The sequence below is a fragment of the Euleptes europaea genome, chromosome 4 (assembly GCF_029931775.1).
Source record: "Euleptes europaea isolate rEulEur1 chromosome 4, rEulEur1.hap1, whole genome shotgun sequence".
NCBI lineage: Eukaryota > Metazoa > Chordata > Lepidosauria > Squamata > Sphaerodactylidae > Euleptes > Euleptes europaea.
In genome coordinates, this window is record NC_079315.1 from 11,132,957 (window position 1) to 11,276,804 (window position 143,848).

At 47.3% G+C, this 143,848-nt stretch overlaps 3 protein-coding genes across 4 annotated transcripts in view; all 3 read right to left on the bottom strand.

Moving 5' to 3' along the window:
- Positions 1-26,742: 26,742 nt before the first annotated feature.
- LOC130476478 (uncharacterized) lies at positions 26,743-79,800 on the bottom strand. The gene is made up of 7 exons (XM_056848422.1): positions 79,791-79,800; positions 40,736-40,927; positions 35,352-35,633; positions 32,172-32,387; positions 28,801-28,925; positions 27,776-27,843; positions 26,743-26,773 (listed from the first exon to the last, which is right to left on the bottom strand). Exons 1-7 carry the CDS (start codon positions 79,798-79,800, stop codon positions 26,743-26,745), a joined length of 924 nt encoding a protein of 307 aa, XP_056704400.1.
- A 9,377-nt stretch (positions 79,801-89,177) lies between these two features.
- Positions 89,178-101,150, bottom strand: LAG3 (lymphocyte activating 3). The gene is made up of 8 exons (XM_056848424.1): positions 101,060-101,150; positions 100,205-100,364; positions 99,103-99,329; positions 97,487-97,744; positions 96,226-96,519; positions 94,974-95,252; positions 91,369-91,487; positions 89,178-89,288 (listed from the first exon to the last, which is right to left on the bottom strand). The coding sequence occupies exons 1-8, from the start codon at positions 101,148-101,150 to the stop codon at positions 89,178-89,180; spliced, it is 1,539 nt and encodes a 512-aa protein (XP_056704402.1).
- Positions 101,151-131,588: 30,438 nt separating this feature from the next.
- The window catches only part of PTMS (parathymosin), a 13,877-nt gene continuing 1,617 nt past the window's right edge, over positions 131,589-143,848 (bottom strand). The window contains exons 2-5 of one of the 2 annotated variants that reach the window (XM_056848874.1): positions 139,656-139,742; positions 135,335-135,419; positions 135,160-135,227; positions 131,589-131,692 (exon numbers count right to left, since the gene is read on the bottom strand). In XM_056848874.1, coding sequence (XP_056704852.1) covers positions 131,642-131,692; positions 135,160-135,227; positions 135,335-135,419; positions 139,656-139,742 — 291 coding nt within the window. In that variant the 3' untranslated portion in view covers positions 131,589-131,641. The remainder of the gene's footprint in view (positions 131,693-135,159; positions 135,228-135,334; positions 135,420-139,655; positions 139,743-143,848) is intronic. The other variant, XM_056848875.1, reaches the window with a different exon arrangement.

Sequence of the window (143,848 nt, forward strand, 5' to 3'; positions counted from 1 at the left end):
CTTGTGGTAGAGAAAATTGGCATATAAAAATGAACTCTTCTGCTACTTCTTCATTTTCATGATGCCCTCTTCCTATTCTAGCAGCTGACAGCAAGGCAATCTCCCCTTGCATCTCCCCCCCCCCAAATGTTATGCTCATCTCTGCCAATGCTCTTATGGCCAGCTCCTCTAGCATCCTATGGCTCTGCCAATTCACTGGCGTCCCAAATGGGAGCCCAGGATGTCACCGGCTAGGCCTTCCTTCTCACCATCCCCAGGCTCCATACGCGAGTCCGGTCCTGAGCTCTCCTGTTGGTCCCGGCCACTGGTTCTTCCGCACACGCGCCGCTCTCGAGGTCCTGAATTTCCCACCAAGCTCTGGCAGGGATTCCCGGCACACACACACAATCGCTGCCCTCCGCAGTCCCGTCTCCCCATATGCCTCTCAGTCGACTCGGTTCTTCCTGACCTACGAGCCGCTTTAAAAAAGGGGGGGGTGTACCCGCGGCCCCGCTGTAAGTCTCAACCTGTACTTTTAGGCCCCTGTACACTCGCTCCAAAGCTAAAGACCACCTGGGAGGCTGGAGACGGGCAGGGAGGGAGATGCTGGTAGGAATGCCACCAAGCCTGACCTTTAAAAAAAAAAAAAAAACAGGAAAGCAGATTGCTTCAGTGCTTTTCTGTTTCCCACCGAGACTGGCAGCAGGCAGCCAGCCAGCCTGTTCCCGGCCCCTCCACCTACCTCCAAACGCACATAAATTCTCCTAATCGCCTCGCCAAAACCTCTTGATCAAAAGCATCAAAGGCCAAAGATAGAGCCACTGCCTCAGATCCGCCGTGCCAGGCAGGGGGGGGGCACTCCGCTAAAGCTGTGCCCCGGCTGGCATCCTGCCCGCTCTCTGTGCAGGTAAAATAGTTTATCGCAGGGCTGCAGGAGGGCACGCATCGCTGCCCGTGGCAAGGTTGATTCCCCCCCCCCTTTTATCCTGCTTGGCTAAAAAAGCTTGTGCGGATTTTTGTTGCATTCATCCTACCACTGCCCGGTGACTGGAAATTGTTGTTGATACCCAACCGGAATAGAATCATAGAGTTGGAAGGGGACCACCAGGGTCATCTAGTCCAACCCCCTGCACAATGCAGGAAATTCAAAAATACCTCCCCCACACATACACCCAGTGACCCCCTACTCCATGCCCAGAAGATGGCCGAGATGCCCTCCCTCTCATGATCTGCCTAAGGTCATAGAATCAGCATTGCTGACAGATGGCCATCTAACCTCTGCTTAAAAACCTCCAGGGAAAGAGAGCTTACCACCTCCGGAGGAAGCCTGTTCCCCTGAGGAACCACTCTAACGGTTAGATGTCTAGATGGAATGCCAGCCGCACGGTTTCAGGATCCTTGCCATCCACAACTACAGAGGGGAGGGGGTCACGGGTCTCCTCCAAATGGCACCCATAGGTCCAGCCGGATCCGACATGGTGCGCCCCGCTCCAATGCCAAACTGGCTAAGGTGCCACTGGGATCGGCTCCCCCAATTCCGCCTTTCTGCAACCCGGGCAGCGGGCCCCGCAGGGCGCCTGCCTCTCCAGAAGCTCTCTGCTGGCGGATCTCCACCCCGCGCTTCCTGTCAAATGCCACCTCCCGCCCACCTCGCCGCCTTTCCAGATGGGAAGTTCTGTCTGAACATGGGGGGAAACAAGTTAACTCAAGCAGCTCGTGACTTGAAGGGGGGGGGGAAGAGAAAAAGAAGAGTTGGTTTTTATATGCCGACTTCCTCTCCCACTTAAGGGAGAATCAAACCTGCTTATGATCGCTTTCCCTTCCCCTCCCCACAACAGACACCCTGGGAGGTAGGTGGGGTGAGAGAGCTCTAAGAGAGCTGCGACTAGCCCAAGGTCACCCAGCTGGCTTCATGTGTCGGAGTGAACATGAACACATGAACACATGAAGCTGCCTTATGCAGACTTGGACCTTTGGTCCACCAAAGTCAGTATTGTCTACTCAGACCGGCTCTCCAGGGTCTCAGGCAGAGGTCTTTCACATCACCTACTTGGCTGGTCTCTTTAACTGGAGATGCCAGGGATTGAACCTGGGACCTTCTGCATGCCAAGCAGATGCTCTAACGCTGAGCCACAGCCCACAGTTTACCAGACTAGCCTCCGCCACTCATGTGGAGCAGTGGGGAACCGAACCAACTCTCCAGATCAGAGCCCACCGCTCCAAACCACCGCTCTCAACCACTACACCATGGTGGGAGTGGGGGGAAAATAAACCTGGGGGAAAAGGACATGCCGACCTGCGCTGGGGGAAAAGGAGGGTGAAGTCAAGGCAGGCTCGGAGCAGATGGGCCTCCTCGCTTCAGCTGCCAAGAGCTGGGGGGGGGAGGGGGCAGGAGCGGGGGGGGGGGAGCCCGGCCTCTCCTCCTGCCCAACCCAGCACCCTTCCAGCCATGGGCAGCGCTCCTGGCCCTCTGGCCTTGAGCCAAGTGGGCTCCAATGGTTAGGGCTGATGGGAGCAGGCCTGGGAAAGGGGGCAACAAGGGATGGAAAGGGGGCAGTGGGCTCAAGTGGTTAGGGCTGATGGGGGCAATGGTCTCCAATGGATAGGGCCAATGGGGGCAGTGGGCTCCAATGGTTAGGGCCGATGGGGGCAATGGACTCCAATGGTTAGGGTCGAGGGGGGCAGCCCTGGGAAAGGGGGCAACGAGGGATGTAAAGGGGGCAGTGGGCTCCAGTGGTTAGGGCTGATGGGGGCAATGGTCTCCAATGGATAGGGCCAATGGGGGCAGTGGGCTCCAATGGTTAGGGCCAATGGGGGCAATGGACTCCAATGGTTAGGGCCGAGGGGGGCAGCCCTGGGAAAGGGGGCAACGAGGGATGGAAAGGGGGGAGTGGGCTCCAGTGGTTAGGGCTGATGGGGGCAATGGTCTCCAATGGATAGGGCCAATGGGGGCAGTGGGCTCCAATGGTTAGGGCCGATGGGGGCAATGGGCTCCAATGGTTAGGGCCGAGGGGGGCAGCCCTGGGAAAGGGGGCAACGAGGGATGGAAAGGGGGGAGTGGGCTCCAGTGGTTAGGGCTGATGGGGGCAATGGTCTCCAATGGTTAGGGCCGAGGGGGGCAGGCCTGGGAAAGGGGGCAACGTGGGATGGAAAGGGGGCAACGTGGGATGGAAAGGGGGCAGTGGGCTCCAATGGTTAGGGCCCATGGGGGCAGGAATCTTCAAAGGTTAGGACCAAGGGGGGCAGGGGTCTCCAAAGGTTAGGGCCCATGGGAGCAGTGCTTCCCAGAGGTTAGGGCCCATGGGGGCAGTGGTCTCCAAAGGTTAGGGTCAAGGGGGGCAGTGGTCTCCAAAGGTTAGGGCCCATGGGAGAAGTGCTTCCCAAAGGTTAGGGCCAAGGGGGGGAGTGGTCTCCAAAGGTTAGGGCCTATGGGGGCAGGCCTGGGAAAGGGGGCAACAAGGGATGGAAAGGGGGCAGTGGGCTGCAATGGTTAGGGCCCATGGGGGCAGTGGTCTCCAAAGGTTAGGGCCGACGGGGGGCAGTGGTCTCCAAAGGTTAGGGCCCATGGGGGCAGGCCTGGGAAAGGGGGCAACGAGGGATGGAAAGGGGGCAGTGGGCTCCAGTGGATGGAATGATGGGGGCAGTGGGCTCCAAAGGTTAGGGCCCATGGGGGCAGGCCTGGGAAAGGGGGCAACGAGGGATGGAAAGGGGGCAGTGGGCTCCAATGGTTAGGGCCCATGGGGGCAGTGGTCTCCAAAGGTTAGGGCCAAGGGGGGAGGGCTGGGGAAGGGGGCCAGGAGGGACGGGCAGGGGGGGGGGGGGCGCTTGCCTGGCTTCTTCTGCTGGAAGGGGCGACTAGGCGCGGGCAGCCCGGGCCGGCCGGACCCTCCGGGGAGGGAGGGGAGCGCGCCCAGGCGGAGGGCCAGGCCGGCCGGGAGGGGCGGGAGGGGCGGGGAGGGGAGCCGGCTTACCTCCTCCGCCGCCGCCGCCGCCGCTGCCATGGCGACCGGAGCATCCTCCGCCGTCTCCCGCGCCCCTGGCCGCCGCCCGCCTGCCAAGCCCGCGCGCGCTGCTGGAGAGGGCTGCTCGTGGCGCGCGCCGCCCGGACCCCCTCCTCCCTCCTCCCTCTCCCTCCTCCTCCTGGCGCCCAGGGAGGGGAGGCGAGAGGGGGCGGCGGGCGGGCTGGCCGGGGCTCGGCGGGGATTGGCGCCTTTCCTCCGGGGAGGGGCAGGAGACGCGCCGTCCATGCGTGGAGGGGGAGGGAGGGGCCGACAGGTGGGGCCGACGGGGGTGCGCGGGGGGCGGTGCGGACGCGAGACTGGGGGGCGATGCAGGCGCGAGCCGGTGCGGCCTGGCTCCGACCCAGCAGGGCTTTTCTGGGGTCCTTGGTATCATTGGGGGCTGTGAAGGAACCCGGGCAGGACGGTGCTGCTGCAGTGGTCTTGTCTGGGGGCTTCCCGGAGGCCCCTGGTTGGCCGCTGTGGGAACAGACGGCTGGGCTTGATGGGCCTCGGTCTGATCCAGCAGGGCTTTTCTTGTGTCCTTGTGATCTGTCTGTCAGTCTGTCTGTCTATCCATCTTTCCATCCATCCATCCATCCATCCATCCATCCATCCATCCATCCATCTATCATCTACCTATACCTATATCTGTCAGTCAGTCTGTCTGTCTGTCTGTCTATCCTATCCATCCATCCATCCATCCATCCATCCATCCATCCATCCATCCATCATCTACCTATACCTGTCTATCTGTCTGTCCCTTCATCCATCCATCCATCCATCCATCCATCCATCCATCTATCATCTACCTATACCTATATCTGTCTGTCTGTCTGTCTGTCTATCCTATCCATCCATCGATCCATCCATCATCTACCTATACCTGTCTATCTGTCTGTCCCTTCGTCCATCCATCGATCCATCCATCATCTACCTATATCTGTCTCTGTCTGTCTGTCTATCCTATCGGTCAGTCATTCCATCCATCCATCCATCCATCCATCCATCCATCCATCCATCATCTGTCTGTCTATTTGTCTGTCTACCTACCTACCTACCTACCTATCTATATCTATACATTTATATTAGGTGCTGTGGGACAATGCTGCTGCAGTCATCCTGCTTGTGGACTTCCTGGAGGTCCCAGGTTGGCCACTGTGTGAACAGACCGCTGGACCTGATGGGCCTTTTGGTCTGATCCAGCAGGGCTTTCCTTATGTTCTTACATTCTTATGTTCTTATTATAATTATATTATATATAATTATATTAGGAGCTGTGGAACACAGGCAGGACAATGCTGCTGCAGTCATCTTGTTTGTGGGCTTCCTGGAGGCACCTGCTTGGCCACAGTGTCAACAGACTGCTGGACTCAATGGGCCTGGGTCTGCTCCAGCGTGGCCTTTCTTATGTTCTTATGTTAAGCTCGCTGGGTGACCTTGGGGCAGTCACCCCCTCCTTAGCCTAACTCCCCTCACAGGAGCAAGATTCGAGTCCAGCAGCCCCAAACCAGATTTCCAGGGTTGTCAGCTTTCGAGTCAAAGCTCCCTTCTTCAGATTCTTCGACAGAGAGCTTTGATTCTTGAAAGCTTATACCCTGGGAATCTTGCCTGTCTTTAAAATGCTACTGGACTTGAATCTTGCTCTTTTACATGGCTACCTACCTGAAATGACCTCACAGGGTTGTAGTGAGTAAAAAATGGAGGAGAAATAATGTTCTCCCCGCTGGGGAGAAAGCCTGGGCATAAATGATGTAAATCTAGTCCAACCCACACACACACACACACACACAGAGTTCCTATATCTTTTTCTCTGCCTAATAGGTAAGAATTCGAGCATTTCCTCTCACATGTAAAAGTAACCCTTGTTTATATCTCCCTGTTTGGTAACTCAGCTGCTAAAGGCCCTGAAATGCCAGTGAACACATGTGGACATTTTATAAAGATCAGCGACATGTTTACATTACAGGTGTGTGTCTGTTTACTACATTTGGTGCTATGTGCAACCATTTCCTCACGGTGTACTCATTCATTTCTTTCGCCCCACCACCCTGTCTAGTCAGGTGGATTTGGGAAGTCTAGAAAAACCTATGAACGGAGATGAGAATGGGGTGAGAGGCCATATCATGGGAAAGGATGTTTCTTTATTTTGCTTAAGCTCTCTGAGGGGAAAATAATGTCCGCCTGCCTCTAGCCAGAATCATGCCTTAGAATCCCATATTTTCATGCCTTCGTCGTAGAAACCTGTGACCCCCAAATGCAAAAGCAGATCCCCCCTTTCTTCTTGTCCCATCTGGTGAATTGTTAATGCTGTTGTCTTGAAGCCAGGACAGGAATCTGGAGACACCTGAGAGGGAAAGAGTGTAGGTCATAGTGTCAGAGTATAGACAGGCAAATAGTTTAGGCTTCTTCCTTTGAATGAAGAGATGCCAACTGGATTGGCATCACGTGGAGGAGTGGGGAATCAAACCCGGTTCTCCAGATTAGAGTCTACCGCTCTTATCCACTACACCATGCTGGAGTCTCTCTCCAGCACTTGGAATGCAATACCCAGCAGAGTTTGGGAAGGTGAACCCCCCCTCTAGTTCTAGAGAGGAAGCAGATCCTCACCTTGGAGCCATATTTGCAGTTTGAACTCAAGAGGCAGAGAGAGGTGTGAGTAAGCTGAAGCACGGGCAGACCTGAGAGACACGATTTCAGGCTGAGCTGTCTACCGAAAAAGAGTCGGTGTGCTTTTCCTAAACTCTGCTTATTTATGGATCGATCGAGCCAACGTTGCAAGACCAGAGTGATTTATTTCTTTTATTGAAATCGTTTTTACTCAACTCCCAAAGCAGCTCCGTAATTCTCCAGCAGGCGACTAAGTGTTGCTGACTCAGGAATCAACTCCTTACCGCTCAGAGGACTGTGTCGAGCAAGCGTCGCTGATTCATGGTTCTCTGGCTCGTGTGCTTTGGACCACTAGTAGGGGTTCAGAAGCATGATACTGTACAACCCCAACAGTGAACATAAGGAAAGCCCTGCTGGATCAGACCAAGGCTCATCAAGTCCAGCAGTCTGTTCACACAGGGGCCAACCAGGTGCCTCCAGAAAGCCCCCAAACAAGACAACTGCAGCAGCGTTGTCCTGCCTGTGTTCCACAACACCTAATATAAATATATATAATATAATTATAATAAGAACATAAGAAAAGCCCTGCTGGATCAGACCAAGGTCCATCAAGTCCAGCAGTCTGTTCACACAGGGGCCAACCAGGTGCCTCCAGAAAGCCCCCAAACAAGACAACTGCAGCAGCGTTGTCCTGCCTGTGTTCCACAACACCTAATATAAATATATATAATATAATTATAATAAGAACATAAGAAAAGCCCTGCTGGATCAGACCAAGGTCCATCAAGTCCAGCAGTCTGATCACACAGGGGCCAACCAGGTGCCTCCAGGAAGCCCACAAGCAAGACAACTGCAGTAGCACCATCCTGCCTGTGTTCCACAGCACCTAATCTAATAGGTATGCTCCTCTGATCCTGGAGAGTAGGTATACATCATGACTAGTAGCCATTTTGACTAGTAGCCATGGATAGCCCTCTCCTCCATGAACATGCTCACTCCCCTCTTCAAGCCGTCCACGTTGGCAGCCATCACCACATCCTGGGGCAGGGAGTTCCTCAATTTAACTATGTGTTGTGTGAAGAAATACTTCCTTTTATCTGTTTTGAAGGTCTCACCCTCCAGCTCCAGCAGATGACCCCGTGTAACAGTATTATGAGAGAGGAAGGAAAGCTGCTCCCTGTCCACTCTCTTCATATCATGCATCATTTTATAGACCTCTATCATGTCTCCTCTTAACTGCCTTCTTTCCAAGCTAAACAGCCCTAAGCGTTTACCCTAAGAACATAAGAAAGGCCCTGCTGGATGAGACCAAGGCCCATCAAGTCCAGCAGTCTGTTCACACAGGGGCCAACCAGGTGCTTCTAGGAAGCCACAAACAAGACGACTGCAGCAGCACCATCCTGCCTGTGTTCCACCTAAGAAGGTCTCCTCATAATGCTACCCAAGTCAACTCCATGGGACTAACTGCCAGGAAAGGGTTCTTAGGATTGCCCTGCAAGAGACCAGGAGGACCAGCCCTGGGTAGCTGCCCCATGCAATCCGAGAAGCGAACTTTAAAGTATTCTTGTGAAGGATGCCTGGGCTCGTATCCCATCTGTACATGTAATAATCTGAGAGTTTGCATCTTCTACAGCATTGCAAGGGACCCTCAGATGCTCATCTTAGAATGTAGACTCCTTCCTTGGCGATTTCCATAATCTTGCAGCCCCCCCACCAAAAAAAACAACCGCTCAGGATGTTTCTGCATTCAAGTTGACAAAAGTAGTCCTTGGTAAGACTGTACTTACCTGTCTTATTGGAAGAAGAAGAAGAAGAAGAAGACAAAGACGACGACAACTTTCTTTACCACTTAAGGAAGAATCAAACCAGCTTACCTTCCCTTCCCCTCACCACAACAGACCCCCTGTGAGGTACGTGGGTCTGAGAGAGCTGTGACTAGCCCAAGGTCACCCAGCTGGCTTCGTGTGGAGGAGTGGGAAACAAATCCAGTTCACCAGTTCAGCCTCTGCCTCTCATGTGGAGGGGTGGGGAATCAAACCCGATTCTCCAGATCAGAGTCCACCGCTCCAAACCACCGCTCTTAACCACTACACCACAGAACTACAGAGTTCTAGCACTATGGACAAATGTGGACCAATAATAGCATGGAGATTCTGGTCGCCATCTTAGCAAGATGCAAAAATATATGAATGAGGGATTCGGGGCATTTTGCATTCTCTGGAAGAAAAGACCTGATTTGGGGCTAGTGGTGAGCAAACCAGAAATATAATGTCAGTACAAGGAAGAGAAAGAAGGCGCCAAATGGACAGAATTCTGCCCCATACAGTGGACCAGGCTTTTAAGAATGCCAGGAAGATATTGCCTTACCCACATGCAGTCCTACCTAAAAGTAGGGCAAAGTCTTGCCAAGCAAAAAAGAAAACTACTCTTTTTCCTCTTTTAAAAAATCAATGCCAAACCCGTTTGACAATTCCTACTACTAATTTACTCTGTACTGTACAGTGGAGGGATGACCTTATTTTCTAATAAATTGAGAGATTCCACACTTTAATACTAACGTTTCTATTTGGATTTTGGACACAGCACATGTATCTGAAGGATGTGTAATGCGATGCTTTCCTACTTGGAAAGGGAGTGGAGCGAAATAAAACAGAAGTCCGCTAGCACCTTAAAGATGAAATCATTTATTTCAACAGGGCCTTTTATAAGTCACCACTAATTTCTTCAGATTATGTGAAGATCCTGCCAAAGGGGAGAGTTTTTTTTTTGGGGGGGGGGAGTTAAAGCAGACAGTGAATTCTGTCATGAACCTTTCAAGTGTAAATCTCTGTGAAGAAAAGAGGTAGAAAGGTCAGGTGTGAATCTAGTCATAAAACCTCAAAGCATGAGCTCTGTGTGGGTCTGAAACAGGATAACAGTTACAAATAACAGATGATGAGAGAGGTCAGCTAAGCAAGGTGAAAAGTATAAGTGAAAATTTACAGATACTGGTATAAGGTTATAGTCTGATAAGACATGTTAAGAACAGTCAGTCAACGTTTCTATAAAGTGGGTTCTGTACAGCCGTTAGCAATTGTAGTGACTAAGGAGACCCAAGTCTCTGTTTAGGCCAGGATGACGTGTAGCGTTCAATTTGAAATTGGCCATCCTTGCTCTGCTGAACTGGGGTATGATAAAGAAAGTTACCATGAAAAAATACCAATATAAGCTCTTCATCTGCAGTTCTGCAAGAAAACACATTGGCTAGGATTCAGGTAGCTGTTTCTACTAAAGCAAGCGGTTTGTGTTACCCTGGTGGGATTTTTAAGTGTTTTTTCTCCTTGACCGCTTTCTGTCACGGCACCAGCTGCCTTTGAAACTCCCCCCACTTTTAAAAGTAATTTATTCAGCAGCAAGGTTAAAAAAAAAAACTTAACAGAGCGAAAGTTATAGTTTTGAGGGGGCTCCTGACAGCAGCCTGTATAGACATTCCCACTAAAGAGAGTGCGGAGTAGGACCCCAGCGACCCCTTACTTTTTTGCCCCTCTTTGCTCCTCCTTGCCAATAAAAAGCTCTTCAAGAAGAAGAAAAATAAGTGCCAGGTGCCCACGTTCTTATCAGTCCCCCCCAATGTCTTTGCTCCCATCGATCACAATATCCATTAGGCTACTGGGATATCTCAGTACTCAGAGGGCAAACCCAGGATGCTGAGAAAACCCAATCTCCACCCACACCCCTGATACTCCTACTACACTTGTTTTGTAACTGCCTCGTGGCGCAGAGTGTTAAGCTGCAGTACTGCAGTCAAAAGCTCTGCTCACGATCTGAGTTCGATCCCGACGGAAGTTGGTTTCAGGTAGCCGGCTCAAGGTTGACTCAGCCTTCCATCCTTCCGAGGTCGGTGAAATGAGTACCCAGCTTGCTGGGGGTAAAGGGGACATGACTGGGGAAGGCGCTGGCAAACCACCCTGTAAACAAAGTCTGCCTTGGAAACGTTGGGATGGGACGTCACCCCATGGGTCAGGAATGACCCGGTGCTTGCACAGGGGACCTTTACCTTTATAATTTCACAGTGACTCCAATAAGCAAAACATCTTCCCCCGACCCTGTTTTGAACCTCCTATCCCACCCCCAAAACCCCTTTTGGATTGCTGTACTAACCATGATGGCTAATCCAGAAGAAGAAGAAGAAGAAGAAGAAGAAGAAGAAGAAGAAGAAGAAGAAGAAGAAGAAGAAGAAGAAGAAGAAGAAGAAGAAGAAGAAGAAAAAGAAGAAGAGGAGGAGGAGGAGGAGGAGGAGGAGGAGGAGGTTTTGCTATGCCGACTTTCTCTACCACTTAAGGGAGAACCAAAAACTGACTTACAGTTGCCTTCCCTTCCCACAACAGACATCCTGTGAGGTAGGTGGGGCTAAGAGAGTTCAGAGAGAACTGTGTGTAGCCCAAGCTAGCCCAGCTGGCTTCATGTGTAGGAGTGGGGGGGGGGGAAATCCAGTTCACCAGATTAGCCCCTGCCGTTCAGGAGAAGGAGTGGGGAATCGAACCCGCTTCTCCAGATCAGAGTCCACCGACCCTTCATCTAAAGCGGGGAACTGCACTTTCTATGGGAAAGCGTCAGGATAAGAAATCTAGACTGGAAAGGAAATGAACTAAACAACGCAATCGACGCGCTACTTGTATTCCACTTTTCACGAGCACCGTCTCAGCCTCGGAGACAAGAGGAGCAAACAGCTCTCAGTGAAAGGCACTTAAAATGCCAGACGAGCAGTATAAATAGGCGTACATATGAGTCATTGAGAGAAATAAGTACAAGAAAAGGAGAGAGAGAGAGACGAATGGATGGGTGTTTGCACAGAGCCATGGCTGACATGGCTGACTATCTCACCGCTGTGAAATGCACAAACTGCAGACTGGCTCCCGGCAACTCTGCAGGTAGTGACTACAGGTGGGTTTGGCAAAGCAACCAGAGAGTTTGCTCTGTCACTGGTCTGAGTGGGATTGTCTAGACCAGGGGTTCTCAACCTTTTTGAGCCTGTGGGAATTCTGAGACAGCGTGGTGGGGGGCAGAGACAGCATGGCCCCCAAGGGAGGAGGAGCCACGGAAACACACAGCGGGTGCCCATCTGCAGGGTACAAGAAAGAAGAAGAAGAGTTGATTTTTATATGCCGAGTTTCTCTACCACTTAAGGAGGAATCAAACCGGCTTACAATCACCTTCCCTCCCCCTCCCCACTACAGACACCCTGTGAGGTAGGTGGGGCGGAGAGAGTTCGGAGAGAACTGTGACTAGCCCAAGGTCACCCAGCTGGCTTCGTGTGTACGAGTGGGGAAACCAACCCGGTTCTCCAGATTAGAGTCCGCCGTTCATGTGAAAGAGTGGGGAATCAAACCCGGCCCTCCAGATTAGAGTCCGCCGTTCATGTGAAAGAGTGGGGAATCAAACCCGGTTCTCGAGATTAGAGTCCGTCGTTCATGTGAAGGAGTGGGGAATCAAACCCGGTTCTCGAGATTAGAGTCCGCCGTTCATGTGAAGGAGTGGGGACTCAAAGCCGGTTCCCCAGATTAGAGTCCGCCGTTCATGTGAAAGAGTGGGGAATCAAACCCGGTTCTCGAGATTAGAGTCCGCCGTTCATGTGAAGGAGTGGGGAATCAAAGCCGGTTCCCCAGATTAGAGTCCGCCGTTCATGTGAAGGAGTGGGGACTCAAACCCGGTTCTCCCCTGTGGAGGAGTGGGGAATCAAGCCCAGTTCTCCAGATTAGAGTCCACCACTCTTAACCACCACTCTTAATCGCTACACCACGCTGGAGTGATTTTCAGAAATGCACTGGGAAATAGGAGAGAGAGAGAAAGAAAGTAAAAATAGTACTGCAGTGGATGCTGCAGCCAAAAAGATGCTATTTCAATCTGCACAGCCCATCAGATATCCAGTGACCAATCAGCTAGGCAGGAGACGTACCTGGCCCCCACTTACTTTTATAAACCACATGGTGCCAGGAAAGCAAGCGCCATGGCACCCAGAGGCTGGGGACCTCTCGTCTGGACACAAAACATCTGAGCCAAGGACACTTAGATCTTCCTCCGCTGTTGCCTGACCCTGGGCAAACCTCTCTCTTTCAGCGTTCGCCCTCTGGGAATCAGGCCCTTCAGTGACTCATCGGGCAGGAGAGTCCCGAAACGGAACAAGAGAAGGCCCGCAAAGTATTTTTCACGGACGTACCAAAAGTGCTACCGAAAAAAAATGCGTAATCATCTCCCTTGAGCTTGAATAGCAAATATGCTTCGCCGGCTGTTTTCTCATGGCAGGCTCTCGTTCGTTGAAAAGAAGGGAAACCCCGATCCTGCATAGTCCACTTCCAAATGCAGATGTTAGGTTTGAACTCTGAACTGCCAGGGAATCGTTCCCCAAATGGAACATGGGGGGTTGCCTTCTCGTTTTTAAGGGCCAGGCTGCACTCATCGGAGATCGGATCGCCTGACATTGTGCCCCAAGATGTGGGGCACAATGCCACCTTGGAAGGCTTTAAGAGGGGAGTGGACATGTTCATGGAGGAGAGGGCTATTCATGGCTACTAGTCAAAATGGAGACTAGTCATGATGCAGACCTATTCTCTCCAGGACCAGAGGAGCATGCCTGTTAAATCAGGTGCTGGGGAACACAGGCAGGATGGTGCTGCTGCAGTCGTCTACCTTGTGGGCTTCCAGGAGGCACCTGGTTGGCCACTGTGTGATCAGACTGCTGGACTCGATGAGCCTCAGTCTGATCCTGCATGGCCTTTCTTATGTTCTTATTATATTATATGTAATTATATGAGGTGCTGTGGGACACATGTAGGATAATGCTGCTGCAGTCGTCTTGCTTGTGGGCTTCCTAGAGGCACCTGGTTGGCCGCTGTGTGAACAGACTGCTGGACTCGATGGGCCTGGGTCTGATCCAGCAGGGCTTTTCTTATGTTCTTATGTTGCTTGTACTTTACATCTGCTGTGTGTGGCTCCAAATTTGACTACAGCAGTTATCGGAGGAGAGGGGAGGCATTAAGCCACGTTCTCGATTTAAATCTCCCTCTTTGTCTGTAAAAAGAAAGAACCAAAGCAGGTAATGAGTGCCATTCTCCATTGAAAAGGAAGACTTATATATAATGGAGGTAGGCATGGTACTCTCAAAGTGCCCACTATTACTGGGATAGCTTCTGGGAGCCAGCGTGGCGTAGTGGTTAAGAGGGGTGGTTTGGAGTGGTGGACTCTCATCTGGAGAACCGGGTTTGATTCCCCACTCCTCCACACAAGTGGGGGAGGCTAATCTGGTGAACTGGTTTTGTTTCCCCACTCCTCCACATGAAGCCAGCTGGATGACCTTGGCTTAGTCACAGCTCTCTCAACCCCACCTACCTCTCAGCGAGTCTGTTGTGGGGAAGGGAAGGGAAGGGAAGGTCATTGTAAACCAGTTGGATTCTTCCTTAAGTGGAGCGGTAGAGAGAGTCGGCATATAAAAAGCAGCTCTTCTTCTTCTTCTTCTTCTTCTTCTTCTTCTTCTTCTTCTTCTTCTTCTTCTTCTTCTTCTTCTTCTTCTTCATATAGCGGTAGTGCACTGTAGGAATGGCTAGGAAAAAAACAGTACTAACCTCAGAACACTTTCCCGGGTGTAAGCCCCGAAGAATAAACTTGCGTAGGATTCTGAGTAGATCTGCTTCGGATTGCACTGTGAACTGTGAATTGGGAAGTCTCCCATTCAGTGAAGCAACATTCAACCCCCACAGCTGCAGAATTGGATGATAATACTGACCTATTTACACGGCTTTTGTAAGGATTGCTGCAATTATGCATATGAAAGATTTTGCCTTCTCCCCCCCGCCGAAAATCTCTATATCAGTGGTTCCCAACCTTTTTTTGACCAGGGACCACTAGGACTTTTTTGTTCGGTGCAGGGACCCCAAGGTTCAAAATAAAAATTCAGAGAATTTGAAAATAAACTTTAATCATAACTGTTAGTTCAACATTAGACTTAGAATAATATTTGAATATGTTTTTTTATAATAGAGAACTTTTAATTGAAAAGATTAATTTATTATGGGTTTATAACTTTGTTTCGTGGACCTTAATTTAGTTCTCGCGGACCCCTGGGGGTCCACGGACCCCCAGTTGGGAACCAGTGCTCTATATAAATGCTTGTGATTTTATGCCAGCATTCTTGTTATGACCTCTTACAAGGAATTGTGGGGATTGTAGTCGGGTGACGTTAGTGAGCAGCCTCCCCTTAGGACACCTCCTCCGCGCACACACAACTACCTGGGGAGACGGACTGATGTCATAAATAAACCATGCTTCTGCCCTCCTACGGAGTGCGACTGAAGTCGTCTTGATTTCTAGAAGTATTTGATCTAACTCCCATTTGTCCAGGCGCCCACGTTCGGATGTCAAGACAAATTGGAGATAGACTGAATACTTCCTTTGAAGGCTTCTGAAGGCTGCAAGTCTTCAGGGGCACGTGCGATGAGAGAAGGGAAGGCGCATCAGGCACTGTTGGGCTTTGACTCAGAACCCTGGGCTATTTTCACATGGAGACGGTTCTATGGAGAAGGCTGGGACAATGTTGAGAGCCAGCGTGGAGTAGTGGTGACGAGCGGTGGTTTGGAGCGGTGGACTCTGATCTGGAGAACCGGGGTTTGATCCCCCACTCCTCCACATGAGCTGGGGCCTCTAACCTGGTGAACCAGGCTTGATCCCCCACTCCTCCACATGAGCAGCAGACTCTAATCTGGAGAGCTGGGCTTGATTCCCCACTCCTCCACATGGGAGAACCGGGTTTGATTCCCCCACTCCGCCGCACGAGCTCTCTCAGCCTCGCCTATACAGGGTGTCTATTGTAGGGAGTGGAAGGGAAGGTGATTGTAAGCTGGTTTGATTCTTCCTTAAGTGGTAGAGAAAGTCAGCATATAAAAACCAACTCCACCACCACCACCACCACCACCACCACCACCACCTCTTCTTCTTCTTCTTCTTCTTCTTCTTCTTCTTCTTCTTCTTCTTCTTCTTCTTCTTCTTCTTCTTCTTCTTCTTCTTCTGTTGGATTTTTATCTGACATAGAATTATTTGTATTTTTGGATGCCCAGATTTCATGCTGATAATCATCTCATTTTAGAGACTGTTGTGTATCAACACCGCCTTATTTAGGCCTTTAAAAAGACACCTCTGACTGTTCCCCTACCTTTAGGATTCAGGGCTTACAGAGTAACCTTCTGGGCCCTTCAAGGATGCTTCTCCTTGGAGTGTTCCCTTCTTGGGCTTCCTGCTCTGTTGGAAGAGGCCCAGACTTGGCAAGGGACAGATGATTCATTCCTTTGCCAGGCAAATCTGACTTTTAAAACTAGCACAGTGAGATAGGACACCTCTGTTTGAGCAAAGCTACGGTGTGTGGAGCGAAAGGGGATTTGCAGTCTAGAGAACCAGCACAGCATAGTGGTTCGAGCGTTGGACTAGGACCCAGGTTCAAATCCACACTCTTCCATCTAGCCCACTGAGTGAGGTTGATCCAATCACTCTCTCTCTCTCTCTCAGCCTGCCCTCCCTTACAGGGTTGTTGAAGGGATAAAATGAGATGGGAGAACCATGAGCTTCCTTGTAGGAAGAGCAGGATATGAATATGTAGAGCCAGTGTGGTGTAGTGGTTAAGAGCGGTGGCTGTTGGTTTTTATATGCCGACTTTCTCTGCCACTTAAGGGAGAATCAAACCGGCTTACAATCACCTTCCCTTCCCCTCCCCACAACAGACACCCTGTGAGGTAGGTGAGGCTGAGAGTGTGTGACTAGCCCAAGGCCACCCAGCTGGCTTCGTGTGGAGGAGTGGGGAAACCAACAGGGTTCACCAGATTAGCGTCTGCCGCTCATGTGGAGGAGTGGGGAATCAAACCCGGTTCTCCAGATCAGAGTCCACAGAGCCAATCCACTGCTCTTAACCACTACACCATGCTGGCACCTGAATGAATGAAGGGCCTCCACGTAGAGGCCCCCCTCCTCAAGATGCTTCACCCTTGCAAAATGGTCTTTCTTGCCCCCTCCCCAAGCCAATTCATCTGAATCCCTACCCCTTTATCTTGCTTTTCCTACACATCCCATTGCACATGTGGGTGAAGTTAAGGACCACAGTTTTTGCTGGCACAAAGCTGGTGTAATAGTAGTAGTAGTAGAAGAAGAGTTGGTTTTTATACGCCGGCTTTTTCTACCACTTAAGGGAGACTCAAACCTGTTTATAATCACCTTCCCTCCTCACAACAGACACCCTGTGAGGTAGGTGGGGCTGAGAGAGCTCTAAGAGAACTGTGACTAGCCCAAGGTCACCCAGCTGGCTTTGTGTGGAGGAGCGGGGAAACAAATCCAGATCACCAAATTAGTCTCTGCCACTCAAGTGGAGGGGTGGGGAATCAAACCCGGTTCTCCAGATCAGAGTCCACCGCTCCAAACCACTGCTCTTAACCACTGCACCAGTACATTAAATGTACACATTTAATCTACACAAGTGCATTAAAGAAAAGAACATCCACAGACATTTCACTGTAGGATAAAGAGGAAAGGAAAGAGGCTGGAGCATCCAGCTTGCTCCTCCCTGAAGATTTGGGGATGTAAGGGGGGGAACCTCACCCATGGTCACTCAGACATTGCTGACTCAGAGGGACCAGGGAGCGCTCTCCCCTTGAGAGGGAGGATGACTCACAGGGGCTGCATGTGGTTGATGGGAGCGGGACATCACAGCCTCGTCTTCAGCAGAAGAAATAAACTTGGGATCCAACATGACCCCCCCGCCCCCAGTTTTTGGTCTAGCCAGCTCCCGAGCCAGTTCTGCACCGTATCGCCTGCCAGTTTCGGGATGGTCTTTTAGAGTCATTTAAGGTTTCCGGTGGAAATGATTCATTCCTTTCTGACCTTCTTTGATCAGTACCGGAAAAAGGGAATACGTGTAAAACATTTTCAAAAAGCCCTGCATTTAAAACCTGCATCTTGGACGTGGCTTGCATTTCTAACGCAGGTTGGAGTTCTCTATGCCAATGATATAGACTTCAGTCTTTCGTAACACAGGGGCTTTGCACAGAAATGCATGTTTGTTGCAAAAAAAAAAAAACACGCTGCACCCCTTGGAGTTGTAGTGTTACCCTAAGTATGCAGTCTCCATGAGTTTGGGGGAATTAGCTGGGGAGACAGAGTAAGAGGGAGTAACTGGGATCAATAATCTATGTATACCAGGATACTCTTGGGCGAAAACTCTCAAATGAACAGGCAGTTCTACAATTAAATGGGTTTTATTAAAGAATAAAAATAGTAAAACAAGAAATATATTTCAACCAATGGACATACCCACGGAAAGCATACAAGAACTAAGAGAAAAGAGGAAGTTGGTTAGGGTTTCAGGGATGGGTGATCTTTACGAGTCTTGAAGGGACGTCCAGGGAAAGCAGCGCTTGAATTGAATAGAATCTAGGAAATTTAAAACAAACCTTTTTTTTTTATAAGAATATATGGAATTGAAGAGGAATCAACAATCATTAATCTTGATATAATACTTTGTATTATCTGTATTATAAAAAAACAATGTTTGAATAGAAGAGTAAGTAATCCATTTGAAAAATAATCTAATGTGGCTAATCCTTGATAGGAAGTATAAGGTAGATAGGAGGTAACAAAATTGTATGGCATTTGACCTCTGTCAGCGTGGTGTAGTGGTTACGAGCGGTGGTTTGGAGCGGTGGACTCTAATCTGGAGAACCCGGTTCGATCCCCCACTCCTCCACATGAGCGGCGGAGGCTAATCCGGTGAACTGGATTTGTTTCCCCACTTCTCCACATGAAGCCAGCAATTGGACTCTACGGTGTTGAAGTCCCTCCCCTCCCCAAACCCCGCCCTCCTCAGGCTCCGTCCCAAAATCCTCCTGCCGGTGGCGAAGAGGGACCTGGCAACCCTACGAGGGGCGGAGATGAAATAAATGTCACTTGGCCGGGCCATGCCTCGCCAGCCCAGATCGAGAACGGGGTGGTGGTGGCTGCCTCAGCTGGCTCGCGGGGAGGATAAAGTGCTCTCAAGGGGCCGGATCCGGCCCTTGGGCCTTATGTTTGACACCCCTGCCTTAAGTTGTTTCAGCCTTCAGGCAGCACCTGCCTGCTCCTCAATCCCTGTCTCTTCCAGAATCCAGCATCCCAAACACTGTGCTTCCTTTTCACACACACAGATCAGTTCCCTTCAGCTAGGCAGGATGGAATGGCCACCTCTTCCAGCCCTTATGGGCGCGCAGACAAAACCATTTCCCGACACTCAAACCCATTAAGGGAGAAACCCATTAAGGAATTCATTAAGAAACATTACCATTCCTGCAGACTTGGCCAACCCGAGAAATCAGCAGTGGCTGAACATGGACTGACCCAAACAGGACACCGGGTCTTATTCCAAGACACTGAAAGGCTGGACAATTCTACCAACGATTTTGTCAGATTGCACAGAGAAGCCATTGAAATTCATAAACATCAGCACAACTTTAACAGAAAAGAAGAGAGTTTAAGAATGAATAAGGCTTGGCTTCCCGTCCTGAAAACCTCCAGACTAACAAAGACTACAGTCCACGATAGCCATGCGGATTAGCATTGGATTCCACATGTTAACAGATCACTTCAGGATACAATGGTTCCACATTAACATACCACACCTTCATTAGCACATTATCTGGATACTTACAGGACAACGATTAGCACATTACCTTTGATACTTTTGCAGGACAACGACTCAGCTCAAACCCAACCCCCTTCTGACTATATATATTACTCTTCCAACACACTTGACACTGAGAGACACTGTCCTTCAGTGTGACTCCTCTGCAGATGCCTGCCACAGCTGCTGGCGAAACGTCAGGAGAGAAAATACCAAGACCACGGTCACACACCCCCGGAGAGCCTACAAGAACCCATTACCATTCCTTGGCCACAGTGGCCAAGCCCTCGCCACCGCCGTTTTCTTTTCTCCCGCACGCAGGGCTGGTAATCGGCTTCGCCCAGTGGCTATTTGTGGGATTATGGAGCAGCAGTGCTGTTTATCCTCAGAGGGCTGGCCCCGAAGGAAGGCGCAGAGCTTTGCTTCCCCAGTCCTTGAGACCTTCCGGATCGCGGCTCTCGTCTCGTGCTCTGTCATCCCCCCCCCAAGCCACCTGACCTTACCGAAAGGGCCACCTCTAAGGCAGTGGGCAGGATCAGGAGGTGAGGGGAAAGTTGGTTAACGGATGGGTAGGGTTGCCAACCTCCTAGCGGCGCCTGGAGATCTCCCACTGCTACAGCTGATCTCCAGATTACAGAGATCGGTTGCCCTGGAGAAAATGGCTGATTTGGAAGGTGGCGCCCATGGCGTTCATACTTCGCTGAAGAAGATGAGTTGGTTTTTATACCCTGCTTTTCTCTACCGTAAGGAGTCTCAAAGCAATTTACAATCTCTTTCCCCTCCCCTCCCCACAACAGGCACCTCGTGAGAGTCCGGAGAGAACTGTGACTAGCCCAAGGTCACCCTCCAGGTACCAGCTGGAGATCTCCTGCTATTGCAACTGATCTCCAGCCGACAGAGATCAGTTCACCTGGAGAAAATGGCCTCTTTGGCAATTGGACTTTATGGCATTGAAGTCCCTGCCCTCCCCAAGGCCCACCCTCCTCACGCTCCGTCCCAAAAACCTCCCACTGGTTGCAAAGAGGGACCTGGCAACCCTAGTCTCCCGGCAGGTCTCATATGGAAAAGTGGGGCATCAAATCCGGTTCTCCAGATCAGAACCCAGCGCTCCAAACCACCGCTCTTAACCGCTACACCACGCTGGCTTCAGGTATCTGAAAAGGGGGAAATATGGAATGACTGGACTTCATTGTTCCTCCCCTGACCCAGTTTATTTCTGAAGATCCAAGCCTTGCTTCCTTCCTTTTGACTCATCACGGCCCTGTGAGGTTTGAGAGTGTTGTTAAGAGACAGAGGACCAAAAAAACCCCAAAACAAACCATGCTCTTGGTGGGAGTTAGGAAGGAGAGAGAAACGGGGGACCAGCCAGAAACGGGGACGGATTGGCAAGGGGACATGTGGAAGGAAAGGGGGGGGGAAATGGACACCTTGTCATTCAAGACGGCAACATCGGGACAGCTTGCCAAGAGCTCCAGATGAATCTCTCCATCCCGGATGAGTGAGCAACACGATGACAGATGAGCTTCTCTGTTGATAAATGCAAATGAAGGCACACGGGGACCGCTAATCCCCCGGCACACACATCTTAGGCTGATGGGTTCTGAATTGGCTGTAACCAATTTAGGAAAGAAATCCCCGGGTCAAGCGAGACAGCTCGCTGGAAATGTCAAGTCAGTGTTCTGCAGCCATGAAGAAAAAAAAGGCACATGCGATGCTAGGAGTTATTAGGAAGGGACCGAATATTTATTTTTTTTCAAAAAAAGCATCCTAATGCCATTATGTAAGGCTGCCGTGCGCTCACATTTAGAATATTGCGCGCTCTCATAGCTGTGGGGTGGTGGTGGGCTATTTTCCTTAAAGATTTGGGGGTTTGTTGTTTAGGGGGAGGGGCCGTGGCTCAGTGGTAGAGCATCTGCTTGGCATGCAGAAGGTCCCAGGTTCAATCCTGGGCATCTTCGGTTAAAGGGACTAGGCAAGTAGATGATGGGAAAGACCTCTGCCTGAGACCCTGGAGAGCCGCTGCCGGTCTGAGTAGACAATACTGACTTTGATGGACCGAGGGTCTGATTCAGTAGAAGGCAGCTTCATGTGTTAGGGGAGGGGCCGTGGCTCAGTGGTAGAGCATCTGCTTGGCATGCAGAAGGTCCCAGGTTCAATCCCGGGCATCTCCGGTTAAAGGGACTAGGCAAGTAGATGATGGGAAAGACCTCTGCCTGAGACCCTGGAGAGCCGCTGCCGGTCTGAGTAGACAATACTGACTTTGATGGACCAAGGGTCTGATTCAGTATAAGGCAGCTTCATGTGTTCAAAGATGATGGGTAAAGAGAGCCAGCGTGGCATAATGGTTAAGAGGGGTGGTTTGGAGCGGTGGAGTCTGATCTGGAGAACCGGGTTCGGTTCCCCACTCCTCCACACGAGCGGCGGAGGCTAATCTGGTGAACTGGGTTTGTTTCCCCACTCCTCCACACGAAGCCAGCTGGGTGACCTTGGGCTAGTCACAGCGCTCTTAGAGCTCTCTGAGCCCTGCCTACCTCACAAGGTGTCTGTTGTGGGGAGGGGAAGGGAAGGCGATTGTAAGCCGGTTTGAGTCTCCCTTAAGTGGGAGAGAAAGTCGGCATATAAAAAACCAACTCTTCTTCTTCTAAAGGGGGACATATCTAAGATTTAAGAAATCACCAGTGATACAGTGGGGAATGGATAGCTGAGTGGGCTGATTCCTTTTGGAAGTATAGCGGCTGTGTGAATGAACTCAGATCCAGAGTGCTGTGGATCTCCTCTCCACACAAAATCACCTTAAGCAACCCACTCAAGCTCAGCCTCAGTCCCCGTCTGCTCTACAGGGATTGTAATACTGGCCCACTTCACAGGGCTGTTGTAGACATTGCAGCAACGATGAATGCACAGCGCTTTGGATGCCGAAAGCTCCGTATGCACTCTAAGTCCTGGACTATTATGGGGTTTATGCACAGGTAACCGCAAAGGACGGGAATCTCTACGATGCTCTTCTACAGCCAATTGGCAGACCGTTGAGCTATGCAGATTACTGTGGCAGCAGCTGCTTGAAAGAGCGTGCAGTCCTGGTGTAAAGATACCTCAAACGCGACAACTTCCATTGCGGGGAAATGCTTTCCAGTGCGATATTCTATGCACGAAGGGCTGAACACTTAAATCAGTATCTTTCACTTTCCGCTTCCAGCTCAATGGACTTACAGCCTTATCAGCATTTGAACATACGGCATGTAGACCACAATTGCATATGGACATATTCTGAGATATTTGGAAAGCTTTTATAGATGCTTATGTGTAGACTTGCCAGTAATATTTTCTATTTTCTTTTCTGTTTGGGGACTGCAATTACAATTTTTTTTTAAACTTTCCATTTCCAGCTCAGTTAAAGTTTTACTTGGCTTTTTATGCAGGGACGTTTCTCCTCGGTCACCCCCACCGACTGCTTCAGGGCTTCATTTTGATTCTGCATGCCTTTTCCACCCGTCAGAGGTCGCCTCGCTCTACCCACACGTTTTGCCCTCATTTTCCAGATTCTGGCTAAAACGGCATCTGGAAAACACGGGCAAATGCATGGGGAGAGCGAGGCGACCTCTGACGGACGGAAAAGGCATGCCTAATCAAAAGGATGCCCCGAAGCAGTCGGCAGGGGTGACCGCGGGGAAACGTCCCTGCATAAAAGGCCATTGTTAGTCTACTAATTCTGTGGTTTGTGAGTTTATACGCCTGATTTTGCATCCAGGCACCCAACATAAACTTAATTTGTTTCCAGATACTTCTTTGCCCTGAAATATTACCAGGCTGGGTGACTGCTTCAATGTCATGATTCTTCATGGGAAAAATGATAAATTTCCCTATATTAACACCCAAAACAAGGCGCTGACTCTTGAGCGAGATATAATCCATTTTATTCTTATTCTAAACATCGATACCAAGAAAAAGACTAATTTGGCTTGAAAGTTTGCAATTTCCGAAAAGCTAGATTCAATACAAAGCTCTGCCCACGTGGACCAGACGAAGCAGGGACTGCAGAGTAGCTGTCGATACATTTGTGTGCTGGTTACAGTGTGCAAAATGCATGCAGAGGAGCAATTAGAACTACAGGGGTACTTTCAGAAGGTGAGCGATGCAAGGACGAGACAAGCATCTTCTAGCACTCCTAGGGCCTACACTGCAGTTCAATGCTGTACCATGCCCTCTTCACCCATCCTGAAGATTCCTCTTTCCCTGAACTTTCAGTTTCCATTTAGTGGGAGGGGATGTGGCCCAGTGGTAGGGCATCTGCTCTGCACGCAGAAAGTCCCAGGTTCACACTCCAGCATCTCCAGCTTAAAATATTAGGTACGAGGTGATGTGAAAGATCTCTGCCAGGGAGTGGGGACCCCAGAAGAAGAAGGAGAAGAGTTGGTTTGTCTACCTCTTAAGGAGAATCAAACTGGCTTATAAGCGCCTTTCCTTCCTCTCCCTGCAACAGACGCCCTGTGAGGGAGGTGGGGCTGAGAGAGTTCAGAGAAGGCTGTGACCGGCCCAAGGTCACCCAGCAGGCTTTATGTGGAGGAGTGGGGACTCGAACCCGGTTCTCTAGATTAGAGTCCACTGCTGCCAGTGAAAGCAGAGCAGATTGACCTTGATAGACCAAGGCCAAACTCAGGCTGGCTTCTTTCGCATCACCTACTGTGTTAAGTGCCCTCAAGTCGCTTCCGACTCATGGCGACCTTATGAATCAATGTTCTCCAAAACATCCTATTGTTAACAGCCTTGCTCAGGTCTTGCAGACTGAGGGCTGTGGCTTCCTTTGTGGAGTCCATCCGTCTCATGTTGGGTCTTCCTCTTTTCCTGCTGCCTTCAACTTTTCCTACCTGTACTGATAATTAAGGACATAAGAACATAAAGCCCTACTGGACCAGACCAAGGTCCATCAAGTCCAGCAGTTTATTCACTGTGTGGCCAACCAGGTGCCTCTAGGAAGCCCACAAACAAGACGACTGCAGCATCATTGTCCTGCCTGTGTTCCACAGTACCTAATAGGCATGCTCCTCTGATACTAGAGAGGGTAAGTATGCATCATGACTAGTATCTATTTTGACAATCTTCCATGAACATGTCCACTCCTTTCTTAAAGCCTTCCAAGTTGGCAGCCATCACCAAATCCTGGGGCAGGGAGTTCCACAGTTCAACTATGCGTTGTGTGAGGAAATTCTTCCTTGTATCTGTTCTGAATCTCTCACCCTCCATCAAGTTGCAACCAACTTACAGTGATCCTTTATGGGCTTTTCAAGGCAAGAGATGTTCAGAGGTGGTTCGCCGCTGCCTCTGCACAGCAACCCTAGATTTCCTTGGAGGTTTCCAGTCCAAGTATTAACCAGGGCTAGCCCTGCTTAGCAGCCGAGCTCTGACAAGCTCAGGCTAGCCTGGGCTGTTCAAGCTGCTTCATCACCTGCTACCTGATCTTTTAAACTGGAGGTGCCGGAAACTGAACCATAGAATCATAGAGTTGGAAGGGACCACCAGGGTCAGCTAGTCCAATCCCCTGCACAATGCAGGAATTTCACAACTACCTCCCCCACACACCCCCAGTGACCCCTACTCCATGCCCAGAAGATGGCCCAGGTGCCCTCCCTCTCATGATCTGCCTAAGGTCATAGAATCAGCATTGCTGACAGATGGCCATCTAGCCTCTTAAAAACCTCCAGGGAAGGAGCGCTCACCACCTCCCGAGGAAGCCTGTTCCACTGAGGAACTGCTGCAACTGTTAGAAGATTCTTCCTAATGTCTAGACGGAAACTCCTTTGATTTAATTTTAACCCATTGGTTCTGGGAACCAAGAAATGCCAAGAAAAAAAAAATCAGACTCCATTTGCTCCGAAATAAGTAAATCTGATCATGCCTTGCTGCATTCTAATTCTCAGGAGCAAACGCGCAGGGAAGGCTGACAAACCCATGGACGCTTGGCATCTATTTTAAAAATGTGCAGAAATGTGAAGTTTTAGTCGATTATATTTAATAAAGGCCTACTTGTGCTCAGGTCTTGGCTGTTTTCCCCCCATCAATTTCCTACCGGCTGCCCTCTTCCCCTCACTCATGCACCATTCTGCCTCATCACCGCCACATTTCTGGCTACGAAACCAGGGTTCTTGCTATGAAAACTATCGAGAAATCTTATAATCCCATCTGACTGGACCCACATCAGGAAAACATGAGCCCAAGGTCATTTTCCAGCTGCTGCTCTTTGCAATTTTTCAAACACACAAGAAGGAAAATATGTCAGAAGCAGCAGTGCCTGGAAGCAACGGATTAATTCGCTGGTGAAAATATGCGAACAGTTTAATTTTTTTAAATTGAGCGTTTATAAGCAAATGCATTCTAAACATCTATGACTGACACGTGAATCGTTCATGATCGCTACTGCTGTCCGTTAGTCAGATAGAGTTGCCAGCTCTGGGTTGGGAAATACCTGGATATTTTGGGGGTGGAGCCTGAGGAGGGCAGGGTTTGGAGAGGGGAGGGAATTCAATGCCATAGACCATTTATGCTTGGTAATTAGCAGCGTGTTCCAGGCTGAATTCCCTGCATAATATTTTGAGATTTTCACGCTGAACCGTCATTCAGGAAGTGACTGCGAAGCGGGCGCATACCTGCTTCGCATTTCTTAAGAGCCCCTTTAACGCAACCTTTTGTGTTTGCTCCGCCCCTGTCTCAAAGCATCCCCTCAAGGAACCATGCAAAATGACAGCCGCATGTTAGCTATGCAAACGGGGGTTGGCTAATGGAAGGAACGAAGAAGCAGGGGGTGGGGTGGAATTTCTCCTTTTTCATCGGGACCGTGAATAGGCATTTTAAAGGGCGCATTTAAAAAAAAAGCTTTGAGCAATCATCAAAATTGACCCTGTATAAATGGCCATAGAGTCCAATTGGCAAAGTGGCCATTTCCTCCAGGTGAACTGATGTCTGTCGGCTGGAGATCAGTTGTAATAGTGGGAGATCTCCTGCCACCACCTGGAGGTTGGCAACCCTATAGCCAGAGCAGGCGTGTGTGTGTGTGTGTGTGTGTGTGTGTGTGTGTGTGTGTGTGTGTGAGGGGGGTAACAGCCCCTGCAGCCATTGGTCAGTTGCTGTGATGTCACAGAGGGATCGGGCAGGCAGCTTGCTATTAAAGGGGAACTGGGATTCTAAAACCTGTGAGCAAGTTTGAGTCAATGAAGCAACGTACCCGTTGCCTGCACACCGTGGGTTTTTGAGCGAGACCTTCGGTGAGGATAAAGTGGAACAGATTGGAAGCCTTTGGGCAAAACTGCCTTCTCACGCATATACTGCTATTATATAATTATTCGAGAGAAGGTTAGATCAGGTGTTTGTATCCACGTTTACATTCAGAGTGTCTCTGTTTTGTCATGCGGCTGCATTGTTCAGATAGGTAAAACGACCAGAGAAGACAGTGAAATGAGCTGACGGGTTAGGAGTCACAAGCAGAGTCGCCGCTGGATCTCAGGTGTGGTAGTAATCGTTGCTCTGCTCCCTGGAAAAGAAAAACAGTGACATGCATTCTCTAAAATCTAGACCAGGGGTGGGGGACCTTTTTTCCGCCAAGGGCCATTTGGATATTTATAACATCATTTGCGGGCCATACAAAATTATCAACTTAAAAATTAGCCGACCCAGCCCCAAGCAGGCAGCTGCCCCAGATGACACCCCCCTGGCGTGGGCAAGCAGGCAGGCATCCAACCAGTGGCACACTCGCCCACCTGGTGGCACAGGATGGTCTGTCCAGCCACATGCCAGAGTTGCTCCTGCTCCGCATGGTCGGGGCCGAATTCTACAGCTGGCTCCTTCTACCTCTGCCTGCAGGGGTGAAATGAGGACACACTGGCTAAGAACTCCCCCCACCCGCCCTCGCATTCTGGCCCTGCCCCCTTTAACCCCTCCATTGTCGCCACTTCCGCCCCCAGCCCTCTGTAGTACAGAGGGAATAAGTTTCTCCACGGCCTGGGTGGGAAAGGGTTAACACAGTTTCTTGGGCGGTCCTACCAGCTCCATAGCTAACGACTCTTCTGCAAGGGGTGGAAAAGGTTCCTTTTCTTTGCAAAACAAACTCACATCTGCCTTGAACAGAGGCTATTCCTGTCCGCGGGAGGGGGAGGATCACCGGTCTTAGATCCTTCTGAGCTAGAGATCTGCCAGGACCCACAAAGGGCCAGACCAAATGATATCACGGGCCTTAAACGGCCCCTGGGCCTGACGTTCCCCACCCCCTGATCTAGACTTATCTTAAAATAAAAAAAAATGTAAATTGTCAGCTGCATGTTTTTTAAGAAAATGATCTGTTTGAAACTGTGCCCCTCAGGCCAGTTCTGCGCCCCTCTGAGGTCTGCGCCCTAGGTGACTGCCTAGTTTGCCTAATGGTAGCACCGGCCCTGCTCACACGTGACTGCGAGTAGGGACAGGGGCCTCCAACCGGGCCCACACCACATATATTTGTCTGCTTTGGTCACAGAGCTATGATGCCTTGGCTCTCGCTTACCTTTGACACTGGCAGGTCCTCTTTGCAAGCAAATGTTGCTTTGCCTGGATCATCCTCTCCACCCGCTGCTGCCGAAAGAAGAAGAAGAAAAAAAACCCCAAGAGTTTTTTCCGCGTTCTCTTACGCACTTTCCAGTCCCCACTAGCTTCTGCATCCGGGTGAGACTCTCTGCCTCCCCTTTTCCAATCATCGACATCTAGGGTTGCCAACCTCCAGGTACTGGCAATAAATACACAATGCATAATATGCCAAGTGAATCTATTAAGCAAGTCTTATAACAACAGCAAGCATTCCAACAGTTGTCATAAGTGGTGCATGACGCAAAGTTTCTTCCAAAACAAGTATAATCTTTACAAAATGCAGTATGTCAATCAAGTACAAAGTTCATAGTTGCCAATATAATGGGTATCCGGTAAATCTTCCCATTTCGCAGCAGCTTCTTCAATAAAGGCAATCCTATGAAAAGTTATTTCATGGAACATATGTTCCACACTTAGTTGTATAACCTCCTGTAGTAAATGGATGGCTTGCTGAGATGACAAGATTTACCGGACACCCATTATATTGGCAACTATGAACTTTGTACCAGATTGACATACTGCATTTTGTAAAGATTATACTTTTTTTGGAAGAAAATTTGCGTCATGTACCACTTATGACAACTGTTGGAATGCTTGTTGTTGTTATAAGACTTGCTTAATAGATTCACTTGGCATATTATGCATCGTGTATTTATTGCCAGTAGTGCTTTTGTGGTTGTTTAACTATACGTTTGGCACTCGATAATTTGTTTGATTGCTTAACCTCCAGGTACTAGCTGGAGATCTCCTGCCATTACAACTGATCTCCAGCCGATAAGAGATCAGTTGCCCTGGAGAAAATGGCCGCTTTGGCCATTGGACTCTATGGCATTGGAGTCCCTCCCCTCCCCTCCCCAAACCCCGCCCTCCCCAGGCTCTGTCCCTAAAACCTCCTGCCGGTGGCTAAGAGGGACCTGGCAACCCTATCAACATCCAAAGGCTCACCTTCTTCCGTTTTATAGCTATGTAGACGAACAAACAGACGCTTAGGAGAATCAGCAGCACGAATGGCACCCCCGCTCCCAAGACCACGTTAGTTGGAGGGAATTGAATCTGTCCCACTGCCGCTTCTGTAGGAAAAAAAGATAGAGTTGAAACAGGGTTGCCAACCTCCAGGCAGAGCCTGGAGATTTCCTGGAATTACTACTGATCTCCAGACTACAGAGTAGGGTGCCAACCTCCGGGCACTAGCTGGAGTTCCCCTGCTATTACAACTGATCTCCAGCCGATACAGGCCAGTTCCCCTGGAGAAAATGGCTGCTTGGGCAATTGGACTCTATGGCATGGAAGTCACTCCCCTCCCCAAAACCCACCCTCCTCAGGATCCGCCCCCAAAAACGTCCCACCAGTGATGAAAAGGGACCTGGCAACCCTACTACAGAGATCAGCTCCCCTGGAGAAAGCGGCAGCTTCAGAGGGCAGACACTATGCCAGGGGTGTCAAACATATGGCCTGCGGGCCACATCCGGCCCCTTGAGAGCTCTTATCCGGTCCGCGAGCAGTCACCTCCCCCTGGTTAGGCATGGCACGGCCCGACCAAGTGACATTTCTGTCATATCCGGCCCTCGTAACAAAGCAGTTTGACACCCCTACTCTATGGTATATCATAGATTCTGGGTGAAGATGGACTGCCTTCTGAAGCCCTGCCCTCTCCAGGCTCCACCCCCAAATCTACAGGAATTTCCCAACATTGAGTTGGCAACCCTAAACAGGGAGGACAAGAAGAGAGACGCACAGTGGTTGTGAAACCCACGTGGGTCTGTCAAAGTGGCTTCTGGCCCATGGAAGCCTCGGCCAGCATATATGTCCTTGCCATTTTTGGCATTGTGAGCTACCTCTTGTCTAGGGTTGCCAGGTCCCTCTTCACAACCGGTGGGAGGGTGTTTTTGGGTGGAGCCTGAGGAGGGTGGGGCTTGGGGAGGGCAGGGACTCTAATGCCATAGAGTCCAATTGCCAAAGCGGCCATTCTCTCCAGGTGAACTGATCTCTATCGGCTGGAGGTCAGTTGTAATAGCAGGAGATCTCCAGCCAGTACCTGGAGGTTCTACTGGAATGCGCACAGAAAGGCAATCCAAACCAATGGTTAACAAATATAAATGAACTTTGTTAACAAGAAGGGTAAGTCTATATACAAGTACTTATTACAAAAATGGTCACAACAACAAGAACACACAAAGTTGTGTATCCAAAATCAATGTGTCCAATGATAATATAATAATAATATAATAATGTCTTCCTTTTTTGTTCACAGGGATCACGGGTAAGTAAGCCCTTAGGTCCGAGAGGAAGAAGACTGCCGTTTCAGTTCTTCATCAGTTCCTCTTTGTGAACCTACTGAATTACCGCACTTTGTATTCCCAGCGATGTATTAAGAGTTTGAAAATGTTATAAAAAACATCGCTTTAAAAGGGTTTTTGGATACCACGTCTTATAAATGATTGGAAAACGTCTTCACAGCTAGAGGGGCCAAACAAAGTGCGAACAGTATTTTTTATAATGTTTTCAAACTCTTTTTTTATTTCTTTTTATACAAGTTTCAAATATATATTTCTTTTTCTACATACATTGTTTGTATAACGTACTTTTCTCATTCCCTTCCATCCCACCCATCCCCCTCCCTAACCCCACTCCTTCTACTTATAATTTTTAGTCTCTTAACCCCAGCCACGGGCACAAAGTCTGAATCTTCCACCGAATGTCTTTTCTTCATTCCATTGATATCCACTCTAAATAGGTCTCCCCTCTACTCATGATTTCCCTGTTCTTATCTTCCCATGAAGTCTTCTGACGCATCATCTCGACGATATCCGACTGTATAAATTCAAACAGATAGCTGTGCCAGATTTCTATAGTCCATTTACTTTTATCCTTCCAACCCAGAGCTATTACTGCTTTGCTTGCTAATAACATAGCCTTGAATGTGGCCTGGTCCCTCTTGTTTACCCCCGAGTTCCCTGTTGTACTCATTAATATTAGCTTAAAATCTACGGTTAGGGATACTTTACATATTCTCCTTATAATTTTTAGTATTTGTGTCCAAAAGTCCCTAACCTCTGGGCATTCCCACCACATGTGGGAGAACCATCCCTTAGATTGTCTACAGTGCCAGCACATGGGGCTTAGTCCTGGAAACATATTCGCTAATTGCGCTGGTGTTTTGTACCATTTTGTGAAAAATGTGTGTTCCAATTCATTAAATTTAATCACTTTAATTCCCTCTAATCCTTTCATAATTTTATCTGCTGTGTTTTCTGATATCTGACCTTCCTTGCTCCAAGTTTTTTGTAAATATGACATTGTCTTATCTTTATTTGATATCATTTTCCTGTAGATTTTTCCTGCCAATCCTTGTTTTGATTTTTGCATTTCTTTATATATTTCTTCCATTGGTACCTCTGACCATATTTCCCCTTTTTCATTAATCATTTTAACCCTTCTGTAAAGGCCTGTTGTTTTTAACCAATGTTGCTTGCCTATCTCTTCTACTATCTCCTGTAGAGGTTTTAGGGTTCCTTCTCTGTACATATCACCCAGTCTATAGTATCCTTTTGACCTTAGGGTTTCCCACCATTTACATTCCCTCATTTCGGTGTGCATAGTCTCTAGAGGTGCCCATCTTGAGGTCCTTCCTAACCATAAAGGTTGCCATTTATTCCATACCTCTAGTGCTGTGCGTCTGGGCCCTATGGTTAATTTTAAATCTTTACTTATGACCTTTGAGAAAATGCCAAATCTTCCTATGTCACTGTTAATCTTATTTTCAAATCTAACCCATTTCTGGTCACTTTCTTCTCCTATCTCTAATAATGACTTTAATTGAAAAGCGGCGTAATAGCTATTCAAATCCGGGACATCCCAACCCAATTCTGATCTAAGGCTGTTTTCAAACTCTTAATACATCGCTGGGAATACAAGTGCAGTAACAGCCTTATAAACGTATCTGGTTTTTTTTTAACTTCCTTTTCTTACTGCATTTTTCTTATGCACTTAATGGACCCTCCCAATGTCATTCTTGTAGCTTGGAGACACGTCTCTCTAGTTACATCATGTTGGTTCCCATTAGGGATACTTACCTTTCTTGTTAACAAAGTTCATTTATATTTGTTAACCATTGGTTTGGATTGCCTTTCTGTACAAGTTTTGGTATTTACACAGAAGTGTCTCTATTTGGATAGTCCCTGGAGGTTGGCAACCCTACTTTTGTCTAAGGCAGTTGTAGGTATTTTAAAGAAAATCAACACAACTGCTGTGGTTTTAGGTGCCTCAAGATGCATGGGTTGCAATGGGCGAACACGGCTACTCCCTTTGGATCATACCCACAGCGTAGCTCATGTTGATCTTCACTTCCCCCGCCACTATGAGGCTGCACGTCCGCAGACCTGCCGTTCGGATCACGAGGCAGTGGGGGACATCTGTGCTTGCGTTCGCAGCATCCCAGCGCAACACAGCCCTCGGCGGGAGAGGAGCGGAGATGATGCAGCAAAGGCTGATCCGGTCGTCTTCAAGGAGCGGTCCTGTGTGGTTGGCAAAGACTGCAGGGAAGACAAGAAAGGGAAATGTGCAGGGAAATCATGGGTTGGGTCCAGCCAGCTTTTTCGCTTCATCTTAGCCAACCCTCCCTCCTTATTAAGAAGAAGTAGAAGAAGAAGAGTTGGTTTTTATATGCCAACTTTCTCTACCACTTAAGGAAGAATCAAACCGGCTTACAATCACCTTCCCATCCCTTCCCCACAACAGACAGGTAAGTGGGGCTGAGAGAGCTGTGACTAGCCCAAGGTCACCCTGCTGGCTTCATGTGTAGGAGTGGGGAAACAGGAGTGCGGGGGGGACACTACACCACAAGGCCCCCCTTTAGGGTTGGCAACCCCACCCAGCATGGAATCCTCTCTTATATACCATCTGTGGCCCCAGTCAGGGTTCGGCCCCGCCTCTTCCTAGAAGTGAAAAAAAGAGGCTGGATACCCACTCTCAGGGGATACCCACTCTCTTTTGCACTCCCTCCTGGGCTTTAAAGGGGGTTGCCAACCTCCTGGTACCAGCTGGAGATCTCCTGCTATTGCAACTGATCTCCAGCCGACAAACGCAAGTTCACCTGGAGAATATGGCCGCTTTGGCAGTTGGACTCTATGGAATTGAAGTCCCTCCCTTCCCCAAACCCCGCCCTCCTCAGGCTCTGCCCCCCAAATCTCCAGGTATTTCCTAACCCGGAGCTGGCAGCCCTAGCAGGTGTCAGGCCCAGCCTCCCTCCTCCGTTTTCTTTCCCTGGCCTTTCCCGGCGGCCGCCCTTCCTTCCTATGGGCTGTCACCAGGCTCTCGAGGTCTCCCACCTCTCTAGAAACAATGGCAGTCACCACTTGGCTGGGGTCTGTCACTGCCTGCCCTGCTGGACCGGCCGCTGCTCCTGGGTCCCCTGCTGCCTCCCTCTCTGGGTAAGGGCCCTCAGGGCTATGAGTTGTTTGCAGCTTGCCTGGCGGTAGGGTTGCCAGGTCCCTCTTCACCACCTGCAGGAGGTTTTGGGGGCAGAGCCTGAGGAGGGTGGGGTTTGGGGAGGGGAGGGACTTCAATGCCATAGAGTCCAACTGCCAAAGCGGCCATATTCTCCAGGTGAACTTGCGTCTGTCAGCTGGAGATCAGTTGCAATAGCAGGAGATCTCCAGCTAATACCTGGAGGTTAAGTAATCAAAGATTAACACCTCTGTACTAGTACCTAAGGTTAGAAAATAAGTACAGAACAAATCACTATAGCCAAATACTGAAAAAGTGTAATAAGCATAAGCAAACATCACATAATATACAGTAACTATCAATCCAAGGTAAGTGTCTACAAGAGAGTAACAATCAATCCAAAGGTGAGTGTCTACAAAAGACACTCCAGTTTGGAAGTCTTCAAAAGAAGAGAAGGTAAACAGGGATACGATCATTTCAAGTCTTCCTCAGTCCCGTTTAGTTTGAGTCTTAACAAGTACACTTGTTTCAATGCAAGCTTTCAAAGCCAGTGGTAGTAATCTCCCATAGGGATGAAGAAAAGAAGCATACCATGTAGAATTAATATTTCATATCTTATGATTTCCAAACAAGGATATTCATTCTCCAGTACATGGTTGCACAGACAAGTTCAATAATTAACAACGTTCCCAAATAGGATACAATGAGATACAATGGGAGATTATTACCACTGGCTTTGAAAGCTTGCATTGAAACAAGTGTACTTGTTAAGACTCAAACTAAACGGGACTGAGGAAGACTTGAAACGATCGTATCCCTGTTTACCTTCTCTTCTTTTGAAGACTTCCAAGCTGGATTGACTGTGACTGTTACTCTTTTGCAGACACTCACCTTTGGATTGATTGTTACTCTCTTGTGGACACTTACCTTGGATTGATAGTTACTGTATATTATGTGATGTTTGCTTATGCTTATTACACTTTTTCAGTATTTGGCTATAGTGATTTGTTCAATACCTGGAGGTTGACAACTCTACCTGGTGGGAAGGGGGCACTGGTCTCATTCGACAGAGAGTTCCACCAGGCCAGGTTGCTACACAGAGGCAGGCAATGGCAAACCACACGTTCGTCTCTTGCCCTGGAAACCCTACAAGGTCTCGCTTAACTTGGCTGCAGCTTGACAGCCCTTCCCACCATCAGCTGAGGCTGAGATGTAGGAAGAACAGCCAGAAGGAAGACTCTAGCAAGAAATAACAATCTAATGGGCAATGATCCCTTAAGGTTTTGGGGCCTTCCAACTCAGGAAATGTGGCATGACCACGTCTGTTTCTTCCGTTGACAAGGAAGTCTGAATGTGCTGGACTCTGGAATTCTCTTGTTGCTGCTCTAATGGTTATTTCAAATTTCTGAACTGATCAATCCTTTTTTATTGGGGGAGCAATTCCATTAATAAAGTTCTGGATAATAATGGGAAGGGGATGACTGTTGAACTGGACAGATCCTTGCCTGTGTTTAGAGGTGATAGGCCGCCTGGATGGCCCTGATAAAGGTAGAAAGGAGGGGTATACATTTTGTCAAATAAATAATAAATACGCATAAAGTTGCGATGGCTGTTCTACTCACAATCCCCAATTCCTATGATCAATTCAAGCATCCCCTTAAGATTCCATGGTCTGCCCAAATGTAGCGTGGCCAAGAGGTCTAAGGCGCTGGATTAAGGCTCCAGTCTCTTCGGGGGCATGGGTTCGAATCCCACTGCTGCCAGTATCTTTTAGGGGAGGGGCTGTGGCTCAGTGGTAGAGCATCTGCTTGGCATGCAGAAGGTCCCAGGTTCAATCCCTGGCATCTCCAGTTCAAGGGACCAGGCAGGTAGGTGATGTGCAAGACCCCTGCCTGAGACCCTGGGTAGCCGCTGCCGGTCTGAGTAGACAATACTGACTTTGATGGACCAAGGGTCTGATTCGGTATAAGGCAGCTTCATGTGTTCATGTGTACACATTCCTAAATTATCCTCATGCTACTACACAGAAAGGGAAGGAGATTCATTCTTACCTTTCATCACTACCAAATGGGTGGTCTTATTCAAAGGCCGATGGCCAAGTCCGATGTGGCACTGGTACTGCCCAGCATCTTCAAACTGGACTTTGGGTATCTTTCTCTCAGAACAAGTGCCACTGCCATTGGGCGAGGTGGGCTTCCCTGATGTTTCCTGGGTCTGGTGAACTTTTACGGTGTTATATTTTTCATCTTGGGGATTGAAGTTGAACACATATGAAAGGGTCACTGTGCTATTAACAGCTGCGAAGATCTCTTCATCTGGTGCCTTGAGAAAACCTGACAGCAGAAAAGAGGAGAATGAAATATGCGTCTATTGTTCATTTCTGTCTTCTTCACTTACTGAGGAAGTTCTCTTTCCCCTTAGGGTTCTGTTGACCCCATTGGGACATTAAGCCAATTTTAGGGATTTTTAAAACGCCAGGACAAGGAGGAGGAGCTTCTTCAGAGTGAATTCATGGAAAAAAAGAAGAACGAAGTTCACGACATCATCAAAGACCTAATCGGAAGTTTGGCAAATGGGGAAGCAGGCAGGCAGGAAAGGGTTAGAGCGGTTCCTCAGTGGAACAGGCTTCCTCGGGAGGTGGTAAGCTCTCCTTCCCTGGAGGTTTTTAAGAAGAGGTTAGATGGTCATCTGTCAGCAATGCTAGAGGGAGGGCATCTTGGTCATTTTCTGGGGATGGAGTAGGGGTCACTGGGGGTGTGGGGGGGTAGGTAGTTGTGAATTTCCTGCATTGTGCAGTGGGTTGGACTAGATGACCCTGGTGGTACCTTCCAACTCTATGATTCTATGGTGTCTGAAGGCCTTTTCAGAGTAGCTGTTGTTAGTTACTGATCTGACAGATCAGATTTACTGATACGGGTACCCGAATGTCTATCTCAAATGGCAACTGATATGTCCGGGGGGCTCTTTTTGGCAAGGAACAAAGTGCTGGAAAAGGCTTAAATATAGGGTTAGCAACCTCCAGGTAGCCCTGACCAGGATGGCCCAGGCTAGCCTGATCTCATCAGTTCTTAGAAGCTTAGCAGGGGCAGCCCTGGTTAGTATTTGGATGGGAGACCACCAAGGAATACCAGGGTTGCTGTGCAGAGGAAGGCACTGGCAAACCACCTCTGTTGGTCTCTTTCCTTGAAAACCCCATAAGGGGTCGCCATAAGTTGGCTGTGACTTGATGGCACTTTACACACACACAACCTCCAGGTAGGGCTCTGGAGTTCTCCCGGAATTACTATGGATCTTCAGACTACAGAGATCAGTTCCCCAGGAGGAAATGGCAGCTTCGTAGGGCTTCGAAAAGCCCTAAATTAAAAGGTTGAAAATGAGGCGCACACTTTGAATGTTATGCCAGCCTGATCCAGAAAGAATTATTTTAACTGCACTCCTTGGATGTGTGCTTATACATTTCTAAATATAGTGTAGCAATGCTCACTTGGATTACATGTTGTAATACATACCTGGGCTGACACTAAATGATTACATTTGTATTTTCAAATTTTATGTGTGCAAAATATGTTGCATTAGACCACTGAGGAAGGCCTGAGGGCCAAAACACATTTGAAGAAGAAGAGTTGGTTTTTATATGCTGACTTTCTCTACCACTTAAGGGAGACTCAAACCGGCTTACAATCACCTTTCCCTCCCCACAACAGACACCTTGTGAGGTAGGTGGGGCTGAGAGAGAGTGACTTGCCCAAGGTCACCCAGCTGGCTTCATGTGGAGGAGTGGGGAAACAAATCCAGTTCACCAGATTAGCCTCCACCGCTCATGTGGAGGAGTGGGGAATCAAACTCGGTCCTCCAGATCAGAGTCCACCGCTCCAAACCACTGCTCTTAACCACTACACCACGCTGGCAAGTGGTTTTAATTATTAATTGGCATGTGGTTTTAATTATCAACCCAGTTATCTGTTGCCATATGGGCTTGTTTTCAATATGTGCATAAGCGCTTTATAATAAATGTTTCATGGTTTTATTTAGGTCTTGTTTCACCCAACCTTTTGGGCACCCATTCACACATTACGAAACCTGCTGTCCCCTAAATGTCTTCTACAGGGCCTGTTGGCACACATGTGCTCGAAACTTATGACCCAAACCTATGTGGGCCTGGTTCAGATCAGGGGTATGGTATATGGGGAGAGGGGGCTTATGCCTTCCTCCACCTTCTCCTGAGTCAGTTCTGCATACAACTGGGAATTAAATCCTGAGCACAGAACTCCCAGAATATGTTGGTCAACAGGACCCATGGTGGACATGTGGACTTTGTAACGCAGGGGTGGGGAACCTTTTTTCTGCCAAGGGCCATTTGGATATTTATAACATCATTCGCCGGCCATACAAAATTATCAACTTAAAAATTAGACTGCTATATTTGGTCAAACATTTAGCCAAGAGGCACTACCGGAAATGGCTCTAAGTGTCTGCCGTCCCCAGCTAGGCCCAAGAGATTCAGGCAGGGCAGCAAACATGTTTCTCCACGGCCCGGGTGGGAAAGGGTTAACACAGTTTCTTGGGCAGTCCTAGCAGCTCCATAGCTAATGACTCTTCTGCAAGGGGGAAAGAAGGTTCCTTTTCTCAGCAAACCAAACTCACATCCGCCTTGAATAGAGGCTATTCCTGTCTGCGGGAGGGGGTGGATCGCCAGTCTTAGATCCTTCTGAGTTAGAGATCTGCCAGGTCCCACGAAGGGCCAGACCAAATGATTTCGCAGGCCTTTTATGGCACCTGGGCCTGACGTTCCCCACTAGGGTTGCCAAGTGCCCAGTGGTGGTGAGTAAAATCCCGCCAATCCACCGGGCTTACCGCTGACCAACTGAGGGCCAGCGGGCACTGTGCGCATGCCCGCATGCACAACGAGCCTACATCGCTTCCGGGTTTACCCGGAAGCGACGTGGACACTCTAGCAACTTCGGCCGAAACTCTATGGTTTTCATAGAGTTTCGGCCAAGATTGATAGTGTGTCCACATCACTTCCGAGTAAACCGGAAGTGACGTAGATGCGCAGGTGCGCGGACGCATTGTGCCAGGCGCGTGCGTGCACCGCACACTTCAAGAAACCTCCCGCCCATGGACCAACAGGACCTGGTAAGCCTATTCTCTACCCCTGTTGTAACGTGTGAATAGGCAATATAGGAGTCGAGAAACTCAATACCAGCAAGGGAGAACTGTTGGTACATACGCACCTTAAAGATTAGGAGCATCTACATTGCTAGCGGTTTCAGAAAATGAGGACCTCCTACGTAATACGATTTTCCTGCTGTCTAGATACCAATGACTTAGCTTTTCCTACCTATTACTGTGACTTTGTAGGGGATAATTAGTCCATGGACGGAACAATGCCAAGTCCCGTTGTCCTGAACTTGAAGATTCTTAATTTGCAGTATCCGATCGTTGTCCATTCGACTCCAACGTGGTTGAGGGCCTTTCTCATGGTGGGGTGCAATCCATTCAATTTTGGTTGGTTTCGGATCAGGAAGATGCAGTCGCAGTTCTAGACTCTCACCTTGCAGGAGATATCCTTCTGGAGAGCCGGTCACTGTGAAGGGGGGTGGGGGAAAGCCCATCATGTGAATCCTTTCTGGTCTTGGATCTCCCTTGCCCTTCTCTCAAGGGCAACATGAAGGAGAACTTGGCATTTCACACGAATCTGCCTTATACTGACTCAGACCCTGGGTCCATCAAAGTCAGTATTGTCTACTCAGACTGGTAGCGGCTCTCCAGGGTCTCAGGCAGAGGTCTTTCACATCACCTACCTGCCATGTCCCTTTAACGGGAGATGCTGGGGATTGAACCTGGGACCTTCTGCATGCCAAGCCAAGGCTCTACCACTGAGTCAAGGCCCCTCCTTTCCTTTTCCTTCCTTCCAGTAAGAACATAAGAAGAATGCTGTTGGATCAGAGCAGTGGTCAATCTAGTCCAGTGTCCTGTCTCACACTAGGGTTGCCATCTCCAGGTTGGGAAATACCTGGTGATTTTTGGGGTGGGGGAGGGCAGGGTTTGGGGAGGGGAGGGACTTCAATGGGATATATTGCCATAGAGACCACCTGGGATTACTACTGATCTCCAGGCGACAGAAATCAGTTCACCTGGAGAAAATGGCCTCTTTGGTTGTCTCCAGGTGAACTGATTTCTGTCGCCTGGAGATCAGTAGTAATCCCAGGACATCTCCAGCCACCATCCAGAGGTTGGCAACCCTCTCTCGCTCAGTGGCCAACCAGTTATTCTGGAGGGCCAATAACAGGGCATAGAGGCTGAGGCTTTCCTCTGTTGTTGCCCTTGGCACTGGGCTCTGGAGGTTTACTGCCTCTGAATATAGATGTTCCCTTTAGTCACCATGGCTAGCAGCCACTGACAGACCCTGACATCACATACCTTTCAGAAAGTGAAGGTGAATATTTCTCTCCTCTCCAGACCCATCACAGGTATAAACACCTTCTTCTGCTTGTGGCATCTCTAAGGAGAATTCCCTGTTCCCTGTACCTTTGTATTTGTCTTTTTTGGGGGGAACTGTGTAGAAAATAGAAATATAAGGAGAAGATGCTCATTAGGAAAAGTATGGACACGTCTTCCATGTGCTGGATATGTGTGGAATGTAGTCATCGCACCTCTGATATTATTTTGTTAATACTTAACCATTGTTCCACTTAACCATTGTTCCACTGGGCTCAGAGCCATTCATCAAAAGGTGTTCATGCTGGGTTTCTCACCTGAGTCTCTCCAGATAATGGCCTTGGACCAAGCAAAGGCCATAGTCAAGCAGAGAATGTTTGATACTGAGAGACAGGACGATATTGCAATGGTTCCATATTTTCTAGCTCCCCCATAGAAGAGATATGTGGCATTGCCAGTTCCCTACTTATCGAATTTGACAGTTCCGGCATATGGAAGAGCGTTTTCTATGGCCCGATGTGATTCCTTCCCTTCGGCGGTTCTGGAGGACCGCTACAAAACGGTACCAATGGCAGGGTGCATCTGTTCATGTGGTACTGGCAAACTGGAAACTATTGAACATATCCTGTTGGGGTGTGGGTTCCATAAAGAAATTCGTGACAAGTATTTACAACCCCTGCAACAGAGACTTTTTGGTCTCCCAGATTGTGAGGAAACCTGCTTTTAGTGGATTCAAATCCTCAGGTTTCTCTTGCGTGTGCCAGATTTCTGGCTCCAGCGGTTAGGATCCGTAAAGAACTCAAGAAGGAAGAAGACTAACGGGTTCTAGGTTTTCTGGGTCTGAGTTCATGTATTCTGTCTTATAGGGGTATTTTTTAGGTATATGGGGCAAAGTACTGTTTTGTATTGATGGCTGTGTATTTTGGGGGGGGGCTATAACGGTCTCACTTGACATGCTGGTTGCGTACCACAATAAAGATCGACTGACTGATACGTGTGGAATGGTATAACTCGGATTTACCTTGCCAAGGTTTCCCTTCTATGTATCTTAAAACTTTTGTTCCGTTGTGTTTCCAGGATACAGTGCCCGGATTTGAGTTTGTATTGACACCAGGACAAGGAAGGGTAATACGCTGGCCAGCAATGGCATAAGCATATTCGTCCGCAGTTACAGAAAGCAGCATTCCTGAAAGACAAAGTGAAAAAGTGAAAGGGCAAAGGGAGGTAGATAACATGGCAGGAATATTAACTCCTCTTTAGAACACTGTGGAGTTCGGGCTTTTCTGCATTCTCATTTTCCTTGTTTGTGTGTTCCAGTTGCTTCGGGGTGGGGGCTGTTCTTCACGTGTTTTGCTCCCTCTAGTGGTCGATCCGACATTACACTGGTTCATGTCCAGAATAAAAACCTGCAGTTTAAATCTGCAGAGAGATATGTTGGACATAAACTGGTGTAATATCGAATCGATCACTAGAGGGAGCAAAAGACGTGCAGAAAAGGGGGGGAACCCCACCCGAAGAAACAGGTACTTACAAGCAAGGAAAACGAGAATGTGGAAAAGCTGGCACTCTCTGAGCAAGCAGCAACACTCCCCCCTCAGATTCCCCAAAACGGCCCCTGAACCTTGACTCGCTCAAAGATCCCCCTATCTCTCTTGCTACAAATCTGGTTCCAAACTCTTTGTGGCCTGCGCCACTCCTGGTGTGTTATTAGGGTCACCAACCTCCAGGTACCAGCTGGAGATCTCCTGCTATTACAACCGATCCCCAGCTTATAGAGATCAGATCACCTGGAGAAAATGGCCGCTTTGGAAATTGGACTCTATGGCATTGAAGACCCTCCCCTCTCCAAACCCCGCCCTCCTCAGGCTCCACCCCAAAAACCTCCCGCCGGTGGCAAAGAGAGACCTGGCAACCCTAACTTGGCCCCACCCACTTCCTAAAAACACTTCTATGGAAACACATCCCCCCTGAGCTCTCTCCCCCCCCAACTCCACCCTCCCCAGGCTCTGCTCCCCAAATCTCCAGACGTTTCCCCATCCAGAGCTGGCAACCCTATCCCTCTGTGTATGGGATGTCATTTTGCCTGCACTGTTATCGAATCAGATGATCAGGACAGATGAGACGTTGGGAGTTTTCTGGCAGGAGCTTTCAAGTGTCTTTTAAGGCAGAAGCGCCGTCCAAATTTGGGTCAGAGAAGCATAGGAAGGAGAGGTTTAAGCCTTCAACCTCCCCCTGCCATGTTTTTCTAACAGAACCCCCCTGCCATGCTGTAAGACAGGGGTGGGGAACCTCAGGCCCGGGGGCCGCATACGGCCCCCGAGGACATTTTTTGTGGCCCTCAGGAGCTCTGGGGCCCTGGTGCAGAGGCGGGGCGCAGGTCGGCCCTCCCAGAGGGTGTTCCTGGCGCCACAGCTTACAGCGGCGCTGCGGCGCCCTTTGGACCTCCTCTCGCCGACTGTCGGCTGTTGAGCAGCGAGAGGGAGGGGGAAAGAGGCTGGTGGCTCCCGGTGGCAGAGCATGCATGCAGGAGCCGATTGGGCTTCGGGGGGGGGCCCTTTTGTGGACTGGGGAGGAGAGGGCATGGAGATTGGGGCCCGGTCGCGCGGGGCTCTGTGCGCCGCCGTGTGTGTGTGTGTATGGGGCAGGGGAGGCTGGGGTCCGGTCGCGCGGGGCCAGCGTGCACGGCGGTGTGTGTGTGTGGGGGGGGGAAAGGCTTTTCTCTCTTCTTCCTCTTTTTCTGTCACTCTCCTTTCTCTCCCTCTCTTTCTCCCTCTTTTTCTGTCTCTTCTTTGTCTCCCTCCGTCCTTTTCTTTGTCTCCCTCTGTCCTTTTCTTTCTTTCTCCCTTTCTCTCCCTCCCTCCCTTTTCCTCTTTTTCTGTTTTCCTTCCTCCCTTGCCGATCAACTGTGGGCTGCGCCCCCCTGGCACCTCGTTTGCTCGGGCCCACTGCTGGCTGCCCTTCCACCTGGGAGGGGGGAGTGGGGGCACCCTGCAGGCCTTCTCTGTGTGGCCTCCCCTGGGGGTGCCAACCTCCAGGTGGTAAACCACAAGAAAAGAAGGCTCAGTGCTGTAAGGATAATTGGAGCAACCCAAAACAGCACTATAACACTATAAAGCAAATAAGTGAATTTTATAAAGTGCAAAGTGAATAAATATATACAGCATATACAAAGGGAGTACAACCAGATACAAAATTTACAATAACAATCCAATAAATATGACTTATCAAGAGGATGCCAAGGATCCTGATTCAACAGGTAAGTTCAAGTAATCAACCAATTAAGGTATCATTTGATATTAGAATTTTTTGAATCATTCAAATTCTTTTTAGGTTGCAGTTATTGGAACAAAGCCACAGGAAAAAGATGTCAGACGTGTTGTCTAGATCGGGACCACGTTTCGCATATGGCTTCTTCGGTGACCTGTATCTGTGTATCAAAAATGCATGTATTCAACTAATAAATCAACATTTATAATAGACATTAAAACATTATTTAATCAATAATAAAAAGACTATGCAAGCATAAATATTCTTACCAATAATAGATATAAGTATAAGTGCCTTAGTAGGTGTTGTCTCATAGGGACCGCAAAGATTTGTATCCAGGTCTCCAAAAGGACAGAATAGTCAAGGAAAGATAAGGATGGTATTTAAAAGTAAAAAGGATTTGGCTCTTAAATGATCGCAGCTGTAGCAGACAGGCTCAGAAAAAACTCAGAAAAAAAGGGTTCTTAAAGTGATGCTATCCTAAAAAACAGGAATAATCTAATTCATTGTTTAGACCATTGGGAGACAATGTTCCCATAAGGAAAATAAGTTTAGTCTCCATTTGGTGCAATATTTTTTGGATATTTTGCGAGTCATAGGGTCGACCACGGAATTGCCATAAAACACAAAAGGAGAAATCCCTATCTCCATGTCCTTTTTCCAAAAAATGGGCAGTGAGCGGGGCTTCTAAATTTCTGGAGCGAATTCTAGAAGAATGTTCAGAGATCCTGATCCTCACGGGACGTATGGTGCTGCCAATGTATTTTAAACCACATTTACATTCCACGCAATAAACAACATTTTTTGAAGCACAATTAAAGAAATTTTTTAGAAAAAAACGGAAACCAGTGGTAGTAGATGTGAGCTCTTTAACTGTAAGGCATAAATTACACACTGAGCACGTACCACAACGATGATGTCCTATTGCTGGCGGCAAAAGTAAAGAAGTGGAAAAAGAAGGCTGGGGAGAAATGTCAGTGTGAACCAGGAAGTCACGCATGGATCGTGGGCGGCGTAATCCGCATAGAGGTGGATTTTTACAGCCAGGTAAGGTTTCTACTAGGTGCCAATGTCTTTTGATTATGTTATTGATCAGATGAGCCTTGGAGCTATGTTGTAAGGACCAAGTAATGTTAGTAGAAGATGTAGGTGGTTTTGATCTTAAAAGTTCCTGTCTGTCTTTCAGATCTGCTCTGGTTTTGGCTGACTGTAAGACGTGGGGTGGATATCCTTTGGCTGACAATGCATTGTTTAAAGAAGCAGCTGTATAGTGATAGTCTGTTGAAAGAGTTGAATTCCTCTTTATTCTTAAAAAATGACTGTAAGGAAGATTGTTAATTAAGTGTGGTGGATGAAAAGAAGAAAAATCAAGTCCTGCATGCTTAGTTAAGGGTTTGGTATAGGGTTTTACTGCCAGAGTAGACCCAGCAGTAACAAACACTTCCAAATCCAGAAATGGAATGGAAGTCTTACTGAACGTACCAGTAAAAGTAAGGTGAGTATGAAGAGTATTAACCCATTCTAAAAACTGTTTGTAGGCAGCCACTGACTTGAAATTAAAGAACAAATCATCAACAAAACGTTTATAAATAAGAATGTCATCTGAAAAGGGATTGTTTTGGAATATGAACTTTTTTTCGAAGTAAATCATAAAAATATTGGCTATTGAAGGAGCGCAAGCTGCGCCCATACTGACTCCATTAACTTGTAAATAAAATTGATCTTTATACCTAAAGTAATTATGCTCAAATAATATATCCAAAAGTTGCAGCAAAAATTGGGTAGGCGGAGAGGGGTCATTTCTAGAGTCTAAAAGATCTTGGATCATATTGCGCGCTTCATTAAGGGGTATATTCGTATACAAAGATACGACATCTAAGGTAGCAAAAATACTATCAGATGGAATAGATTTGTTTTCCAGTTGAAAAATAAAATCTCGAGAATCTAGAAGAAACGAAGAGGTAGAAGAAGCATAAGGTTTTAAATAATAATCTAGGAACTGGGCAATAGGTTCTAGAAGTGATCCTGAGCCGGAAATAATAGGACGGCCAGGGGGAGGGCGAGTAGTTTTATGCACTTTGGGTAAAGTGTAAAATACAGGTGTTCTAGGAAATTTATTCTGTAGGAATTCAGCAGTTTGTGATGTGATATAGCCAGCTGCAAGACCTTCATAGACAGTTGTTCTAATAATTAATTCTATAGCTTTAACAGGGTTAGTAGGAATGGGACGATAGAAAGCAGAATTGGAAAGCTGTCGCAAATTTTCATTGTCATAATCACAGTAATTTAAAATAACAATAGATCCACCCTTATCTGCCTCCTTTATGACAATGGATTTATCTTTATTTAATTGATCAACAATCATTTCTTGGGCCGGAGTGAAATTTATTGAAGTGGGAATATGTCTCTTTTCCATCAAAGACACATCCCGAAGAACTAAATGTTGAAAGGTCTGAATGAGATGATTGGGGTTAGCAGGAATGAATGTGGAAGGACATTTAAAAGGTTGCCTCGCAACTGATGAACCCTGAAAAAAATCCTTTAGTTTTAATTGTCGGAATAATTTAAACAGGTCTACTCGGGTGTAAAAAGATGAATACTTTGGAGTAGGTGCAAAGCCAAGCCCCAAATTCAATACTTCTAATTCAGCTTTAGAAAGAGGTCTGTCAGATAAATTAAGGACTAAGTTCTCTCGTTTTGATTCCTCCCGCCTCGTGGGCGGGAGCCTGGGGGTCTGTAGTTCTTTGGTCGTCCTCCAGTTCGCAAAAAATAAGGTTTTCTGTTGTAAGAAGTATTAGAAAAGGATGAACCTGCACTAGAGGAGCTATATGAATCAAAATCACGGTCATTATTGGAAGGAGGTGGCTGATAGAAATTCCTTCTGGAGGAAGAATGAGAGGGACTTGACTGCTTGTATTCCCAATAATATATTTTCTTTTGTGCATAATCATTTTTGTCCCTAGAAAACTTTCGCATTTTCATGGATTTTATATTCTGCACATATTCAGCAAGGTCTTTTTCTAAGTTATCCAAATATTTTTTATAATCATCTGCAGAAGTTTTTATACGCAAATCATCCTTAGCTTTTTTAATATCATCCTCCATTTTGTTGGAATCACTGGAGGCTTGTTGGATGATTAATAACATCAGGTCCATTGAACAGCGATTCAAAATAGCAGCCCACCGTTCCTTAAAAGAAGAACTTTCAATGAATAAAGCAGGAGCCTTTTGAATTCTAAGACCCCTAGGAATTAGTTCTGATTTACAATAATCGGCTAATGAGGCAGCATGCAAATCAAGTCTAGTTTTTTTCTTGACCAAATTCCATAAAGTGGTACCATCTATATCCTGGGTATAAGTGGACAAATTACATAATGAAGGCATAGTCTTTAAAATATTTTCTTTTTCAACATTACTAAATGTAAACATATCGAGTTTGTGAGCCATAATGGTAAACCACAAGAAAAGAAGGCTCAGTGCTGTAAGGATAATTGGAGCAACCCAAAACAGCACTATAACACTATAAAGCAAATAAGTGAATTTTATAAAGTGCAAAGTGAATAAATATATACAGCATATACAAAGGGAGTACAACCAGATACAAAATTTACAATAACAATCCAATAAATATGACTTATCAAGAGGATGCCAAGGATCCTGATTCAACAGGTAAGTTCAAGTAATCAACCAATTAAGGTATCATTTGATATTAGAATTTTTTGAATCATTCAAATTCTTTTTAGGTTGCAGTTATTGGAACAAAGCCACAGGAAAAAGATGTCAGACGTGTTGTCTAGATCGGGACCACGTTTCGCATATGGCTTCTTCGGTGACCTGTATCTGTGTATCAAAAATGCATGTATTCAACTAATAAATCAACATTTATAATAGACATTAAAACATTATTTAATCAATAATGTTGATAACCTTACCTGGCTGTAAAAATCCACCTCTATGCGGATTACGCCGCCCACGATCCATGCGTGACTTCCTGGTTCACACTGACATTTCTCCCCAGCCTTCTTTTTCCACTTCTTTACTTTTGCCGCCAGCAATAGGACGTCATCGTTGTGGTACGTGCTCAGTGTGTAATTTATGCCTTACAGTTAAAGAGCTCACATCTACTACCACTGGTTTCCGTTTTTTTCTAAAAAATTTCTTTAATTGTGCTTCAAAAAATGTTGTTTATTGCGTGGAATGTAAATGTGGTTTAAAATACATTGGCAGCACCATACGTCCCGTGAGGATCAGGATCTCTGAACATTCTTCTAGAATTCGCTCCAGAAATTTAGAAGCCCCGCTCACTGCCCATTTTTTGGAAAAAGGACATGGAGATAGGGATTTCTCCTTTTGTGTTTTATGGCAATTCCGTGGTCGACCCTATGACTCGCAAAATATCCAAAAAATATTGCACCAAATGGAGACTAAACTTATTTTCCTTATGGGAACATTGTCTCCCAATGGTCTAAACAATGAATTAGATTATTCCTGTTTTTTAGGATAGCATCACTTTAAGAACCCTTTTTTTCTGAGTTTTTTCTGAGCCTGTCTGCTACAGCTGCGATCATTTAAGAGCCAAATCCTTTTTACTTTTAAATACCATCCTTATCTTTCCTTGACTATTCTGTCCTTTTGGAGACCTGGATACAAATCTTTGCGGTCCCTATGAGACAACACCTACTAAGGCACTTATACTTATATCTATTATTGGTAAGAATATTTATGCTTGCATAGTCTTTTTATTATTGATTAAATAATGTTTTAATGTCTATTATAAATGTTGATTTATTAGTTGAATACATGCATTTTTGATACACAGATACAGGTCACCGAAGAAGCCATATGCGAAACGTGGTCCCGATCTAGACAACACGTCTGACATCTTTTTCCTGTGGCTTTGTTCCAATAACTGCAACCTAAAAAGAATTTGAATGATTCAAAAAATTCTAATATCAAATGATACCTTAATTGGTTGATTACTTGAACTTACCTGTTGAATCAGGATCCTTGGCATCCTCTTGATAAGTCATATTTATTGGATTGTTATTGTAAATTTTGTATCTGGTTGTACTCCCTTTGTATATGCTGTATATATTTATTCACTTTGCACTTTATAAAATTCACTTATTTGCTTTATAGTGTTATAGTGCTGTTTTGGGTTGCTCCAACCTCCAGGTGGTGGCTGGAGACCTGGCAACCCTAGCCTCTTCCCCCCCCCACCGGGAGATCTACACCTGGTATGGCCCCTGAATGATGTCATAAATGTGCAAATGGCCCTTGGCAGGAAAAAGGTTCCCCACCCCTGCTGTAAGAGTCCTTGAAAGAAAAAAGACAGGCTTATGGCAGGTGCCTGTCTTTTTCCTTTAAAGGACTAACGACAACGGAGAGGCCCTATTGTTAATTAGGGAAACCATTCAAAGGAGGGTTTTGCCTCCCCTCATGGCCCCAACGAAGCTGTCGTCAGGCTCTTCCGCATCCTCATTTTCCTCATTCTCATGTCCTCATTTCTCGCATTTTCCTTGCTTGTAAGCGCCTGCTGGACATAAACCTGTGCAATATCAAATCGACCACTAGAGGGAGCAAAACACATGGGGCACAGAACCCACCTCTTCCCCGCCCCCAAAGAAACTGGAACTTACAAGCGAGGAAAATGAGAATGCAGAAAAACCCAATGTCTTTAAAGACGATCAGAGATCCATGATTTAGTTTGACACAGGCAGGATGCTGCTGCTGCTGCAGTTATTTCGCTTGGGGGCTTCGTAGATGTGTCTGGTTGGCCACTGGGTGAACAGACTACTGGATGTGATGGGCCTTGGTCTGATCCAGCAGGGCTTTTCTTATGTTTTTATTATATACTTATATTAGGTGCTGTGGAACCCACCCTCTAATAATATTAAGGACTTGGACACTATGTGGTCCAACCTCTCTAAATTTACTTTTAAAATTGCTCAAAATCATCCGTTGGCTCAAATTGTTTTATTGGGAGATTTAAATGCTCGAATTGGGTCAAACCAGCAGGAATGGTCCACCTCTATGGGTTTTGATGGGGAAGACTTGTTGCCTCCCCAATTAAGTTTGCCTCATTACTCTACTGATAAAGTATATAATAAGGCTGGAGTTAGACTGATAGAGTTTTGTGTGACTCATAGCTTAATAATTCTAAATGGACTACCACAATTCCCTTCATCAACAAACTCCACCTTTATATCTACAAGAGGCTGTAGTGTGATTGATTATGGTTTATGCTCTTTGAACTTGTTGCCTCTTGTCAAGTCAGTGAATATTGAAACCAATACCGAAAGTGATCATCTCCCCCTTTCATTTCTATTAAATTTCCCAATAAAGACCTTCAATTTTTTAAATCCCTCCCCTGATGAGAACAAGGTTTTAATCCTGACAAGGATTAAATGGTCAGAATCTACAGAAATTGAATTGTTCAATATCCTCCAATCTGACTTATTGTCCAAACTAAAGATGTCTATAATTGGCTCTTCCTCTCATGAGGAGATACTAATAGCCTTTTCTCAAGTTATAGAGCAATGTAGCTCTATAGCCGAACCGATACGTAAAACTACTTTTGAAACATCAACCTGGTTTGATTATGAATGTTTAACTCAAAAAAGGAATTTGCGATTGGTTTTTGGGAAATCTAGGAAAGGAGGCCAAACAATCGATATGGAGCAATATTTATCGTCAAAAAAAGCTTATCAGGAATTAGTGGCTAATAAAAAGAAAGCCTATTATCAAAAAAGATGGGACCAACTCTTTTTATCTCTGAAATCAAGTGACAGTAAAATCTTTTGGAGAACAATTTTTTGTCTATTAAACAACAAACCCTTTCCTGACTCAAATATTATCCCTCAAGTATGGGTTGATTATTTTCCCAATGTCTTTGGCCATGCTGTGGTCCCTCCATTTGATAATGAGGAAATTATTCCCTCAAATATCCCTCCATGGCATGCAGTAAGTAGGGAAGAAATTATGACCCTAATTTCTAAACTAAAAACCGGTTGAGCAACAGGTCCTGATGGGCTCCCTGTCGAACTCTTTAAGAAATATGCTGACTGGTGGGCTCCACTACTAGCCAGTCTTTTTACATCAATTGATCATTATGGTATACTTCCTGATTCATGGCTGAACTCAATCTTAATGCCAATCTATAAAAAGGGAGACCCCAATCTACCGGGAAATTATCGTCCTATTAGCTTGCTATCAGTACTGGGCAAGTTATATGCTAGACACCTTGAGACCCGCCTTTCGGAGTGGTCTCAAGCTAAATCCATTATTGGCCCAGAGCAAATAGGATTCACTAAGAACAAATCATCTTTAGATCACTGTCTCGTTTTATCCTTTCTTGTGGAAAAATACATGAAGTTGGGGGGGGAATTGTTTGCAGCTTTCATAGATCTAAAAAGTGCTTTTGACTCTATTTCTAGAGAGAAACTGTGGGACAAATTGTCAAATCTAGGAATGGACCCCAGGCTGCTAATACTTTTAAAGAAATTACACTTAAACACCACCTGCCAAGTTAAATACTCACCTAATGGTGGACTGACTAAGAAAATCTTAATTCAAAGAGGCGTTAAACAAGGGTGTGTTTTAGCTCCCCTACTTTTTAATATTTTTCTTTCTGATTTAGTGCAGTCATTGGGTTCAGTTAATGGTCACCCACCTAAATTAGGGTCCCAGTCTTTACTTCTACTTCTTTATGCAGACGATACCATCATTCTTTCTTTCACCAAAGTAGGCCTCCAACGATATCTAGATGCTTTTAATAATTATTCGAATTTACTTTCTATTAACTCCTCCAAATCAAAAGTAGTGGTATTTTCCAAAAAATGGTCCTTATACAAATGGCATATTGGGAAGGATTCAATCGAACAAGTTAAAAGCTATGAGTATTTGAGAATTACTTATAACTATAATCTCAATTGGTCTATACATCGACAAAATACTATTAAAGCCACCAGGATTTCCTTAAATCAACTCAAGCAAGTTTTCTACGCGAAGGGGAATCAGTGTGTTCCTGCAGTGATCAAAATCCTGAATTTGAAAATATTCCCCCAACTTCTGTTTGGTGTTCCCTTATGGCTTGGAACTCTTAATCAAGAAGTGGAGAACATCCAAGCCATATTTCTTAGACAAATATTGGGGATACCTAAATGTGTTTCATATTTTACAATTTGTCTTGAAACCGGGCAAAACTCGATTGCCACCAAAGCCTGGATTCAAACAATAAGATATTGGCTCAAATTATATTTTCAAACTGAGCCAGGTTCCCTTTTATATCTTTTGAAAAGTGAACTTCATTATCATGGGACATATTGATAAGATTTAGACTCTGCCAAATTGGAATTGATTTAGATAATCTTGCTCTGGCCAATGAATCTTACATCTTTAAAAGAATCAAGTAACGTCTCCTTGATGTAGAATTGCAGAATTTTAACCCAGCTCTTCCCCCCAGCTGTTCTCCAGCGGCCCTAGGCCTTAATACTGGATCGGGTAAAATGGCTAGGTATCTAGATGAGATACCTTCTCAAAGCCGCACTTTTCTATTAGCTAGGGTTAACGCATTCCCATCTAGGATGCTCTTAGGCCGATACCTTCAGATCCCTAGACATGAATGCCTATGCACATGCGGTTTGAATTTGTTGGATACAATTGACCACATCCTTTTAGATTGCCCCTTCTATGTGACTCTGCAGGATAAACTGCTATTTACTTTGCTCCAGCACAAGAGATACAGGAGTGAAATGCAATACAGGAGTGAAATGCAAGTGAAATACAAATTTCTTTTGAGTGATCATGATCCTAAAATTACAGCTACCGTGGCTGAATTTCTTACAGGAGTTCTTAAAGAACAAGAAAAGTTTTATTAACCCAACTTGTAACTTATATGTATTGCCCTTTGGAGGTATATTGTTGTTGTTTTTATCTGTCTTTTGGTATGCCAATAAAGGTTAATGAAATGAAGTGCAGTGGAACACAGGCAGGATGGTGCTGCTGCAGTCGTCTTGTTTGTGGGCTTCCTGGAGGCACCTGGTTGGCTGCTGTGTGAACAGACTGCTGGACTTGACGGGCCTTACTCTGATCCAGCAGGGCTTTCCTTATGTTCTTATTAAGAGGGGAGAGGACATGTTCATGGAGGAGAGGGCTATTCATGGCTACTAGTCCAAATGCATACTAGTCATTATGCATACCTATTCTCTCCAAGATCTGAGAAGCATGCCTATTATATTAGGTGCTGTGGAACACAGGCAGATAATGCTGCTGCGGTCCTCTTGCTTGTGGGCTTCCTGGAGGCACCTGGTTGGCCGCTGTGTGAACAGACTACTGGACTCGATGGGCCTTGGTCTGATCCAGCAGGGCCTTTCTTATATTCTTATGACTCTGACACCAGGCGAATCTGAGCCTCAGATATAGGTTTTTTAAAACTAAATATTTATGTATATCATGGGGCACGTAAACTTGGTGAAAGTTGAAGTGAAGAGGTGGCACAGACCAGTTACCTTACATGCCGCCGCTCCCCCAATTATGGCTTCAATTGCTTTCCGTGGGGCTTCTCCTCCTCAAGTCCTCGAGTCAACCTTTCCACAAGGCATATAAGGCTTCAGGCTACTTCGCTAGAGATCCCTCATTTTCAGCTGCCCTATTCCCTGCCTGTCACTGGACTTTGGAAAGGCAAAAGCTCTTGCTTCTTCAGGCTTGCAGGACCAGTCTCGGTGTAGTGATTAGGAGTGGTGGACTCTAATCTGGAGAAACTAGGCTTGATTCCCCACTCTCCCACACGAGCGGCAGACTCTAATCTGGTGAACCGGGTTAGTTTCCCCATTCCTACCCATTAAGCCAGCTGGGTGACCTTGGGCTAGTCACAGTTCTCTTAGAGCTCTCTCAGCCTCACCTACCTCACAAGATGTCTGTTGTAGGGAGAGGAGGGGAAGGAGATTGTAAACAGGTTTGATTCTCCTTAAAAAAAAGGTAGAGAAAGTTGGCATATAAAAACCAACTCTTCTTCCTCCTCCTCCTCCTGAGTAGTGCCTTTTGCCACTTTCCTCCTTCCACAATATGATATAGTTCATTCTCTTGGGGGTAGGTTCACAGCTCCAAATGCTGCCTGTCCTCGCTAGAACTTCAAGTGGCTTCTGCCAGGCCTTTCCTCATTTACAAATGGTTTGCCCCACGCTACAGGTATCCAGACATCTACGACTTGGCAGCAACCACAGAAGGCCCTAAGGTTGCAAGCTGTCCAAGCTCACAAATGGATTCTTGGCAAAGAATCGGCTACTTCTGGAGCATCCAAGCACTCGTTCTGAACGCAAGTAACAGCCAGCCATCTCACCTATAATACAAAGCCTGTTATTTCAGCAATGCTGCCACCATGCCATGCCATGTATCGCAAGAGGAGAACTCACCCAGGTGAAGCAGGAAGGAAATGAGAAAGTTGTTCAGGGCCATATCTGCTGGTGTGCCCTTTCCATGCAGGAACGGAGAGCTGGAAGTTCTGTCCAAGGGACCCTAAGAGGGAAAGGACAAAATCTTCCGTCAATACACTCAGCTGTGCTTTATTCCCAGATTTTCCCCAGAATGTTTTGTATCACCCATTAGTCAGACCACCATTGATTGAATGCTAATTTTACCCTGGTCTTCCATTTGTGAAACACACCCTCTGACCGGTTAACGGGACGTCAGGTTAGACGTATGGATGCTGGCAACCCATCTCTCCTTCTCCGTTGCATTTCCTTAGCAAAGCCTTGTAACAGACACGTTCGTTCAATATATTTCTGTCCTACTCTTCAACCCCAAATTGGCTTGAAACATACTTGATAGGAATCAAAGGCCCTGTTCACAGATTGCGGGTGGCATAGCTGGGTTTTTATTCATTTAGAAAATAGTTATCTCCTGCTTCTCCAGAGACCTGCTCACAAAGTTAAAACCATAGATTAAAATAATAAAAACAGGAATTATCAGTAATATGAAAAGCCAGGGGGAAAAACAGTGACCCCACCCTCCCCACAATCAGCAGCATAAATTAAATAAGAGTCCTTGTGACAAGCAGATGACCAAAACAGCTAAGAAAGACGGAACTGCTCAAATAAACGCCCAGGCCAAGAGACATTTTGGCTTGGTGCCTGAAGATAGGGCAGGTCTCAGGTGAACTTCACCGTGGAGGACCATTCCAAAGGCAAGGTGCCCTGCCTCTCTAGGAATCGTTGCTCCCCCTACCCACCGCCTCTGCAGGCAGAATCACAGACAATTGGGAATGCAAAACGGATCTTCACTGACAGGCTGGAACAGCAAGGGTGGAAGTAATCCTTCAAACACCTCTTCCCCAAGCTACTGTTGCACTCTGTCAATGGTTCGCCACTGGGTTGTATCGTTCATGCAGGAAAATGTGAATGATTGGCAGAGCAAAATGACACATGGATGCAGCCAAAATGAATGACATTTGATGTGACATCGTCCCTTTCTGCCGTGGCAGCAGCAGCCAATGAACTGGAGTGCGAGGAAGGGGCTTGTGGCTCAGTGGCAGAGCATCTGCTGGGCATGCAGAAGGTCCCAGGTTCAATCCCCGGCATCTCCAGTTAAAGGGACTAGGCGAGCAGGTGATGTAAAAGACCCCTGCCTGAGACCCTGGAGAGCTGCTGCCAGTCTGAGTCGGCGATGTGAAAGACCTCCGCCCGAGACCCCGGAGAGCCGCTGCCAGTCTGAGTAGACAATACTGACTTTGATGGACCGAGGGTCTGATTCAGTAGAAGGCAGCTTCACGTGTTCTTTGAACTTATTGACAAATAGCAGACAAAGATTGTGGTCTGAAAAGTTTTTTTTTTCTTGGAATAAGAGTTGAGCAAGTGTGCTGTATTACTTTTGAAGTACCCGGAGGTTGGCAGCCCTACGCTCGCTCCTTGGTTCCCTACATCCACGGGCACAAATGTTCTTTGGCCTCCACTTCGGGGTCCGTTTTAAGAGTGAAAAGGCCCAGCTCTTTAAAAAAAAGAAGGGGGGAAAAAGCATGACCTACAAAGCCACAGGTACCAAACCTGCTTCAGAGCTGGGGGAGGAACACAGTGCAGGATCCATCAATGCTCTTTGGTGTGTGTTTTTGCGTGCGGGTTATATAAACAAGGCCCTTTGTCACCCTGCGCACGCCCCGTGCGCTTCCTTTCCCCCTCCTCTCTCTCTCAGCCCCCCCTCCATAGGTTTGCGGTCGGATGGCTCTGCTCTCGCTCTTGTTTTTTTGCGGCTGGGGTTTTTGTTCGGATGCCTGCTGGGAGGTGATGAAAAGGTTCTGCCTCCTCCGAGCGGCAGGCCTTCCTGTGGATTTCCTTCTCCCCACACCGCCCTCCGGGGCAGCCGGAGAACAATCTCCTTGCCGCTTCCCCAGCGTTTTTCTTCTTTTCAAAAAATAATCCCAACACCGTCTTTCCAGTTTCGTCCAGCGGATGGTTCATGCCTGGACCTCTCTGCAGAATAACAAAGCAACGGGAGCTCGGCAGCGACAATACGAAGAAGCTTCTTGGAAAACGAATATGAGATTTTCTAATTCACATGAACACCTGAAGCTGCCTTGTACCGAATCAGACCCTTGGTCCATCCAAATCAGTATTGTCTACTCAGACCGGCAGCGTCTCTCCAGGGTCTCAGGCTGAGGTCTTTCACATCACCTACCTGCCTAGTCTCTTTAACAGGAGATGCTGGGGGATTGAACCTGGGACCTTCTGCATGCCAAGCAGAGGCTCTACCGCTGAGCCACGGCCCCTCCCCTAACACATGAAGCTGACTTCTACTGAATCAGACCCTCGGTCCATCAAAGTCAGTACTGTCTACTCAGACCGGCAGCGGCTCTCCAGGGTCTCAGGCTGAGGTCTTTTACATTACCTACCTGCCCAGTCACTTTAAATGGAGATGCCAGGGATTGAACCTGGGACCTTCTGCATGCCAAGCAGATGCTCTACAAACTGAGCCATAGCACCTCTTCTTGGTTGTCTTAACAGCCTAACCTCCAGTAGACCCTTGGTCCATCCAAGTCAGTATTGTCTACTCAGACCGGCAGTGGCTCTCCAGGGTCTCAGGCAGAGGTCTTTCGTATCACCTACCTGCCTGGTCCCTTTAACTGGAGATGCCGGGGATTGAACCTGGGACCTTCTGCATGCCAAGAAGATGCTCTTCCACCAAGCCACAGCCCCTCCCCTAAATTCCTAGGTAAATGTACACCTGAGAAATGAAGAATCACATAAAGGCCCTGATTCAAAGCATAATTCATGCCGGACAATTTACCGACAGCACCCACCTGTGGCCTTTTATGCATGGCTGTTTTCCTCGCCGTCACCCCTCGGACAACTTCGGGTCTTTGCCAGTTCCAACTGTCAGGGTTCGTCTCGCTCTCCCCCCGGACCCCCCCGTGTTTTGCCCGTGTTTTCACATTCGAGATTAAACAGGTCCCTGAAAACGCGAGCAAAACGCAGAGAAATGCAGGGGGAGAGCGAGGCGACCTCTGACAGTCGGAAACGGCAAAGACCCAAAGTTATCGGAAGGGTGACCGCGAGGGGAAAAACAGCCGTGCATAAAAGACCTGTGCTTAACTCTTAAATGCTTAGCATTTTCTCTCAACGCCTAATGCTTCAAATTTCAATACAATAACCCCACAAAGCTAGGTCTTGTGCATTGTTCCGGTATGCAGACCGAAAGGATGAAGCAGAGAGAGGGTAGCTTGGCCGAGGCATGATTTGAACTGGAGACATCCTAGTTCACAGTTTAGATTGTGTGTGTAAAGTCTTCCTTGGTGGTCTCCCTTCCAAGTACCAACCCTGCTTAGTTTCTGAGGTCTGAGGAGATTGGTAGGGTTGCCAGCTCCAGACTGGGAAATACCTGGAGATTTTGGGGGTGGAGTCTGAGGAGGGTGGGGTTTGGGGAGGGAAGGAACTTCAATGCCATAGAGTCCAATTGCCAAAGCGGCCATTTTCTCCAGGGGAACTGATTTCTATCACCTGGAGACCAGTTGTAACAGTGGGAGATCTCCAGCCACTACCTGAAGGCTGTTAAGAAAATATATTGAGAGGGAAGACCTCACAAAGACAACCACAGTTGTAAGAAAATTCAGACCACAGGTCTGATAGGCAAAGTACAAAAAACTCACGCGGCGTTATATCAAAGTCAAACACGGTGCAAAGCGCTCACAATCATCAAAGTCCGTATATAAAAGTTAATACAATAAAGCAATGGAGAATAGACACTGCGCAATGGGCTTCCGGTAAATTCCCATTTCATGAAGAATTTTTTCAAGCTTCTAGTCCTTCCGTGTGCCTGAGAATTCATTCACGGATTAAAGGAGTGTACCTTCATAATATATACGGCTGGCCGGATAAGACCGTCCGTATATATTATGAAATTCTTCATGAAATGGGAATTTACCGGAAGCCCATTGCGCAGAGTCTATTCTCCGTTGCTTTATTGTATTAACTTTTATATACGGACTTTGATGATTGTGAGCACTTTGCGCCATGTTTGACTTTGATATAACGCCGCGTGCGTTTTTTGTACTTTGCCTATCAGACCTGTAGTCTGAATTTTCTTACAACCACGGTTGTCTTTGTGAGGCCTTTCCTCTCAATATATTTTCTTAACAGCATCATCCAGCAGTGATATTTATTTGCCTTATTTTCTGGCTTGTGTATTCTTGTGCTTTCCTTTGAATTCCATACTCCTGTTTAGCACTTGTAGCCCTTTGTTTGACTAACTACCTAAAGGCTGGCAACCCTACTCCCCTCCCCAAACCCCACCTTCCTCAGGATCCAACCCTCAAATCTCCAGGTATTTCCCAACCTGGAGCTGGCAACCCTATATTTCTACCATCAAGCCCACTGAAATCAATGCTCTCGGACTAGAGTGAATCTGCATAGAGTTATACTCAGGGTTGCCAGGTCCCTCTTTGCCACCAGCGGGAGGTTTTTGGGGTGGAGCCTGAGGAGGGCGGGTCTTGGGGAGGGGAGGGACTTCCATGCCATAGAGTCCAATAGCCAAAGCAGCCATTTTCTCCAGGGGAACTGATCTCTTGTCGGCTGGAGATCAGTTGTAATAGCAGGAGATCTCCAACTAGTACCCGGAGGTTGGCAATCCTAGTTATACTGTAAGGATATTCATCAGGAAACTTGTCCACCCCTTCATCAAAAAGTCATCCCTAGGATTCTTTGGGGGGGGGGGGGGAACCATGACAGACTAAGTGAAATACAATGAATATATTTGTAGTGTAGCTAGGCCTTTATCCACAGCAGGTTTTAAAACATCTCCGCAGAAGCAATGGGCTATGAACCCCTGAGAAATGTGATTGCTCATAACTCTAAAACGCTTTTTTGAAGAAAGGAAGGCACCCAATGTCCCAGCTCTTTAACCAGAACTTCCCATAATCTTTCATTCCCTTTATTCGCCACCTGCCGGCAAGCCAACCCTCCAGTTGGTTCTCGACATCTGTCTTCCCTTCAGACCCTTCACGCATAATGTTTTCTCTGAACGCTACTAAAAATGGCAGGCGGGGGGAGCGTACAGCATCTGTGTAGCCCAGGCATGCATCTATTTTATCATTTGAACACAAATGGGAAGCTATAGTTGACAGCAGGTTCCCAATGGGGGAGCCAGCATGTGTAGTGGTTAGAGGGTCGGGCTACGGAAAGCCAGGTTTGCATCGCTGTTGTGCTATGGAAACCCATGAGGTGACATTGTGCCAGTCGCTCTCCCTCGGCCTAATTTACCACACAGGGTGGCTGTTGTGAGGATAAAACGGAAGAGGGAAGGACAATTTGTAAATCGCGGAGAGTCCCTATTAGAGAGAAAAGTGGGGCGTGAATATCTAAATAAATTTAATGTAGCAAAAAGTCCCTCTCACAGGCTTAAAAAAAAACCCAATGTACTGGTGGGGTCCCCTCGTATTTTCCCAGTTGCCAGCTGTGAGATCTTAAAACGGGACTGGTCACATCTAACAACTTCCTTTCCCTAGATTTAACAGCCGCTGGTGATCCATCAACCACTTCACACTTTAAAAAGGGGAGATGAAATATAATTTTTCCTTGACGCTATAAAGAGAAAAGTTGCCACCTCTCCCGCGCAATTGACCGATCGATTTGACAGCAGGTAACGCAGTATCCGCTTCTCAGAAAGCGCCTTTAGCTGTTTTATCCAGGGAGTGGTATATTTCTTTTGTGCAACGTTATTTTGTGGACATGCTAAAACAATGCGGGCTAGGGACATCTAACAACCGGTGGTCCTAAGGATCGCCTGATCTCAGGGTTTCATGCTCCTTCTCGGGATCTCCAGATTAAGCAACAAAGTAATCAAGGGGAAAGTCTGCTTGACTTGAGAATTTTGCTATTTACTGCTGGACAACACTGCAGGGGAGGAGGAGGGAGATTAATTTTGTAAATAAATAAAATAAATAAATATTAAATGTCAGAGTGTTTTCACGTGTCACTATGTGTGCTTTGGTGGATTGCTACACATGCTGTTTGTTTGCAAGTGCATAGAATAAAAGAGAGAAGAACGGAAGATTCTTCTAGAGTTGGATTGCTGAGATCTGTGTTCAGATCTCTGCTCTGCCATGAAGCTCACTGTGTGACCCTGGGCCAGTTTCTCTCTCTCTCTCTCTCTCTCTCTCTCTCTCTCTCTCTCTCTCTCTCTCTCTCTTTCAGCCTAACCTAAATGGACGAGGACAGAACCCTGTTGGCGGGAAAGGTGAGTTGCAAATGCGACAGGTAGACAGAAGTTCCAGGTGGCAAGATTTCATCACCTTTCAGTGGGAGAACATTGGAAAATTAGCGCGGTCTCTGTCATATTTGATTTATTTGCAAATTATAGGTGTAGCGCATATCGGAATGAAGCCGGCACTCTCTGAGCAAGCAGCAACACCCCCCGCTCAGATTCCCCACAACAGCTCCTGAACCTTGACTCGCTCAAAGATCCCCGTATCTCTCTTGCTACAAAAGTGGCTCCAAATTCTTTTTTGCCTGCTCCACTCCTGGCGTGTTACTGTCTGATAGCTGCATTCCAGACAATCAGGGGGGAAATCCCCCTTCCCATTGAAGAAAGCTGAGAGGAAGAAAGTAGAATCATAGAATCATGGAGTTAGAAGGGACCACCAGGGTCATCTAGTCCAACCCCCTGCACAATGCAGGAAATTCACAACTACCTCCCCCCCATACCCCCAGTGACCCCAACCCTCCCCCCGCCATGCAGGATCCCACAATCAAAGTAGATTCCTTTGAAAGGAAGAAAGTAGATTCCTCTGAAATGTGGTGTTGGAGGAGAGTGTTATGGATACCATGGACTGCCAAAAAAAACAAATCAGTGGGTTATAGATCAAATGAAGCCTGAACAGACCCTAGAAGCTAAAATGACTAAACTGAGGCTGTCCGACTTTGGTCACATTATGAGAAGACAAGAGTCACTGGAAAAGACAGTCATGCTAGGAAAAGTTGAGGGCAGCAGGAAAAGAGGAAGACCCAACAAGAGATGGATTGACTCTATCAAGGTAGCCACGGCCCTCAGTTTGCAAGATCTGAGCAAGGCTGTCAAAGATAGGACATTTTGGAGGACTTTCATTCATAGGGTCGCCATGAGTCGGAAGCGACTTGACGGCACTTAACACAAACACCGTTTATTTAGGGCCATTAAGGTTCTTTTGTCAAGCTCCATGATCGCCCAGTCAGTCGATGATCAAGAAACTTTGCATAACTGCGTTTCCTAGCCAGGGTCGCTTTTGGTGATGGCGGACAAAACCCCAAAGTGCTTCCAGCGTCAGCAAAAGTGCTCTAAAAGTTCGTTTAGTTTAATTGGAAGTAAACGTAGGCCTTAATTGAAATCAGCTCTCCTTTGTCCCTAGCTGGGACAAAACAACCTTCCCTGCTGGGGGGCTTTCAACCCACCCCAGCCCTTCCTCCTCACACAGGGTGAGAGCATTATGCGCCCATATTGCATGGCGAAGGAACAAGTACGCGAGTGGCTGTTAGGAAAGCCAGGAAAATGCCTTCCCTCAGCAGGACCGAGATATGAATATGGATGCTTCTCAGTTTCCAAACCCCTGTTACCCAAATTGCTGGTTGCTGGGCTAAGTCCCCCCCCCCCCAAAGTAAAATTAAATACTTTTTTTATCCCTCCCCCTGGTTTACTTTCAGAGTAAGAACATTTCCTGTGTTTCTGTATAAGACTTTGTTCGGGGCAGCCTTCTCTAAGGACCAGTTATTCCACTGCATCTCGGCACTACGACCGAATTCAGGTGACCCACACCCACCGGAAGGGACAGAGTATGGATACCCTCTCTCAATTGAGGGTGTTGAAGTGTTTGGAAAAAGCAAGGTGCCCTGAGCAGTAACTCAAACAGAGATGCAACAGGCAGAAGCTGGGAACTTTGAACCTCACAATCAGTCTTTAATTATTGAATGTGTTAATTTTTTTAACTGAGTGTATTCACTTCAGAAAACTAGCTGTTCAGTGTCGGTGAATGGTGGAAATGACAAGAGACCTCAGTGTGAGCCACTTGGAGTCCCAAAACAATTTAATGTGGCTCTTTGTTTGAAGAGGTCTTAGCTGGTCCTACAGAACTGTCCTGCATTACAGTTAGTAACCTGGTTGTCCATTTTAGCAATATGAGGGCTCAGGAGCAGCAGAAGAAGAAGAGTTGCTTTTTTTAGCCCAATTTTCTCTACCTTTAAGGAGTCTCAAACCGGCTTACAATCTTCTTCCATTCTTCTCCCCACAACAGACATCTTGTGAGGTAGGTGGGGCTGAGAGAGTTCGGAGAGAACTGTGACTAGCCGCTTCACATGAGTGGCAGACTCTAATGAGGTGAACCTGGTTGGTTTCCCACTCCTACACATAAACCCTGCTGGGTGACCTTGGGCCAACTCTTCTTCTTCTTCTTCTTCTTCTTCTTCTTCTTCTTCTTCTTCTTCTTCTTCTTCTTCTTCTTCTTCTTCTTCTTCTTCTTCTTCTCGTTTAGTAGCATCCCCTTGGCAGTGGTACGGGCCCGCAATATTATGGGTGTACCTTGCTTGAAGTGACAAAATAACCTTGAACCAATTCTGGACTTTGCGGCTGCTTAAGATGTGAAAAACCTGGGGCAATTTTTTTTTTGGGAGGGGGGCTTTTTGAGCATTTTGTTGTTGTTTAAAATTGGAAGATATTGGAGGAGCACTAAAAAAATCTCCTATGATGTTTTTTTCTTTCAGAATGTGTGTGTGAGTATATTTTTAAGACAAGCTGAAAGTCAATCCGAAAGCATAGTATGAAAAAGTCTGAGGACTCCCCCCCACCAATTTTTTCCAGTGGAACAACTGGGGAATTTTGAGAAGAACTGGAAAAATTCCTATGTCCCCCCCACTCCCAGTTTAGAATGTGTGAAATGCTAGAAAAGGCTAGAAAAATGTGTAGCATGAACAAATTATGTAAAACTTTCTGCAGCATTAGAGAATGATAATTCCTAGTTAGATATATATACAGCTTGTTTTCAGGGATATTTTAAATTGTGTTTTAATTTATTACTCAAATGTAAATAATTTTGGCAACAATTACTATGCTATAATGTGCTTAGTGATACTAAATTATTAAAGTGGTCCATGTTTTCGGTGTTACAAAGTTTACCTCGATATCCAAATATGCTGCTTGTCCTACTGTAGCTTTGTGAGACAATTTCAAATAATGCACTTTCTTTTAAAAAAAAAACTACAAAAATTGTTTTCTAATGTCATTTTTTCCCTCTCTCAGGCATGACAAAAAAAAAAGTATCTATTCTAAGGTAGCCTAAGGTACAGCAGCTTATAGCTCTCTCTCAAGTACTGAGCATATTTTTACAATTTTGCTGGTAGAAACCTAAGCGAGTCTAAGCAGGTTTACTCTGGATAGCCCTGGATAGCCCAATCTCATCAGATATGGGAAACTAAGCAGGGATGGCCCTGCTTAGTATTTGGATGGGCGACCACCAAGGAAGTCCAGGGCTGCGACGCAGAAGCAGGCAATGGCAAACCACCTCTGAAGGTCTCTTGCCTTGAAAACCCCATGAGGAGTCACCATAAGTTGGCTGCAACTTGATAGCACTTTTCACCATCACTCTGAAATAAGTCCCATTTTATTCAGTGAAGTTTACTCCCAGGAGAGTATTCTTAGGATTGTACCTTACGCCATTCTTAACAGAACTTCAGTCTAGCTCTGATGGGATTCAAACTCACTTTATATCCTAGAGTTCTCAAACTGAGCTCCTTCCATCATCCCCCACCCCTGCAATTCCATTCCCCCTCCTTGCATATCTAGCTTTTTGTGATGTCAATAAGTAGGGTGGCCAGGTCCCTCTTTGCCACCGGCAGGAGGTTTTTTGGGTGTAGCCTGAGGAGGACAGAGTTTGGGGAGGGACTTCAATGCCATAGAGTTCAATTGCCCAAGCGGCCATTTTCTCCAGGGGAACTGATCTATAACAGCTGGAGATCAGTTGTAATAGCAGGAGATCTCCAGCTAGTATCTGGAGGTTACAATACAAAATAGGCACCTCCGTGCCAGTACCAATGGTTAGAAAACCTGCAACGGAGTCTTCAGTACAAAAGTAGCAAGAAATCTTATTGGTGCTTACACATATGACTTCAGCAATACAAGAGTGAAAGATACCTATAAGAACAGTCAAAGTTATATACAGTATGTACAATCTAAATAGGGTGCAGTCTCAGTGCACCAATTGCCATGTTCTTTCAAGTAAATGTTGTATTTTCTTCAAAAAGTCCAATAGTAGGTACTTGGTTTCACTTTAGAGTATCCCTCGGGGAACTGAGAACAGAGTGAAAGATTTGACTATTGGGTACGATTTGGATATGTTTACTGTTTGGGGCTGAAGAAAAGATTTGAAACGGCCGTCCCCCACCTTTTCCCAAAAAGTGTGCTTTTGGGATAGTACCTACTATTGGACTTTTTGAAGAAAATACATTTACTTGAAAGAACATGGCAATTGGTGCACTGAGACTGCACCCTATTTAGATTGTACATACTGTATATAACTTTGACTGTTCTTTTAGGTATCTTTCACTCTTGTATTGTTGATGTCATATGTGTAAGCACCAATACGATTTCTTGCTACTTTTGTACTGAAGACTCCGTTGCAGATTTTCTAACCATTAGTATCTGGAGGTTGGCAACCCTATCAATAAGTAAGTGTTTGAGGCTGCAAATTCTAAGCACCTTAGCTAGTAGCTGGACTCTCTGCTGAATATAGATGTTTAGGACGTGTCGCTGGCAACCAAGTTCAAGTTAATTCATGCCACTGTATTCCCTATTACTATGTATGGGTGTGAAAGCTGGACAATGAAGAAAGCTGACAGGAAGAAAGTAGATTCCTTTGAAATGTGTTGGAGGAGAGTGTTATGGATACCGTGAACTGACCCCCAAAACAAATCAGTGGGTTCTAGATCAAATCAAGCCTGAACTGACGCTGGAAGCTAAAATGACTACACTGAGGCTATCGTACTTTGGTCACATTATGAGAAGACAAGAGTCACTGGAAAAGACAATCATGCTAGGAAAAGTGGAAGGCGGCAGGAAAAGAGGAAGACTCAACAAGAGATGGATCGACTCTATAAAGGAAGCCTGGGCACTTAGCTTGCAAGACCTGAGCAAGGCTGTTAAAGATAGGATGTTTCGGAGGACTTTGATTCATAGAGTTGCCATGAGTCGGAAGTGACTTGACACCCCATAACACACACGGGATTGCACTGTTATTGTCCTAAACATTAGTGGCAACAACAAACCCAATCTAATACAGTTACGACAAAACAGATATATGTACGATTCTAATTTATGAAGACAAAGATGTCAAATTATTAGAAGTCAGGAATCCTTCAAGCAAGTGGTTTTGAAATGGTGGATTGGGCTCAAAGTGCATCACGGTGCTCTCACAGGCGGGTCATGAGGCCCTGAGATTGAGAAAGGAATGGGAGGAGCAGTTACAGGAGGCCCTGGGAGACTGGGTGGCAAATTTGGGATTGCCTCTGCGCAAGACCATAAAATACAACCTGTTGCTCAGTAAACACTATGCATTTATAAATACTAAACATGAAAAAACCAAATTATAAACTTGTCATTGTTAACTGATGTGAGATTCCCATGTTTTATCTAGAAATTGGTGCGGGAAGTGCTTTCAAGTCGCAGCTGCCTTATGGCGACTCTTTGTGGGGTTTTCAGACGAGCAGAGGTGGTTTGCCATTTCCTGGCTCTGCATAGCAACCCTGGACTTCCTTGGTGATCTTCTGTCCAAGTACTAACCACAGCCGACCCTGCTTAGCTTCAGAGGTCTGATGAGATCACGCTAGCCTAGGACATCCAGGTCAGGCCATCTAGAAATTACTCCCTGAAAGAGATTGTCTCCTGAGGTTACTTTTCAAGCAGGTCTCGGAAAGTACAGTAAATCCTACTTCAAAAAAGTTTGAGAGCCTCTCACCAGCTTCTCAGTTTGTCATTATGCATATTCTTCTTTTTTTTTTAACTTTCTGTTCTCAGTGCAAAAGAGACCAACTTCTCCATTTACTTGCCAGTAAAAAAAAACCAGGCAAACTGAACTTGAGTCCAAATTAGTAGGGAAGCGGGAGAACGATTGTGAAGTTATCCTCGAGTGTATAAGTTCTTTTGTAAGTAAGCATTTGAACGGTTTTCCTTAACAGGCCAGGAGCATTTGGTGAAGCCCCGGGTGGATAAAAACCTGCCCTGGGGCCAAGACGACATCTTACGGATTGTGAGCCAGAGACATACTTAAGAATGTATCCTGCATTACATGTTTGCTCTTTGGAAATCAATCAGTCGGCAATGGCTTTGGTCGATTAGAAGTTGTGACCTGCTCTGAGCCCGGCCTAGCCGGGAATGAGAATGGGCTACAAATGTAAGGTAATAAATAGAGAAAACAAATAAATTATGGTGACTTCTCATGGGGTTTTCAAGGCAAGTGGCATTCAGAGGTGGCTTGCCATTGCCTGTCTCTGCGTAGCGACCCTGGAGGTCTCCCATCCCAGTGCTAACCAGGGCCGACACTGCCTAATTTCTGAGATCTGAGGAGAACAGGCCAGCCTGGACCATCCAGGTCACCGTGACTTACTTCTACTTTCGTGGAATTGCAGGAATCGTTTGGTCCCCTTGACTGTGTATTTAGAAGAAATCTAACACGCCATAGAATCCTATACTTGATCATCACTCCAGACTTCCATATCACTTTGTGACTGTGTGATTTGGATAGGCTGTACGCTTTACTCGTGAGAGTGCCTTTAACAGACTAAGAAGCTCCGCAGCTCTATATTTATTGAGAACCTGCTAGTACAAGGCCCCAAAGTCACAAAAATTTATATAATTTAGTCTGGTGTGCTAGTGTCTTATAGACCACTGAAGAAGGCAAATATGCTGAAGCGCGTATGGTCTATATGTGATTGTTTGTTTATGGTTTGTGTATGATTGTATTTCCTATTGTACATTATGCCTATAGTGTTATTTTAGTATATGTGTTTGGAAGGCTTCTTGCAAAGCCATATAGGAGTTGTTATCATCATTTGGATTTTAACTTGTATTAAACTTATATGTATTCAGAAATTTTTTTAATGGTTTAGCTTTTAATCATGTTGTCGGCCTCACCCACTGTTTTTTTGCTTGACCTTCTAGGTACTTCCTTCCTTCCAAAACAAATCCTACAAATTTATCAAGACTTATTTTTGGTTCTTGTAGGTTATCCGGGCTGTGTAACCGTGGTCTTGGTATTTTCTTTCCTGACGTTTCGCCAGCAGCTGTGGCAGGCATCTTCGGAGGAGTAACACTGAAGGACAGTGTCTCTCAGTGTCAAGTGTGTAGGAAGAGTAATATATAGTCAGAAAGGGGTTGGGTTTGAGCTGAGTCATTGTCCTGCAAAAAGTAACAAAGGTAATGTGCTAATCATTGTCCTGTAAGTATCCAGATAATGTGCTAATGAGGGTGTGGTATGTTAATATGGAACCATTGTATCCTGAAGTGATCTGTTAATGTGTGAAATCCAAAGCTAATCTGCATGGCTATTGTGGACTGTAGCACATTACCTTTGTTACTTTTTGCAGGACAATGATTCACCTCAAACCCTTTCTGACTATATATTACTCTTCCTACACACTTGACACTGAGAGACACTGTCCTTCAGTGTGACTCCTCTGAAGATGCCTGCCACAGCTGCTGGCGAAATGTCAGGAAAGAAAATACCAAGACCACGGTTACACAGCCCGGATAACCTACAAGAACCAATGAACTCTGACCGTGAAAGCCTTCGACAATATTAAGACTTATTTTATTTATTTGTTTGTTTAATTTATGCCCTGTGCCCCCCCGGGAACCAGGCTCAAGGCAGCTAACTATACATACATATAAATATAAATACATTTTAAAACACAATTAAAATCATAAAAGCTAAATACATGTACATTATGTACGGATGGCACCCTAACTATCCTGTTCCGCCTTAGGGAGTATATTCAGCAAACAGCAGACATCCAGTTAATGATGATATGGGGCCGACAATAAAAGCCGCGATCTTGGTGTTCTGTAGGTTCTGCAGTTCAGCAGCATTCTCAGACGCCTAAATAAACCTTTCCATCTCTCTGTCACAGTTTCTACACACACGCGGATGACTACTGGAGTGTCTAATGTGCTCCAATCTAGTTTCTCATTCAGTCAAGAGCTGTGCAGAAAGGAGATTGTGCAAACACATTTCAACCTTAATGCACTTTTGATATCACCCATGTGCAGATTTGACTTCCAAATTAGCCCTACTACGAGGTAAGGTGAGGCAGCCCTGGCATGTGGCAAATGTTAGAAGGCTTTAAAGGCGGCAGAGTGGGAGATGGACGGATCTAACCACCGGGGCATGATTCATCCAGAAATTATCCTGCATAAATCACACTGAAACAAGCAAGCTTTGCACAAGGACCCCCACGCCCTTGCACAATCGAGACTCACGCATTTCTGCGCAGGAAAAAATGTCCTGATGGATTGTGTCCTATGAGCCAGTGTGGTGTAGTGGTTAGAGTCTTGGACTGGGATCTGAGAGAATCAGGGACGAATCCCCATTCCGTCATGAAAGCTCGCTGAGTGATCTTTGTGTTGCTGTCAGCCTAACCTACCTCACAGGGAGGTTGTCGTGAGGATAAAATGGAGTGAGGGGAAACCTGCTTCGGGCCACTGTTGAGGAGAAAAGCGGGGTATAATATCTAAACAAACAAGCAAACAAATAAATTACATATAGATACCAATGTGTGGGAGTGTTTCTACCCTCAGGCTCCAAAAATGTCCTGGGTGGGCCCTGTCTGCTCATCCTGAAGAACATTATGCACCGTATGGAATAGTATTTCAAGCTAACTGGAAGGGGCTGGAGGGGGAGTCCTTATTAAGTGGGGGAAAACCTTCACTTAGGAATGAAAGCAGTGTGAATGAGCTAGAACAGCGGTGAAGCCCTGGGTGATGATTTAAGCAATTTGCAAGACAAGTGGAAACAAACGTCCTGAGAAATTTGAATCAGAGTTTCCAGAGATAGTGTTATGCCGAGGGGAGATGATGTCAGGAACGGGACACGAGAAGAAAAAGAAGAGAATGATAGGAAACGAGGAAATAAAAGATAAAGGCTGCCGACTGCATGCAGAAATGAGCAGCCGAGACAAAGCCAAACTAGAAAAACCCTACAGGGTCCAAGAGCAGACAATGAAAAAGAAAGGCCTTTTATGCACGGCTCGTGGTCACCCCTCCAATGGCTTTGGGTCTTTGATTTGGTTATGCATGCCGTTTCCCACTGTCAGAGGTCGCCTCGCTCTCCCCCTGCCTTTCCCCGTGTTTTGCCTGCGTTTTAAAATTCGAGATAAAACAGGTCCCTGAAAACGCAAGCAAAACGCAGGGGCAGAGTGGGGCGACCTCCGATTGTCGTAAACAGCATGCATAACCAAAACAAAAGACCCAGGGCTGTCAGAGGGGTGACGGCGAGTGAAACAGCGGTGCATAAAAGACGAAAGAGACCGATATTAACTGGCAAAATATTCCAATAAGAGAAATGGGAGGGGGTCATCAACTTAACTTCCCTTCCAGTGTTCTGTAAATTGAAACAGCAATTGATTTGGATTGGGGCCGCAGTGAAGGGGCAGAGGGGGCAACCCTTCCCTCCCAATGATTTTGCCCATCAAAACTGACCATCACCATCTGGGACTTTTACTAGCCTTGCTTGAGGAAAAAGACAGACACCCTCTGTTTGATTGTCTTTTTTCTCTTCCAGGCTCAATAATAGCCTGGGAACAGGAAATCGTTTTCAAACGGAAAACCGAATAGGTGGAATGATCAGATCTTCTCTTCGCCCACACGTACAATGATCCCAATCTAAACTGGGGTCCCGAGTGGCTAATATTTCCCTTTTTTTTTAATGTTGGGAGGATCCATTTGGATTTCTCCACTTCTTGTCTAGTTTATTAAGCATAGTATCGGTGTCGCACTTCGTACACTATCCAATTTGAAAGAAAACGACGTGTTCGCCAAAACAGAAAGATTGTGTCCTTTGGCGCTTCACACTTTCATCTATTCTTAAATCATAGCAATGTACACATTTGACATTTATGGACTATACAATGATAATAGAGATGGAATGAAGCTAAAATAAAAATTAGATTAAAACAGAAATTTGATGTTAAGTAAGAGATAAGAATGTAGAAGACCTGTCCCGGATGTTAACCCAACAAGACATGTCAAGATATATGTTCCTTATCCCCTTTTCCCTTTCCTTTCTGTATTACCCAAATATCTAATAAAATATTTTTTTTAAAAAGATTGTGTTCTACAAATAAACAGGAACACAGGGGTATTTTTTTTACCTCAAAGGAAATAATTCCCAGATGAGCAAAAAGTAAATGTGCCAAGTCGTCAATAAAGTTACTAGGCCATTGTTGAATCTGAGGTTGAGAAGCCCATGAAAATGGGGTCCTCGAAATAAATATTCCAGCAAATCCTGAGACCGTTTTACTAAATTATACACCAGATATACCAAAAGATCTACGAGACATATTCCTTCATATGTTAACAACAGCTAGAATTAACTTTGCACAATATTGGAAAGGAAACAAATCCCCGGATATAAACAATTGGATAGATAAGGTTGAACACATGAACACACGAAGCTGCCTTCTACTGAATCAGACCCTGGTCCATCAAAGTCAGCATTGTCTACTCTGACCGGCGGTGGCTCTCCAGGGTCTCAGGCAGGGGCCTTTCACATCACCTACTTGCCTGGTCCCTTTAACTGGAGATGCCAGGGATTGCACATGGAACATTCTGCATGCCAAGCAGAGGCTCTACCACTGAGCCACAGCCCCTCCCCATGGCTCTCCAGGGTCTCAGGCTGAGGTCTTTCACATCACCTACTTGCCTGGTCCCTTTAACTGGAGATGCTGGGGATCGAACCTGGGACCTTCTGCATGCCAAGCAGATGCTCTACCACTGAGCCACGGCCCCTCCCCAGGTTAAACAAACGTACGTATTAATTAAGCCGACTTATTATAAAAACGATGAAGATATGGAAGATCTAGATGCTGTCTGGATCACAATAATTTCCAGAATTGAATTTTTTTTTTTAATCTGCGTGGAGAGGAAGACGAGTAATGTTTTTGCTGGCTTTAACGTGCACAGCCGAGTTCGTTATCTTTAATTATGATTACTTTTATCTGTAACGGTATGTAAATTGATTGATATTTTTTGTTTCTTTTTATTTCCCCCAATTTTATGCATGTATGTAATTTTTATGTATGTAATAAAAGTTTTTAAGAAAAGAAAAGAAAATGGGGTCCTTACCTCCCGGTCTCTTGGGTAGCTATTTTTCCTCTGTCCTGTCTCTCTGCAAGTGCTCCTCAACAGGTGTTCGCTGATCTCAGAACAACAACTCTGGCAGAAGAAAGGGGGGGAAACCCAACCCTCATTCTTACTCTCAAACCAGGGAGACGTTCGTCACGTTCAGAAAGCCACTCAGCATTTTCTCATCTTCCTTTAACAGCCTCCGCTTCTCAGCGGAAAGCAGCGAATAAATTGGCGCAGGGTCATACTTCTCAGAGACTTGCAAGAGAGAGGAACTTAACTTTTTGGAAACGGGGCTCCTTGTGGTTTTGAGGAACCTCTCCGCCACCACTTCGGTCGTGACTTCTAATGAATCTTTAATCACATCTCTCTCTGTGATCCAGTTTCCAGCTTCTCGCTGAATTTTCCTTATAGGTCCTCTCTTTTTTGTGTGAGTTATGACTCTTTGTTATACAGGTTAGCCAGAGATCGACATGAAAGAAATTTCATCTCTTAGTGATTCAGACACTCGATGCCAACACAGGTGGACTTTGAACAGGAATGATAGACTTATAGCATCGCTTGTGTTTCATTTTGCTGTTTGGGCTGCACGAAGAAGAAGAAGAAGAAGAAGAAGAAGAAGAAGAAGAAGAAGAAGAAGAAGAAGAAGAAGAAGAAGAAGAAGAAGAAGAGTTGGTTTTTATATGCCGACTTTCTCTGCCACTTAAGGGGGACTCAAACCGGCTTACAATCACCTTCCCTTCCCCTCCCCACAACAGACACCCTGTGAGGTAGGTGAGGCTGAGAGAGTGTGACTTGCCCAAGGTCACCCAGCTGGCTTCATGTGGAGGAGTGGGGAATCAAACCCGGTTCTCCAGATCAGACTCCACCTTTCCAAACCACTGCTCTTAACCACGACACCACGCTTTACTGTTGTTTTCTTTGTTTTCTTCGTGCCGCAGTTGCCTCTTATAGCTGGTACACTCTGGTCGGCTTGTTCACCAGTTACATTTTTCCAGGGCTTAGGCGGAGCATCTGCCAGGGCCCGTGGCTAGGGTTGCCCCTCCTTGCCCCCAGCGGGAGGTTTTTGGGGCGGAGCCTGAGGAGGGCGTGGTTTGGGGAGGGGAGGGACTTCCATGCCATCAATCATAGAATCATAGAGTTGGAAGGAACCACCAGGGTCATCTAGTCCAACCCCCTGCACGTTGCAGGAAATTCACAACTACCTCCCTCCCACACCCCCAATGTCCCCTACTCCATGCCCAGAAGATGGCCAAGATCTGGACATGGAGTAGGTTGGCAACCCTAGGCGTGTGGTGGAGCAGGACCAGAATGTGGGAGAGAGGAGCTTAAGGCTGCATCCACACCACGAGGCTTCTCCATTTTCCTGGGGTTCCCACTGCGATTGCAGAGGTATCTGCCCTGCCAATGGAGTCCACACAGGAATTTGGCCCCGAATTTTGCCTGCCACCATTTCCCCACCATTCTCCACACAACGGGGGGTGGGGGCTTTCAGAAAAATTGGTATTTGTAGATCACTATAGCATTGTATCTACAAAAGCCTTGTGGCTTCCACAGGGACTTTGTATCAGATGTGCGATGAAAGTAGGGGCGGACTGGAGCATCTTTTCTACAAAGAAAGAGTCTGGGGCTTTCTGATTTATAAAGAAGATGATTGGAGGGTGGTGATGTCAATTTTAAAAATTATGCATGGGGTGGAGAGAGTAGGTAGAGAAAGATCAGTTTTTCCTCTCCCAAAATACTAGAGCTCAAGGTACCCAATGAAGCTGATGGGCGATACATTCAGGATTCGCAAAAAGAAATACTTCTTTACTCAACAAAGGATTCAAATTGTGGAATTTGCAGCCAGTGGGTGCCGTGATGCCCACATGCATAGGAAGGCTTTGAAAGGGGGTTAGGCAGATTCTAACCTTAATCATCTTGGTTGGGGAGGGGCTGTGGCTCAGTGGTAGAGCATCTGCTTGGCATGCAGAAGGTCCCAGGTTCAATCCCCAGCATCGCCAGTTAAAGGGACTAGGCAACTAAGTGATGTGAAAGACCCCCTCCTGAGACCCTGGAGAGCCGCTGCTGGTCTGAGTAGACAATACTGACTTTGACGGACTGAGGTTGGGAAATAGCTGGAGATTTTGGGGGTGGAACTTGGGGAGGGTGTGGTTTGGGGAAGGGAGGGACCTCCACCCGGTATAATGCCATAGGGTCCAATTGCCAAAGCGGCCATTTTCTCCAGGGGAACATATCTCTGTCTTCTGGAGACTGGTTGTACTTCCGGAAGATCTGCAGGCCACACGTCTGGAGGCTGGCAACCCTATCCTTTGGGATCTGCTGATGTGGAAGGGGAGAAACTGTAGCGCAAAACATGCAGGTTGCCCAAGAAAGCATTTTTATTTCATTTAATAAAAAGTACTTTTAACTCAGGCCTGTGGTTTTGCACAGCCCTGCTAATTGTCACTCCCTAACAACAGCGCAAAGAGTTCAGCTTGCGATTTACACAATATCCAACCTCCTCCCGTGTCTTTATGGGTGCCATTTGCTACAACAATTTCACACCTACTGGGAGTTCCGTTTCTTAACTTCACAAGCTGCAATGATTTCTCACCTATTTCCTAAAGAAGCCGATTCCAGCAAGGTTTAACTAAATTAAACACTCCGCTCTCTGTAGACCAGACTTACAATGCTTAATGTGAATAGTGTCACTTGTAAGGCGATCAGAGGTGATCTCATGATTGGAGACAATCCTTACGGGCACGGACATCTTCTCTTCTAAAATATCACCATCCTCAATCAGGTGTCTTTAGGAGCTGGCTGAAATCCAAAGCCAAAAAAAGTCCTTACATGGCAAAAGGTTGTGTTTTAGGGTCAAACCAGACTTGTGCTGGGAGTTAGAACTTCTAAGGATTTTCCCCCAAAACAATTTGCAATTTTTTTTAATTTCTGGGAATTCCAAACATGGATTTCTATGGTTGCCAGGTCCCTCTTCGCCACCGGCAGGAGGTTTTTGGGGTGGAGCCTGAGGAGGACGGGGTTTGGGGAGAGGAGGGACTTCAATGCCCTAGAGTCCAATTGCCAACGTGGCCATTTTCTCCAGGAGAACTGATCTCTATTGGTTGGAGATCAGTTGTAATGGCTGGAGATCTCCAGGTAGTACCTGGAGGTTGGCAACCTTATCGATTTCTAAGAGCACATTCGGGTTGGGTCTATTAGCTTGGTTTTCTAGACAAGAGTTGTTTCCTTCTTCATAGATGAATCGTCCAGCATAATATGATGGGACATTCTGATTGTAATAAAAAGAAAGACAATATTCTAGCTTTTAACATCTCTTAGGCCAAGGTTAGGGTAAACGTCTCTCTGTCCCCATGTTGGCTGAACAATGTTTAGGACAGGGGTGTCAAACATAAGGCCCGAGGGCCAGATCCAGCCCCCCGAGATCTCTTATCTGGCCTGTGAGCCAGCTGACCCCCCCACCAACTCTCAATCTGGGCTGGAGAGGGATGGCCCAGCCCAACGAAGTGACATTTATGTCATATCCGGCTCTCATAACAATTGAGTTCGACACCCCTGGTTTAGGAGAAAGTGAGGTCCACAGGCCACATGAAGTTTCAGGGACCAGTTATTAGGGTTGCCAACCTCCAGGGAGTAGCTCCAACAAAATAACAGCGCGTGGCTCAATGTAATGATCAAACACAACATATATTGCATAGGAACAACAACATCAAACATTGCGATACAACCTATCTATCTAATACTATGCGTGCATACACAAAACTCGGCGCTGAACAAAAACAAGCAATATATACAAATATACAAAGGAACGCTACCACCAAATAAGCTACTGTGTAAGTCCAACAATATTTTTCTTAAAGAGAAGAAACAGCTTCTTGCGAAATCGGCTTAGTAAATATCCTGTCCGTGGACTTGGCTTGACACAGCGCTTACAGCGGATCTCCTCCGTCTCGTTTACGTAATTGTGATTCATGTAAACTCAAGTCCCTTGAACGGGTAAATGGTAAATCTGGTGGGGACCAGAACTGGTAGTTGATGGAGATCCCCTGCTATTACAATTGATCTGCAGCCGATAGAGATCAGTTCACCTGGAGAAAATGGCCGCTTTGACAATTGGACTCTATGACATTGAAGTTCCTCCCCTCCCCTCCCCAAACCCCACCCTCCTCAGGCTCCACCACAAAAACCTCCCGCCAGTGACAAAGAGGGACCTGGCACTACGTCCGGTCTTTGCTGCCTAAATTATTGCATTTGCACTTTATGGACTCATAAGAACTGAGCAACTGTGCCTGATATTTATTCATTTGTAACGCCTTGCGTTTTCACGTTGGGTCTTCTTCAGACCATTTGTATATAATTATTGTGGTGTTCTGCTCAATTTGGGTTGTGCTTATTAGAACTAATTCTGAATATATATTTTCTAATAGCAATAACATTGTTGTTATCATCTTTTTTGCACAATATTAACTGGTGCTTTTGCTTTGAATTGCTATAACCTCCAGATGGTGGCTGGAGATCTCCCACTATTACAGTTGATCTCCAAGCGACAGAGATCAGTTCGCCTGGAGAAGATGGCTGCTTTGGAAGGTGGACGCTATGGCATTATACCCCAATGAAGTATTGTCTACTCTGACCGGCAGCAGCTTTCCAGGGTCTCAGGCAGAGGTCATTCCCATCACCTACTTGCCTAGTCTCTCTAACTGGAAATGCTGGGGCTTGAACCTGGGACCTTCTTCATGCCAAGCAGATGCTCTACCACTGAGCCACGGCCCTTGGGGGCAAGAATATGGCTTGGGGTTGCGGAGTAGGAGAATGGGGACTAACTCTTCGCTGAAGCTCTGGCAGTCACTGAAAATGACCTGCCTGGGATGTGTTTCCCAGGCAGGGAAAAAGTACAGGCACAATATGGGCAGCCATCTTTCCCCCCCTAGTGAGGCTTCAAGCGTTGGGGTGGGGAGGCTTTTTGATTGGGGAAACAGCATGTGGGAAAGAGTTAGTCCCCTCTTTCTCAGAGTTGAAGCCTCAGTCAGAGCTGCCCCCCATTTAGGGCAAAATACACAAATCCCGAGACATCTGCGTCACACGTAACTTGGCTCTTACGCCACGGCCGCAACAAGAAGACGAACACCAGATCTTGACTGTTAACACACTGTAAGTAAGTATGATTCGTGATGTTGAATTTCAGTGATTTCTCCTCTTTGGGGGGGAATAAGGTGTGGGGGGGGCGCTGTGGTTTCTCACCCACATTCGGTAGGTTTCTTTCTCTGAATCCCTGTCGAGTAACTGGGAGGAAACCCACAAAGCCCCCGGACGCTGCTGAGATTTCATCTCACGGCGGCCGCCCACTCCTTCCTTGCCGTTGGCACCCCTTGCTCATGTGGGGTGGGGGGGGGAGGTACAGTGTTGGTTTACAGGTGTGAAGTCAGGAAGACATTCGCCGCCTTACCTTCAAGAGATCACAGACAACCATGTCTGAATTGGGGAACAGCGTGAGAACATAAGAACATAAGAACATAAGAAAAGCCCTGCTGGATCAGACCCAGGCCCATCAAGTCCAGCCGTCTGTCCACACAGTGGCCAACCAGGTACCCCTAGGAAGCCCACAAGCAAGACGACTGCAGCAGCATTATCCTGCCTGTGTTCCACGGCACCCAATATAATAGGCATGCTCCTCTGATACTAGAGAGAATAGGTATGCAGCATGACTAGTAGCCATTCTAACTAATAGCCATGAATACCCCTTTCCTCCATGAATTTGTCCACTCCCCTCTTAAAGCCCTCCAAGCTGGGGTAGGGAGTCCCACAACATCCTGGGGTAGGGAGTCCCACAATTTAACTATGCTTTGTGTGAAAAAATACTTCCTTTTATCGGTTTTGAATCTCTCACCCTCCAGCTTCAGCAGATGACCTCGTGTTCTAGTATTATGGGAGAGGGAGAAAAACTTTTCCCTGTCCACTCTCTCCAAACCATGCATAATTTTATTGATCTCTATCATGTCTCCCCTTAGCCCCCTTCTTTCCAAGCTAAACAACCCTAAGCGTCTTAACCGCTCCCCATAGGACAGTTGCTCTAGTCCCCTAACCATTTTGGTTGCTCTTTCCTGCACCTTCTCAAGCTCTGTAATCTCCTTTTTTAGGCGTGGTGACCAGAACTGTACACAGTATTCCAAGTGTGGTCTCACCATAGATTTGTACAAGGGCAGTATGCTATCAGCAGTTGTATTCTCTATTCCTCGTCTAATTATGGCCAGCATGGAATTTGCCTTTTTTACAGCATCAGAAGAAGACTTGGTTCTTATATGCCGATTTCCCTCTACCTTTTAAGGAGAATCAAACCGGTTTACAATCTCATAGAATCATAGAGTTGGAAGGGACCACCAGGGTCATCAAGTCCACCCCCTGCACAATGCAGGAAATTCACAACTACCACCCCCCCCCACGCCCCTAGTGACCAGAAGATGGCCAAGATGGCCTCCCTCTCATCATCTGCCTAAGGTCACAGAATCAGCATTGCTGACAGATGGCCATCTAACCTCTTCTTAAAAACCTCCATGGAAGGAGAGCTTACCACCTCCTGAGGAAGCCTGTTCCACTGAGGAACCGCTCTGTTAGAAAATTCTTCCTGGATGGACATCTCCTTCCCTTCCCCTCCCCACAACAGACACCTTGTGAGGTAGGTGAGGCTGAGAGAGCTCTAAGAGAACTGTAACTGGCCCAAGGTCACCCAGCTGGCTTCGTGTGGAGGAGTGGGGAAACCAACCTGGTTCTCCAGATTAGAGTCCATCTAGGGTTGCCAACCTCCAGGTAGTAGCAGGAGATCTGCTATTTCCATCCGATAGAGATCAGTTCACCTGGAGAAAATGGCTGCTTTGGCAATTGGACTCTATGGCATTGAAGTCCCTCCCCTCCCCAAACCACGCCCTCCTCAGGCTCTGCCCCAAAAATCTTCCACCGGTGGCAAAGAGGGGAGCAACCCTAAGTCCACCGTGGCAACCCTAAGTCCGCCGTTCGTGTGGAGGAGTGGGGAAATCAAACCCGGTTCTCCAGATTAGAGTCCGCCGCTCTTAACCACCACACCACACTGGCTCTCCTTATGCATTATAACTCATATGCATTCCGTATGCATTATAACTCATTATAACTCATAATGGAGGCCTCAGCCAATCGAACGGATGGTGGCCACAGGGTTTTGAGTATCAACAACAAAGCATGAGAGGGATAGGTCAGGACTCTGGGCCACAATTCACTGGGAAGTAGGGTTGCCAACCTCCAGCTGGGACCTAGAGATCACCTGGAATACCTACTGACCTCCAGATGAAAGCAAAAAATGGCTACCTTATGATTATATAACATTTAGTTTTTAATGTTGTTTCGATTAACCATCAGCCTCAATATATCTATAAAATAGTTTCCATTCATCATTAAATTGATTATGAGTCACATCATCAGCTATGTTCATCATATGGGTCATTTTGGCCATGATTGCATACTCCATTAGTTTGTCCTTCCATTCCTCCACATCTGGGAGGGACGGTTGTTTCCATCTTTTTGCAAGGATAACTCTAGCCACAGTAGTAGCATGCTTAAACAAGTCTTTAAGCTGTGAAGAGAGTTCTGTTGGCATTACACCTAGCAACAGGTTCTTAGGATCCAGGGTAAATATTTGTTGGAACAACTCCTTTAGTTCTTTATGAATCGCTTTCCAATAAGATTGCAACTTCAGGCAAGTCCATCATACATGAAAATAAGAACCGTCTAAGGCAGCCTTTACATTTCCATCGGCCTGTGTGTTTTGGGGACTGCAGTCTAATCCAGTTGCTTATGTGAAAGCACCCTTTACTTTTTATTCCATCCCCCCCTCTCCGTTAAGGTTGCCAACCTCCAGGTAGTAGCAGGAGATCTCTTGCTATTACAACTGATCTCCAGCCGATAGAGATCAGTTTGCCTGGAGAAAATGGCCGCTTTGGCAATTGGACTCTATGGCATTGAAGTTCCTCCCCTCCCCAAACCTCACCCTCCTCAGGCTCCACCCCAAAAACCTCCCGTCGGTGGCAAAGAGGGACCTGGCAACCCTACTCTCCATTAGCTGGGCATCTTTGAGTTCTGCCTCGATCCCGCCAGCAACGTTGCTAATTGTTTTTAATCGTGGCTGCTTCCTCTGGGGAGCTTGCAAAAGCCGGCGTGCGTCAGAATTCTGTTTTGCTCTGTGCCTGCCATCTGATGCTCCCTCTGTGAACGGGGGCCCAGGTGTCAGGTGTTCACAAAGAGGCCTTCTCCTCTTTGAAGCTGTTGACAATGAGCTTCGGGGAGACGCTCTTGGGTGGGGACTGGGCATTTTGCTCTTCTCATCGGGTAGACCAAACAGTTACAAGCATTCCCACTGGTCAGGGATGCCAGCCTCCAGGTGGGATAGGGTTGCCAACCTCCAGGTACTAGCAAAAATAGACACTTCTGTGTACATAAGAGTTAAATCAAAAAACACAGAGAGATTCACTAAATAGAAAGAACCCAAAAATATATTGGGAATCAAATCACAAATTAACTCCAGTAAATATCTATGCTACAAAATGGTGTCATACAACTTTGTACAGTCAAATATTTTACACAGGTGAGTATACAACAGTTCTTACACTAATACAATTCTGTTTTTTCAGGAATAATCTCCCTTGTATTCAGGTCAGGTTAAAGAGGAAGGAGGCCATTTCTGTTCTTATGTCTTCATCAGTTCCTCTTCAAAATCATATATTCATCCTTAGAATATCAACCGTGGTCTGTGGCCTACAGATTGGTACAATCTCCTATTAGGTAGATATTAGTCCTACTGCCTAAAGAGGCTAGTTTCATGTGGTATACAGCATGGAACCAACCTGACATGTGTTGAATACAAGGGAGATTATTCCTGAAAAAACAGAATTGTATTCGTATAAGAACTGTTGTATACTTACCTGAAAGCATACGGGCAGCCTAAACTCCCAGACTGGACCTGGCAACCCGATATGCAGGCACACGACTACTGTTCCAGCCGCGCGCCCGCTTCCAAACGCTACTGGACGGCTGCTGCGTGCTCCATTGAAACTGACACAGCCGCTTCTGTGAGCTCCGTGCAGCCAGCAGCTAGGAAGCAGATGCAAGGGCAACCTCCAGTGAACCTGAGAGACTCCATGTTCCTGTGCAATCACTGTTCCAGCCGCAGCCATGTCGTGGAAAGTAGACAGTCACGTAGTCAGTGCCAATGCCTCCCTTTCCCATTGCAACATCAGCAGCTTAATGGGCAATCAGTAGCGATCCTGACAGCAGCGATGAGTCGTTCCTCCAGCCATGCAGCAGCGATCCCCGGACGTTTGCAGAGAACTCACCCATTATTCCAGAATGTTAATCACTTCAGCAGAGATCTCCCAGTTCCTCCCGGGTTGCAAAAGCCATTGGAATCAGAATAGATTTCCAAATTCTCACTACCCCACCCCGGTAGCCGACGATTAATCCTTTTGTCACCTTTTGTCACCTGGGAACCTAGGAGGGATAAACCCACTCTCCCCGCCCCCAGAAAAACAGTATATCTGGGGTGCCCCCAGCCCATTATGTTACCTTAGGTCTTTCCTGGCACCTTTGCCGTTACTCTGTTGGTTTGGGTTTTGTGCAGCCTGACCATGCTCCCTCCCGCCTTGCTGGCCAAGTCTACGGGAACCCCTTGCCCCCACCTTTGCTCTTAATTTCTTCTGTCTTAGTCTACGTGAACTTGGACAACACCGCTTCAAGAAGGTAGATATCACCCCACCTATGATCCCTGCTACGTTGGCATCTGTGCTTGTACTCCTCTCTTTGAATTTCTTAGACTTCTCTGTATGTGTGTATGCAACACTGATTTGATTGAAAAGACATAAACTCTTTTAATTTGGAATCCATTGCTTCTGTCTTTATTTAAAGGTCACAGTTACCGGCTCTGGTATACAAAGGTTGTGATACCACTATAAAAATAAATATTGTAATTTGCCATCTTGCTTGCTAATTCCCCAAGTTAAAGGGCAATTTGGCTAACATACCTGTGTAAAATATTTGACTGTACAAAGTTGTATGACACCATTTTGTAGCATAGATATTTACTGGAGTTAATTTGTGATTTGATTCCCAATATATTTTTGGGTTCTTTCTATTTAGTGAATCTCTGTGTGTTTTTGGATTTGACCTCCAGGTACTAGCTGGAGATCTCCTGCTGTTACAACTGATCTCCAGCTGATAGGGATCAGTTCACCTGGAGAAAATTGGTGGTTTTGGCCATTGGACTCTATGGCATTGAAGTTCCTCCCCTCCCCAAACCCCACCCTCCTCAGACTCTGCCCCAAAAACCTCCCACCAGGGGGGAAGAGGGACCTGTCAACCCTAAGGCGGGACCTGGGGATCCCTTGGAAAGACAGCTTATCTCCAGACTACAGAGATCACTTCCCCTGGAGAAAATGGATGCTTTCGAGGGTGGACTCTGTGGCCAGCGTGGTATAGTGGTTAAGATCGGTGGACTCTAATCTGGAGAACCGGGTTTGATTCCCCACTCCTTCACACAATGCATAGATAAACTGTGGAACTCCCTGCCTAGGGTTGTCAGGTCCCTTAGCTCCATCAGCGGGAGCTTTTCAGGGGTGTGGCTGGGGCACACGTCCCACATGCTGCGCCTACATCACTTTTGGGTTTACCCGGAAGCAACACCGACGCTCTAGCAATCTCCGCAAAACTCTATGGTTTTCATATAGTTTTGGCAGAGGTTGCTAGAGTGTCCACATCGCTTCTGGGTTAACCTGGAAGAGACGTTGGCGCTGCATGCAGGTGCGCATGCACATGTTGCCTTCCCAACCTCAGCTGGTCGGAGGGCAGCAGGGTGCATTTGGCATGATGTTGCCTGCCACCACTGGGCACTTGGCAACCCTGTCCCTGCCCCAGGATGTGGAGATGGCTGCCAACGTGGAAGGCTTGAAGAGGGGAGTGGACATGTTCGTGGAGGAGAGGGCTATCCATGGCTGCTAGTAAAAATGGCTACTAGCCATGATGCATACCTATTCTCTCTAGGATCAGAGGAGCACGCCCATTATACTAGGTGCTTTGGAACATAGGCAGGATAATGCTGCTGCAGTCGTCTTGTTTGGGGGCTTCCTAGAGGCACCTGGTTGGCCCCTGTGTGAACAGACTGCTGGACATGATGGGCTTGGGTCTGACCCAGCCTGGCCTTTCTTATGTTCTTATGGCTTGGAGCGGCACTTAAGCACAATCGCTGGCATGGCCAGGCTCCAAGGTGAGTGGTTGAGCCTGGAGTCATGCTGGCTCAACAATGGGGCGGGGGAGAGATGGGATTTTCCCCCCCTTTACAAATTTCATGGGCCCCCACTTGTGGAGAGCCAGCGTGGTGTAGTGGTTAAGAACGGCGGTTTGGAGTGGTAGACTCTGATCTGGAGAACCGGGTTTGATTCCCCACTCCTCCACATGAGCGGCGGAGGCTAATCTGGTGAACTGGGTTGGTTCCGCTGCTCCTCCCCACGAAGCCAGCTGGGTGGCCTTGGGCTAGTCACAGCTCTCTCAGCCTCACCTACCTCACAGGGTGTCTGTTGTGGGGAGGGGGAGGGAAGGTGATTGTAAGCAGGTTTGAGTGTCCCTTAAGTGGTAGAGAAAGTCGGCATATAAAAACCAACTCTTCTTCTTCTTCTTCTTCTTTTTCTTCTTCTTCTTCTTCTTCTTCATAACATACATGATATATACATGTTAACTGCTGAAACTCCAACAGTTTGTTTCACTTGAATTAAAATGAACTCAGCATTCAAACGCTGTCACGGTTCGGCATGACCAAATCTGTACTGTGGTGTGTCTTTTTAATGAACTGTTGTACTCAATGTATCTGGGACTGCCAGAGTTGAGTATTAAGCTTTTTCCCCCCTAGGGGGAAAAAAAGGTTGGTTATAAATGCATAATATAAATGCATAAATGCCTGTATAATCCTTTGCTTTCCTGGGCTGCAAACTGCTGTTGTTTTTAAATCCAAAAAAGGGATTAAAGGCAGAGTAGCGTTTCGGAAATGCGAAGAACCCTCTTTACCTGTGCACTAAAAGACCGTAACAAAAAGCCCGTTCAGGTTTGCAGAGTGGCTAGGAAAGAAGAAGGGCTGGTTTTTTATATGCCGACTTTCTCCATCCCTTAAGGCAGAATCAAACTGGCTTACAATCCCTTCCACTTCCCAAAACAGACCCCCTGTGAGGTAGTTGGGGTTCAGAGAGCTCTAAGAGAAAGGTGACTAGCCCAAGGCCACCCAGGGGGTTACCGCACTTTGTATTCCCAGCGATGTATTAAGAGTTTGAAAATGTTATAAAAAACATCTCTTTAAAAGGGTTTTTGGATACCACAGCTTATAAATGGTTGGAAGACGTCTTCACAGCTAAAGGGGCCAAACAAAGTGTGAACAGTATTTTTTATAACGTTTTCAAACTCTTAATACATCGCTGGGAATACAAGTGTGGTAACCCCCCCAGCTGGCTTCGGGTGTAGGAGTGGGGAAACAAATCCAGCTCGCCAGATTAGCGTCCGCCGCTCATGTGTCCCCCAGAATAACAGCTCATCTCCAGACTACAGAGAATAGTTCCCCTGGAGAAGACAGATGCTTTGGAAGGTGGAACTGTCTGGCATTTTACCCAGGCGGGATCATGCTGCTGCAGTCGTCTTGCTTGTGGGCTTCCTAGAGGCCCCTGGTTGGCCACTGTGTGAACAGACTGCTGGACTTGATGGGCCTCGGTCTGATCCAGCAGGGCCTTCCTTATGTTCTTATGTTCTTATTGTACCCCACTGAGGTCCCTGTCCTCCCCAGGCTCCATTCCAAAATCTCCAGGTGCGACCCAACCTGGCAACTCTACTTCTGAGGGCCCTCCCCATCCCAAATCCTGTCCTCCCCAGGTTCCCCTCCCCAAATTTCCAGGAATTTCCCAACCCAGAGCTGGCAAGCGTATTCATGGGTAGGTTACCATGGTAGTAGTTGCAACCTCACCCCAGCACTTTGTGCCAGGCGTAAATGGACTTCTTGGCTTGTTTTCAAAGGGCAATGGACATCGCTGACTTTATTACACAGTTTTATGGGCAGGTGCCAACATCACCTACCCAATACCCAGGCAACATTGTACCTTGCCCCGTCTTTTGGAAGAGAAAGTAAGTTTATCCTAATGTTTGGTGTGCTTACTGAGCAGCGCAATTTGAACACATGAACACATGAAGCTGCCTTCTACTGAATCAGACCCTTGGTCCATCAAAGTCAGTATTGTCTATTCTGACTGGCAGCAGCTCTCCAAGGTCTCAGGCGGAGGTCTTTCACATCCCCTACTTGCCTAGTCCCTTTAACTGGAGGTGCTGGGGATTGAACCTGGGACCTTCTGCATGCCAATCAGAGGCTCTACCACTGAGCCACGGCCCCTCCCCCAAATGAACACATGAAGCTGCCTTCTACTGAATCAGACCCTTGGTCCATCAGAGTCAGTATTGTCTACTCAGACCGGCAGCAGCTCTCCAGGGTCTCAGGCAGAGGTCTTTCTCATCACCTACATGCCTAGTCCTTTTAACTGGAGATGCCAGGGATCGAACCTGGGACCTTCCTTGTTTCGAAGCGTCGCTGTGAGAGGATCCTGGAATACACATCTCCACTAGGGCAGATTACTGTCACACGTCACCCAATCAAGAAGGCGATGACACCAAGCGACCTCTGTGGCGCTTTCCTGGCTTTTGTGTGAAGCACGTAAAGGAAACCATGTGAGAACTTGCGAAGCCGCAACTGCAAAAGATGCACCAACTAGTGGAAAGATCACACTGTCCAATTGACAAAATAAAGTGGTGGGAACTGCTGACAACCGTACTGCTTCCTTGCGGTGTGGCTTCCCAGCAGTAGGGTCATAGGCGAAGCATTGATAGGGCATGGCAGCGCACTACCAAGCTTATGCTGTATGTCACAGGTTTCAATCTTACCTTTTTGTTTGGTTTTGCTGTTGCTGGGAGCAAATCCAATAGAGATCAATGGATTTCCCCGATCAAACTATAATACTAGGGTTGCCAGGTCCCTCTTCATTACAGGCAGGAAGTCTTTGGGGCGGACCCAGAGGAGAGCGGGGTTTTTGGAGGGGAGGGACTTCAATGCCACAGAGTCCGATTGCCAAAGCTGCCATTTTCTCCAGGGGAACAGGTCTCTATCGGCCAGAGATTAGTTGTAATAGCAGGAGATCTCCAGCTAGTACCTGGAAGCTGGCACCCTACTCTGTAGTCTGAGCATGCCTATTATTTTGGGTGCGGGAACACAGGCAGGATGGTGCTGCTGCACTCGTCTTGTTAGTGGCTTCCTAGAGGCACCTGGTTGGCCACTGTGTGAACAGACTGCTGGACTTGATGGGCCTTGGTCTGATCCAGCAGGGCCTTTCTTATGTTCTCATTCTGACACAGTGGGTGCACCCCAAAAACCTCCGGCGGGTGGCAAAGAGGACCTGGCAACCATAGCCATTGCCTTTCTCTGCAGAGCAACCCCCATCGTCTCCCATCCAAATAACGTCAAATTTTATTATTTATTAATATGGTCGACTGACCAATAATGTGCCAACACATCAAAAACTCCAGACTCAATAGTTTTGCACCGCAGAATCACAGACTGCCCGTACATATAAAGGCATGAGATCAGTAAAAGCAACCCCTGGTTAAAATTATCATCTTAGAATTGATAAAACTGTAAAATATTCTAACAATCATTTTCTAATAAAGTCCTGTGTATTTTAATAGCAACTGTGCAGAACTTGGCAGTTTGGAGCGTAAGCTGAGGGTCTTCTAATAGGAGCTTCCTTTGCCGAAAACTCAACTGACTCTTCAGGGGATTTACCAAGTAGGGGGGAAATAAGCTTTGATCTAACTTCGTGGTAGAATGGGCAACATATCAGTGCATGTTCGATGGTTTCAATGTCCCCTGTCCCACACGGACAAAACCTCTCTGATCTAGGGATCTTCTTATATTTCCCTTCTAAAACTGCCGACAGTAGGGCCTGGCATCCGGCAAGGGTAAAGGCCTTCCTATAATTAACAGACTCAAGATGATAAAAATAAGCCGCAGGTGAGACTAAGTATCTAACCATCCAAGTACTGATCGTGGCCAACTCTGCTTAACTTCCCAGTTCTGAGGAGCTCGGGCTAAGCGGGGCTTTTCAGGCTTTTCTCTGGTTTTACCTAGATCCTCGTTTCCCCTCTGTTGGTTTTGCGGTGTAGGCTCTAGGTGGCAGCATAACCTAACCAGAAAAGCTTTGCTTGCAGGCCGCTATTTCACTCCAGTGCTGGGAATCCGTGCCCTATGCCCAGAAGTCACAACGATGCCCGAAAATCAGCGCATGAGAATTGTTTGTGCCGGTGTTGCCACTTGATCAGGGTCTTCGTTGTGGGTTTCCCAGGCCAATTACTCAGCTAGCGTTTTAGATACAACCTACATGCTGCAAAGACCTCCTGTTTGTCGGAGGATGACAAGAAGGACGTGGGAGGGGCGGTGGCTCAGTGGTAGAGCCTCTGCTTGGCATGCAGAAGGTCCCACGTTCAATCCCCAGCATCTCCAGTTAAAGGGACTAGGCAAGGAGTTGATGTGAAAGACCTCAGCCTGAGACCCTGGAGAGCCATGGAGAGGGGCTGTGGCTCAGTGGCAGAGCCTCTGCTTGGCATGCAGAAGGTCCCGGGTTCGATCCCCGGCATCTCCAGTTAAAGGGACTAGGCAAATAGGTGATGTGCAAGACCTCTGCCTGAGACCCTGGGGAGCCGCTGCCAGTCTGAGCAGACAATTCTGACTTTGATGGATCAATCTGATTCAGTATAGGGCAGCTTCATGTGTGAATAGGGCTACCTATGCAAGATGTTGGTTGATTTATATGCTGCTGAAACCCCTGTTAAGTGGCTTTTCCTGGTTACCCTTTGGTCCTTTCGGAAAATGAACTGCTACCTGGAGAGCCGTTGCCGGTCTGAGTAGACAATACTGACTTTGATGGACCAAGGGTCTGATTCAGTAGAAGGCAGCTTTCATGTGTTCATGACTTTGTGCAATGCAAATTATGTGCCTCCCAGGTGCATTTTCTGCCCATGTTTTCAGTCTTGGACGCTACACTCTTTTTACATCCTCAAAATGCCCCAAGGTAGGGTTGCCAACCTCAAGGTGGTGGCTGGAAATCTCCTGATATTACAACTTATCTCCAGGTGATAGAAACCAGTTCCCCAGGCAAAAAAGGCCACTTTCGCCATTGGACTCTATTGCATTGAAGTCCCTCCCGTCTCCAAACAGGTTTTTGTACATGTTTTTTTTCTTGTGTTTTAGAGGGCTGTCTCCTTTGTTTAGCTCTCCGAATCCCTACAATCTCTATGGTCTTTGTGGGTGTGTTAAGCGCTGTCAAGTCACCTCCTATGGTCTTTACCATGGGGAAATTCCTAGAGCGTCACCATCAACACTATTTGCCTCGCAAACCTTTTTTCTCCCGCTCCTCAAATCATTGAGGGAAGCGGACTGGGGCTGAGAATGGGAGTTAGAGTTGCCAGCTTCCAGGTACTAGCTGGAGATCTCCTGCTATTACCACTGATCTCCAGCCGATAGAGATCCGTTCCCCGGGAGAAAATGGCCGCTTTGGCAATTGGACTCTATGGCATTGAAGTCCCTTCCCTCCCCAAACCCCACCCTCCTCAGACTTCAACCCCAAAACTTCCCACTGGGCTCCTCCTCCCTGCAAGCCAAAATGCCTGCTGCGTATGAAGTGGTAGAAATGACGCCAGACTAGCCGTGTGAACTTTTCTCAATACGCTTGTAAGAAGAAGCCAACTGCACCTTTGAGGCTAACAGACATGTTCTTAATAGAAAGAGTATGAGGGTTTGGACGTCATTAGCTACTTCAGCGGATACTGGAGGAAAACCTTGGGATACAGCTCAGAGGATACGGCTGCTTAGCATTTTGGACAAGGCTTTCAACCTTTCCAAGCACTTCATCTGCACCCCTTGCCAACGACCCTGTAAGGCCAGTCGGGTGTTATCAGCCCCATATTGCTGATGCGGTGTGACAACGGGCTTGTATAAGTCCTCCTCGGTATGCAAAAGAGTGAGCTTTGACCGAAGGACCCCCTTTGACAGTACAACCTTAAGCAGAGTTATGCTCTTGTACGGCGATTCAGTGGACCAAGAAGGGGGCAACTATGCTTAGCCATGACTCCACAAACCAGCCATTGAGTCAGACAATGGCCTTTTATGCATGGCTGTTTCCCTTGCCATCACGCCTCCAACGACTTCAGGTCTTTGTTTGGATTATGCATGCCGTTTCCAGCCTTCAGGGGTAGCCTCCCTCTCCCCCTGCGTTTCCCCGCGTTTTGCCCGTGTTTTCAAATTCGAGATAAAACATGTCCCTGAAAATGAGGGCAAAACACGGGGAAACGCAGGGGGGGAGCGAGGTGACCTCTGACGGTCGTAAACGGCATGCATAATCAACACAAAGACCCAAAGTCGTTGAAGGGGTGACGGCGAGTGAAACAGCCATGCATAAAAGACCAATGTTTGAGACTCCTTAAAAGGTAGAGAAAAGTGGAGTATAAAAACCAGCTCTTCTTCTTCTTCTTCTTCTCACCCTTGTCTCATCTGTAAGTGTTCAGCAACAAAGCCGACGGGAAACAAAGCTAGAAAGGAACAGATTTTCCATCCATCAAACCTTTATTTATTTCTTAAATCTGTCCAGCAGCAGCCACAGAATCACTCAGAAGCCAAAGGTACAGTATCCGATTTTTCTTTACAGCTTTGAAAGAAGAAGAATAACAATGCATCATCATAATAAATGAATGAAACGTGCTGAAAAGCAACGAAAGGTTTTTTAAAGGTATTTCCATTGACACAGCATGATTGTAAAAACGCATTAGGCAAGCGGAAAGAGTGAAAACAGAGTTAGACAGAACGTTTCTAGAGCCAAGACACTTCCGAATCCTCCAGTCATTGATTGTTTTTCCTGCATCCCTTCTCTAAAGCTCATACTGCCCACGACAAGCAAAAAAAACCCTTTTCTCATAACATTTCCCTTGTTTTATTTAAAACTGTCACCTCAGGTTCAACCTCCCACAGCAGACCAGCGTAAAAACCAGAAGGCATCTCAGAGTTCTTCCGCACCCGTTTTCCACCTCCAGATCAGACCCCGCAGTCTGCTTTGGGTTTCATAGGAGAAGATATAGTTTGAGAACCTCCCGGTTCTCAAATCCTCATGACACCCCTCCAAGTCTGTGCTTCACAGGGCCTTTGGACTCCCCTTCACAGTTGTCATGGACATGACCTTCACTCTTTGTGGTCATCACGGTTCCATCTGCAGGACCTTCTCTTCGTGGACAGCGTCCTTGACCTCTTTTCCCGGAAGGGCAGCTGCTACCAGTCTATCCAGTGCTGGGAAGTTCAGCGAGGGTGTCTAAAAGAAAACATAGGGAGGGATTGGAATGATGTTGCCCCAGAAGGTTGGACCAGAACCAACAGGTCGAAATTAAATCAAAAGATTTTCCGTCTAGACATTAGGAAGAACTTTCTGTTAGAACGGTTCCTCGGTGGGACAGGCTTCCTCGGGAGGTGGTGAGCTCTCCTTCCCTAGAGGTTTTGAAGAAGAGGCTAGATGTCCATCTGTCAGCAGTGCTGATTCTGTGAACTTAGGCAGATCATGAGAAGGAGGGCATCTTGGCCATCTTTTGGGCATGGAGTAGGGGGGTTCACTGGGGAGTGTGGGGGGAGGTAGTGGTGAATTTCCTGCATTGTGCAGGGGGTGGACTAGATGACCCTGGTGATCCCTAACTCTATGATTCTATGATTCCCTCTCTGTTCTGTGCTCATCAGCAAGCGGAAGGACCCTTTGGCCATTGATGCATGGCTGTTTCCTCGCAGTGGCTCTGCCAACCACTTTGGGGCTTTGCTTTGATTATGCTTGCATTTTCCAACCGCCAGAGGTCGCCTTGCTCTCCCTGCGTGTTTCCCTGCATCTTTCTGGATGCTGGTTAAACACAAATCCAGAAGACGTGGGCAAAACGCGCCGCAACACACGGGGAGAGTGAGGCGACTTCTGACGGTCGGAAAAGGCAAGCATCATCGAAGCAAAGCCCCGAAGCAGTCGGCGGGGTGACTGCGAGGAAACAGCCATGCATAAATGGTCTTTGGGGGCAAAGAGAATTACAAGGCAAACCCAGTGGTTCAGATGAAGCCATCTCCATTACCATAAGTCAGAAACAGAGTCATGGCCCATTTATGCTTGGTAATTAGCCGCGCGGTCCAGGCTGAAGCGCCCCGCATATTTTTTTGAGTATTTCAAGGTGAACCATCGTTCAGGAAGTGACTGCGAAGCCGGCGCATACCTGCTTCGCATGACTTAAGAGCCCCTTTAGCGGGACCTTTTGCGTTTGCTCCGCCGCGAAGAATCCCCTCAAGGAAACATGCAAAATCACAGCTGCGCGTTAGCTATGCAACCGGCGATTGCTAATGGCTATGCAAACAAGGAGCCCACGAGTGTGTGTGTGTGAGGGGGGAGGATTTCTCCTTTTGCATCGGGACCGTGAATAGTCATTTTAAAAGTCGCATTTAAAAGAAGAGCTTTGAGCAAGCTTCAGAATTGACCCTGCGTTTCAGGGTTTAATGACTTCAGGATCAATTTGACATTTGGGAGATTATTTGTTCCGGACTTGGTTTGCAAGGTTTGCGTCTCTGCAGTAGGGCTGTCGTTAGGGTTGCGGGGTCCCCTCTGGCTACTAGCAGGGGATGGGGAAGGGTAGGGTTGCCAGATCCAGGTTGGGGAACTCCTGGAGACGTGGGGACGGTGCCCGGGGAGGGAGCACAGGAAAGATGTGATGCCACAGATGCGACGCCCACCAAAGCTGCCCCTTCCTCTAGGGGGACTGATCTCTGTAGTCTGCAGATCAGTTGTAACTCCGGGAGAAATCCAGGCCCCACCTGGATAGGGTTGCCAGTGCCAGGTTGGGGAAATTATGGAGATTTGCGGGTGGAGCCTGGGGAAGACAGGGACCTCAGCGGTGTGCAATGCCAGAGAATTCACCCTCCGAAGCATCCATTTTCTCCAGGAGAACACATGAACACATGAAGCTGCCTTCTACTGGATCAGACCCTCGGTCCATCAAAGTCAGTATTGTCTGCTCAGACCGGTAGCAGCTCTCCAGGGTCTCAGGCAGAGGTCTTTCACATCACCTCCCGGCCCAGTCCCTTTAACTGGAGATGCTAGGGACTGAACCTGGGGCCTTCCGCATGCCAAGCAGATGCTCTACCGCTGAGCCACAGCCCCTCCCCTGATCTCTGTAGCCTGGAGATGAGCTGTAATTCCAGGGGATCCCCAGGTCCCACCTGGAGGCTGGCAACCCTAGTTGGGAAACCCCTGCTTTAATCCGTTTGGGTGTTGTGCAATCAGCCAACACTGTCTGTAAAAATTCACAATCCAAGCAACGGCCCGAAGTTGTCGGTGGGGGCTGGAGAAGAAACGAGGCGGCCCGGGAGCTTACCCTTCGTGTCAAGAGGGTCAGAACTGCTATGGCGACCACCAGGACCAAGAGGAAGGTCACCAGTCCAGACGTTATCTGCCCTGGCACCAAGTTTTGCTGTGGACTAGCAACTTGGGCACCTGCAAAATAAGGGTGCAGTTACATCGCCTGTGGTGGGACAAGCAGATCAAGAAGGGATAAAGCCTGGCTGTCGTGGGAGGGGAGGGGCGTGGCTCAGTGGAAGAGCATCTGCTTGGCATGCAGAAGGTACCACGTTCAGTCCCTGGCATCTCAAGTTAAAGGGGCTAGGCAAAGAGGTGATGTGAAGGACCTCTGCCTGAGGCCCTGGAGAGCCGCTGCTGAACTGAGCAGACAATACTGACTCTGATCAACCGAGAGTCATGGGTCTGTGAAGAATTAGCCCTCCCACAAGCTTGTTTTACTGAGTGGGGAGAAGAAAGCTCCACAGACAACTGGGTGTCCCTCTAGCTTGGCTCCCCTTTCTTGACTCCTCTAAACCTGTCTCTCTGAAGAGCCGCTGCCAGAAGGTTGTCAACTAGGGTTGACAACCTCCAGGGGGTAGCACGAAGGCTCATAAATCAACAGTCCATAATAGGAAAATTGTGCGTCCTAGACTGTAAGATGCGCACCCAGTTTCTCCCGGTGCGCACCTTACAGTCTAGGACTAATAGACGCACAAGTAGTTTTTCAGGAGGCATCCTACAGCATGCAGTAAATGTGAAATTGACATGCATTAGGAGCCAATAAACTTTGAATGAGCTGACGAAGCATAGCGAAACGTGCTACAGCTGGCTACACGTTCTCCTCTTCAAGTTGTATTATTTTGCCTTGGGGCTCTCCCCTGGACCTTTCTGCACCCTAGAAGGAACTGGACCTTAGGGCACCAATTGGAACCTTCATGGTTGTAAGCATACGGGTTGCCAATCTCCTGGACTGGTCATGGCAACCCCGGCAGGTGTGTGCAGCAGCCTCTCCAGACCAAGCGGCAAGCCTGTGCCGCCATGGAAAGGACTCCTCTTCATCCTGCGAAACCGGCAGTCAAAGAGCAGCAGCCAAAGTAGTCCCTCCAGCAAACCAGAGGGCATCTATGTTCCTGTGTATCCTGCTCCAGTGAAAGCCATATTGCAGGGAATACGTCCAGGCATGGAGCCTGCACCAACACCCCCCCTCTTGCAACATCGGACTAGTTCAGCAAAGCCATTCAGCAGACATTGAGATAACAATGACTCGCTCTTCAGCAACAATCTCCAGACATTAGCAGCAATCGCACCTTTTGTTTCAAGCCATTAAGCCAATCAGCGAGACTCCTGACTTCTCCTGGGGTTGCACAAGCCATTGGAATCAGAATAGATTTCCAAATTGTCCCCACCCAGGTAGCAGACCATTAAGGTCTTTTGTCACCCTTTTGTCACCTGGGAATCTAGCAGGGTTAATCCAATCATCCCGCCCCCAGAGAAACAGTATAACTGGGGTAGCCCACACCCATAACCTGACCTTAGGGCTTCCCATTTCATGCAGCCTGTCACTCTGCCGGAGTGAGCAGCCATGCTAGAGTACGCAGGGGGCTACCCCTGCCCTCTATTTATTCCCCATGCCCCCCCCCCCCATTTATTCATCTTGATCCTATGGAACTCTGGACTACAGGAAGGTATCGTATATTCCCGTAAAAATATTCCTACCTGCCTTACGGCAAATGTCTCTGTACTCCTCTCTCTTATTTCTTAGATTTCTATGTATGTGTGTATGCAACACTGATTTGAAAGAAAACTACATAAACTCTATTTAATTTGGAATCCATTGTCTGTCTTTATTCAAGGTCTCATTAAACGGATTCTGGTATAGCTGAGTGCATCCCACTTTATAAATACATAGTTACCGATTGCTTAAGCTAATTTCCCCATATCATAGAGCAATTCGGCTAACATGGTCAAGAATGGGTGCAGACGCGGTTGTTGTCTATGACTTGGACCTTCTCACGTCGTTGCTGAATTGCAGTTCTTTTCCCTTGTATGTTTCATGTTGTTAGGTTGTCTTAGGTAGTTAGGGGATTTTTGCTATTGTGTTTAATTGTGTATAGGCAACAGCATGAAGTAATGCTGTAATTGCCTAGCAATAAAAGATCTAGTGTACATTTTCCTATTATGGATTGTTGATTTATGAGCCTTTGTGCTGCCTCTTCTATGAAGTATCCTTAATACTGGCACAGGTTGTATATTTAAGATTGTTTAAACCTCCAGGGGGTGGCTTGAGATCTCTCGCTATTACAACTGATTTCCAGGCGACAGAGGTCAGTTCCCCTGGAGAAAATGGTTGGCTTGAAAGGTGGACTCTATGGCGTCATACCCCATTGAAGCCCTTCCCCTCTCCAAACCCCACCCCTCCTCAGTCCATCCCCCAAAATCTCCAGGTATTTCCCAACCTGGAGCTGGCAACCCTATTGCCAACTTCCAGGTGGGACCTGGAGATCTCCCAAAATTACAACTGGTCTCCAGACGACAGACATCAGTTCCTCTGGAGAAAAATGGCCGCTTTGGAAGGTGGACTTTATGGCATTATATCCTGGGGAGGTTCCTCCCCACCCCAAACCCTACACTTACCAGTCTTCACCCCCAAAATCTCCAGGAATTTCCTAATCTGGAGTTGGCAACCCTGCCCCCCTACTCCAATGGTGGCCAAGGGGGCTGGCATCCCTAGGTGGGGGGGTGGGGTGGAGGCTGTGGATTGGGGCTTAGACCACAGCAGCTGAGTTGCAAGACTGGGGAGTCACGCCCAGGGGAAGAGACAGCAGGAGAAGCATTGGCAGCATGGGCGGTGGCAGTTAAAGAGGCAGCATGGGTGGTGGCAGTTAAAGATATTTGGGGAGCAAAAGACTGTTATCGATGCCCCCCCCCCCAAGGACTTGGCCATACAGCCACAGAGTATGGGCCCGCTGTTTCTCTATCACAAGGGCTATAGGTACACAGAGACAGTCAAAATCAGAGGAGAAGAAGAAGAAGAAGACAACAACAACAACAACAACAACAGGAGGAGGAGGAAGAAGAAGAAGAAGAAAAGAAGAACAAAAACAAGAACAAGAAGCATTAGTTTTTATATGCCGACTTTCTCTACCACTTAAGGCAGAATCAAACCAGCTTACAATTACTTTCCCTTCCCCTCCCCACAACAGACACCCTGTGAGGTGGGGGGGGCTGAGAGAGCTCTAAGAGAGCTGTGACTAGCCCAAGGTCACCTAGCTGGTTTCATGCGGAGGAATGGGGAAACAAATCCAGTTCACCAGATTAACGTCCGCCGCTCATGTGGAGGAGTGGGGAATCAAACCCGGTTCTCCAGATCAGAGTCCGCCGCTCCAAACCCCCGTTCTTAACCACTACAGCACGCTGGCTCTCAACAATCCCTTTCCATTGCCTGATTGAATCATGCCCTGAAACCAGAATTGAGCAGTTGCAGTTATGTGGGTGGTCAAGCAGCCCCATTCTCACTTTTACTCAGAAACAAGTTCCGTCGAGGTCCGCAGGACTTACTCCTGTGGGTAAGACTACCGCCTACACATGGTCAGACCCCGACGCTGGCATCGAGCTCTGAATAAAGAAAGCGGGAAAGAGTACCTGCAATTTCCAGGTGATACTGCACAGAGCCCAGCCTCCCTTCTGGGCTGTGGATGCTGCATTCCCAGGTCCCGGCGTCCTCAGCTGACACCTTGGAGAACTCCCGGATCCAGCCCATGGTCGAGCGCTCAGAACTCCTGGAGACAGCCTTGGAACTATTTGCAGGCTCTGACCCCAACAACTTCCATTGAAAATGCACCTTTCCTGGGGGTTGGCTTGGACTGCAGGTGAGCAGCAAGCGAGATCCTTCCAGGATGGGCCCCTCGATGCTTGGGATGACTGGGGGGGGGGGAGGAAAAATGCATCCATTACCCAAGACAGTAATTTCCTTTCAAACTCACATCTATCACCTGCGTATAACATTTCTTGTTAAAAGTGAGTCCATCGCTGACTTCCACGCATTGATTCCCGGCATCTGATACTAAGCTGGTGTATCATTTGCCATTTAAGGAATTAATAGATTCATTAACCAACGAAGAAGAAGAAGAAAAAGAAGGAGGAGGAAGAGGAGGAGGAGGAGGAGGAGAAGAGCTGGTTTTAATATGCCAACTTTCTCTCCCACTTAAGTAAGAATCAAACAGGTTTACAATCACCTTCCCTTCCCCTCCCCACAACAGACACCCTGTGAGGTAGGTGGGGCTGAGAGAGCTGTGACTAGCCCAAGGTCACCCAGCTGGCTTCGTGTGTAGGAGTGGGGAAACAAATCCAGTTTGCCAGATTAGCCTCCGCCGCTCATGTGGAGGAGTGGGGAATCAAACCCAGTTCTCCAGATCAGACTCCACCGCTCCAAACCACCGCTCTTATCCACTACACCACGCTGGCACCATGCAAGGAATAAGCCCCGTTAAAAGAAGGAAGAAGAGTTGGTTTTTATATGCCGACTTTCTCCACCACTTAAGGAAGAATCAGACCAGCTGACAATCTCCTTCCCTTCCTCTCCCCACAACAGACACCTTGTGAGGTAGATGAGGCTGAGAGAGTTCGGAGACAACTGTGACTAGCCCAAGATCACCCAGCAGGCTTCACGTGGGGGAGTGGGGACTCAAACCTGGCTCTCCAGATTAGAGTCCATTGCTCTTAACCACTACACCATGGTGGCTCTCGAGAGCCTCCTGTATCTAACAGGAGAATTGTGGGCAGTGTGATCTCCTCTTGAGAACCCTAATTGATAGCCGCAAAGGGCAAGGGGGTTCCCTAAACTCTATGCAAAAAAAACCAAAACCCTTCCCATCCTACCAGATGTCCGCCTCACCTGTCATTACTATCAGAGTGACAGTCTTAGAGATGGTTGTGCCATTGATGGAGACCGCACAGAGATACTGGCCAGCACTATCAGGCCCCACAGCAGGGAGATATAAGGTAATATTCCTATTGTTTTCTTGATGCTGGTTGGACTTGGCCTTCTGGTCATCCCCGGCCACGTGGCTCCAACAGACGGCTACCTGTGAGTTGACGTAGTCCAAGGGATTGAAATTCAATATGCAGGGCAGGTGAACGTCGGATCCTGCTGCGGCATAGACTACAGGATGGGCTGGCACAGGAAATCCTGCACAGGGAACATAAGAACATAGGACAAGCCCTGCTGGATCAGACCAAGGCCCATCAAGTCCAGCTGTCTGTTCACACAGTGGCCAACCAGGGGCCTCTAGGAAGCCCACAAGCAAGACGACTGTAGCAGCAGCATCCTGCCTGTGTTCCACAGCACCTAATATCATAGGCCTGCTCCTCTGATCCTGGAGAGAATAGGCATGCATCACGACTAGTATTCATTTTGTCTAGTAGCCATGGATAGCCCTCTCCTCCATGAACATGTCCACTCCCCTCTTCAAGCCTTCCAAGTTGGCAGCCCTCACCATATCCTGGGGCATGGAAGAAATACTTCCTTTTATCTGTTTTGAATCTTTCACTCTCCAGCTTCAGCAGATGACCCGGTGTTCTGGTATTATGAGAGAGGGAGAAAAGCTTCTCCCTGTCCACTTTCTACAAACCATGCATAATTTTATGGACCTCTGTCATATCTCCCAACCACCGTCTAAGCTAAACAGCACTAAGTGTTTTAACTGCTCCTCATAGGGCCTGGATGGCCCAGGCTAGCCTGATCTTGTCAGATCTCAGAAGCTAAGCAGGGTCAGCCCTGGTTAGTATTTGGATGGGAGACCACCAAGTAATACCAGGGTTGCTGTGCAGAGGAAGGCACTGGCAAACCAGCTCTGTTAGTCTCTTGCCATGAAAACCCCCCCAAAAAGGGGTCGCCATAAGTTGGCTGGGACTTGACGGCACTTTACACACACACACACACATAGGGCCTAGTCCCTTTAACTGGAGATGCTGGGGATCAAAACTGGGACCTTCTGCTTGCCGAACAGATGCTCTACCACTGAGCCATGGCCCCTCCTCATGATATCTGTTTGCTCATCCAGAGAAGATGGAATTGAGAGAAAAGTGGACTCTCATTGCTCCAAATGAAACAATCCACAGTTTGGAAGAAGCTGAGGTGGAGGCTGATCTCTTACCTAAGACTTGAAGGTGGTGTGTGACAGAAACTCTTTCACCACCTGCATAGGTCAGCTCACAGACCCAGGGTCCGGAGTCGCTGCCCATTGATCTGGAGATGAACAGAGTTTGGTCCACAGGCTGGAAACGACCAGATGTGGTGATAAGCTGACTGTCATGGAACCACTGGATCTTTTTGGGCTTTTCCGGAAGCGTGGAGTTACAGGTTAGCTTAACAGGCTCAGACTCAACCACTGGACCAGGAGGGTTTGCAGTTGCTGTGGGGGTAAAAAGAGAATTAAACGTAAGACTCAAGGATTGCCAGCCTCGAGGTAGGACCTGGAGTTCTCATCGGAGGGGGCCCGTTAGGATAAAGAGGTGAAAATCTGGTTTTTTTGGTGTTAAAATTCACAAGCGAGAGGAGTGCAGCCTGAATTGAGAATTCGGGGGTCTTTTATGGTTCCGATTGGCTCTAGCCTAAGGGCTGAGCTATAGAACTATTAAGCCAAAAAAGTAAAAAGGGCCTTTTAACATAAAGAGTGACAGAGTTTTAAAGTCCCTGGGGAGGATTTAATTTTTAGTATTTGTCAGGGAGAGTTTCAAATTGTAAATTTGGCTACAGGTTTATTCAACAGTTTGTGCTTGGTATGTACCATGTGTATTGGTAGTTGGTTGTATATTGATCTTATTTCTTTTGTTTATTCCCTGTACCTGTTTTTGTGCTGGCTGTGGACCGTAATAAAGTTTTAACTAAGGATTCAAGGATCCAGCTGCCCAAATGTAGGCTGTGAATAGATTCTGGCGAGCCTGGCAAACCCATACAGCTGGAGGTTTGGGCGCTGCAAGCCCCCGAGGAAATTTTGAAATCTGACCTGCCTGATTATGCGCCTGTGACGCTGGAGTCCCCGACTTGGTGGATCATATCCTGTTGGACTGCTCATTCCACAGCGGATCTCACCATTTAATGTTTAGCCGCCTGCCAGATTCTCGAAGTACAAGACCAAGAAGGAATCTAACTCGCTTCCTCCTAGCCGACCAGGACAGGAATCTCACTGCTTCAGTAGCCTCCTTTTTAGCTACAGCCCTCAATCTCCAAAGATCATTAGATTCAAGAGAGCTCAAACACGCCACAAACTTTTAACTCCAATTGATAAACCATCTTTTTAAATGAATAATAATAATGATTTTATCCTATTCTTTTACGCTGTGTTTTACTATTTTAAGATGCCAATAAAGGTATTGTATTGTATTGTATTGTATTGTATTGTATTGTATTGTATTGTATTGAAATTTGACCGATTACAGGGACATTTTGAGGCCGTGTGAAATGGGTATTAGGGCATATTCTAAGGTCTGTATTAAGTACTTCAGCCCATTGGCTTATGATTCTATCATTAAAATAGCCTTATTTTAATAACAAACTCTTTAAAAAACTCCGTCGATTTTGTTGAAAAATTAACTTATTAAAAAGCAAGAGTTGTTCAGGGGGCCCCTCCGGGATTAGGGGCCCTGAAGCTTAAGCTTCATTAGTTCCATAGTAGATCGGCCGCTCTCTCCAGGTAGCTCCCCTGAGGGCCTCGATTCAACAGAACGCTGTGCTTTTTATAAGCCCCTTCCGAGCATCGAACCCACTTACCTGACACCACTTCAAGTTTCAGTGCACAACAGTGCACCTGGCTGCCGTATTCCACCCGTGCCCAATATCTCCCTGCATCGTCGCGTGATGTGGGCCGGATCTGCAGCGAGAAATTCCCGCGGAGGAAGTCCGTGTCCTGCACCGACGCTCGGGGCATCATGGAACGGGCCCGCGTCTTGAGGCCGCTGGGCGCCACTTCGAGCACCATGTGGTGCACCTGGGGGGACCTGGAGGCGACGAGAGAGAGGCCATTGATGTATGGCTGTTTCCTCGCAGTCACCCCGCCGACTTCTAGCAAGCTGGAACGTGTCCAGAGGAGGGCAACAAAGATGTTGCCCCAGAAGGTCGGACCAGAACTATCGGGTTGAAATTAAATCAAAAGAGTTTCCGTCTAGACATTAGGAATAACTTTCTAACAGTTAGAGCGGTTCCTCAGTGGAACAGGCTTCCCCGGGAAGTGGTGAGCTTCCCCGGAGGTTTTTAAGCAGAGGCTAGATGGCCACCTGTCAGCAATGCTGATTCGATGACCTTAGGCAGATGATGAGAGGAAGGGCATCTTGGCCATCTTCTGGGCATGGAGTCGGGGTCATTGGAGGTGTGTGTGGGGGTAGTTTGGAATTTCCTGCATTATGCAGGGGGTTGGACTAGATGACCCTGGTGGTCCCTTCCAATTCTATGATTCTTTGGGGCTTTTCCTAGATTATGCATTTTCCCGCCATCAGAGGTTGCTTCGCTCTCCTCTGGCATTTCCGCACTTTTTGCCCGCGTTTACTGGATTCGTGTTTAGCCAGCGTCCAGAAAACCCGGTTGAAACACATGGAAATGTGCAGGGAGAGCGAAGTGACCTCTGATAGTCGGGAAATGCATGCATAATCAAGGCAAAGCCCCGAAGTAGTCGGCGGGGTGACCACGAGGAAACAGCCATGCATAAATGGCAAGAGCTTGTGTTAGTCCTGGCATAAACTAGGAAAGGGGCTGGAAGAGAGGTTGACAAGAGCGTGGTCAATGGGATGGGGGAAATGGATGGGAAGCAGAATAAATGAGCTAGAAGGAGAAGAACAACAAAGACCCATCTGAGGTCAGAACGGGTCCCTCCTCTTACCTGCTCCCCCGCCGCTTCCATCGAACCGACAGCCTCTTGTACACCTCTCCTAAGTTGCTCTCCAGCGTCTGAGGGTTCAGGTGACAGGGAAGGATGGCGGGGCCCCCTTCCTCAGCCCAGACCCTCTGCTCTTCTCCCGCTTCATAGGAAACATTTCTAGCTGCAACGAGAACATAGACCCAAACAAAGAAAGGATCAAAATGAGCAAGAGTCCGGTAGCACCTTAAAGACTAACAAAATTTCTGGCAGGGTGTGAGCTTTCGTGAGCCACCGCTCACTTCTTCAGATACTGCTAGAATGCGATCCCATCTATCCTTAAGTAGGGAAGAGTGAACTCGATGCAAATAAATGACATGAGCAGGAGTGACTGGATTCGGTGTGATATGCAGAGGATTAGGTGTGATGTTAGCAACTGGATGTCCTGGAAGGTTAAAAGGTGAAAAGAAAGGGCAAGGTGAGTGGAAAGGGGACTCACAATCTAACCTCACAGGGTTGTTGTGAGGTTAAATGGGGGATGGGGTTTGGAAGGAAGCGCCTTTGGCTTGAAAGCATGGAATGGAACTGGAGAAGAGCCTCGAGTGATCTGAGAAGGTTCAGAATTTAGGTGGGGCCTGGAGATCTCCTGGGCTTACAGCTAACCTCCAGGCTACACAGTTCCCCTAGAGAAAATGTCTGTTTTAGAGGGGGAACACGATGGCATCCTAAGCGCTCCTTCCCCAAACTTTGCCTTCCCCATCCCCAGAATCTCCAGGTGTGTCCCAGGCAACCCTGGTTCAGATGCCAACCAAAGCAGAAGCCTACCTGCGTCCCCCCCCCCCCTAGTATTCGTGGCCAGACACCACCCCTGTTCCTTACCGTCGGTCGTCAGGAGCTTGAAGGCAACAGACCAGGAAAGGAGGACCAGACCCGCGAGGGTGGCATCAAAGGACCCACGACCCGAAGGCATCGCCCCCCTCTGCAGAGAAGGTTCAAAAGGGCCCCGGGGACTGTCAAAAGGCAGGGAAGCGGAGGAGGATCTCTGATCAAAGGCCTTGCGTGGTCACCCCTTTTATGGAAGGTGGGCTGCTGGCTTCCTGACAGGTACGTCACAGCCGAGAAGTCGGCGCTGACTGACACGTGCGCAACGCTGCGAGCCGTTCTGGAGAGTGGAAACTGTCTCATTCTGTCCACGGGCGAACCGTTGTTTTTCTTTGTGCTTCTGCTAACAGTGGAAAAATGTCTATAGAAACTCACCTCTCCGGAAGGCCCCCTCGGTGGTTTGCTTTTATCTTGTCTTTTTGTCCCCTTTTATGGCAATGTCATCTCCTTTCATCTGTCTCTGGCTTTTCAAAACACCTTGTTGACAGCATTAAGGAGACAAAGAATAGTCACAACGCTGAAGCATTTATCTGGCGCATCGGGACGTCTTGTGCGCGCCGAATAACTCATCCTGGTAAAATGGTTATCTTTCTATCGGGCACATATTAGATCCTCTTCACGCAGAGGGGTGTGCCTGGTTCTTCCTCCCTCACCTTATCTTCACAATAATCTTGCGAGGTAGGTCAGGCAGAGAAAAACCTGGAGGGTTGCCAACCTCCAGGTGCGTTCTGGATATTTCCTGGATCTGGTTTCCAGACAACAACGATCAGTTCCCGTGGAAACAAATGGCTGCTTTCGAAAGTGGACTCTATGACATCATATCCCAAGGAGGTTCCTCCCCTCCCTAAACCAGTAGTAGTTGATATGAAAGACCTCTACCTGAGACCCTCGCATAGTTAAATTGTGGAACTCCCTGCCCCAGGATGTGGTGATGGCTGCCAACTTGGAAGGCTTTAAGAGGGGAGGGGACATGTTCATGGAGGAGAGGGCTATCCATGGCTACTAGTCAAAATAGATACTAGTCATGATGCAAACCTATTCTCTCCACGATCAGAGAAGCATGCCTATTCTATTAGGTGCTTTGGTACACAGGCAGGACAGTGCTGCTGCAGTCGTCTTGCTTGTGGGCTTCCTAGAGGCACCTGGTTGGCCGCTGTGTGAACAGACTGCTAGACTTGATGGACCTTGGTCTGATCCAGCATGGCCTTTCTTATGTTCTTATGTTCTTAACTGCTGCCAGTCAGAGTAGGCAAGATTGGTTCAGTATAAGGCCCCCTTTTGCATTCGTGTATCCCCTTTCCCTTGGCAGCAGATGAATTGAAAGAAATGGTTCCAATTAGATTCATTATTTCTATTTAATGTACAGGTTGTTCATTATTCATCAATGAATTAATCTGATGTTTCATATCTAATGGTGCTTACAGGAAGGATCTGAAAACTGATTGGGTGGGCAGGGCTTGCTGGTAGAAAAGGACCTGCCACATTACAAGTGCAGCAAGGATTTTGTGAAAAGCCACGCTGCATTGTAACCAGGGTCCACATACTCGGGTTTGCTGATTCTTATAGTAGCCAGCCACATGCCCTTAGGATGTCTACAATTTCAGTGTGGTACAGTGGTTAAGAGCAGTGGTTTGGAGCGGTGGACTCTGATCTGGAGAACTGGGTTTGATTCCCCACTCCTCCATGTGAGCAGTGGAGGCTAATCTGGTGAACTGGATTTGTTTCCCCACTCAGACACATGAAGCCAACACATGAAGCCAGCTGGGTGACCTTGGGCAAGTTACAGCTCTGTTAGAGCTCTCTTAGCCTCACCTACCTTACAGGGTGTCTGTTGTGGGGAGGGGAAGGTAAGGTGATTGTAAGCCAGTTTGATTCTCTGTGAAGTGGTAGACAAAGTTGGCATTTAAAAACAAACTCTTCTTCTTCTTCTACAAATGGAGCACAGAGGCCCCAAACCTCCTTCTGTTGTTGTCCCCAGGCAGTTTGCATTCAAAGGTACAGTGCCTCTGAACATGGAGGTTCCATTTAGACACCATGGCTACTATTGATGGGCTTGTCCTCCATGAATCTGTCTAATCCCCTTTGAAAGACAACGAAGCTGATCGTAGCATGCAATTTCCCCTTTTCCACCAAAGTTGCATATTGAGTGGACAGTTTCCTTTGGGCATCTACTGCAGCCCCAAGAGATCCAGTTCATGTCCCACCAACGTACAGGTGAAGTTAGAACAGGGTTGCCAACCTCCAGGTACTAGCTGGAGATCTCCTGCTATTACAACTGATCTCCAGCCGATAGCGATCAGTTCACCTGGAGGAAAGGGCAACTGGACTCTATGGCATTGAAGTCCCTCCCCAAACCCTGCCCTCTTCAGGCTCCGCCCCAAAAACCTCCCGCTGGTTGCGAAGAGGGACCTGGCAACCCTATATTAGAATCTTTTTTGTCTTTGTTTTTTGCTTGCCTGCTTTCATCTGTGGATTCTAAATGCGTTCAGCAGATCTGCCCCGACAGTCCCCTTTGAAAGGGAACAGTATTTGCAGGTAGATTAAGCGGCTGCATTCTTTAAAAGCTGGTCATGAGCTCAGCTGCTCGGTCCCGTGTGCTCAAGACACAATGACATAGCATCTCAGCTGTGTCGATAAGCAGCCCTGCAGCCATCTCATTCAAAACTCGCCCAGAGTAGAGATACTGCGAATCTCACGGGGAACATGTCTGACAGTCAGACTGAATGTGCTTACTGTGACCTGACGTAAACCAATTGCCGGGTCTGTTGGGGTTTGCATCAGGGGTTTCCCCCCAAAACCGTGAGCGCACGAAAATGCAGCCAAGCCAAGCAGACAGGCAGCAATTAATAGTGCTAAGGACCACTTAGATGAAAACCCAATGGTAGGATTTTTTTCCACAGCATTTATTTATGACTGATTTAGACGTGTTGTCACTGGCCGTGTGAGAACGCACATGTGTGAAAAGCTGATTCTGCTGCACCACGCTGCTGGGAAAAGGAATTTGGTGACGCCACCAGCTGAACAGCCACAAATGTGTCAACAAACAGTCTGTCGAAAAACTGGCTCCCTTGTTCATGACCGGTAAACAGGACATGAGCTGAATCAGGAGGGTTTTGAGCATCCCTAGCCCAGAGTAGATCAGTCAATGGCACATAGGATTACAGAAGAGTTGGAAGGGAGCACCAGGGTCCCTGTCTTTGTTTTCCTCCAGTTGCTACCTGGAGGTTGGCAACCCTAAGGGTATACATGAAGTCGATAAATAATTAAATTCAGGCAGACAGATCTGACCCGCAAGACAGAGGATCTGCCAAGGAGTTCTCTTGTACAAGGCCCATTGAAATTCACAGAAGCTGAACAACGGCATTGTGGCAGATGCGTTATATCGTGCTTTGTGCAGGTCGAGAAATGTCTTAGTGAAGGACCTGGCTGCCTGTTAACTGGATTACAGGCAGGTTGACCTTGCAGAAGGAATCCAATAACATGAATTCGCCAAAGAGAATCATGTGAATCTTTAAGTTTCCTCATGACAGCCATTGTAATTCCACCAGAACAAAGTAACATGGATAGCTCTCTGGGTGATCATCTCCTGTGTAAGTGGTAAGGAAGACAGGAGAATTACACAACTTTAAGGTTGACAATGAGGAGATTGAAATGGTTGAAGACTTTCTATTCCTTGGCTCCACCATCAACCAAAAGGGAGACTGCAGTCAAGAAATCAGAAGGAGATTGAGACTGGGAAGGGCAGCCGTGAAGGAGCTAGAAAAGATTTTGAAGTGTAAGGATGTGTCACTGGCCACCAAGATTAGGTTAATTCATGCCACCGTATTCCCTATTACTATGTATGGGTGTGAAAGCTGGACATGGAAGAAAGCTGATAGGAAGAGAATAGATTCCTTTGAAATGTGGTGTTGGAGGAGAGGGTTACGGATACCCTGGACTGGCAAAAAAAGAAATCAGTGGGTTCTAGATCAAATCAAGCCTGGACTGACCCTAGAAGCTAAAATGACTAAACGGAGGCTGTCGTACTTTGGACATATTATGAGAAGAGTCACTAGAAAAGACAGTCATGCTAGGAAAAGTTGAGGGCAGCAGGAAAAGAGGAAGACCCAACAAGAGATGGATGGACTCAATACAGGAAGCCACAGCCCTCAGTTTGCAAGATCTGAGCAAGGCTGTCAAAGACAGGATGTTTTGGAGGACTTTCATTCATAGGGTCGCCATGAGTCAGAAGCGACTTGACGGCACTTAACACACACAAGTGGTAATCTTTCTTTGAAAAAGAGAGAGATGCCCTCTCCCATGAAATACAAAATCTGCCACCGATTACAGAAGAGTGGTTTTCTTTATATGACGTCACTAAGAAATGTTTTAGATGATGTCATTTCCAAGGCACACTCCTGATATTGCCAGAGGACTTGGAGTGAAGCACATCAGGAGCCTTGTGAATACGGCTGCCAGGTCCCTCTTCGCCACCGTCAGGAGGTTTTGGGGTGGAGCCTGAGGAGGGTGGGGTTTGGGGAGGGGAGGGACTTCAGTGCCATAGAGCCCAATTGCCAAAGCAGCCACTTTCTCCAGGGGAACTGATCTCTATCGGCTGGAGATCAGTTGTAATAGCAGGAGATCGCCAGCCGCCAAGTATCCCTGAGGGGAACAGATTAAGCATGAAGATCCAGGTGGTGGCTGCTGATCTCCAGGCGACAGATATCAATTCACCTGGAGAAAATGGCCACTTTGGCTATTGGACTCTATGGCATTGAAGTCCCTCCCCTCTCCAAGCCCTGCCCTCCTCTGGCTCCACCCCCAAAATCTCCAGGTATTTCCCAACCCGGAGCTGGCAACCTTACAGATAAGACATAAATGACACTTGGTCAGGCTGGGCCATGCCTCGCCAGCCCAGATTGGGACTGGGGGGGAGGGTGGCTGCCTCGGCTGGCTCTAGGGTTGCCAACCTCCAGGTAGTAGCTGGAGATCTGCTATTACAACTGATCTCCAGTCGATGGAGATCAGTTCGCCTGAAGAAAATGGCCGCTTTGGCAATTGGACTCTATGGCATTGACTCTATGGCATCCCCAAACTCCATGCTCCTCAGGCTCCGCCCCAAAAACCTCCCACCGATGGAGAAGAGGGACCTGGATAAGAGCTCTCAAGAGGTTGGATCTGGCCCGCTGGCCTTATGTTTGACCCCCCACCCCTGTCTGGCAGTCTTTATTCCCCATATACACTTTTGTGGATTAGAGTCCCCCAATGGTTGGTTTTTTAAAAAACCTCTTTGGAAGATTCATATTATTGGATTCCTTCCCCAAGGTCAAACGGTCTGTAATCCAATTAACGCTCGGCCACGCCGTGCAGCCGTTCTCTTCTGCAAAGATGAATCTTGACCGGAGGAAAGCACAATCTAAAGCATCCACCGCGATGCCTTTGTAACAGCCCCTGTGAATTTCAATGGGGCTTGGGCAAGAGAACTCCTCTGCGGAGCATGCACCCTGTGGGTCAGATCTGACGGCCTTAATTAAAAAGGCCCTGGCTTCTGAAGCTAATCTTCCAGTGCAGATTGCTCTCTCTGCAGCTGTATTTCTTAAAAGGGGGGGGGGAGAAAGATAGGGAGAAATCTACGCACAACAGAGCATCCCCTATATTTTGGCTTTAAGGATTAGCCCGTCAGTTGATGACGTCAGTCTTCAGTGATGACCTGAATGTGCGAAGGGAGCATACTTCTTGTATGCATACCCCTTGTGAGGTTTGCTATTTTAGTTTTGGTTTCCGACTGAAAATGTTTCTCTCTATTATTGTACGCTGCCTTGGACCATGGGGAAATAAATGTTTTAATAAACAAATTTTAAAATGCTTTAAAAAAAAAATGGAGGAAGTCCGCATATTCAGCTGCTGCCAGTCAGTAAGCCAAGTGATGAGTATTCACGTGTGAAGCTACCCTGTACTGAATAACATGGCATAAGCCAGTGAGTTCAGCTCTCTGAGTCAGGCGATGCTCTCTGAGATTATTGGGTTGGTGGGATGAATTGGTGTGGGAAGTTGCCAACAGTCTGTAGATAGGGCTGCCAAGAGATCTCCCACTAATACAACTGATCTCCAGGCGACAGAGATCAGTTCCCCTGGAGGAAATGGTCGCTTGGGCAATTGGACTCTGAGACATTGAAGCCCCTCCCCACCCTCCTACATATGAACCGCGGACTCTAATCTGGACAACCGGGTTTGCTTCCCGGCTACTCCGCATGAAGCCTGCTAGGTGACCTTGGGCTAGTCACAGTTCTCCCTGAACTCTCTCAGCCTCACCTACCGCACAAGGTGTCTGTTGTGGGGAGGGGAAGGCGATTGTAAACCGGTTTGATTCTCCTTAAAAGGTAGAGAAAGTCAGCATATATAAACCAACTCTCTTCTTCTTCTTCTTCTTCTTCTTCTTCTTCTTCTTCTTCTTCTTCTTCTTCTGTGTGTGATTATGTGATTTGGGCATAAACTGGTTCATTCCGAAGTCCATCCCACTACCAGTTCAGTTGCAGGGTGTGTGTGTGTTGTGACGAAGCAGGTTTAAAACTGGACTGTAGTCAAAAGGCTTTAAAATCCCCCTTGCTTGGGTGCTGCTCCTTGTAAGGTTTTGTATCTACACTGCATTAAGAATGCAGAAACCTACAAAGAACCTGGCAGGATCAGACCAGCGGTCCATTTAGTTCAGAATCCCATTCACACAGCAGCCAACTTCAATGACTTGGAGGGCCAACTCAAAAGAGGGTTGCTGCATTGTTAGTATTATATCAATGTTTATATTTTATATTGCAAAGATGTTAATTTTCATCACTGGTATGTCATCTGGCAGCCAGAAAATCATTCAATCAAATATTCCCACAGGTTACCTTCTTCCCTCTTCTCCCCTCTACCAGGCTGAAGGGATAGAAGTAGGGTTGCCAACATCCAGGTAGTAGCTGGAGATCTCCTGCTATTACAACTGATCTCCAGCCGATAGAGATCAGTTCATCTGGAGAAAATGGCCGCTTTGGCCATTGGACTCTATGGCATTGAAGTCCCTCCCCTCCCCAACCCCCGCCCTCCTCAGGCTCTGCCCCCAAAACCTCCCACCGGTGGCGAAGAGGGACCTGGCAAACCTAGATAGAAGTCAGGTTGGGTTCCAAAACGATAGGTGCCCCCCTCCGGTCTCCCTCTGTGGGAGGAGAACAGGGTCACATATTTTCCTGAAGGCATTCAAGGTTTTGCAAAACACTCCAGAAGTGGAACGAGAGTTCTCCAAAGCACAGTGCCCTCCTAAACAGAATGGCACCCTTCTGTAGTTGATGGTAAGCCCGTTGACTTCAATAGCTTTAGAAGGGTGTCATGCTCCATAGGATGGCATTTTTAGGGTTGCCAACCTCCAGATCGAAGCTGGAGGTCTCATAAGAACATAAAAATAGCCCTGCTGGATCAGACCACGGTCCATCAAGTCCAGCAGTCTGTTCACACAGCGGCCAACCAGGTGCCTCCAGGAAACCCACAAACAAGACAACGGCAGCAGCACCATCCTGCCTGTGTTCCATAGCACCCATTATATTTGGCATGCTCCTCTGATCCTGGAGAGAATAGGTATGCATCATGACTAGTATCCATTTTAACTAGTAGCCATGAATACCCCTCACCTCCATGAACACGTCCACTCCCCTCTTAAAGCCTTCCAAGTTGGCAGCCATCAACACATCCTGGGGCAGGGAGTTCCACAATTTAACTATGCATTGTGTGAAAAAATACCTTTTATCTGTTTTGAATCTCTCACCCTCCAGCTTCGGCAGATGACCCCACGTCCTAGTATTATGAGAGAGGGAGAAAAGCTTCTCCCTGTCCACTCTCTCCAAACCATGCATGATTTTATAGACCTTTCTCGTGTCTCCCCTTAGCCACCTTCTTTCCAAGCTAAACATCTGCTATTTCAACTGATCTCCAGCCAATAGAGATCAGTTCACCTGGAGAGAATGGCTGCTTTGGCCACTGGACTCCGTGGCACTGAAGTCCCTCCCCTCTCCAAACCCCGCCCTCCTCAGTCTCCACCCCAAAAACCTCCCGCCGGTGGCGAAGAGGGACCTGGCCATGTATCCCAATTCCTGGCAACCGGACATCCGGGCGGTTACTCTCATCTGACATATATGGTGATGACCTTTTAATTTTCCACTGTGTGCCAACCGGTATAGTCATTTCCCTTCTGAGCAGCTGAGTCCGTAAGATCGAGACGCGAAGAACTGCTAAAACTCCCGGGCCAACAAGGTCACCCAGTCGGTGCGGTGAACTGTCCTCCTACTCTAGAGTTTCCTTTGCAAAGGCGTGAACTAAGGAAGCCAACCGATTCTCGTGTGATAGCTCCTAGTTTTACTCCCTTACATACTATGGGTTGCTGGACTCTTATACAGATAACCCATGTGATAGCAAACACCATTTTTGAATGTTTTTTTTTGGGGGGGATTAGGGTAGCCAGGACCCTCTTTGCCACCGGCAGGAGGTTTTCGGGGCAGAGCCTGAGGAGGGTGTGGTGTAGTGGTTAAGAGCGGTGGTTTGGAGCAGTGGACTCAGATCTGGAGAAGCGGGTTTGATTCCCCGCTCTGCTACATGAGCGGCAGAGGCTTCCTCCCCGTGAAGCCGGCTGGGTGACCTTGGGCTAGTCACAGCTCTCTCAGCCCCACCTACCTCACAGGGTGTCTGTTGTGGGGAGGGGAAGGGAAGGGGATTGTCAGCCGGTTTGAGTCTCCCTTAAGCGGTAGAGAAAGTCGGCAAATAAAAACCAACTCTTCTTCTTCTTTTTAACTGGAGATGCTGGAGATTGAACCTGTGGCCTTCTGCATGCAAAAAGAAATAAAAGGGCCGCACCAGGGCCAATGGTGCAAAATAGGTAAAAAGATTTTTTATTACTCAGAGTAAAAATTCCCTACATGTTTCACTCAAGGGGCTTCTTCAGGGGAATCTGTAGCTACAGAATTTATGCTCATAAGGACTACTGCAATAACTTTAGACTACTGCAATAACTTTAGATTCCCCTGAAGGAGCCCCTTGGGCAAAACATTACCTATTTTGCACCATTATTATTTTTATTTATTATAGCCTTATTTTTTTATTTTCTGTTACTGTGCGGCCCGTTTATTTCTTTTTTGCATGCCGAAGGCCACAGGTTTAATCTCCACTGGACTTATTTTCATTTTCTGCATGCAAAACCAGTGCTCTGATCTGGAGCCAGGATCCCAGTCATTCTAGTCAGCTTAGCAAAAATAGTTTTCCGACTAACCACGCTGGAAGACGTGCCCTTTGGTGTAGTGGTGTAGCGGTTAAGAGCGGTGGTTTGGAGCGGTGGACTCTGATCTGGAGAACCGGGTTCGATTCCCCACTCCTCCACATGAGCGGCAGACTCTAATCTGGTAAAGCGGGTTGGTTTCCCCACTCCTACATACGAAGCTAGCTGGGTGACCTTGGGCTAGTCACAGCTCTTAGAGTTCTCTCAGCCCCATCTACCTCACAGGGTGTCTGTTGTGGGGAGGGGAAGGGAACGTGATTGTAAGCAGGTTTGATTCTGACTTAAGTGGTAGAGAAAGTTGGCATATAAAAACCAACTCTTCTTAAGAACATAAGAAAAGCCCCGCTGGGTCAGACCAAGGCCCATCAAGTCCAGCAGTCTGCTCACACAGTGGCCAACCAGGTGCCTCTAGGAAGCCCCCAAACAAGACGACTGCAGCAGCACCATCCTGCCTGTGCGCCACAGCACCCAAGATAATAGGCATGCTCCTCTGATCCTGGAGAGATGTTCTTCTTTTCCATTGGGGATTCAAGATGTCTTGGGCCCGCCCAGTCCAGCTGGTGTTTCTTTTCTTTTTTTGCAGGGAGGGAGAATTGCCTGTTTCCCACCTAGACCATTCCACCTCTCAAAGTCATCACAAAATAACTTTGTCCCAGTTCCTGGTACATCTGCAAAGATAAATTCAGATGTTCCTGCCAGCACGCTTAGCGGTTTCTAGCAGTGGAAAATTCCTCTGCTTACCTCTCGCCCGCTCATAACAATACTGTCTTGCGGTGTCACTTGGAGCTTCTTGAAAACAGAATGTTTTCTTGAAATTTTGGCTTTCGCACAAGCAGAAAGAAAAATAATGTCCCTGAAGATGGGGGCGCTTTCCCGTGGTGCACACGTTTCACAGAAGTTTGTTTGCTAGCCCCCCTCCTTTTCTGGAACGAGGTCTCGCCAAATATTGCACCATGCAATGCAAAACGCAGGTAAACACTCCAGCAGGCAGAACAAAGTCCGCTCGCCAGTCGCAAAGAACAGACTGGCAGATGCTCAGCGGCGGGAGCATGTCCACAGTCCGACAACGCGCAGCTCTCAAGGGTCACGGTTGCCGGAGGCTACTAGTGTTGGCTCTGTAGCCAATGATATGAAAAGAACACCTCTATGCTACATTGACACGATCACCAAAATCGGCATAGGAAGCCAAAATATAATGAGGCCTCCTATTTCTATCAGTATTTCACCCACGCAACAAAGAAAATAACGATGGTCCTATAATGCACAACTTGCTAATACAATTTACAACTTGCTAATACAATTTGAAGTCCAAACAAATCAAGGGATCCACCCCAATCTGTCTTGGGTCCCAATCCATCTTTGATCAGACTTGCCGCTTCACAAGGTGATCTCTATCCTGTACAGACGGTCTTCTAGAAACATGTACCGCAGGGGTGGGGAACATCAGACCCGGGGGCCTTATAAGGCCCACTAAATCGTTTGGTCTGGCCCTTTGTGGATCCTGGCAGATCTCTAGCTCAGAAGGATCTAAGACTGGCGATCTGCCCCTTCCCGTGGACCGGAATAGCCTCTATTCAAGGGGGATGTGGGTTTGTTTTGCTGAGAAAAGGAACCTTCTTTCCCTCCTTGCAGAAGAGTCATTAGCTATGGAGCTGCTAGGATCGCCCAATAAACTTTGTTAACCCTTTCCCACCGGGGCCGTGGAGAAACGTATTCCCTCTGTACTACAAGAGGGCTGGGGTTGGAAGTGGCGACAATGGAGGGGTTAAAGGGGGCAGGGCCAGAATGCGTGGGTGGGCGGGGGGCGAGTTCTTAGCCAGTGGGTCTTCATTTCAGCCCTGCAGGAGGAGGTGGCGTCCGTTCAAGTGCCACATAGCCCTATGACCAAAGCAGACAAATATATGTGGTGTGGGCCCGGTTGGAGGCCCCTGTCCCTACTCGCAGTCATGTGTGAGCAGGGCCGGTGCTACCATTAGGCGAACCAGGCGGCTGCCTAGGGCGCAGACCTCAGAGGGGCGCAGAACTGGCCTGAGGGGCACAGTTTTCAAACAGATCATTTTCTTGAAAAACATACAACTGACAATTTATATTTTTTATTTTAAGATAAGTCTAGATCAGGGGGTGGGGAACTTCAGGCCCGGGGGCCGTTTAAGGCCCGCGAAATCATTTGGTCTGGCCCTTCGTGGGTCCTGGCAGATCTCTAGCTCCGAAGGATCTAAGACTGGTGATCCGCCCCCTCCCGCGGACAGGAATAGCCTCTATTCAAGGCAGATGTGAGTTTGTTTTGCCAAGAAAAGGAACCTTTTCCACCCCTTGCAGAAGAGTCGTTAGCTATGGAGCTGCTAGGACCGCCCAAGAAACTGTGTTAACCCTTTCCCACCCGGGCCGTGGAGAAACGTATTCCCTCTGTACTACAAGAGGGCTGGGGGCAGAAGTGGTGACAATGGAGGGGTTAAAGGGGGCAGGGCCAGAATGTGCAGGGGGGGAGTTCTTAGCCAGTGTGTCCTCATTGCATCCCTGCAGGCGGAGGTAGCAGGAGCCGGCTGTAGAATCCAGCCTTGACCGTGTGGAGCAGGAGCAACTCCAGCGTGCAGCTGGACGGCTACGCCCAGCTGGTGCAACAGATCATCCTGTGCCACCAGGTGGGCGAGTGCGCCACTGGTTGGATGCCTGCCTGCTTGCCCGTGCCGGGGGAGGGGGTCATCTAGGGCAGCTGCCTGCTTGGGGCTTGGTCGGCTAATTTTTAAGTTGATAATTTTGTATGGCCCGTGTATGATGTTAGAAATATCCAAATGGCCCTTGGCGGAAAAATGGTTCCCCACCCCAATGTACCATATCGTCATCCAGCTTCTTCAGTATAACGTAGAATCTGCCATACGAGAAACTGGATGATGATACGGTACATGTTTTTAGGAGACCGTCAATACAGGATAGAGATCGCCTCCTGAAATGGCAAGTCTGATCAAAGATGGATTGGGACCCAAGACGGATTGGGGTGGCTCTGTAGCCAAGCCAAGCTGGCGGTTTGTGATGGAGGGTGCAAATCCACCGTAGAGGATCAGTTCACTGCTAGTCATCAGTGGCCCTTGGCTGGCACCCCTGGGTCCAAGCAAAGCCTGTGCGGCCTAGCTAGAGACTTGGCTCTGACCTAGGATCGCCAACCTCCAGGTACTCAAAAGTATGCAACCACTATGGCTCAAGAATTTTAAAGAAACACAAACCAATGACACACACAAAAATTGTAGCTGTTATATATTAGTCATTTGTTGCTTCACAAAGACTATGCAATTTGTAAAGTTTCAATTGCAAGAAATTAGGCACAGCTGCTAATATTCTTATAAGCATATATTACAACAGTTATGGCGAAGCACAACAAATAATAAAATAAGAACACAACAAGACAGGATTCCGGTATGTGTCCTGTTTCAAAGTAAATTTCTTCAGTTGGTAAGTATAATAGTCCCATTAATTATAATTATTTTTCTTTTGAAGATTGCTTGTTTTAGCGTTGCATCTTGCTGTAGCCGTTTGAAGATTTTCAAAGCTTTTGAAGTTTTCTTTTGAGTAGTATATTCCAACGGTGTTTCTATTATAATTATTAAAGATAGTACTTTACAAAATATATTTTTGTAACCTCCAGGTACTAACTGGAGATCTCCTGCTATTACAACTGATCTCCAGCTGATAGAGATCAGTTCACCTGGAGAAGATGGCCTGTTTGGCAATTGGACTCTATGGCATTGAAGTCTCTCCCCTCCTGAAACCCCACCCTCCTCAGGCTCTGCCCAAAAGAACTCCAGTTATTTCCCAACCTGGAGCTGGCAACCCCACCCTGTCCAAGACAGCAGGGTTGCAGGTTAGGGTGATCAAATACTTTGAACGGACCCTGCTTGGGTCAACCATATGGAATAAGCAAGTTTTAAGCAACCCAAGGGAAACTACCTAGGAAGCCACATGCAAGGAGGGGCTGGAGGGACCGTGGCTCAGTGGTAGAGCCTCTGCTTGGCATGCCGAAGGTCCCAGGTTCAATCCCCGGCATCTCCAGTTAAAGGGACTAGGCAGGTAGGTGATGCAAAAGACCTCTGCCTGAGACCCTGGAGAGCCATAGGGAGGGGCTGTGGCTCAGTGGTAGAGCATCGGCTTGGCATGCAGAAGGTCCCAGGTTCAATCCCCGGCATCTCCAGTTCAAGGGACTAGGCAAGAGGGTGATGTGAAAGACCCCTGCCTGAGACCCTGGAGAGCCGCTGCCGGTCTGAGTAGACAATACTGACTTAGGCAGACCAAGGGTTTGATTCAGTATAAGGCTCCAATTAAACGCACAGACTGCAAGGATTGAGTCGATTCTTGGTAGCAGCATTACTCTTGCTGGAATCAATGATGACCAAGACCTCTAAGGGCCTTTGACCCAGCAATGCTAGGAGTGTGTCATTTGGGAATGTGAAAAAGGCAGTGTAAATGACCCGCTGTCATTTGTGTGTGTGTGTGTGTGTGTGTGTGTGTGTGTGTGTGTGTGTGTGTGTGTGTGGGAATAACAGGATCTTTCTTTTTTTCTTTTTGCATCCCTTTTAGTGTTAACGCTCTTTTTGCTGATAACAGCACTTCTTTTCGTGCTCGCCATGTTGGTTCATCTCAGTTTTTCGGAATACCACCACCACGCGGTTTGCCTGCTTATACTTGTTATTTGACAACTCCTCGTCTTTCTAGAGCAGTGGTTCCCAACCTTTTTTTGACCAGGGACCACTAGGACTTTTTGTTCGGTGCAGGGACCCCAAGGTTCAAAATAAAAATTCCGAGAATTTGAAAATAAACTTTAATCATAACTGTTAGTTAAACATTAAACTTAGAATAATATTTGAATATATATTTGTATAATAGATAACTTTTAATTGAAAATATTAATTTATTATGGGTTTATAACTTTGTTTCGTGGACCTTAATTTTGTTCTCGCGGACCCCTGGGGGTCCATGGACCCCTGGTTGGGAACCAGTGTTCTAGAGCCTTCTGTTTAGCTAGACTGAATGCTCACCCTTCTATGGTCGTGCAAGGCAGAATTTTGAACATACCACACCCAGACAGGACCTGTCCTTGCTCTTCTGGCTCTATTGATTCATTAGCTCATGAATGCCACTTTTATGAGTAACTCCGATTATGTTATATCTCTCCCCTTTTAACATATAAATCTAATGCCTCTGTGTCTGACACAATGCCTTTTTTATTAAGTGACAGGGATCCCAAGGCTGCATTGTGGCAAGATTTGTTTCAGTCCTTATATCCCTCAAACACTAGATTTACGCTGCTCGAGATCAATGGAGCAAGGAGCTTCTAAGGGATAAAGGAAAGCGCCTTCTCTTTTTTTCTGTTTACACCGTAGCTGTTTATTTAATTGCTGGATTTAAGCCCCGCTGGTATTTTTGCACGCCGCAAGCAGGATCAGAAATCCCGTTGACGGATACATCATGAGTAAAACAAACAACCGGACTCCCTGTCAATCACAGCCCCCTGCTTAACGTACTCAACAAGTTTCTGGAGAAAGACTTGTTCCAAACACTTCCTTCCTCGGGTATCTACAAAGTGCCGACGCCTCCAGAACGTCAACAAATGCTTTAAGAAGGAATGAAAAGATCTTGGACGTTTTTCAAGACTTTAAGTAGTTTATACAATCCTACGGGAAGTCAACTACCTGGTTGCACAAAGGTGAGACTCCTTTTTCAGATTTGCTATTGGGGGGGAATATCTCTATTTAGTAAAAATGTAAAGGTCCCCTGTGCAAGCACCGGGTCATTCCTGACCCATGGGGTGACGTCACATCCCGACGTTTCCTAGACCTAGGCAGACTTTTGTTTGCGGGGTGGTTTGCCAGTGCCTTCTCCAGTCATCTTCCCTTTACCCCCAGCAAGCTGAGTACTCATTTCACCGACCTTGGAAGGATGGAGGGCTGAGTCAACCTTGAGCCGGCTACCTGAAACCGACTCCCGTCGGGATCGAACTCAGGTCGTGAGCAGAGCTTTTGACTGCAGTAATGCAGCTTACCACTCTGCGCCACGGGGCAATAATTTGCACTGACTATTTAGGATCTTTAGGGGGGGGGGAAACATTTGTTGATATTGTTCAAAGCATGGGACCATGATCTGCAACCATAAACACAAGACTTGAGGAAAGAAGGGTTTGAACTAGGTCCTTTATCCAGAAACTTGTACATACCAGTACCTTGCGCTACAGGTTGTGATGCTTTTGTCCTATTAAATATTATTTTGTCCCACATCAGCTGTTAGCTGTTCTTCGTTTGCACTTCTGGCTTTCAGATTTCCTCCCCACAGCTGTTATTTGCTTGTGAATCCAGGGTGGAAAGTGCAAGAGAGGCACTTTAAAATGAAATGTAAATTCAGACCAAGGTAGACTTTTTTTTTTTTTAATTGCTTTACAGGCACAGAAGATGCAAGGCATTATTATCCAGCACATCTGGATAATGTGCTGCTTGTGAAAAGCAGCACATCTCTTTCTGGTAGGTGTTTCCTGCATTACAGCCATCCAGTCATCCCAATAAGGTTGGACTCTATTCGCAAATGCTACCAAGAGAGATGGGAGGAATCTGGGTATACCATATGAGTTCCCTTTGGGAAGCATGGTGGGCTACAACTGAAGTAGATCGTAGGACCATAGAATCATAGAGTTGGAAGGGACCACCAGGGTCATCTAGTCCAACCCCCTGCACAATGCAGGAAATTCGGAACTACCTCTCCTCCCCCCACACCCCCAGTGACCTCAACTCCATGCCCAGAAGATGGCCAAGGTACTCTCCCTCTCATCATTTATGTCCTAGAGCCTGCCTTCCAAAGCCTCAATTTTCTCCACTGATCTCTGTCGCCTGGAGATCAGCTGTAATCCCAGGAGATCGCCAGGCACCACCTGGAGGTTGTAGAAAAACCCTCACTGGCACTAATGACTAAATGGATTCAACATCAAACCATGAATATGTATAATAATATACTAAAGCAATTATGTAGAAATATATACGTGATTAAAGAATCTTAATGAAACTATATTGAAGTGCACACCTATATTATTATAATGAACACAAAACTATGCAAGGTCATTCATGGACGTACAGTAACAGACTAATTAACAATAATAGTCATTAATAGAACGTCAAAAACTGCACTGGCTCCAGCTGGAACATCGGATCAGGTTCAAGGTGCTGGTTTTGACCTTTAAAGCCTTACACAATCAGGGACCTTCGTATCTTCAGGACCGCCTCTCCTGGTATACCCCCCGGAAGAGCATTACGGTCATCAGATAACAACTTACTGGTGGTCCCTGGCCCTAAGAGTGTGCGGCTGTCCTCGACGAGAGCCAGGGCCTTTTTGGCCCTGGCACCGGCCTGGTGGAACGCTCTGTCTGGTGACATCAGGGCGCTGCGGGATCTTAAGGAGTTCCGCAGGGCCTTCAAGACAGAGTTTTTCCGCCAGGCCTACAGTTGAGGGCAGCCGTGGGTATCATCCTCTGCTGGCCTCCCTATTCTCCCCCCCCCCACCATTCTATATTACTCTCATTATTGGGGGGAGGGCAACCTACTGCTTATTCTGGGCACTATGGGCCAAACTAAGCGCCATCTGGAGTTTTTAAGGGTTTTTAATTGGGTTATAGATCAAATCAGTGGGTTATAGATCAAATCAGGCCTGAACCGACCCTAGAAGCTAAAACGACTAAACTGAGGCTGTCGTACTTTGGACATATTATGAGAAGACAAGAGTCACTGGAAAAGACAATCATGCTAGGAAAAGTTGAGGGCAGCAGGAAAAGAGGAAGACCCAACAAGAGATGGATCGACTCTATCAAGGAAGCCACGGCCCTCAATTTGCAAGATCTGAGCAAGGCTGTTAAGGATAGGACACTTTAGAGGACATTGATTCATAGGGTCGCCATGAGTCGGAAACGACTTGACGGCACTTAACACACACACCCAATTGGGTTTTATTGTTTAATTTTAGAATTATTACTTTTATTGTTAATGTTTGATATGTTTGATGATGTTCCCCGCCCTGAGCCTGGTCTTGGCCGGGGAAGGCGTGTTATAAATTGAATAAATAAATAAATAAATAAAGCATCTAAAGCGAATAGCGAAGCGAATGGCAAGAGGGGAATCCGGTAAAATCCCATTTCAAGGCAAATTTCTTTAGTCGCATAATTATCAACTTAGAGAAGAACACACCAGCACTCACTGTTCATTTGAAGACATACACTGGACTGATGATTTGCCGCTGTGAATTTCACGCAATTATGTATCCAGTTGTTCCTACACACTTCAGTGAGTGCTGGTGTTCTCCAAGCGAATAATTATGTGACTCAAGACATTGGCCTTGGGATTTTACCAGATTCCCCTCTCGCTATTCGCTTTAGATGCATTTTTTTCTTTTTTTTCTTTAAAATAAGGGGGTACAAAAGGAAAGAAGGGAAGGGATAGGGGACAGTCTGCTGATAGAATACATTTGTAAAAAATAATAGTAGCGATTCAACATAAAAAGGAATTACATCATGGTTACCACAAAAAGGAATGTATCTTGTTGCAATAAAAAAATATTCATTTTGCTCTAATTGATAATTGAACCTTTATTCTTGTTCTACTAAAAAAATAACTTCACTTTGCTTCGACCAATGTTTATACTGTTTTATAAAATTTCAACTACTGGTTTAACAAACTCAATTTTTCGTTAACCTGTTCAATAGTTTCTACGTCAGTCATATTCATCATATGAGTCATTTTAGCCATTGTGGCATATACCATCATTTTATCTTTCCGCTTTAGATGCATTTTTGATGTTCTATTAATGACTATTATTGTTAATTAGTCTGTTACTGAATGTTCTTTTAAAAAAAACATATTTTATTATGTATTTTGTAAAACTAACAAAACAATAACAGACATACACATTCACACAGTCTTTTTTCACCCTTTTCGGGGTTCCGGTAAATAATAGCCTGTTCAAAGATTTGCATTTTATATCATTTTAAAAAAGGGAAATCTGCCTTAATGTACAGTTCTGTTATCATATCCATTATATCTGCTTTTGTTATAATTGCATTCCTAGCTATTCCCACTACTTCCCCTTCTCCACTTAAAAATTATACAATATTTATTATCGCTATTGGTGATTGTATTTATCTCCCCTTCTGGTTTTTCAGCAACTCTCTATTTCTACTTTTATATTACATATAAGTCAATTATCTAATCATTTCAACTTGAACCACTTAGGGTATATATATATTACTATAGTAATTGGTCTGTTTCCTTTGAAATGTGGTGTTGGAGGAGAGTGCTATGGATACCCTGGACCGCCAAAAAAACAAATCAGTGGGTTTTAGATCAAATCAAGCCTGAACTGACTCTAGAAGCTAAAATGACTAAACTGAGGCTGACATATTTTGGTCACATTATGAGAAGAGAAGAGTCACTGGAAAAGACAATCATGCTAGGAAAAGCTGAAGGCAGCAGGAAAAGAGGAAGACCCAACAAGAGATGGATGGACTCAATAAAGGAAGCCACGGCCCTCAATTAGCAAGATCTGAGCAAGGCTGTCAAAGATAGGACACTTTGGAGGACATAGATTCATAGGGTCGCCATGAGTCAGAAGCGACTTGACAGCACTTAACACACACACACAATTGGTCTGTTACTGTACATTCATGAATGACCTTACATAGTTTTGTGTTCATTATAATAATACAGGCTTGCACTTCAATATAGTTTCATTAAGATTCTTTAATCACATGCATATTTCTACATAATTGCTTTAGTATATTATTATACATATGCATGGCTTGACGTTGAATCCATTTAGTCATTCGTGCCATTGAGGGGTTTTTCTACGGTCTTGTATTTTAGCACGAGTCTCTGTGTCATTTACCACCTGGAGGTTGGCAACCCTAATGCTATACTACGTTCTCCCCCTTTCATTCAGGGGTCTGTAGCGGGCCATAAAATAACTTGTGAATGTTGGTCCCTAGGCTGTGACTGATACGGGATTTTAATATAGGCCCAAGTCCATACTGGCCTGTGGCGCAGAGTGGTAAGCTGCAGTACTGTAGTCTAAAGCTCTGCTCACGACCTGAGTTCGATCCCGACGGGAGTCGGTTTCAGGTAGCCGGCTCAAGGTTGACTTAGCGTTCCATCCTTCCGAGGTTGGTAAAATGAGTACTCAGCTTGCTGGGGGTAAAGGGAAGATGACTGGAGAAAGGCACTGGCAAACCACCCCATAAACAAAGTCTGCCTAGGAAACGTCGGGATGTGACGTCACCCCATGGGTCAGGAATGACCCGGTATTTGCACAGGGGACCTTTACCTTTTTAAAGTCTATACTAGTTCAGTTCATTGTTTGTCTTTTCTTTTTTTCCCCTTTTTTTTTGATATTTTTTATTTATTTTCAATTTTATATAATACAAGCAAAAACCCACATTACAAAATGATGCACATTGCTTTGATTTTTTTTTAAAACTTCACAAACTAACAAAAGAAACAACATATCACACAGACATAACACCAAAACTCTTCTAATATTATGGCATATCTAATTCTAAAAACCTTCTGTATGTAAAATCATTATCAACTGCCCCATCTGTCGATCATATTGTTATATTTATGCTTTATTTTTGCTTTACCACTAAAGCCTATATATCACTTTTGTAACTCCTACTCACTTACCTATAATCGAATAGGTTATCGAGAACTTAACATGATAATCTATATCTAGGCTAAACAAGTTCATTGTTTTCTTGGTTTCTTAACTGATCCAAAGAAACTAGAACAAGCCAAGAATATTTTGAGATCTCTGTAGCCCACAGATAGGGTTGCCAACCTCCAGGTACTAGCTGGAGATCTCCTGCTACTACAGCTGATCTCCAGCCAATAGAGAGCAGTTCACCTGGAGAAAATGGCCCCTTTGGCCATTGGACTCTATAGTGTTGAAGCCCCTCCCCAAACCCTGCCCTCATAGAATCATAGAGTTGGAAGGGACCACCAGGGTCATCAAGTCCAACCCCCTGCATAATGCAGGAAATTCACAACTACCCCCACACACACACACATACCTAGTGACCAGAAGATGGCCAAGATGCCCTCCCTCTCATCATCTGCCTAAGGCACTGGTTCCCAACCAGGGGTCCGTGGACCCCCAGGAGTCCGCGAGAACTAAATTAAGACCCGCGAAACAAAGTTATAAACCCATAATAAATTAATATTTTCAATTAAAAGTTCTCTATTATAAAATATATATATATTCAAATATTATTCTAAGTTTAATGTTTAACTAACAGTTATGATTAAAGTTTATTTTCAAATTCTCTGAATTTTTATTTTGAACCTTGGGGTCCCTGAACCGAACAAAAAAGTCCTAGTGGTCCCTGGTCAAAAAAAGGTTGGGAACCACTGGCCTAAGGTCACAGAATCAGCATTGCTGACAGATGGCCATCTAACCTCTTCTTAAAAACCTCCATGGAAGGAGAGATTACCATTTCCTGAGGAAGCCTGTTCCACTGAGGAACCGCTCTAACTGCTAGAAAATTCTTCCTAATGCCCTCCCCCCAAAAAACCTCCCGCCAGTAGCAAAGAGGGACCTGGCAACCCTACCCCCAGACTGGAACAAGCATACCTCCCATGGGCAAAAGCCAACAGGAACGATTGTGGGAGCAGCGTCAAGTTGGTACCACCAGAGGGAAGCAAAACGCCACCGCCAGTCCTTTCGGAAGGGTTTTTCAAGCAGGCAAACTTAAGCCCAGGTTCCTAAAGGGAGGATCATGACTCAAAGCAGAAAATGGGAACACAGTAGATTCTAAGAAAACTAGATAAATTGTCTCAAGAGTCACTACCTGGATTTCTCAGGCAGGGCTGAGTTAGCTGCTTGAGATGAGTGGCAGGTTCTTTACGATTCGACTGGGTAAACGATGAATAACGGCAAGCAGCGTAGGGAAGCTCTTCATCCTGGACTTTTGTCTTGCACTTTTCTCGCTCTCGGGGAGCCAAAGCGGCTTAGGACACCGTTCTCCCCCTCCTGCGCTTAACGTTGTGCAAAAGCTAGCTGTTCCCCGACACTTAAGCCTCACCACGACAACCCTGCTGAAGCTGGAGGGTGAGAGATTCAAAACAGGTAAAAGGAAGTGTTTCTTCACGCATAGTTAAATGGTGGAACTCCCTGCCCCAGGATGTGGTGATGGCTGCCAACCTGGAAGGCTTGAAGAGCCTTCACCTGGAAGGAGTGGACATGTTCATGGAGGAGAGGGGTATGCATGGCTACTAGTAAAAATGGCTACTAGTCATGATGCATACCTATTCTTTCCAGGATCAGAGGAGCATGCCTATTATATAAGGTGCTGTGAAACACAGGCAGGATGGCGCTGCTGCAGTCGTCTGGTTTGTGGGCTTCCTAGAGGCACCTGGTTGGCCACCGTGTGGACAGACTGCTGGACTTGGTGGGCCTTGGTCTGATCCAGCAGGGCTTTTCTTATGTTCTTATGTTATTATGGGAGAGCCACCACATTAGTTGATCAGGAAGACCTTAGTTACCCAGTAGAAAAGAAATTGGTGGACACATTCTCTGTACTCCCAGGTATGTTCCCATGTGATTGTGCTGTGGAGAGTATGAGCAAAAAAAGAAAAGAAAAAAGACTCAGATACAATACAGTAAGACATGCCTGGTCAGTTTTATTGAACAGAATTTTAAGAAGAGGAGGAGGAGGAGGAGGAGGAATTGGTTCTTATATGCCAACTTTTCCTGCCACTTAAGGAAGAATCAAACCAGCTTACAATCACCTTCCCCTCCCCACAACAGACACCCTATGAGGTAGGTGGGGCTGAGAGAGCTCTAAGAGAGCTGTGACTAGCCCAAGGTCAGCCAGCTGGCTTCATGTGGAGGAGTGGGGAAACCAATCCAGTTCACCAGATTAGCCTCCGCCGCTCATGTGGAGGAGTGGGGGATCCAACCCGGTTCTCCAGATTAGAGTCCGCTGCTCATGTGGAGCAGTGGGGGATCCAACCCGGTTCTCCAGATTAAGAGAACTCTTAAGCATTACACCACGCTGGCTCTCCAATGTAGCCCCTGCCCCGTGTTAAAGAGCCGCAAAGCCTGCACGCTGCTTTGTGTCATAACCCCGGCATGCGAACCCTTCCCCTCCCTTCAGACACACCACAGCTGGTTCTTCCGGGCTGATGATAACTGGGAATGTGGCTCTCCGCGAGCCATGGAGCGAGCACCACCAGCGTGCGCTGCCGGGGGGGGGGGGGGGTCAGAATGCTTTTGTTTTGTTTCTGCAACTAGATCCCTTTAGATGTGCTGGACAGAGCACGATTCTCTCACCACCACGACGTAATGTTTATGGCGCAGGAATATGCAATCCGTAGCCTTCGGGCTGCCATTTGACGGCTGTGTGGTTTGCTACCGTTTTCAGCCTCCAGATTAAAAAAGGGAAGGAAACAGGATGTGGCTACAGGGGGCTGTGAATGTTATCCTCCCACACCGCCAGGCAAATCCACAATTACCGGATTGCTGCACAGTGGACTATGGTGTGGGAGATCTGGGTTCAGCGTCTGACTTAAGTAGTAGTCAAAAAGGGCAAGAGTCCAGTAGCACCTTAAAGACTAACAAAAATATTTTCTGGTAGGGTATGACTTAAGTAGGGTTGCCAGCTTCAAGTTGGGAAATACCTGGAGATTTTAGGAGTGGAACCTGAAGAAGGAGGGGTTTGGATAGGGGAGGAACTTCAGTGGGGAATAATGCCATAGACTCTTGGTTGTTTATGCATGGGTACTTTCACTCACATTCGCCCCCGGTCCGTCTCAGTTGTTCCTTGAGTTATGCTTGAGGTTTCCCTCCATTAGAGATGACCTCGCGGCCAGCCCTCACAATTCCCGGGATTTCCCGTTCTTCTGTTAAGCCGATTCTTCCATCTCCCCTGAGCTCAGCCCAGGTGAAATCCCTTTGCATAAGGCAAAGCGTGGGACACGCAGGCTTGGTTTCTCTCACAGCCAATTGCAAAGCAGTGTGTAAAGAGGCGGGGATTCAAATGCTTCCTGCTTCCTCGGAGCTCTTTCTGAGCAGAAGAAAGGCTTTTTAAAACCGAGGCTTGGATTTCTCCCCACCCCCTTTCAGGTTGCTCCATTTTTTGTTCTTAAAATGCTTTTTTATACGGCAATTTGGTTTAAGGGTGGAATTTTCTCTCACAGTAAGCTCTACAAAGTAAGCCAATTACAAAGCAGCATTTAAAGGGGCGGGGACTTGATTTGAGCTCGGAGACTGCTGGGGCATAGATTCCCAACAGGAAAGTGTGGGTCCAGCCAGCAACAAACCTCAGGTAAAACTCCCAGGCATAAATGACCTCTACCTTCCAAAGTGGTTATTTTCTCCAGGGGAACTGACCTCTGTCGCCTGGAGATAATTTGTAATAGCGGAAGATCTCCAGCCGCCTCCTGGAGGCTTCAAAGATAATTCCTCGTGCTTAAGTATATGGAATTAAGACAATCAACAAGCACTGATGGCACAAACAACTACAGTATATTACATAAGAACATCTCAATTGTATTCAACATATACACATAATATGTGCAAAAGACGTACTAGTGTACTGGAATGATCAAAAAGTCCTGAAATACAATTAAACTTCATGCAAGGAATAGTTGTAAACATGAAAACACAAGCTGGACGGTGTAGTACTTCGGCTGGACTGTGTGCTCCTCAAGAATCTGAGAGGCGAGCCTGGCGGGTGTAACAAAATTCCAGAAGCGTGTTCCACTGGCTTTCAGCCGCAGAGGTTATGCATAACTGGAGCCGAAAATAATGGAGGTTCACCGAAGCAAACCTACTTCATCCCGAGATGGGAACCCGGTATCAACTCCCATTTCGCCGTGGCTTCTTTATCCATCGGGGAAGTTACTTTAAACAGCAAGAGATGAAAATCTATCTCAAAACGCCCAAAAGCATGTAGCTTACTATTCCACTGACTGTTTCTAGCAATCCTGGAGGCTGGCAACCTTAAAGGGACCCACATCATTGGGGACCCACATCATTGGGGCAGCCACACTGTCTTTCTGGTTGAAGGGGGAGAGTTTGCAGCCTTCTTCTAGGATAAAATGGGGGAAGGAACAGTGCACACCACCTTTGCTCTCCTCTGAGGAAGGTTGGGCAGAAAAAACATACTGGATGAAAAGACGAAAGGTGCGCCAGGTGCAGCGACAGCTACAGCCAGCACGGCTTCCCTTTCCAGATGTGGTGTGATCTTGCGGCGGTGGCAAAACCCACACGTAAACGGTTCATTCCAAGAGCAGCGCTGGATCGTAGCATTTGCAGTTGCCCTTCTTAAGATCTGTTTATCACAGGAGCCCTACAGAAACCACTGGTTGTTGGCGGCCTTTGGGAAGGAACTGCTGCCAGCTGGCATGCATAGAGATCAAGGGTGCCACGACCGTCGCTTCTCTGCACGCTCACTGAGTGGAGGGACAGTGGGAGAAGGCCACTCTGCAGCGGAGGGGATGCCTCCATGGGGTTGACCCCTGGCTCGTTCCTCACTCCAGGACGGGCCACCTGGCACTTGGTTTTTATATGCCGACTTTCTCTACCACTTAAGGAAGAATCAAACTGGCTTACAATCACCTTCCCCTCCCCACATCAGATACCCCCTGAGGTAGGTGGGGCTGAGAGAGCTCTAAGAGAGCTGTGACTAGCCCAAGGTCACCCAGCAGGCTTCATGTGGAGGAGAAGGTTTTTAAATGCCGACTTTCTCTACCACTTAAGGAAGAATCAAACTGGTTTCCAATCACCTTCCCTTTCTCTCCCCACATCAGACACCCCCTGAGGTAGGTGGGGCTGAGAGAGCTCTAAGAGAACTGTGACTAGCCCAAGGTCACCCAGCAGGCTTCATGTGGAGGAGGAGAAGAAAGTTTTTAAATGCTGACTTTCTCTACCACTTAAGGAAGAATCAAACTGGCTTACAATCATCTTCCCTTCCCCTCCCCACAATAGACACCTTGTGAGGCAGGTGGGGCTGAGAGAGCTCTAAGAGAGCTGTGACTAGCCCAAGATCACCCAGCTGGCTTCATGCATAGGAGTGGGGGAACCAACCCGGTTCTTCAGATTAGAGTCCACCGCTCCAAACCACCGCTCTTAGCTGCTACACCACCACCGCTCCAATGTGAAATCGCTTGCTAAGAATTTATCAACAAATTTGATTCTCTTCTCTTTGGGCTTGATCAGGAATGTCCAGTCCTTTGTTCACTACTACTGTTCAATTAACACAACATAGTAAGACTGGACTGTTGGTAATATGGCGACTGGTTAGAATCCCCCTGTGAAGGGAGTTCTCTGAGCTACCCTTATTTCATGGGTCTGAGTGACCTGGCGGTCTCCTAATTTAAGGAGATCCTTGTCTATAAGAGGAGAAATAGTTTCTTTTCTTGTGCTTCTGTCTCTGATCTGTTGAAAACAACCGATGGAACGAGGAAAAGCTATAGTAAGCACATCCGGTCTGCCTTCCTGGTGTGTTTCTGGTTGTTTCTTTCTTTTTTTCTTTCTTTTTTGTCTTGTCTGTTTAATAATTGTACATGGGACTTACTTTAAACAATTATTAATTTTTGGCTTTAAATTAGACAAAGCTATGGAGATAATGCAATTCAGCACGGCAGTGGTTTTATAAATCAGCCGGCTGATAAGAATGCAAAACTCCGACAGAACTGTATAACTATTAGACAACTACACCATAGTAAGACAGTATTATCACCGATTACTATTCTTAAAATGAGCTGCTGCTGTCATCTTGTACGCATTCTGTGTTGGATCCAACGGAGCGTTTCCGCAGACGTATTTCCACCTGCAGAGTTTTTATTTATTTACATTCTTTATAGTCTGCCTTTCTCACTGAGGCTCAGTTTAAACTTGATGCATTCAATCGATGCATTCAATAGGATGAGAAATCTAATAAGCAATGTAATAGGACTAGGACCGCATAAGTTAGACATATGTTAAGCATAAGTTAGACATATGTTAAACAATGAGGAAAGGGGTATTGCAAAAGCAGAATGCAATGCAGTCAGAGCAAGATGAAACATACAGCAAACAGATAATACATACTATACAAAACCAGAATGCAATATAGTGAGAGCAAGGTAAAACATACAGCAAACAGATAATACATAGACAGCCAGCTTGGTGTAGTGGTTAAGAGAAGTGGACTCTGATCTGGAGAACCGGGTTTGATTCCCCACTCCTCCACATGAGCAGTGGAATCTAATCTGGTGAACCAGGTTCAATTCCCCACTCCTACACATGAATCCAGCTGGGTGACCTTGGGGCAGTCACAGTTCTCTCCAAACTCTCTCAGCCCCACCTACCTCACTAGGTGTCTGTCGTGGCGAGAGGAAGGGAAGGCGATTGTAAACCGGTTTGATTCTCCTTAAAAGGTAGAGAAAGTTGGCATATAAATACCAACTCTTCTTCTATGCAGTAGTATTAGCCAATATTCCCATTCTCTTTCTAAAAGTGCCTTTCTGAACCATTCTGTTACAAAATACCACCAATACCTTTAGAGAGAAGCCCTCCTGAACAATTTAGTTTACGTAGTTTGTGAAATGCCAGGAGCCTGGGAGGGCTGTTTAGCTTGGAAAGAAGTTGGTTAAGGGGAGACATGATCGAGGTCTACAAAATTATGCATGGTTTGGAGTGAGTGGACAGAGAGATGTTTTTCTCCCTCTCTCATAATACCAGAACGTGGGGTCATCCGCTGAAACTGGAGGCTGAGATTCAAAACAGATAAAAGGAAGTATTTCTTCACACAACGCATGGTTAAATAGTGGAACTCCCTGCCCCAGGATGTGGTGACGGCTGCCAACTTGGAAGGCTTGAAGAGGGGAGTGGACATGTTCATGGAGGAGAGGGCGATCCATGGCTACAAGTCCAAATGGAGACTAGTCATGATGCATACCTATTCTCTCCAGGATCAGAGGAGCATGCCTATTATATTAGGTGCTGGGAAACACAGGCAGGATGGTGGTGCTGCAGTCGTCTTTGCTTGTGGGCTTCCTGGAGGCACCTGGTTGGCCGTTGCGTGACCAGACTGCTGGACTAGATGGGCCTGGGTCTGATCCAGCAGGGCCTTTCTTATGTTCTTACGACCTCCTCAGGCAGGCCATTCTGCAAGGGGCTGCACAAAAGGGCATGCATGCATACGGGCAGTTATTGATCTCGCCCGCTTGCATCAGGTTTTCCGCCTTCACAAGGCCCTTCTTGGACGAGAAAAGCCGTTGAAGAGAGGCAGTCCGGTCGGCATGAGCGTCCGAGGCCAGGCTTTGTACATGATAGCCAGCACCTTAAATTGAGCCCGGAGTAACTGAGTACCAATTTTTCACCATCCGTCTCCTGCAGCAGCCCAAAACACACCCCAAACATTGCTTTGGGGGGTAGGGTTGCTAGGTCCCTCATTGCAACCGGTGGGAGGTTTTGGAGGCGGAGCCTGAGCAGGGCAGAGATTGGGGAGGGCCTTCAATGCCATAGAGTCCAATTGCCAAAGCAGCCATTTTCTCCAGGAGAACTGATCTCTATCCACTGGAGATCAGTTGTAATAGCGGGAGATCTCCAGCTAGTACCTGGAGGTTGGCAACCCTATGCAGAGGGGTGTACCTGGTTCTTCCTCCCTCGTTTTATCTCCACAGTAACCTTGCGAGGAAGGTCAGGCTGAGAAAGGGTGACTGGCTCAAGGCTACCCAGAGGTTGGCAACCGTACTTGGGGGGGGGGGATTCTTGACATCCCCCTACCAGGAGCAGCATTTCGGAGGCAGATGTTACAGAACGACTGTTGTTTCCTACAAGATCACGCACTGTTTAGTCCAGGGGTCGCCACCCTTTTTGAGCCTGCGGGCACCTTTGGGATTCTGACGTGGCGTGGCGGGCACAGCCACAAAATGGCTGCCAAAGGGGGCAGAGCCACCCACAACATGGCTTGCCTTCAGCCGCACAGTGAAGATCCTTGTGCTGTGGCGGCAGCTGCAGCCAAAACGTTTTTTAAAAACTCTGCACTGCCAATCGAATCTCCAATGGCCAATCAGCAGCTTTGCTAGGCAAACGCCCACCTAGCCCCACCCACTTTCCAAAAACACATGGCAGGTACCAGGAAAGGTGTAGGTGGGTGCCATGGCGCCCACAGGCACATTGGGGACCTCTGGGTCTCCCCCCATATCTAAATATGTTCCAACTGAAATCATGAAGCTGCCTTTTGCTGAATCAGACCCTTGGTCCACCCAAGTTAGAATGGTCTACTCAGACCGGCAGCAGCTCGCCAGGGTCTCAGGCAGAGGTCTTTCGCATCACCTACTTTGCCTAGTCCCTTTAACTGGAGATGCCAGGGATTGAACCTGGGACCTTCTGAATGCCAAGCAGATGCTCTACAAACTGAGCCATAGCCCCTCTCCTTGGTTGTCTTACCAGCCTAACCTCCAGTAGACCCTTGGTCCATCCAAGTCAGTATTGTCTACTCAGACCTGCAGCGGCTCTCTGGGGTCTCAGGCAGAGGTCTTTCACATCACCTACTTGCCTAGTCCCTTTAACTGGAGATGCCAGGGATTGAACCTGGGACCTTCTGCATGCCAAGCAGATGCTCTACCGCTAAGCCACAGCCCCTTTCCTGTAGATTTACCTCGAGGGTATGGAAGGGTCTCCAGGGTCTCAGGCAGGGGTCTTTCACATCACCAATTTTGCCTAGTCCCTTTAACTGGAGATGCCAGGGATTGAACCTGGGACCTTCTGCATGCCCTATCACTGAGCCACAGCCCCTCCCCCTCACACATCTGTCAGCAATGCTGATTCTATGACCTTACGCAGATCAGGAGGAGGGCATCTTGGCCATCTTCTGGGCATGGAGTAGGGGTGTGTGTGGGGAGGTAGTTGTGAATTCCCTGCATTGTGCCGGGGGTTGGACTAGATGACCCTGGTGGTCCCTTCCAACTCTATGATTCTACGATCTTACAGAGAGGATGCTAGTCCTTAAAAGCTTCCGTTATCATAAATCTGTCAGCCTTTAAGTTACCGCGAGATAATGTCGGTTTTTGTAGCAACGAACCAACGCAGCTATCTCTTGCGGATAAAAGACCCATTACAACTCTTCCACATTTGCTCCCATTTAAGTCCCCTGTTAATTGTGAAAACGTGTCAGCTCTAGCGAAAGCTACTGTGCATTTTCCTACTAAACACAGCCTACATCAGATGCGGATATGTGCTGTGACAAGACTGGGACAGCTCGGAAATCTTTTTGAAAGGTTTTTATTTACAGTGCTAAACAATATATATATTTATATTTCTCATCCTCATAATGTCTGTGCCATAGAAAATACTGCAGATGGTTCTGCTTTAATTTACAAAGAAAAAAAGAAGAACAGAAGAACCCGGAGGGAACGAGGGAGAACTAAAAATTTGGTCCCTAATGTATTTATTTTTTCAAAGACCCAAAATGAGGAAGGGGAAAAAAAATAATAATAACAAAACCACTGAATCACATGATTTTACACATTATAAAACAAGCATTGCCTCTGGAAGAAAAAAAAAGATCACCAGATAACAGCTTGCTGCCCTGCCTTGTAAATTTGTACAAAATGTATTAATAATTAAAATCTTCGTTGCTATGCGTGTTTCGTTTAAAAAAAAAAACATTTCTTTGTTGCGTTTTTCTCTCTCTCGCGCTCGCTCTTCCCAGCCGTGGAAAGGGAACCAGGCTGAGGAGACCGACGGACCTGTGCCCAAATTCCCCGTCATTCCATCCCCCAACCCCGGGAATCTCGGATTGGACTTAACCCTTCCAGCACCACACACGTCCCACAAGTTTGTGGGACTCTGTAAGGGACTGAAGAAAGAAAAGGGGGGATGCGGTCGGTCGAGGAGAGGGAGCAGGAGGGGGTGGCGTGTTTTCCGCAAAAGGAAGTGTTCGAAACGCGCGTGTGTGAGGATCTCAGAAAGGCAGCAGTTGTGGGCAGGTGCTTGGAAGGGGACGTTTGTGGGGAAGGGGGAAGACGTCGGGAGGGGAGGCGGAGGACGGATCGGCAGCTAGGTGTGGGGATAAAACTGTAGGGAGCACTGTAATGTGGAGCAGGGGGGGCCTGGGGGGCAGGAGGAGAGTTTCCTTTGGCTCCCTCCCTCCCTGTTGGAGAGCACACTGAATGCCTCCCCCCCTCCTTTTGGGACTGTGGCACTTAAAAGGGGTGCCACAGCAGGTGGGAACGGTGAAGGTGAGGGGGGGGGGAGACGGACAGTAAAGAAGAGGATGCGGACGCCGGGAGGGGACGGTTTCAAGCGGAGGAACCGTTTTCTGTCTTCTTTCGCTTCGGGTCCACTTCATCCTGAGCAGAGAGAGGAAAAGGAATTTGGTCGTCAGCATGGGCCAGTGTTCAAAATTAAGGATGTAGAGAAGATATGCCCTGACCTGGATGCCCCAGCCTAGCCTGATCTTGTCAGATCTCAGAAGCTAAGCAGGGTCGGCCCTGGTTAGAATTTGGATGGGCGACCTCCAAGGACTACCAGGGTCGTGACGCGGAGGCAGGCAATGGCAAAACCACCTCTGAACGTCGCTCGCCTTGAAAACCCTATGGGGTCGCCATAAGTCAGCTGGGATTTGACAACACACACACATACACGCACACACAAAATTGCCTGCAGTTCAATCAACCCTATCTCACTGTGTTTATATTGCATTACAGAGCCCCATGGCGCAGAGTGGTAAGCTGCAGTACTGCAGTCCAAGCTCTGCTCATGACCTGAGTTCGATCCCGACGGAAGTCGGTTTCAGGTAGCCGGCTCAAGGTTGACTCAGCCTTCCATCCTTCCGCGGTGGTTAAAATGAGTACCCAGCTTGCTGGGGGTAAAGGGAAGATGACTGGGGAAGGCAAGGGCAAACCACCCCATAAACATAGTCTGCCTAGTAGCTAGCGTGATGTAGTGGTTAAGTGCGGTGGTTTGGAATGGTGGACTCTGAACTGGAGAACTGGGTTTGAGTCCCCACTCCTCCACATGAGTGGCGGAGGCTAATCTGATGAACTGGATTTGTTTCCCCACTCCTACACATGAAGCCAGCTGGGAGACCTTGGGCTAGTCACACTCTCTCAGCCTCACCTACCTCACAGGGTGTCTGTTGTGGGGAGGGGAAGGGAAGGTGACTGTTAGCGGGTTGATTCTTCCTTAAGTAGTAGAGAAAGTCAGCATATAAAAACTAACTCTTCTTCTAGTACACGTTGTGATGTGAGGTCACCCCATGGGTCAGCAATGACCTGGTGCTTGCACAGGGGACTACCTTTACCTTTAGAGAAGAGAACATCTCTGGAGCAAGAAGCCTGCCTGGCTTTTGATCCTCACAGGCACCTTATCAGGGACAGACATTCTCAACGAAAAGGATAAATGACATGTGGGGGGGGGACCTTTAGCTGTGCTGCCTTCCCACTGTCCTGACCCTTCAGAAGATTGGAGTACGGTAGGCTTGCTTTGACAGCAGGGAGTAGGTGATTTGCAGTGTAATCCTATACAGAGTTACACTCTTCTAAGCTAGGCTTCCCATTTGCCTGGTTATGGTGAGTAATTGCCTGCCAGTTAACCGGGCTGCCCGCTGCCCCTCAACTGGTCAGTGGGCGGGAGCAGGCCAGTTGAAGGGGGAGAGCGATCCATGCGGCATAATGACATCACTTCCGGGTTAACCCCAGAAATGCCGGCATCGCGACAGGGACACTCTAGCATCCCCCCCCCCAGAAAACCTCTATGGTTTTCACAGAGCTTTCAGAGGACAGTGATGGAGTATCCCACGCAATGCCAGCGCTTCTGGGGTAAACCCAGAAGTGATGTCATTGTGCCCCACCCATGGATTTCAACGGACTCAGAAGGGAGCAACTCTGCTTAGGAGGGCACTGCCAGAATTTCAGCGGGGCTGACTTGCCGGATTATTATCAGGGCTTATCCAGACAATCAGTAGCGGATGCCCCAAAGTCACTGTGATAGGTTCTTTGATACAGGCCATACAGCGCATGGGTGAAACGGTGGCTTCATATGGGGAGAGCCAAAATACTTCTTCCTCCCCTCAAAAAATAAAAATATGTGTACTTGAACACTGGAAGGGCATTAAATCTTGTGGATTGTCCTGAGCTCCTTTGGGTAATGGAAAATGGTGATCAGCACCACCACACAGAAGAAGAGTTGGTTTTTATATGCAGACTTTCTCTACCACTTAAGGGAGCCTCAAACTAGCTTACAATCACCTTCCCTTCCCCTCCCCACAACAGACACCCTGTGAGGTAGGTGAGGCTGAGAGAATGTGACTTGCCCAAGGTCACACAGCTGGCTTCGTGTGTAGGGGTGGGGAAACAAATCCAGTTCACCAGATTAGCCTCCGTTGCTCATGTGGAGGAGTGGGGAATCAAACCCGGTTCTCCAGATCAGACTCCACCGCTCCAAACCACCACACTTAACCGCTACACCACTCTGGCTAAATAAAATAAAGCAAATTGTGGGATTTTACTGCACAGGAAAGAGACAGACTTATTGATGTTTGCCATTTATTTAAAAAAAACAAAAATGGGAACTCCTGTGATGTAGCAAAACAAAGAAGGGAACGTTCAGCCTCAAAAGCATTTACAATAAAACAACAACTATATGTACACATTATTATAAGCACAGGAGCCCCGTGGCGCAGAGTGTTAAGCTGCAGTACTGCAGTCAAAAGCTCTGCTCACGACCTGAGTTCGATCCCGACGGAAGTCGGTTTCAGGTAGCCGGCTCAAGGTCGACTCAGCCTTCCATCCTTCCAAGGTCGGTCAAATGAGTACCCAGCTTGCTGGGGGTAAAGGGAAGATGACTGGGGAAGGCACTGGCAAACCACCCCGCAAACAAAGTCTGCCTAGAAAACGTCGGGATGTGACGTCTCCCCATGGGTCAGGAATGACCCGGTGCTTGCACAGGGGACCTTTACCTTATTATAAGCATGGGTGGATGTGGTCATGTCACCAGAGGTCAAAATTAATATATGGCGCTAGTTAAACTGGGATATGCAACTGCAGTTCCCATAATACACTGTATTGGTGTGAAAGCTGGACATTGAAGAAAGCTGATAGGAAGAAAATAGATTCCTTTGAAATGTGGTGTTGGAGAGAGGGTTACGGATACCGTGGACTGCCAAAAAAACAAATCAGTGGGTTTTAGATCAAATCAAGCCTGAACTGACTCTAGAAGCTAAAATGACTAAACTGAGGTTATCGTATTTTGGTCACATCATGAGACGACTAGAGTCACTAGAAAAGACAGTCATGCTAGGAAAAGTTAAGGGCAGCAGGAAAAGAGGAAGACCCAACAAGAGGTGGATTGACTCAATAAAGGAAGCCACAGCCCTCAATTTGCAAGATCTAAGCAAGGCTGTCAAAGATAGGACATTTGGGAGGACTTTCATTCATAGGGTCGCCATTCATAGGGTCGCCATGAGTCAGAAGTGACTTGACAGCACTTAACACACACACACCTGCAACAGAAGTGACATTTTCAAGGAAGAGGGCTATCTGGGAATATGCCAAATTATTTGTTGAGGGCCAGGCATTGTGTCTGGCCAAGAAGAAACGTCTCTGAAGATGCAAGGGGAGGAATGAAGAGGACACTTTAATCTAAAATCCTGTGGAGAATTTTGGAAGGTTCCACTTAGGAGTCGTGTCCGGGGTCTCTTCTCTTGGGGAGTGAACTCTTAAGTGTTAAGAGAGTACATTGCCAAGACTTTCCTCCGCTCGGCATAACAGATTCCACCCCCGCCGGTCGTGTTTTCCATAACAGTGTCTCTACCCACCTCCTCCTGCTTCTTCTCTGCAGATCGTTTTACTGCGTGTGAATCTGGCTCCTGGTCATTCTCATCATCTGGGAGGAAAGAGAGAGGAATGACAACTTGGTCAATCTGCCATGGGATCTAGCGGGGTGTCCACTCGCAGTTCAGCTCTGCAAACCACCCAGGCCGCCGCGCTCACCTTCGTCATCTTCATCTTCGTCATCCACATCCTCAGGATTTGCATCTTCGTCATCTTCCTCTTCCTCAGCACCGTTTTCGTCGTCCTGCATAAAGCAAGCCCATGGAAGAAAGTGGAGAATTGTAAAGAAGAAAAAGAAGAAGAGTTGGTTTTTATATGCCGACTTTCTCTACCACTTAAGGCTTACAATCACCTTCCCCCCCCCCCACAACAGACACCCTGGGAGGTTGGAGGGGCTGAGAGAGCTCTAAGAGAGCTGTGACTAGCCCAAGGTCACCCAGCTGGCTTCGTGTGGAGGAGTGGGGAAACCAACCTGGTTCACCAGATTAGCCTCCGCTGCCCATGTGGAGGGTTGGGGAATCAAACCCAGTTCTCCTGATCAGAGTCCACCACTCCAAACCACCGCTCTTAACCACTACACCACGCTGGCTCCATCTTGCTCAGCTTTCTTACAGCTTCCTGCCTTTCTACATGCGCCCCCACAAATCTGCCCTGACCTGGATGGCCCAGGCTAGCCTGATCTTGTCAGATTTCAGAAGCTAAGCAAGGTCAGCCCTGGATAATATTTGTAAGGGAGACCACCAAGGAAGTCCCGGGGTTGCTACGCAGAGGCAGGACATGGCAAACCACCTCTGACCCTCTCTTGCCTTGAAAACCTCACAGGGTCACCATAAGTCCGCTGCGACTTGACATCACTTTCCCCCAGCAACACCACAAATTTGCCTTTAAAAAAAAGAGAGAGTAATGATAATGCTCTATTCTTTTTGGAAAAGTTCGGCGTGGCTTATGTGATTCCCTTCTTTCCAGGGACAGATCTGTTTAGCTTCAGCAGCAAAACTGCGTCCTTTCCTTTCATAACATTCTCTGGGTCTCCCTGGCCCACTGAGGTTGCTTAGTTCAGCCTTTTATGCAGGGACTTTTCTCCGCAGCCACCCCCGCCAACCACTGGCTTACTTTTGATTATGCGCGCCTCTCCTGACCGTCAGAGGTCGCCTCGCTCTCCCTGCGCATTCCCGCACGTTTTGCCCGTGTTTTCCGGATACTGTTTTAGCCAGAATCTGGGAAATGTGGGCAAAACGTGCGGAAACGCGCGGGGAAACTGAGGCGACCTCGGACGGTCGGGAAAGGCATGCCTAATCAAAAGGGAGCCCCAAAGCGGTCGGCGGGGGTGACCGCAAGGGAAATGTCACATGATCACATGAAGCTGCCTTTTACTGAATCAGACCCTTGGTCCATCAAAGTCAGTATTGGCTACTCAGACCGGAAGCGGCTCTCCAAGGTCTCAGGTGGAGGTCTTTTGCATCACCTACCTGCCTAGTCCCTTTAACTGGGGATGCCAGGGATTGAACCTGCGACCTTCTGCATGCCAAACAGAGGCTCTACCACTGAGCCATGGCCCCTCCCTACATGTATGTCCCTACATAAAAGGCCTTCTTTGCAGTTCCTGGTCTTCACCTCTTTTTGGTGCTGGCCCCCACAGTCACTTGCTCTCCCGCTTCTCAAAGCGCGATGGAGCTCCCTGAAAGTGTTTCTCCGCTACTTTCCTTGCACTAGGGGGGGGGGGGGTATGCGCGTGTGCCTTCGGCACACTGGGGCCCTCACAAACTGTATAGTTCTCACACATTATATACACCTTTTGGTATCACATGAATCCCCTGCTGAGTACCTTCTTCTATCCAAGGCTGCGCTCACTCAGAAGGATAGGAACTAAGTCAATCTGTGGAGGATATATCTATCAATGGCCAGCATGGTGTAGTGGTTATGAGCGGTGGCTTGGAGCGGTGGACTCTGATCTGGAGAACCGGGTTTGATTCCCCACTCCTCCACATGAGTGGCGGAGGCTAATCTGGTGAACTGGATTGGTTTCCCTTGTCCTACACATGAAGCGAGCTGGGTGACCTTGGGCTAGTCACAGTTCTCTCTGAACTCTCTCAGCCCCACCTACCTCACAAGGTGTCTGTTGTGGGGAGGGGAAGGGAATTGTAAGCTGGTTTGATTCTTCCTTAAGTGGTAGAGGAAGTCAGCATATAAAAACCAACTCTTCTTATTCTATACTGTAGACTCTAGAAAGGAAATTCTTACAAAAAGGAAAGCTCATTCCCATTGGTGAACTCCCAATGACATCCGGAAACAGACTGCTGAGTCAAAATGGGATTCTCTTGTGTTCTTATGAACTCTCATCCTATACCGATGCCTCCTTTTCTTCCAGGAACAGCTTCATCCTGTTCTGAGCTTGGATAATTATGTGGGGTGGTGGTTAGAGGGGAAGGACCGGGAACTAGGAGACCAAGGCCCAAATCCCCACGTTTACTGGAGTGACCTCAGACCTGTCACCCTTTCAGCCTGGCCTCCCTTACAGGATTGCTGTGAGGGTCAAATGGAGAACTATGTTCATTATCCTGGACTCCTGGGTGGGTGGGATTTTTAAAAATGGAACACACAAATAGATATGGCTCCTGAATTAAAGAACACTAACTCCATGTCCAACTACTGGGGACATCAAATCGTTAGCATCTACCCAACCCTTCTCATTCTAAACCTCACTGGGCTAATTCCAGTGAATGCTTACAAGTCAGAAGCAGCAGTACATTGCCGGAATATCTACCTGCCTGCTTGTGATTTCCCCCAAGGCCGAAAATTGCTGCCTTCCCCCACACCAATGAAGGCTTTGTAGCCAATATATTTGCATGCCATTCAAATGGCGTGCTGCATTTCCCTTATCTTTCCCGACGAGTGGCTTGACAGGGCAGGAGAGATAAAGATCTCCTGGTTCCCTTCTCATCCCAAACTTTCTGGAGTATGGGATCTCTGGCGAGGAAAGAATCTGAGAATCCTCCCTGCCTCTCTGTCCTAGATCTGACTCTCCATTTTCTAGTGGTCCCTAATTTACCCTGGGTCTACTCCCCAATCTTCCCTGCCTCCGGTAGCTAATCCCTAGCTGACTGGGCACTCACATCTTTGAAAAAGAAGAGTTGGTTTTTATACCCCACTTTTCTGTACCTTTAAAAAGGTAAAGGTAAAGGTCCCCTGTGCAAGCACCGGGTCATTCCTGACCCATGGGGTGACGTCACATCCTGACGTTTTCTAGGCAGGCTTTGTTTGTGGGGTGGTTTGCCAGTGCCTTCCCCAGTCATCTTCCCTTTACCCCCAGCAAGCTGTACCTTAAAGGAGTCTCAAAGCAGCTTACAATCGCCTTCCCTTTTTCTGTACCTTTAAGGAGTCTCAAAGCGGCTTACAATCACTGGGAGCCAGTGTGGTGTAGTGGTTAAGAGCAGTGGTTTAGAGAGGGACTCTGATCTGGAGAACTGGGTTTGATCCCCCACTCCTCCACATGAGTGGCAGAGGCTGATCTGGTGAACTGGATTTGTTTCCCCACTCCTACACATGAAGCCAGCTGGGTGACCTTGGGCAAGTCACATTCTCTCGGCCCCACCTACCTCACAGTGTGTCTGTTGTGGGGAGGGGAAGGGAAGGTGATTGTAAGCCAGTTTGAGTCTCCCTTAAGTGGTAGAGAAAGTCAGCATATAAAAACCAACTCTTCTTCTTCCTTCTTCTTCCCACAACAGACACCTTGTGAGGTAGGTGAAGCTGGGAGCATTCAGAGAGAACTGTGACTAGCCCAAGGTCACCCAGCAGGCTTTATGTGTAGGAGTGAGGAAACCAACCCGCCGCTTATGTGGAGGAGCGGAGAATCAAACCCGGTTCTCCAGATTAGAGTCCACTGCTCTTAACCAGTACACCACGCTGCCTCTCCACTTTCTTCTATCCACTGGCTTCTATCTGTCCCTTCTAGGCTGGACTCCTCATCCTTCCAGTGTCTCTCACTGAAAGAGCCTCAAGAAGCGTAAGAAAAGGTCATTGTGCTCTGCAGAGTTTACTCACCACATGGTTACCCCACGGGGAATCTCAAAGAGAGTCAATTCTGCCACTCAGAAGCACAAGGGGAAATACAGAGTGCAGGATGGCCGTGGAATCTCCAAGCACCCTCCCTCCCCTCCTCCTTGAAGTCATTTTTCATCTTAAAAAACCCAGGTGCTTATGAGTCTTTCGATGGACACGCAAAAAGTGCTTTGGGCAAGAGAAGGGAAAAGGCAGGTGGTCCCTGGGGAAGCACAGTAAAGGGTCCGTCAGCATTTTCCACAGAGGCAGGTGTACGGGGCATTTGAAGAATAGAGGTTGCAAGGTTGGCATGATCATCCCGACCGGAGCCATAAACCAATGGCTCCAGATTTAATGTGCCTCTTCTTCGCCCTGCCCCTTTCGGTCCTGTTATCAATGCAGTGCCCCTCTGCTTCTTCAGTGAATGCAAACCCCCATTTACCTCTATGATCTCCTTCTTCTCCTTACGAGCAGATTTCTCCTCATGCTTCTCAGGCTTCTCATGCTTCTCCTTCTTCTCTTTCAGGTCCTAAAAAATACAGAATAGGAGATCTCTTAGGCCCAATCGCAACATGATGCTGCCCAAATCAAAAGAAAACTGTGATCTCTCAAGTCGCCTTGTTGGAAGTTGGCTGCGACCCACACGAGACCCCGCAGGAGAATTCAAATCAAGCCTTAGTCCAGCACTGAAGAGACTTTTAAGACAGCAATCCTACTCAGGGGTATCCAATGTGATTTTACTCCCAGGAAAGTGTCCTCAGGCTGCACTGCTGAAGAGCGGCTAGCGCGAGAAAACCTTATGACAAAATAACGAAACGTGTAAAGAAGAGAACGTGACCACAAGGGCGGAATTAGTCAGAGGCAACACAGGGAAGAATTATGACAAAGGAAACATTTCCTTGGCAGTTGCTTCATAAATGTTATTTAAAAACCACACACGATACATCACAGAGATTGAGAGCTTGTCAGACTTGGACGGGTGAGAAAATGCAGACGATAACGGAAGCCGCGGCCTCAGGACAAAAAGCTGACTGGAGCCTTGTGGAGGGCATCCCGTCGCTTTGGCATTGTTTGTTAGATTTTGGTGCACAACAGTGAAACTCCACATAGCTTCGCTCCCTCCAAGGAATCAACAACAGCGAAACTCAATAGTTCCCCACCTTCCAATGAATCAACAAGGAATCCACCATTCCCCTACTGAGATCCTACAGATCTCCCGACACGGCTGGCACAGAATTCCCTTGCGGCTTGCGCGGTGGCCCCCATGCGCCTCTCACTCACCCGTCGTGACCCCCAAAACCTGCTGCCTGAAGAAGCCGGCTCCTAACGCTTCATAATAGAGTGGTTCCTCAGTGGAACAGGCTTCCTCGGGAGGTGGTGAGCTCTCCTTCCCTGGAAGTTTTTAAGCAGAGGCTAGATGGCCATCTGTCAGCAATGTTGATACTATGACCTTAGGCAGATCACGAGGGAGGGCATCTTGGCCATCTTCTGGGCATGTAGTGGGGGTCACTGGGGGTGTGGGGGGGAGGTAGTTGTGAAATTCCTGCATTGTGCAGGGGGTTGGACTAGATGGCCCTGGTGGTCCCTTCCAACTCTATGATTCTATTCTATGAATAGGGCTGCCTCTGCAAGATTGGTTGATTTATACCCTATTCAAACCTCTGTTAAGTGGCTTTTCCTGATTACCTTTTGGTCCTTTCTGAAAGCGAACGCTACGGAGAACAGCCTGGGAGAGTTCAGCAGCGGTCACTATGAATGTCGGTCATTCTACACACACACACCCTGTCGCTGGGTTTCACTGGAGTGCGCAATTTGCTCTCATTGTTTACAGCCTATTTGGCTGTGGGTTATCTACACAGCTAGATGGTGCTATTAGGGTAACTGGGCCATTCTAACGGAGGAAGTGAAAGGTTTTGTCTCTGAGAGCCACCTTTGTAGATAACAATAACAACCTTTTGTTATCTACCAGGAGCTTTCCCTAAGAACTGGAGGCTCTGTATTTATCTCAGCCATCTTTTAACACCCCTATAAGGTAAGGCAAGATGGGGTGATAGAGTGAATAGCAGCTTGGGAAGAAGAAGAAGAAGAAAGAAGAAGAAAGAAGAAAAAAGAAGAAAGAAGAAGAAAGAAGAAGAAAGAAGAAAGAAGAAGGAAGAAGGAAGAAAGAAGAAAGAAAGAAGAAAGAAAGAAGAAAGAAAAAGAAAGAAGAAAGAAGAAAGAAGAAAGAAGAAGAAGAAATAAAATTTTCCAAAATATTCCATTAAGATTGGGGATAATTTAAGTTTTGAAACTGTAGCTTCAAAAGATGTTCGAAAATCTTATAGCTCTAGGCAGTTGTGAGTTTTCTCAGTGGAAGAAGAAGAGTTGGTTTTTCTATGCCGACTTTCTCTACCACTTAAGGAAGAATCAAACTGGCTTCCAATCACCTTCCCTTCCCCTCCCCACAACAGACACCCTGTGAGGTAGGTGGGGCTGAGAGCCCTCTTAAGAGAGGTGTGACTAGCCCAACAAGAACAAGAAAACCCCAACAAACCAAGTTAAAAATTGGATTACCTAGCTACATGCACAGATCTGACCAACCAGATGACCCTGGGACCCAATAGAAGAGATATGAGTAATAATAGATAAAAATAAGAAGTGTTAATGTAACAGTCTGATATTTGTGAATTACATAATGATAACAGAGACAGAATGAAGTCACAATAGAAATTAGATTAAAATAGAAGTTTGATGTTAGTGATAAGAGATAAGAAGGGAGAAGACCTGTCCTAGACGCCAACCTAACAAGATGTGTTATATATTCCCTACTCCTTTTTTCCCTCATGCGGAGGAAGGGGGAATCAAACCCAGTTCTCCAGATCGGAGTCCACCGCTCCAAACCACCGCTCTTAACCACTACACCACGCTGGCTCTAGGTAGCCCTTTCCCACTATTGCGTCTGAAGATGGGAGTTTCCATTTCGCCTCTATGGCTAAGAACGATTGGTCAACCAGTTCTCCACGGACTTGCTTTTTATCCTTTCTCTTTGCACATATCATGGTAGGAGTTAGTTAACACCTCTCGGTATCAATGCCCAACAAAGAACAGGCAAGGCCTGGCTGCAGACTCAACGCGTTTCACCTTCATGCTGATAAACCGGCAATGTAGATAAGCTTGAATTCACGAGAGGAAGAAACAGGCACATGGGGGTGGGGGGAAAACCTTCCCTTTGAAATGGGCCATGCCGTAGCTTCCCGCTAGAGGGTATCGTGTGTTTTCTCCAAGGCATGTAAAAACAGGCCACAGACAGAATACTGGCCTAGATTACATGCAGTCCCGCCTGGATTTATCGTTTTTGGTGTTGCACCAGCGTTTGACATTCCCACTGCCGGCCCTGCAAAAACAAGCAAGGAAGGATCTTCTCCACCCCAAAAGACGGAAATATCTCCTCGGCGGGTTCCCGAGCTTCCTCCCCGATGCCAGGGAGGTTACGGGCGGGCGATTTACGCAATTTTCTGAGCTCCCAATGGGTACGGTTATGTTCAGAGACACGGTATCTAACAATTGGTCATTCTAGCCCATAACTAGCATGGGATTTAGGAGGTGGGAACAGGAAAACTACTGGAAAACGATTTGTATAGTCCATATCCTGAAAGTGGAAGGGCACGAGGCCATGTGACCTTGGGGAATGGTGCTTTGATTCGGCAAAGATGGCACACCGTTGTGTAAATGGTTCTGGACTTGGCTAAAAAACAAAATGGGGGAGGGGTGAACAACCCAGTGGGTTTTTCTGCAGCTCCATTTCTGACATCCTTCGTATCTTAGATTTCTCATTCAAACCCGGAAAGGACACAGAACCAAGGTTGAGCAGCCGACTGGCATTTAACCTTTATTCCCCGTGTCCCCGGCTGCCCTCCAAGAGGATTATAGTTATTTATTTCCCCTTTGGCCCAAGAGAGGGGCTTAAAGATCTCTTTTACAAATAAAATAAAATCACAGACCACCACCCAGATTGCCCCAGGACACAGGTTATTATTCCCTGGCTTTCTCTTTTCTCCTCCCACTCCCAGGCAAATATAGGGACTGCATTCTCCCATGTCTCCTGCTGTCCTGCCCTTGATTTAAAAAAAAATGCCTTGTTTGTAATAAGGGCAGAAGAGAGAAGGACTCGTCTTACACATGCTTCGTTCCTGTTACTCCGCAAGCACCAAATCGAGCTGTCCTGCCTGTGGCACTAGGAAGACTCGGATTTGTTCTTTGTCCCAAACTTCTATCGCAGGTCTTTCCGTAAAACCAGCCGCAAACAGAAGCAAATCGCTTTCCCCCCCCCCCCCCCGCCGCCCCCTAAATATCAAAGTGATTCCCCCTCCCCCCTAAATACCCAAGTGATTTCCCCCCCACATGTTTCTTGCCCCTTTGGGGTGCCCCTCCCCACTCCCAAAGCCAAGCGTTCTTAGGGATGCCAACCCTCCTGGAGATCCCCTGCAATTACTGTTAATCTCCAGACTACAGAGGTCAGTTCCCCTGGAGAAAATGGATGCTTTGGATGGTGGAGTCTATGGCCATTTATGCATGGGAGGTTTTGCCTTGGGTTTGCCGCTCCCTAGAGACACATTTTTCCCCATCTCAAAACTCAAAAATAAGCCCCCATGCAGA

Bases quoted from the DNA above. Each gene is read 5' to 3' on its own strand.
- LOC130476478 (XM_056848422.1), bottom strand. The intron at 28,926-32,171 runs GTATGATCCAAA...TTTTTCCTACAG, and splicing joins CAACATGAGCTACGCTGTGG to AAGCGGCAGTGGGACAGATT. The intron at 27,844-28,800 runs GTGAGCCTTTGG...TTCTTTCGGCAG, and splicing joins TAGCTATAAAACGGAAGAAG to CAGCGGGTGGAGAGGATGAT.
- LAG3 (XM_056848424.1), bottom strand. From the start codon at position 101,150: ATGCCTTCGGGTCGTGGGTCCTTTGATGCCACCCTCGCGGGTCTGGTC. The intron at 100,365-101,059 runs GTAAGGAACAGG...TTCTCGTTGCAG, and splicing joins CAAGCTCCTGACGACCGACG to CTAGAAATGTTTCCTATGAA. The intron at 97,745-99,102 runs GTAAGTGGGTTC...TTACCCCCACAG, and splicing joins GAAACTTGAAGTGGTGTCAG to CAACTGCAAACCCTCCTGGT.